We start from the raw sequence: 136,889 nt of genomic DNA on the forward strand, positions 1-136,889 counted from the left end.
ATATTTGGTGGGTCAAACATTTGCAACCTGTAAAGGTAAGGAAGCTATGTAATCCTTTCCTTCTATACATGTGAATACATGAGCTTTGTAAAATGCATTTGCATTTTTCTACTTCATTGCTACTGTAGGCCTTTTCAGACTTATCCTGTGACATAATGAAGTCACACCACAATGCCAGTTGAACAGGATTGTCAACCGTACATGCCTTATAAACTGCCAATGCCAGGCTTTTACTCCAGATCACCATATTTCTAGCCACACAGAGTTCCCTGAACAGAGTCCACTTCTCGAATTTCACTTACACCTTTCCTTAGTTTCCAATTTCCCTTCTGTTTCTCGTGAATTGTAACCTCCTGAAGGGTTCCCACCCAGCCAGCAGCACCATTAGAACACCACAACGCAAAGGCTGGCTGCAGCTGGCTGCAGCTGAAGGTTCAATGCTTTAAGTGCTTGCAGTGGTCTCGACCAAGGAGGAAATTCCTGCAAATCCCTAGCTACAATCATCGTTGCCCTTTCTTGAGAGAAGTTCCACATGGGTTCCAAATACCAACATTATTTCTGCGTGACTCGGCACGCGTCAGGCGCAGCGGGCGCGGGCTGCTCCCCGTAGGCGCAAGGCCCCCGGCGGCGGGGTCTGTCACGGTGATTCTTCCGTGGCCACAGTTTCTCATCCCCTCTCCGGAGGAAAAAGGACCAGCAGCGGTGGGCACGAGTGCAAACAGCCAGCAGGCAAGTGAATGCACAGCTCAGACCACAGGCTCAGGTGGGTGCGACCATTTTGGCTTTCCCGTCCTGCCTCGCGTTGGCGCGGGGCATGGTGGGAGGCGCGCGGAGGGGCGTGGTTTCTGTTGAATGAGTAAGTGGAATTAGAAGAGGCAATTTAGGACAATTGAATGTTTGAGTGGTTAGTTTTATGTCTTATCTGGGCTACAGCGTCCAGTTGTTTGGTCAAACGCTGGCTACATCTTGCTGTGGAGGTATTTTGTAGAAAGGATAAGCATCTACAGTCAGCTCGACAAGATGGGTGGGCCCCATCCCAAAAGTGAAAGGCCTTTCAGGTGAGAACCGAGGTGTCCAGAAGAAAAAGAAACCCTGTCTCAGGATTACACCATCTTCTCTGAGTTTTCAGCCTGCTGGTGTCCCCATTGACTTCGGATTCAGGATTGCAACTTCACTGTGACTGGACATTTCAGCCTGCCAGCCTGTCCTGTGGATATTTTGTTTGCCAGTTCCTGCAGTCTCGTGAGCCGGTTCCTTGATAATCTCTTCATGTGTGGGTGGGTGTCCGCTGCTGGTTCTGCTTCTCCGGGGATTCCCGACTGAGAGACGGAGGTAGTGAAGCCTCCGCCCCAGGGCAGGGCAGATGTTCCTACAACACTGCGAGTCTGGGAAGCTGGTAGCCGAGCGAACCGCTCAGTGGGCAAATGTGTAGATGGGTCTTGGCCGGTGTTTTCAACCATGACGGCCTAATTCCCCATCTGAATGACTAATGCTAATAGATGGGACCAGGTCTGAGGCCAGACCTGCTCACGGCAGAGCCATTTTGTCTTCTTTCGGAGACTTTGCCCTGATGCCAGAGGAGGGGCAGACCAGTACGAGCAGATGGACCGAACTCTGACAGAAAATCAGAGCTCTTCTGGGAGGGCCTGAAAGTTCTCCAGAGCAGCGCTTCCCAAACTGCGTGTTAGTTACCCGTCTGCTAACCAAATACCGCACAATAGGCTGGCTTAACAACAGCGTTTTATTGGCTCACAGTTTTGAGACTTGGAGAAGTCCAGAATTGCAGCATCAGTCTCTCCCCGAAGACTGGTCTTCCGGAGCTGGCTGCCTGGGATCCTTGGGCCTTGACTTTCCCATCACGTGATGAGGTCCTCTCCTTCCTGTTCCAGATTTTGTTGACTTCCAGCTTCTCCTCCTCCCTGGTGGCTTTCTCCTTGAGGTATTCTCTTTATAACTTCTAGTAATAGGATTAAGACCTGTCCTGATTCAGTGGGGCTGCACCTTAATCAAAAATAGTATCTTCAAAAGGTGTTATTTAAAATGGGTTTATACCCACAGCAAAGGATTAAGAACATGTTTTTCTGGGGTACATAATTCCACCTACCACAGCTAGTGTTCCACAGATGTCAATATATGTTTGGAAAATGTACTAAGCACTGTCAATGCCTTGAGCGCATCTGCTTGCCTCTGAGTTCATGCCAGTCTTATGCCAGCTGCCAGCACCTGCATCTCATTCTCAGAGGACAGCCCCTGTCTGGAACCCACTTTACTAGTTGTGTCTCAGGTCAGAAGTACAGGAAATGTATACCCCTGGGATTAACCCTCCAGCAAGGACTGATGGGAATTCATGTACACATGTCCCAGCTCTACCTTTCCTCTCTGGGTCTCAGTCAACTAGACTAAAAAAATAGCCACTTTTCAGCTTGAAGAAGCAACCATAGCCTGGATGTCATGTAAATTGCTATGGTTGTATTGTGAATGTATCTAACACCACTGAATTAAATGATTAATTTTAGGTTGTGTTTTGGGGTGCTAGGTCCGTGGTGTGTGTTTTGCCCTGACTCTTGCCTACTTAAGCTCTAGGAAACCACAACGGAAGCTAACTTTAGGTGGAAGCTGACTTTAGAACAATTTTGTTGAAGCAGGGGGTGGCTTTTTCTTTCGTGTCTTATTTCTGCCCCTCCTACCAATGTTTCCTGGGATCACCTCTAAAATAAATTACTTACATCAACTCTTTGTCTTAGGGTCTGCTTCTGGGGGAACCCAAACTGAGACCAAAAAAATAGAATACTGTGTGTTGTTCTGGGAAAATTATAGCACATATTAGTATATTGAAGGCTCCAAGAAGTCCTCAGTAAGAAAGCATGCCACAGAGTTTAGCCCAAAGGTTCACAAACTTCCTCAGCTAGGGAACCCTTTCTTCTCCCTTGGAATGTTCTTTAATATCTCCCAGAATTCATATTCCTTAGAATGCAGTTTGGAAATGCTGCTACAAGGGTTGTGGAAGCCAGCACAACCCTAGGTGAGTTCCCTTGATTGCTGGGTGAGTAGGGTGATGTCCAGATGAGCCTGGCAGCTGCTCCGTTCTCAAGGTGGAGGGCGGTGTGACAGCAGAGGTTCCTGCAAGAGGCAGGGTCTGCACGTCACAACACTGGGCATCAGCATTTTTTTTTTTTTTTTTATGGCCAACTGATTTTTTTTTCTTTTTTTTTTTTAATTTTTTTTATTAATCAAAAAAAGAAATTAACACAACATTTAGAAATCATTCCATTCTACAAATGCACTCAGTAATTCTTAGTATCATCACATAGATGTATGATCATCATTTCTTAGTACATTTGCATCGATTTAGGAAAAGAACTAGCAAAACAGCAGAAAAAGATATAGAATGTTAATATAGAGAAGAGAATTAAAATAATAATAATAATATATATATATATAAAGGAAAAAGAAAAAAAACAAAAACAAAAGATACAAACACACAAACAAACAAACAAAAAACCATATTTCAGGTGCAGCTTCGTTCAGTGTTCCAACCTAGTTACATTACACTTAGGTATTATTGTGCTGTCCATTTTTGAGTTTTTGTATCTAGTCCTGTTGCACAGTCTGTATCCCTTCAGCTCCAATTACCCATTATCTTACCCTGTTTCTAACTCCTGCTGTTCTCTGTTACCAATGATATATTCCAAGCTGATTGTCGAATGTCGGTTCACATCAGTGGGACCTTACAGTATTTGTCCTTTAGTTTTGGGCTAGACTCACTCAGCATAATGTTCTCTAGGTCCATCCATGTTATTACATGCTTCATAAGTTTAGTCTGTCTTAAAGCTGCATAATATTCCATCGTAGGTATACGCCACAGTTTGTTTAGCCACTCGTCTGTTGATGAACATTTTGGCTGTTTCCATCTCTTTGCAATTGTAGATAATGCTGCTATAAACACTGGTGTGCAAATGTCCGTCTGTGTCTTTGCCCTTAAGTCCTTTGAGTAGATACCTAGCAGTGGTATTGCTGGGTCGTAATCCATTCTGCCATTCTATGTCTTTTGATTGGGAAATTCAGCCCATTAACTTTTAGTATTATTACTGTTTGGATAATATTTTCCTCTACCATTTTGGCTTTTGTATTATATATATCATATCTGATTTTCCTTCTTTCTACACTTTACTCCATACCTCTCTCTTCTGTCTTTTCGTATCTGACTCTAGTGCTCCCTTTAGTATTTCTTGCAGAGCTGGTCTCTTGGTCAAAAATTCTCTCAGTGACTTTTTGTCTATAAATGTTTTAATTTCTCCTTCATTTTTGAAGGACAATTTTGCTGGATATAGGAGTCTTGGTTGGCAGTTTTTCTCTTTTAGTAATTTAAATATATCATCCCACTGTCTTCTAGCTTCCATGGTTTCTGCTGAGAAATCTACATAGTCTTATTGGGTTTCCCTTGTATGTGACAGATTGTTTTTCTCTTGCTGCTTTCAAGATCCTCTCTTTCTCTTTGACCTCTGACATTCTAACTAGTAAGTGTCTTGGAGAACGCCTATTTGGGTCTATTCTCTTTGGGGTGCGCTGCACTTCTTGGATCTGTAAATTTAGGTCTTTCATAAGAGTTGGGAAATTTTCAGTGATAATTTCTTCCATTAGTTTTTCTCCTCCTTTTCCCTTCTCTTCTCCTTCTGGGACACCCACAACACGTATATTTGTGCGCTTCATATTGTCATTCAGTTCCCTGATCCCCTGCTCAAGTTTTTCCATTCTTTTCCCTATAGTTTCTGTTTCTTTTTGGAATTCAGATGTTCCATCCTCCAGTTCACTAATTGTAGCTTCTGTCTCTTTAGATCTACCATTGTAGGTATCCATTGTTTTTTCCATTTTTTCTTCTTTGTCCTTCACTCCCATAAGTTCTGTGATTTGTTTTTTCAGATTTTCTATTTCTTCTTTTTGTTCAGCCCATGTCTTCTTCATGTCCTCCCTCAATTTATTGATTTGGTTTTTGAAGAGTTTTTCCATTTCTGTTCGTATATTCAGCATTAGTTGTCTCAGCTCCTCTATCTCATTTGAACTATTGGTTTGTTCCTTTGACTGGGCCATATCTTCAATTTTCCGAGCGTCATCCATTATTTTCTGCTGGTGTCTGGGCATTTGATCAGATTTCCCTGGGTGTGGGACCCAGCTGGTTGAAAGCTTTTTCTGTGAAATCTCTGGGCTCTGTTTTTCTTTTCCTGCCCAGTAGGTGGCGCTCGTGGCGCTCGTCTGTCTGCACGGCAGTCGGCCCTGGAAACCGCGCGTGGAGGCGGGGGTCGCTGGCCGCCGCGGCTTGGGAGAGTGCCGGTCCTAATTGCCCAGCTGGCCCGAAACGCCAAGCGTGACGGGAGGGCCCCGCTATCCAACGTTCCCAGTCAGACCGGGGAGCCACGTGCGTGGAGGGGACCCCAGTCGCCAGCCGCCCCGGCCAGGAAAACGCGCGCCCCTCGGGTATCTCACCGCAGCAGATTCTCCCTGCCTGTTCAGCTGTTCCAGAATGGGGTACGCTGTCTTTTTGGTCTCTGTCGTGACTCCGGGAGCTGTTTCGTATTGTTTCTGTTTCTTTAGTTGCTTTTCTGGAGGAGGAACTAAGACCCGCGCGTCTTACTAAGCCGCCATCTTCTCCGGAAGTTCGAGCTGTGTTTCGGCATCAGCATTTTTATACGTGCATCCAAAAGCATTGGGATAGATGTTACTGTTACAAAGCCCCAAAGGACATGATTCCTGCTCCTCCGGAGCTCACGGTGTCAGGGCTCGCAGTGCAGTGAGGGGTGGACAAGTAGCAGAAATTACAGTCCAGAGTGACCGTGCCAGGATCAATATCAGGGATGCTGCTTCTGGCTCCTGGGGATAGTAAAGATGGAAAGCAAGGGCGTACATGATGTGTAATAAGCCTTCTGATGCTTCAGAGATCCCTAAGCCATTAGAATGCCATTCAACTTTCTCTATGACCACTAAAAATGCCCCTTTCCTGTGAAAGTCTCCCTGGCGGCGTGGGAGATGACTCCCAGGGATGAGTCTGGCCCTGGTACCCTGGGATCAACAGTGCCACCCTCATCAAAAGGGGGAAGAGAATGTAACAAATAAGATATCTGTGGCTGAGCTAGTTCAGATAGAGTCAAGAGGCTACTCTGGAGGTCACTCATGCAAGCTTTAGTTAAACATTGCTGCCTACAATAACTTGCCAAACCCCAACCAAAAACATTTTAGCCAATCCTTAAGGACATCTAGGACACTATATAAGATTCTACAAAGGTTCCATGCACTAGAGTAACTTTCCAGAAACCTACAATATGCAGATGGGTCCCTGGACCAGATGAGCCCTGAAATGCAGAGGGGCCAGCCTCCCCAAAACATCAACTAGTTCTATCCCGCATCCCATATTATCATCAGCCCCTTCCAACATGGAAAAGTTAGAAAGGCCATAGCCCAAATACCCTCAAACAGTGGGGGAAAGATCAAAGGTGATGGTGGAGGTACATAGAGAAGATCGGGTTTAACAAATGAGTATGATTGCTGAGTCATTATTTTTGATATTTCTTTTAACCTCCAGTACCTTTAGAGCAGCTTGAACTAAAAACCTAAAATTTTGGAATTGTGACCTATACCAAACTCTGAAATCTGTTCTACAACTGATTGCTGTGATGTACTTTGGAATTTATTGCTTTTTTTTGTATATATGATATTTATCACAAAAAAGAAAAAAGAGGAGGAGTATAACAAAGAAGATAGTATTTAGCAAATGAATATGACTGCTGAACCATTGTATTGATATTTATTTGTTTTGGTCTCCAGTATCTTGGAGCAGGTAGAAGAAAAAGTGAAAAATTGTGGAACTGTAACCCATATCAAACTTTAAAATCTTTTCTAAAACACTTGTTAAAATGTGCTTGGAAATTTATTGCTTTTTTGTATATATATTACTTCGTAATAGGGACAAAACATTTTTTTAAATGCCCCTTTCTTTCCCTCAAGATGAAACAGATTAAATAATGCTGAAATAATATCTTCAGTTCAGCGTCAAATTGCATGTATTCACGCCCCAACTATTTAAAAGTGTTATTTATGGGCCAATCTTCTTCCTATTAAAATTAAATGGCATGAAATTCGAATTACCCTAGTTGAATTCATATCTTTCTCTAATGCATTTATCCATTTTTAGAGGAGTCTGTGAAAGGCTGCCCTGGTTTTGGTCAGGAAGGCACAGTCCCCATGCTCCCTGCTCCCTTTAAAGGCCCTTGGGCTGGCGGAAGGGGCAGCACCCTGGCCTCCACCCCATCTCCTCAACCAGGAAACAGGGATGAACACAGTCCAGCTTCATAGAGCTTGCTTCCTGAGAATACATAGATTAGTGCATGTGAAACACCTAGAGCGGGGCTGGAGACATCCCAGGCACCCGGGAAGTGCTCCATAGTGAGATGTTATGATGAGCATCCCCAGGGAGTCTCCTTCTGCTCAGGCTCAGGAATAAACCCCAGAGGATGGAGCTGGAGCCACGAGACCCAGATCCACGTCCCAGCTTTGCCCCTACCTACAGGGTGCCCTAGGCCCTCTCTGGCTCTCCATTTTCTAGTCTAAAAAGGGTACGATAATCTTTCCAAGCCTGGAAGACCCCCCACGGCACAGCTTCCGGGTGTATAGCTTCGGGAGTGTGGCCTACTTTGGTGGGAACCTGGCTAGCTCCCTGGAGTTCACAACCCCAGCATATTCAAGCTTATTCAAGGACAGTTTAGGGCCCCAAGATATAAGGAAAATGAGTAGCAGATTTTTGCATCATGTAATTGCTTGGAGACTCTCAAAGGAAAGGTCTCCGCATTGTCTACCTATGGTTCCGCCAAGCCCTGAGTCCCACAGAGTTCACCATCACCTTAAAGGAGGTGGGTGTCCTTCTGGACAGACAGAACATTTTCACCTGTCCACAGGCCCCCACTGCTCGAGGCCAAAGCTAGGTTCCTCACCCTTTAAAAAATCTGGGTCTGAGGGATTTGCAAACCTAAGCTTCTTCACCATCAGGAATTTACTCACAGAAATGTACAACTGAAAGGAACTTTGGAGGCCAGCATGTCAACCCCTCGATCACCAATGACAAATCCCCCATCCAGGTTCTCTTCACTGCCCACTCTTTTGGCCTTGATCTATGCCGCTGGGCACTGATCTCTCATTTACCTTGATGCAAATCCTAGGGTACCTCAGGGGTAGGGGGAGTTTTATATTAACCTTAACTAACAGGAATTACCACCATATCAGAATTCTCATTTAATCAGGATATGGTAGGGTGTTTTCCACTGAACTTCTATGAGAATGAGACAAATGACAAGATAATGTGACACTTAATTTTAAAAACTACAAATAAATCACTTATAAAAGTTTGTCTTTTTTTTTTTCCAGCTAGTTCTGTATTGAGAATCATAAATCTGGGGTGGGGTTGCTGCTAAGAATTTACTGAGTGAGCATTTCTCCAACTGCAGTTGGGACCCAGTAGTGGCTCGTGAAGCCAGTGAACACCATGTTTGAGAAAACAAAATAGAATAGAAAGGGAAAGAATGCATCACAAAGTATTTTTCCTAAAATGTTTGCTTCAATTCTATATAAACATAGATATATGGATGAACTCTTTGAGTGGCAGTCAAGTCAACTGTGGGTACAGTCAAAAAATTTGAAATTTCTGAGGTGGTCCCACCCCATCACCTTTCAAATGCAGCCACACAGGTACTTGCTCTCGCTCACCTGTTAGAAAGAGGCCCCCTGACCCGTGGTTTCCTGTTCTTTGTGCCAAGCTGTCTCCACCTCCCCTTTCTAGTCCTGGATATTCAGAGTTGTCACCCTGTCCATGAAAGGTCCTTCCCTTTAGATGGCCTCTAGAATATGGCATTTATTTATTGCAGGGAAGCAGACCAATCCATGTTGGGAAGATTTACTGTGAGAACTAAGGACTAAAAGGGGTTCTAGTGAATATTGTGTCGATTAGAAAAATTTACTGAGCAAGCCCACCTCAGTTTCTAAGGATTCTAGCTGACTATACACTTTTATATCCTCCTGTCTCCCAACCCAGCCCTATTCGCTTGCATCATATTGGGCACATGTCAGCTTGAAGCTATTGGAATTGCCTGGCTGGAGGCAGAATGATTTCCTGCTGTTCTGGATGGGTCCCCATTAGCAGCTGGGTAATACAGGACCCTTGGACTTTCTTTTTTTTTTTTTTTTTAATAATTTTTTATTAATTAAAAAGAAATTACAAGAAAGAAACACAAACATCCGTAATATATGCTCATTCCATTCTACATATATAATCAGTAATTCACAATATCATCACATAGTTGCATATTCATCATCATGATAATTTCTGAGAACATTTGCATCAATTCAGAAAAAGAAATAAAAAGGCAACAGAAAAATAAAACAAAAACAGAAAAAGAAAAAGAATTTTTACATACCATATTCCTTATCCCTCCCTTTCATTGATCGCTAGTATTTCAAACTGAATTTATTTTAACATTTTTTCCTCTATTATTTATTTATTTATTTTCCTGAATCTACTATGTGCTTTTATTTTTTTATCCAATTTTTAAAATTTTTTTTAATTAATCAAAAAAAAAGAAAAGAAATTAACACAACATTTAGAAATCATTCCATTCTACACATGCACTCAGTAATTCTTAGTATCATCACATAGATGCATGATCATCATTTCTCAGCACATTTGCATCGATTTAGGAAAAGAACTAGCAAAACAGCAGAAAAAGATATAGAATGTTAATATAGAGAAGAGAATTAAAATAATAATACTAATAAAATATATATATATATAAAAAGGAAAAAGAAAAAAACAAAAACAGAAGATACAAACAAACAAACAAACAAACAAAAAACCATATTTCAGGTGCAGCTTCATTCAGTGTTCCAACATAGTTACATTACACTTAGGTATTATTGTGCTGTCCATTTTTGAGTTTTTGTATCTAGTCCTGTTGCACAGTCTGTATCCCTTCAGCTCCAATTACCCGTTATCTTACCCTGTTTCTAATTCCTGCTGGTCTCTGTTACCAATGATATATTCCAAGCTGATTCTCGAATGTCGGTCCACATCAGTGGGACCATACAGTATTTGTCCTTTAGTTTTTGGCTAGACTCACTCAACATAATGTTCTCTAGGTCCATCCATGTTATTACATGCTTCATAAGTTTAGTCTGTCTTAAAGCTGCATAATACTCCATCGTAGGTATACGCCACAGTTTGTTTAGCCACTCGTCTGTTGATGGACACTTTGGCTGTTTCCATCTCTTTGCAATTGTAGATAATGCTGCTATAAACACTGGTGTGCAAATGTCCGTTTGTGTCTTTGCCCTTAAGTCCTTTGAGTAGATACCTAGTAGTGGTATTGCTGGGTCGTAATCCATTCTGCCATTCTATGTCTTTTGATTGGGAAATTCAGTCCATTACCTTTTAGTGTTATTACTGTTTGGATAATATTTTCCTCTACCATTTTGGCTTCTGTATTATATATATCATATCTGATTTTCCTTCTTTCTACACTTTACTCCATACCTCTCTCTTCTGTCTTTTCGTATCTGACTCTAGTGCTCCCTTTAGTATTTCTTGCAGAGCTGGTCTCTTGGTCACAAATTCTCTCAGTGACTTTTTGTCTATAAATGTTTTAATTTCTCCTTCATTTTTGAAGGACAATTTTGCTGGATATAGAAGCCTTGGTTGGAAGTTTTTCTCTTTTAGTAATTTAAATATATCATCCCACTGTCTTCTAGCTTCCATGGTTTCTGCTGAGAAATCTACACATAGTCTTATTGGGTTTCCCTTGTATGTGATGGATTGTTTTTCTCTTGCTGCTTTCAAGATCCTCTCTTTCTCTTTGACCTCTGACATTCTAACTAGTAAGTGTCTTGGAGAACGCCTATTTGGGTCTATTCTCTTTGGGGTGCGCTGCACTTCTTGGATCTGTAAATTTAGGTCTTTCATAAGAGTTGGGAAATTTTCAGTGATAATTTCTTCCATTAGTTTTTCTCCTCCTTTTCCCTTCTCTTCTCCTTCTGGGACACCCACAACACGTATATTTGTGCGCTTCATATTGTCATTCAGTTCCCTGATCCCCTGCTCAAGTTTTTCCATTCTTTTCCCTATAGTTTCTGTTTCTTTTTGGAATTCAGATGTTCCATCCTCCAGTTCACTAATTGTAGCTTCTGTCTCTTTAGATCTACCATTGTAGGTATCCACTGTTTTTTCCATTTTTTCTTCTTTGTCCTTCACTCCCATAAGTTCTGTGATTTGTTTTTTCAGATTTTCTATTTCTTCTTTTTGTTCAGCCCATGTCTTCTTCATGTCCTCCCTCAATTTATTGATTTGGTTTTTGAAGAAGTTTTCCATTTCTGTTCGTATATTCAGCATTAGTTGTCTCAGCTCCTGTATCTCATTTGAACTATTGGTTTGTTCCTTTGACTGGGCCATATCTTTAATTTTCCGAGCATCATCCATTATTTTCTGCTGGTGTCTGGGCATTTGATCAGATTTCCCTGGGTGTGGGACCCGGCTGGTTGAAAGGTTTTTCTGTGAAATCTCTGGGCTGTTTTTCTTTTACTGCCCGGTAGGTGGCACTCGTGGCGCTCGTCTGTCTGCGGGGCCCACCAGTAAAAGATGCCGTGGCTCCTTTAACTGGCCAGTCCGAATCTTGCAGTCAGCCCGGGAAACTGCGCGTGGAGGGGGTGGATCGCCGGCCGCCGTGGCTTGGGGGACTCCGGTCCAAATTGCCCAGCTGGCCCGAGACGCCAAGCGTGGCGGGAGGGCCCCACTATCCAACGTTCCCACTCAGACCGGGGAGCCACGTGCGTGGAGGGGACCCCAGTCGCCAGCCGCCCCGGCCGGGAAAACGCGCGCCCCTTGGATATCTCACCGCAGCGGATTCTCCCTGCCCCTTCAGCCGTTCCAGAATGGGGTACGCTGTCTTTTTGGTCTCTGTTGTGGCTCCGGGAGCTGTTTCGTATTGTTTCTGTTTCTTTAGTTGCTTTTCTGGAGGAGGAGCTAAGACCCGCGCGTCTTACTAAGCCGCCATCTTCTCCGGAACTTTCTTCAGCTTATTAGTAACCAACAGAGGTATGACCACCGTCTCCGTCTTCAGTCCATCGCGGTTGCCTTGTGAACTGCCCGACTCTCCTCTTTCTGCATTCTCAAATCGACCCTTGGACTTTCAATCTCGTTTTGAGCTCTGGTGGGTCTTGGCTTAGTCCAGAGATTGTAGATCACCTGGCAGGGTAGATGGGCATGGAGGGGGTGGTCAGCAAATTATAGGGTTTATTTTGACTTTTGGGGCAACAGATCTGAGTTCACATCCTAGCTCTACAACAAAACAGATTTTTAATCTTGAAAAAGTCCCATCATTTCATTAAGCCCTAAGATTTCACTCATTCATTCAACAATATCAGGCCAATATTTCTTGAGAGCCTACCACATGCCAGGTACTATGCTAGGGGCTAAAGCAAAGCTCCCATGGAGCTTAAAATATACCAGGAAAGAGATTCATCAAACAAATAATCATTTAGTTATAATTGTAGTGAATCAATGAAAGCATATTATAGGGTTCATCAATAAAGAAATATATATTAAATACTATAGGGTTATTCAGTAAAGGACTAAAGAAGTCCCTCTGAGGAGGTGATTTTTGAGGTGACAGTCAGAAGAGTGGAGGTGGGGGGGTAGAAAGCCCACAAGAAGAGGACAGCATGTGCAAAGGGCCTGGAGTCACCAGGTGTTTGCTGTATATGAAGACGGGAAAGGCCAGTGCAGCCTGTTGGCCAGGGCCAAAGAAAGAAAATGGGGTTGGAGGAGAAGTTCAAGGGCTCTGAGGAATGAGAAACTAATAATTACCCCCTGTGGCTTTTGAAAATGTTAAAGGATTTAAGATACTTAATGTACCTAAAATGCTTAGAACACACAAGTGTGGAAGGAAGTGTGATGGCTAATTTTATGTGTCAACTTGGCTGGGCTATGGTGTTCAGTTGTTTGGTTGGACATTAGTCTAGATGTTGTGAAGGTGTTTTGTAGAGGTGATTAATGTCTACAACCAGTTGACCTTAAGTAAATGAAATGACCCTCAAAAATGTGGGTGGATCTCATCCAGTCAGTTGAAAGCCACAAGAACAAACATTGAGGTTTCCCAGAGAGGGCGGAATTCTGCCTCCATGCGGTAACAGAAATCCTGCCTGAATTTCCAGCCTGTTGGATTGCCCTATTGGTTTCCGATTTACTAACCCCTACAATCGCATGAACCATTTCTTTAAATAAATCTATTAACAAATACATACATATATACTTATAGTTCTACACTTATATTCTATTGATTCTGTTTCTTTGGAGAACTCTGACTAACATAAGATGTAAATTAATAGTTTATAAACTCTGGTTGCAACAGACCAAAATTTCTGTAGCTGTGCTTCTCCTCACAGAATTCCAAATACAGTGCAAACATCATCCTTCTAGTTTCTGAGGCCTGAACTTTGAGACATCCTCTCTTCCCTTTTACTCACAGCTCATATTTAATCTAGAAATGCTCTCCACCTCCAATGCATCCCTTGACCTCCACGTCTTCGCACCCACACCCCCCATCCCCATGGCTGTCCTACCTCCTGTAAACCACCGTCTTGACACGGTTTTCCCGGGACACTATCTAAGATGGAACTGTGCATGTAGGAAGTTATTGGGGTCCATGCCTGTGGGGGAGAAAGGGGGAGCAGGACTGGGCAGGGGAGAAGGTGAACTGCTATAACAGAAGTCTCTGTCAGTTCCATGGGGAGCCCTGGAGCTAGGATGGCACCAGATTGCCCAGCATTGAGGTAGCCAGGCCATGCCTTTGTCTCCCCATTGTCCACTGAGCAGTCAGTGGTTGTGGACTGTCCCTGGATGAGGCAGCTCCCTGAAAGTGACCTAAGCCAGAATCATGAGCACCAACCTTCCTGGCACAGGTAGATTGAGTCCTTGGCTCCCAAAGAGCATCTGAAAACCTCCCCTACAAGGTAAGTGCCTGGGAAGCTGGCACTTTGTCTCGTTCACCAAAACATCCCCAGTGACCAAAATAGTAGGTACTTTGTGAACATTTGTTCACTGGAAGCCAATTAGAGATTATAATTCGGCAATCATTTTGAGAATTGCGTTGGAATGGGTGTGGGAGATGAAATCTTTACAGGGTTATTGGTGGGATTTTTAAAGGATGGAGCACAAGCAAATAGAGGCCATATTTTTAAAGAAAAGATTAGTATCATTTTTATGTCTTCTGCAGATTTTATTCAAAGGATTATAGACTCACCTTATGAACAGTCATACTCAACTATGGGTCCCAGCTCAGAGATCCTAGTTTAGTTGGATTGGGGATTTTTAAGAGCTCATCAGGTGATTCCATGTAGCCAAACTTGAGAACTACTGTAAAAGGCGAGATGGGCCTGGCCATCAAATCTGACTTGCTGGAGATCCATTTGGAAAATAATTTTGTGCATGATGAAGTGTCTCCTTTGGTCAGACCACCTTGTGGATATAGATGTTAGTAGCTGGAGGACCAAGAAGTGAGAATGTACATACATTTGAGGTTAATTTGATCTAGAATTTAGCTGTTTTGCCAACAGCCGTGAGCCAAGTTCCCTTCTTCACTTGATATGGTGTCTGCTTTTATTTGTCAACAAGATAGTTGAGAAAAAATTTTCAAATAAAACCAGTTGCACCTGTTTCTATAAATGACACTGTGTCCTAGTTTTCTCCAGGCTGAGATTCACTTAGTTTCCCTTTTTCAAAGCCGTTGCAGCTGAAAATTAAAACTTTCACAACTAAACAAATTGTATGCAGCCATATTGATTTTCTTAGCTGAGCTAATGCGAATCTGGTTTTGTCTCTTGCTTTTTAGTCTTAGGTATATGTTAATGCCTTCTTCCATCATTTTTTGGCTTGTTGTAGTAGTTAACACAGAAAACACTCCTGCAAGACAAGAGTTATCCTTGCTAGCATTAGCAATTCTTGAGTGAACTGTAGTAGGCATGGAGACTTGGCCAAGAACAACCGAAACTGCTGGAGAGTCAAGAAATCAGGAAATAATCCACATCACTGCGGGTGAAGGGTCTGCATACTGCTCTTTGAAACGTGATTACCTTCTGCCAAACTGTGTTTTAAGATTTTATTTCCTGGCTAAAACGGTTGCCGTATAACTCTGGGCTATTTCAGAAAGTGTATCTGTAACCAGAAAGCAGTTCGTGTTAGGACTTGTGAGATGGGATGCTTAGCACCCATTTGAAGATCTTGATGCAATTAACCTACAAATGAGGGGTAAGGGAGTGTGGTAGTTAGATTCAGTTGTCAACTTGGCCAGGTGAGGGCACCTATTTCTGTTGCTGTGGACATGAGCCAATGGTACGTGAACCTCCTCTGTTGCTGATTACATCTGCAGTTGGCTAGGAGGTGGGCCTGCTGCAGTGAAAGGTATTTGACTTAATTGGCTGGTGCTTAAATGAGAAAGCGCAATGTAGCACAGCCCAAGCAGCTCAGCATTCCTCATCTCAGCACTTGCAGCTCAGCCCAGGCCTTTGGAGATGCAGAAAGGACTCACCCCGGGGAAAGTTGCTGGAACTCAGAGGCCTGGAGAGAAGGCCAGCAGAGACCGTCCTGTGCCTTCCCACGTAAGAAAGAACCTCAGGTGAAAGTTAGCTGCCTTTCCTCTGAAGAACTAACAAAACAAATCCCCTTTTATTAAAAGCCAATCCATCTCTGGTGTGTTGCATTCTGGCAGCTAGCAAACTAGAATAGGGAGTAACGCCCAAGGCCACACCACTGCTGGTCACTGCCCTTGGCCACCCTGCTGGCTCCCTGACCTGCCCCGATAGTCAACCCTGCCCCGATAGTCAACCCTGCCCCTCTGACACTGTGCAAAGGCTCATGCTTGGAAAAAGTCTCATTTGGCCTTCACAGAGAAGGGAGTCCATGTCAGTGTCGAAGTGTTTTACTCTGAGCTTGAGCCATGTCATCTTCCCTTGAGGGCAAGGCTTATGGGAGCTGTGGCTCAAATGAGAGAACCTGGGGTGGGGGGGCACATCAAATCCCGCGGTGGCCTCTGCAGCCTTGAGGCCACAGCTGGGGCTGTCGAGCTGGGATGGACTTTGAGTCTCTGTGAGCCAATCCCGCTGTTGAATTTCCATTTTCCTAGAAGTGGAGCAAAGGTCATTGTAAAAGTGGTCCTCCCAAGGCGTGGGTGGAGGGGACTCAGGGGCTGGAGGGATCTCTTGCCTCACCGAGTAAGGGGAACCTGCCAACAGTGTTAAGATCCAAATACTGATGACCAAAGGGAAAATAAAATCATAACATGGATTTTAACTCTTGCTATTGCTAGAGAAAAAAAAAATTAATCTGAAAGAAAATGTGTGAGCCTCTGTGGAGGCAGAGCTGTCAGAGGCGACAGATGGACGAGGACCTCTGAGGGGCTGTCCAACCTTGGGCTGTTGCGTCAGGGGATCAGATCTCTGGCATAACCCAGATCAGGTGTGCAGATGCCCGAAGACAAGAACCTGGGTAATTAATTTCATTTACTATCAGTGGCACCAAGCATTGTCTTCTTTTTCTTGAGTCTTGTAAACTAATTTTCTGAAGATAATTTTAAAAGCCTTGTTCCAAAATGTTCAGAGAAAAGTGCCTACCAAGGTGATTATTTTGTAGAGAACAATGTTCCATTCAATATGTATGTGTGGCATGTTTAATTCTACTGATGATATATGCCGTGTGCCCTAGACACAGGCGATACAATAGTGAACAAAATGGAAAGGACCCCTTAAAGGACCTGCTTAAAGGTCTTCACCTTGTAAGGAGATGGGCCCAAAGCAAATAAACAAACACAATAATCACACTTGTGATAAGTATAGGAAGGAAAATGTTGGCCCAGAGGGAAATTCTGTTAAAACAGGAGCTTGATCGTTTCATCATAGCTTATCCATAAGTTAGAGAGTCACATATTCACTCACAGCCTGAGTAATGAGAGATCCAGTGACGGGATATGGGGCATGTGACCGGAGTAGAGGTCGATGACAGTAGCTGGTGGGGACACAAGTAGTTGGAATTCAGGACACAAGGCAGTGAACGCAGCCAGCAGGGTCTCCAGCTCCATCCCAGGCTGAGAGCCATGTGGGATGCATGAGTCGGTGGGACTTAGCTGTGTGTCCCTAGGTTCTGGCTCCCTCATGGGCCCTCGCACTTCATATTGGCTACTCTACTGTTTTAGGCTTCTAGGAACAAGAACAAAAAAAAATCTCTTAGAAATTCTACAAAGGCTCCATAGACTATGATTCCTTTCCAGAAACCTACAAACTCCAGATGGACTCCTAGGCCAGATAAATCCTGAAATGCAGAGGGGCCAGCCTCTCCAGAACATCAACTAGTTCCATCCCCCTATTCTATATTATCAATACTCCTTTCTAACATGAAAAAGTTAGAATGGCCATAGCCCAAATACCCCAAAGATTGGGAGAAAAATCAAAGGAGAAGGAGGAGTAATAATAGAGAAGGTAGGATTTAACAAATGAGTATGACTGCTGAATAATTACACTGATATTCCTTTTCATCTTCAGTGTCTTGGAGGAGCTAGAAGTAAAAACCTAAAATTGTGGAATTGTAACCCACACCAAACTCTGAATTCTTCTCTACAACTAATTGTTGTAGTATGCTTTGAAATTTATCACTTTTCTGAGTATATGTTTGTTCCAGTTTGCTAGCTGCCGGAATGCAATATAACAGAAACAGATTGGCTTTTAAAATGGGGAATTTGATAAGTTTCTAGTTTACAGTTCTAAGGCCAATAAAATGTTCTAATTAAAACAAGTTATAGAAATGTCCAAGCTAAGGCATCCAGGGAAAGATACCTTGATTGAAGAAGGCTGATGAAGTTCACGTTTCTCTCTCAAGTGGAAGGGCACATGGCGAACACAGCATAATCTGCTAGCTTTCTCTCCTGGCTTCCTGTTTCATGAAGTTCCCCAAGAGGCGTTTTCCTTCTTCATTTCCAAAGGTCGCTGGCTGGTGGACTCTCTGCTTCTCATGGCTATGTCATTCTCTACTCTCTCAGAATCTCTTACTTTCTCCAAAAATTCCCTCTTTTATAGGATTCCAGTAAAGTTATCATGACCCACCTAGAAGGGTGGAGTCACATTTCCACCTAATTCTGTTTAATAACCACTCTTGATAGAGTCACATCTCCAGGGAGATAATCTAATTAAAGTTTTAAATATACAATACTGAATAGGGATTAGAAGAAATGGTTGCCTATACAAAATGGGATTAAGATTAAAATATGGCTTTTCTAGGGTACATACATCCTTTCAAACTGGCACAATGTTATTTTTCAGAATAAAAACAATCAAAAAATTGATAAAAAAAGTCTCTTGGCACTCTTAGGTCACCTCAAATGATGTATTTGATTATTAAGATACAAGAGAGACTGCAGTACCAAAATGTGCCTAGGATATTAAAAGAAGGCAGTTACCTATTAAACTCATATATAGATCTGAAACTCCTTAAAATATACAGAAATATATATGAAGGACAATCCATTAAATCTAAATGAGGTTTGTTCCAAGGGCTCTGTAACATTCGAAAATAAATTAATGTAATTCACAATTTTATTAGAATAAAAGAGAAGAATTCAATAATCATCTCTAAAAGTTTAAAAAAGAAAGTGATAAAATTCAATACCTATTCAAGAATTAAAAATAATAAACTGAGTAATATTCTAACACAAAAGACTATATACCTAATTAGCTAAATGTTGTTTATGAAAAATCTCAAGCAAAATCCATTTTAATGGTAAACTATTGAAAGACCTTTCAAAGCACCTATTCACATCAAGCACTCAAGAGGGCCTGCAATAACACTTTCACTCATCTAGGCCATAAAAGATACACAAGAGGACAAAGGAATGGAGCCATGCAGGAGCCTCCAGTTGGTGGGTGCTGTCCTGCAGCGGGGCTTCCTCAGTGCAGACATGGAGGCGGGTGCAAGGGGTACAAACATGCCCTCTGGGTATGGAACCATCTGGAAGGGAGCTGTGGGTGGGTCGGACACATGAGCCTCCCAGCCAGGGCTCTGGTCACCTTAGCAACTGGAGGATATAACCTCCTCCCAAGGGGAGGGAGACAGACAATGCGTGGAGCAAGCAGCCCTGGGCATCAGAGGGAGCCAAGGGTAAATTAATTAGTGCCTTGTCTTTTGGGGGGGCTGTGGGCACATCAGCAATGGGAAAAGATATTTTTTCCTCTCCCCATGATGGGGTAGACAGGTAAACCTTTGGGTTCTAGAATTCCAGGCTCCCTTGCCCTGGGGGAAGTTGACAGTCAGTTTCTGTTTTAGGCAAGGTGGAGGTTTTGGCCATCCTAAAGATCACTCCCACCCCTCAAACCCCAAATACACAGCCCTTTATTTGAAAGATCTAGGCCAATTAAGATGAAGGACCCAAGAGGGAGAGGAGGAGGAATTCGCAAGAGGAAAGGGAAGAAGGGTGTTTAAGAAAGGGTTGGTAAGGCCAGGGGACATGGAAACCTGTCCAGGGGGCGGGGGGTGTTTCACCATGGTGGTGAGGGGAGGGAGGTTGTCAAGATCAGAGAGGGATGGGGGCTGCAGAGACACCTTAGTTTGCTGTGCTGCTATGGCGAGTACCACACAGTGGGTTAGCTTAAACAATAGCAATGCAGTGTCTCATGGTTTAGGAGGCCAGAAGTCCAAATCAAGGCATCTCAAGGCTGTGCTTTCTCTCAGAATCCTGTAGCGTTCTGCTGCTGGTCCGCTGCAACCCTCAGGGCTCCCATCATATGCCACCTCTCTCTCTTCCTGTCTGCTCCTCTGTTTCCTCTCACTGTAGCTCTGGCTTCTCTTTGTGGCCCTCTCTGAATCTTGGCCTGCAGGACCATGAATTAAGGTCCACCTGATTCATCTGGGTCACACCTTAACTAAAAATAGTATCTGCTAAAGTTGCTCTTTATAACGGGTCTGCCCTGGAGGAATGCTGGTGAGGATTAGGAGTATGCCCTTCATTGGGGCCCGTCATTCAATCTGCCACATCTGGGGACTCAGTTGTATCACCTGGTGCAGGTGCCTATGTGTGACCAGCTTCGGGGGTGGGGGGTGGGGAGTTGATCCCGCCAGTAGAGCTTCTGGCTTTCAAAAAGCACAGACTCCTGACCCAACAACCTTTGCTGCAGGAAAGATTCACACTCAGGTTTACAGATGGGTTTTGGGATTTCTTTTAAACAGAAAGAGAATGCCCTCCTTTGGTGGCAACTGTAAAATTTCATAGTGATTGAAAAGCTAAAATCTTTCTAAAAGTGCCATGATCTACAAGCAATCTACTTTTTTTGTGGCCAAAAATTTCAGATAAACATTTGCACATGCCAATGTTATGGTTTTTGACTTGTAGACAAACTGGTGCTTTAGATCATGTGTCTACAAATTCATTTTAGAATGAATTTTAATACAGTTCATACAAAGTCATCTCTATATGTAAGTAGATGACAAGCAGGAGGAAAATTCTTTGACACCGCTCCCCAATTTTTACTGGCTTTTGTAAGCATAGGAGTCACCCAAAGGATGGGGGAGGGATGAGAAGCCTTGCAATCAAATAAAATCTGGCTCTAAGTTTATCACTAGCTCTCAATGGTAAGTGGCAACTTAGAGTCAGCTCTGATTGATTTGGAGGGATGAGGGGTCTCCTGCCTCTTGTGAGTCATGGAGCAATTCCTAACTATTACACCTGCGTTCCCAACACCACATCTTGCCCAAACCTCTACCAGTAGTCCCTTAGCAGCCCCCTTGCTCACGCCTACGCTCTAGGCAGCAACCAGAATGGGCTTTTTTCAAGGCGAATTGCATCATCGCCCCACGCCTGTGCTCCGCCCACCCCCAAAGTCCTCTCCAAGGCTTCCCATCGCTGGGAGTAGAAAGACCCAGAGTCTTCTCGTGGTTTAAGGGCCCCCAATACCCTGCTTCATTGTGCTCCGTACTTGCCCTCATTCTCTCAGCTCCACCCCTCTGACTTTCGTTCTTCCTCTCCAAGATCCCCAAATCCCTCCCACCTGCAGCCTTCAGTGCGCCCTGGTCCCTGCCCTGGAGCGCCGGCCCCTCCCATCTCAGGCTCCTGCATCCTCCAGGCCCCTCGTCAACCTCGCTTCCCCAGGGCAGCCTCTCCCAACCCTCCGACCTGGGCTGGGTCCCTGTATTTATTCCACACTCTCAAATAAGATTGTACCTCCTCATGCATGTGTCACCATTACACTCCTGTGTCACCATTACATTCGGGGCAGGATTTTATTGATGCTGTTCCCCATAGACTCTCAGCACCTCAGGGGCAGGCAGGGGTCTCCATGGGAGGTCGGGGCCTCCGTTGTTTGCTCACTGCCTTCTCTCCTATGCCTGGTTCTGTGGCAAGAATAAGTAGACCCTCTTTTCAAATGAATGAAAAATGAGCACAGAGCCCTCGGGCATTAATCAAGAGATGGGGCCATGGAATGGTCTGCAAACAGCAAGGCTATGTGATCTCTCAGGACCTGTAAAATACTAAAACTCTATGTTAATCAAGGGAGAGACAAGGTAAATGGTTGGTGGAAGGGAATACATGGGAAATAAGCCACCCGCTGAAAGAAAATGTGACTAAAAGACATTCCTTTTCTTCCCAGGCCATGTGCAGTGATTTCTGCCTTACCTCCTGAGGGCTGGGATTGGGTCTTATCTTCATATCTCCAATGCCCAGCATTGTGTGCCGCAACCAGTAGGCACTCAATAAATGTTTGTTGAATGGAAAAAGCAATACGTCACTTAGAAAGATATGAATGTAATGACATTATTCTCCATTACTAAATCAAATCTTGCATTAATAATTGATTTGGTCATTGAATTCTTTTATGTGTGATTTCATTATCTCTTCAGCAATCTGTGCATTTGTGTTAACCTCCCAGCCTCTTTCCCATAATTGAATGTAATGGCTTGAAAGGGTCTGTAATCACAAGGTTAGTTAGGAAGATTCCATGCCCTCCATTCGATCACCCCCTGTTTGGGGCAGGTAGTGTGGCTTGGCAGGGTCGCGGAAAGCTGGTGTTTCTTCGCTGACTCCTAGTTCTCCAGCCTGGTCTGCAGGGTCTGCTCCTTCCCAGCCTGCTGTCTGCAGCCCACCCCCTCATCTCCGCTCCAGTTCTACTTTAAGTCGTGGACCCAGGAACCACTTCAGGAAATACACACATAGAAGCTGTGGGAGCCACCAGCTCTGTTTCTATAAAAATATGTATTTATTTAACCCAGGGTTTCCCCAAACTGAGAGTTTGCTCCATTTTGTCCAGAAATATGTTACCTCTGTCTGTCACCCCCTTCTGAGCAGTCCTTTAAATGAACTTTAATAAAATGTATTTAACTGACTTGTTACCCAGATACCCCAAAGGTCTTATCCTCAGATATGCAGAGTGAATATTCATTTAGGCAGAAACAAATACCAGGGCTCCTTTCTAACTTTCTGTTCTCACAATGAACCATCTCTGCAGACCCTTGTTTACGTTCTTGTTTCTGCCAAGGATATGCCCTCTCTTGTTCTTTTTGCCTAGCGGAGGATCTGCTCATCCGTGAGTTTTTAGCTTAGGCTATACTTCCTCCTGGGAGCCTTTTGGGGCCCTCTAAGACTGGCACCTGTGAGTTCCTGCAGAACAGTTTTCAGTACACTGTATTCACTTATTCCTATCCTCATTGGACCTAAAGCTGAGCGAGGACAGGATATGTCTTAGCTACCACCTGGTTAGCCATAGTCAGGAGCTAAAATAATGCCTGACACATAGTAAGGACTTAATAAATATTTGTTGACTATCAAATGAACAGGTCCAGGGTCCCTCCATTTCACTGTTTCTTGGAATAAGACTTTCTGAAACTCAGGGAAATAGAACTGGGCTTTCCCCTTATGGCCAGAGGTTTGGGATTAACCTGGGTTGAAAATGGGCTAGCCTGTAACTCTCCTTACTTGTGTATATAAAAGTTAGGTGAAAAGTAGCTCTGGTGGTTTGGAGCTCTAGGAACCCCAGAAAAACATGTTCCTAAGCTCTATCCATCCCTATGGGTATGAGCCCATTGTAAGTAGGTCCTTTTGATGAGGTTACTTCAGTTAAGGTGTGGCCCAACCCAATCAGGATGGGACTTAAACCTATTTTGGGGTTTTTTATAAGTAGAAAGAAATTCAGACACACAGAGAGAAGGACACAGGAACCAAGAAGCTGACATTCTCTGGAACTAGGGAGAGAATGGAGAGGCCAGGCCAGGCCACCAGGTGCATTGTCACATGACAGAGGAGCCAAGGGCCAAGGATCACCATCAGCCAGCCACAGGATGCCATGATCTTTAAAGAGAAAGTATTGCCTTGGCTCTGCCTTGATTTGTACTTTTTCCTGGCCTCAGAACTGTGAGCCATTAAATTTCCATTGTTTAAGGCAGCCCATTGCATGGTATGCTTGAGCAGCCAAGAAAACTAACACGGTAACCTTTTTGTTTATCTTATTAAAACCCTTTATAATACGTATTTTTCTTATTTTACCATATGACTTCATGATGATCTGAATGCTCTAAAAGTTTATCTATTAATCACAATAAAAATAACAAACACAGTGAATGATGAAAAGACCAAAACTACTGAACTATAAAAATGTCATCAATTTGAGTAATGTAACCATATATTGAGGCAACATTTCTTATTAATTGTCAGTAGATTTTTTTTTTTTGAGGGGAGTAAATCTCACAGTTATTGCTTAATCGGAATATATTTCTGGAGGTAATTTATGTAAAAGTACATGGTTTTTTGTTTTTGTTTTTAATATACTGTATTTCCATTTAACATTTGAGCAAAACTTAGTAGCAGCGGATTACATCATTTTTTGGCTCTTCACAGTTTGCTAATACTTTAGGACTCAAATGAATTGCCTGGAGACTAAAAGACCCCTTTTGCAATTTTAAAGGTGAGGAAATTTTTGTTCTTCTTTGCATCTTCTAATTGAGTACTTACCTTTTGAGTAGATACCACTTCTCAGATTTTTGGAAAAAAGGCACCCCCATGTGGAACGGGCAGGACTGTGCCAGCCAACAAAGCCTTCTCAGGCCACTGGTTGATGCCAGGCATTCTTCTGGTTTTCAGGACACGTGGTATACCATGTTTATAGCAACATCATAATCCTTTAAATAGCAATGAATAATGACAGGATTCACCCAATATTTTTCTCATAGGCCCCATATTATACATCAGTCATAAAAACGTTGAGTAACCGTAGCTTTTGAAAGGCTGAGGGTGCATCGCTCATAGGCGTGCAAACAAGGGAAGGCGTTACCCGATGAGCAAACACCGCTGTGGTCTGGGGTCCATCTTATTCCTAAGATTTCTCCCAGCCCAGAAAGGCTGGACAGAACTGGGATGGCTCTCAGTTTCACAGGGACAGCTTCTAGGGGGAACAGATTCAAAACTTCCTCTTCCCGCCTATGAAACACTATTAGGAAGGGCTGACCCGTGAAAATATAAAGGAATGACCAGAATAGAGTCTCTGTTTCTTGGGAAGTTTCATTTAAATTTCAGGTGTGCTGGTGGGTTTAGACGGCAGATAATTAACATCTCTGCCCTGGAGAAGAAGGTGTGGCACGAGAGCCTCAGGGGCAGGCACTGGGCAAAGGAGCCCAGTTACAAGAGCTGAAACTCCACCTCTGCTCTCAGGGGAATTGCATGTGCAGGAATGAAGGAGGGGGAGAAAGAAGAGATTGAAAATGTAAAGCCAAGACACAAGAAACTCAGGCAGGATTTCTGTGCTGCAATCTTGAGTCCTTTTCTTGGGGAAACCTCAGGGTTTTTTGCTCTTAAGGCCTTCAACCAATTGGATGAGGCCTACTCACATTTTTAAGGGTCATCTCCTTTACTAAAAGTCAGCTGATGGGAGATGTTCATCGCAGCTACAGAATACCTTCACAGCAACTTCCAGACTAGTGTTTGACCAAACAATTGGGCACCATAGCCAGCTAAGTTGACACATACAATTTGCCATCACAGCTCCCTTTACTCTCCACGCAGACATGGCAGCTGCCTCTCAGTTCCTCGGACACCCGTGGCCCTTCCCTTTTTCTGGCCTTCCCAAAACGCACTATCTCTACAGCTAGAATCCTCTTCCTCTCATTCTCTGCTGGTAACTCCTACAGACATCACCGCAGAAAGTCATTTCCTGAGGACTGCTACCCCGGCCCCCCAAGCTCCATTGGACATATAATTAGTCTCTCACAGAGTCCGCCTACTTAGTAGAGTTGTTGAATTGTGAACATAGGTGTAGAGTGCTGAAGGAATGTGATTATTGTCATTCTTTCTGGAATACCCCTTTTGTCTTTTAATTCCATCCTACCATTGCTTACAGTGATGTCTCCAATCTTGTGTGCGTCCCTCCTCCCTCCTGCTCCTGGTGAACTCCAGGATGGCTCATCTTTGTAAGCCCAGACCAAGCACATAGTAAGTATTCATAATCATTTTTGAAGAAATGACATCTTCAAGTCTACTCCCTTTTTAAACCAAATGAGAAAATGAAGTACAAAGATGGGTCTTCCTGGCCCCAGTTGCACAGCTGGAGTAGCAAAGTTGAGACAGAAGATGAGACAGGGGTCATTCCCATGCCATTTCACTATGTCTAATGGGAGTTATTATCATTAGTGAATTAATATTTGAAGAAAGATTGAATATAAAGCACTATCAGCTGTCTCCAATGATGGTCCAAATAAGGACTCATAAATTTGGGTCTTTTGGAAATGTAAGGCTAGCCCTACAGATTTGCAAACAAAATATCATTCAAGATCACTAACTTGGGTATGTGTAAAAGAATGCAGTATATCCTCTGGGCCGAATCATAAATTCGGATTGAATCACTGAACCCCAACAATAGACACATTTTTCATCTTAATCCAGGTTCCTGTGGTGTGAACCCATTTGTAACTAGCCACGTGGAAAGTCAACCACCTCTGGCTGCACTTCCTTCACTAGCCAACATCTGTCGTGTCTGCATGTAATTCACAGGGACAGAGTCAGGCCTTTCAAGACAATCAGGCATAATTTTCATACTTTTAAAACATTTTCCTTTGCTTTGGATAACTTTTTTTCTTTAATAATATGTACATGTTCAGTAATGTCTAGAGCCTCAGCCATCTCACAGCGTCCTTTGCCTGGGCTGTGGTGGGCTGAATCGTGTACCCCAGTGATCACATGCTCTTAATCTTATCCAAGTCCCTGTGGGTAGGAACCATTGTAAAGAGGACCTTCTGAGGACATTGCTTTTAAAGTGGGACCCAACTGAATGAGGGTGGGTCTTGATCGAGATTGTTGGAAGATTTATGCAGAGCAGTAAATCAGTGAGAACCTGAAAAGAGAAAAGAGAGGACTCTGCCATGTGACCAGAAAGCTCAGAAACCCCAAGCACTGCCAGCAGCCAGCACTGGCATGCCTGCACTCCGAGAGGTAGCACAGCCTCGCTGAAGCTTTGATTCTGGAGTTCTAGCTTTTGACACTATGAGCCAATAAATTCCTGTTGTTCAGCCAAAATCCATTGTGTTGTATTTGTGAAAGCAGCTCAGGCAAACTAAGACAGGTGCCAATGTTTCAAATAGTCTTGTTGAAAACCACACACACACGGAGCCAGGGAACATCCAAGCTAGACAGCACACAACTGGTGGTCTTCTCTAGCCCCCCAGGGAATGTCTCTTGTTGCCTTTGATTATTAATAGAGAGGAGGAGCAGGGAGAAGAGAAGATGGGATGCTGATATCATTTAAATGTTTGATTGTGAGTATTTGCCATCCTGCTTCCCTGGAGGCTTCTCTGCCTCGTCTCCATCACTCAGGGGCCAGAACAGCTTCTGCTGGAGCCAGTCTTTAGACACTTGGATCCATTCTTGATATAAGAAAGACAGGCAGGTATTGAAAGAGACATGAAAGGGCCATGGCTTTGGTTTCTGAGCTGTGAAAAGCGGGATTGTGTGGGCTTACCATGTAGAAGGCCAACAGGCTCGTTCCCCCGGGGGTGGTGTCTTCTGGCTGGCTGGCAGTCTTTGAGGTTTCTTGGCTTTTCCATAACATGGCAAAGCACATGATGGCATCTTCTTTCTCATTCTGTGCCCCTCCAGCTTCTGGCTGTTCCCTGTGGCTTCTCTTCTGTGTCCAATTTCCTTTGCCTATAAAGACTTTAGTCACAGTGGATGAAGGCCACCTCACTCAGCTAGGTCCACATCTCAGCTGATAGCACCTTCCAAGGTCCTGTTTACAAATGGGGTGACACCTGCAGGACCAGGGGTTGGGACCTGAACGTGCCTTTTGTCAGGGGCACGATTCAATCCCTGAAGTCTGTGCTCTAGACCCCAAAAAGATATGTTCTTCCCACAAGCAAAATATACTCATTCCATCACAACAAAAAGCTTTAAGAGGTCTCAATGGCAGTGCTGTACACAGTCTCATCAAGTCGGTTATGGGGTGGTCTGTGCAGGGAAAAAAATCCCATCCAGGGGCCCTATGAATCCTTGAAAACAAATTATGTGCTTCCAGTATACAATGGTGGGGGCATAGGATAAGCCTTCCCATTCCAGGAGGGAGAAACTGGAAGGAAAACAGGGGCCACAGGTCACTACCAAGTCCACCATCCGGCCAGAAAACCCGCTAGCTAGGGACATCTGGGAGTCCCCAGAGAACAACGCCTGGTCCCGGGGGCCGAGGGAGTGGCAGCCGCCCTTCCCAGGTGCTCGCACAGGGGCCCCGCTCTCCTCAGCACTGGGTGAAGGCTGCCCCTGCCAGCACCAGGGTGGCGCTCAGGCCCTCCGCGAACCCCAGGCTCGGCTGACTTTGGTTCTGGACCTCCTACCCCCAGCAGAAGAGCTGAAATAAGGTCACAAGGGAAACAGTTGCGAAAGGAGGCCACTGCCTACAGCGCTGGGGTTTTTAATTTTATTTTAATTTTTGATCAGGAATGAGCACCAGCTGATGCGTCTCGTCTAATGATTTTGTAGGGCCAGCGGAGATGCTGGGGCTGTTGGCAGCTCTGGTAACAGGGCAGTCTGCAGGTTTTCAAATCCCGTCATTCGATTCCTGTGAAGAAAAATGGTTCAGGTCAATTGTTTAAGATGAGTTAGAAAAAAACAGCATTCTTGCCAGAGCGGTGGATAATGCATGAAAACGGCTGTCGTAACAGAAGGGTTTCTCTTCTCTTTCCCCTCTCTCAGCAACAGTTGGGCCAAGGCGGTGGGAGAAGGGGGAGGGTTGGAGGTGGGGTCGCGGCTGGGAGAGGAGGGGCTGGAGAAGGCAGTCCCTAGGGCGGGCTGAGGGCAGGACAGGACCCAAGCTGCTCCGCTGCCCTCTCCCCTTTTTACTGGAGGGGGCTTAAAGGTGTGTGTTGGGGGAGGAAGAATATTTCTCAGTGAAGCCACGGTTGCCACTGAGAATGAGGAACCCCAGGACCAGTGAGTCCCCCAGCATAGAAGCCAGTGTGGGGGGCTGCTCACCCCGACTTCACGGGGGTGCCTGGTCCCCTAGCCCCCGGGCCACGGCCAGTGCTGCAGGTTCCTCGCCTTGTTGTATCACAGCGGAGCTCTGGAAGACGTTGTCAGCAGATCTGACCTCTGCAGCCTTGGCGCTCGCAGTGCAAGATAGAAGATGATGTCAAAAAAAAGAGCAGTGAGGCCACTGACTCTAACTGCCTCTCCCCGCCCCCCCCCCCCCCCCGAGTTAAAGCCTGATTTGCCCCACTGGGGCACTGAGACCTGACCTGAGACACTCCCTAAAAGGCGCAAGGTCCCACATGGGTGTGCTGAGGGCTTCATCCGGATTTATCTGGCAGCCGGCCTTGCTGCTCCTTTTAGGAGTGTCTGCTTGTCCTGGGGCAGCGTCAGCAACTGGCCCGGTGTACTGGATTGGGAGGAAACCTGCCTCAACCTTCAGGCCTCTTATTAGTAGGTATTCAGTAAGTGCTCTGCTAGTTTACTGCTTTGCATACAAAAGGCACTCGGTAATCATTGAATCACTAAATCATGAATCCAGCCATGAGCTCAGAATTCGGTATAAGGTAATAAGAAGGAAGCAGAGTGGGAGATTTTTGAGAATGACTGCAGAAGCAGCAGAAGGCAGAGAGAAGGACATGTTACCAGGGGCAGGCCATTCACTGTCCATCTCCACCCACCACGACCCACAGGTTCCCCTAGGGCAATCTCTCCACTCAGTGCTGGGCCTTCAAGATGGCCATGCTGCCCCCCTCTGCTGCGTCCCTCTCTAGGCCTGGCTCTCAGACAAAGGGTTCTGCCTCCCCCCAAGCCATGTACTTCCCTGGCAGCCCACATCAAAACTGCCTTATGTGGGGCAGTTCAGTGGTAGAATTCTCTTCCGGCCCATGTACTTCCCAAACAAACAAGCAAGCAAACAAACAAAATTTAACAAAATGATGCTGCAATGAGGGAATACTCACATGGAAAAAGAATGAAACATGACCTGCCCACCCCCAATTCAGCATACACAAAAAAAGAAAAAGCTGGCCTATGGGGCGGGGGGGGGGGGGGGGGGTGAGAGGGTACACATTCCCGGCCCCCTCAGCCTCAGTTTGTGGCAACTCCAAAGGACTATCCCAGCTGGGGAGCTCCTGTGGGACTGACTGAGCTCCTGTTACCACCTGTACCCAGCCCCGCAGCTCCTCCTGCCCTGAGCTGCTCTCCTCACCCCTTACAGGCAGTGAGCCTCAGAACACGTCCTGCAAAATCTCTATACCCAGATCTCATTTTAGGGTGTTTCTAGGGAACCAGCCTAAGACACATTTAGACTCTGGAATCAAATCCTGGGTCTACCATTTTTTAGCCATGTAAGCTCAGGCTCTTTATTCTCTTTGTTCCCTCGTCTCGGTTCCCTCATCTCTAAATGGGGTAATTTTGAGGTTTAGATGAGTTAATATATGTAAAGCACTTAGTGTTGTCACTAAGTCAGAACAGGTGGGCTACTTAACACTTAAACTTAACCCAGAAACATGTATTTCTCACCCACACAGAGCCTTTAGGGGTCCAGTGACTCTCTCCAAGGCAGCTCCCTTCCATGTGGTGGCTCAGGGGTCCCGGCAGGTTTCTCTAGTGGCTCTCCCAGATCATGATAGAGAAAGATGAGTGCATGTCCTCAGAGAAGCATGGTGTCCTAGAGCCCATCCTTCCCAGGGCTCCCCCACTCTGGTAAGCTTGGCTTTCTTGGTAGGCGTTCATGCTTCTACACAGAAAGAGGCATTGGGTGTGGCTTCTGGACAGTGGAACCTTGTCACTTCCAGCTCCAGCTCCAAGCAGGACGAGAATGGGTTTCAATCAACCCACCGCCAGCCCTTCTGTTACCAGAATGAACCCAGAAGGCACACGGCAGCCTGTCAGAGCAGAAACCACTGATCGTGGCAGAAAGGTCATTGGCAGGTACCTGGGGCCCTCAGCTGGGAGAGCGAGTCAGGAGAGGGGGAGGGGATGTGACCTGCCTTTTAGAGGCTCACATTGAGGCAAAGCAAAGCATACCTTAGAAATCAGGAAAGACTTGACACTTCCAAATTTGATCTGAACAATTACAGTAGTTTATTAAGTAGGGCCCAGAAGTCAGAAGCAGATGCCCTACGGAGCACAGTTCAGGAAGAGAGTACCCAGAGACATGAGGTAGGGTCCAGACTGTAGCACAGCTCCCTTAGGCTCAGAGATGATGGAGGGCCAGAGAGAAGGAACTGGAAATCCAGTGAGAGTTTCCCCCACACTCTGTGGCCTAAGTGCTTTTCAGGTACAACTATTGACACTGAGGTAGGTATTGTTTTTTTCTTAACTGAGGCAGAAGGAGGTTCCACAGCCTTCTCCAAGTCTGGAGCGGACGTGGAGGAGACATCAACCTTGTAGAGTGGTGGCTCAGCCAGGCCCAGCAAAGCCTTCCCCTCTGTCTCTGTGAGCCACGGCCCTTCCAGCCTGGCTGTGGGAGGAGATGCCCCACGGGGAGGGTTGAGTCAAATAGTTGATGCACCAAATAAAGGTAGAAATAACTGACATTATTATGTAGTGCAAAATTTAGGACAAATTAATAGTACCCCTGAAGAGAAACTTAAGACTTTAGTAACTACAAGCAAATTCCATTCAACTGGACTTGAAGTTTCTTGGTCACTTTCGTGCATGTCACTTTCCCACTGGCTCTTAAAAGCTGGGGGAAGCAGAACAGCTCCTGGGGCCACGGCAGGGATCAGACACACAGTGTACCCCAGTCTGGACCGGCTGCGAGACTCCGCTGCAGTGAGCTCCACGAGTGGCGCGCGCTTCCCCGGGCCGCGGCTGCTGGTGGCCGGCGCCCCTCCCTCCCTCCTTTCCGGACCGGCTAAGAGTCTCGGAGAGGCAAGTTCCCCAAGCCGCGGCGGCCGGTGACTGGCGCCCCTCCCCCACAGGCGGCTTCCCAGTCCGGCGGCAAGTCTCGGATCAGCAAGCTCCCCAAGCCGCAGCGGCCGGCGGCCGGTGCCCCTCCCCCACAGGCGGCTTCCCAGTCCGGCGGCGAATCTCGGATCAGTGAGCTCCCCAAGCTGCGGCGGCCGGTGGCTGGTGCCCCTCCCTGACAGGCGGCTGCCGGGAGGGAGAGGAGGGAGTCTCCGACAGTGGCAGGGACTGGGTCCAACCAAACACCAATAGTGGCATTAATAAAGGAGCCACAACATCTTTTGCTGGGGGGACCCGCAGACAGACAAGCGCCACATACTGGGCAGGATTAAAAAAACAGAGCCCAGAGACTTCACAGGAAAGTCTTTCAACCTGCTGGGTCTCACACTCAGGGAAATCTGATTAAATGTCCAGACGCCACCAAAAAATAAAAATCACTCCAGGAAAATTGAAGATATGGCCCAGTCAAAGGAACAAACCAATAGTTCAAATGAGATACAGGAGCTGAAACAACTAATTCAGAATATACGAACAGAAATGGAAAACCCTCAAAAACCAAATCAATAAATTGAGGGAGGACATGAAGAAGGCAAGGGATGAACAAAAAGAAGAAATGGAAAGTCTGAAAAAACAAATCACAGAACTTATGGGAATGAAAGATACAGTAGAAGAGATGAAAAAAACAATGGAAATCTACAATGGATGATTTCAAGAGACAGAGGTTAGGATTAGTGAACTGGAGGATGGAACATCTGAAATCCAAAAAGAAACAGAAACTATAGGGAAAAGAATGGAAAAATTTGAACAGGGGATCACGGAACTGAATGATAATATGAAGCGCACAAATATACGTGTTGTGGGTATCTCAGAAGGAGAAGAGAAGGGAAAAGGAGGAGAAAAACTAATGGAAGAAATTATCACTGAAAATTTCCCAAATCTTATGAAAGACCTAAAATTACAGATCCAAGAAGTGCAGCGCACCCCAAAGAGAATAGATCCAAATAGGCGTTCTCCAAGACACTTACTAGTTAGAATGTCAGAGGTCAAAGAGAAAGAGAGGATCTTGAAAGCAGCAAGAGAAAAACAATCCATCACATACAAGGGAAACCCAATAAGACTATGTGTAGATTTCTCAGCAGAAACCATGGAGGCAAGAAGACAGTGGGATGATATATTTAAATTACTAAAAGAGAAAAAACGCCAACCAAGACTCCTATATCCAGCAAAATTGTCCTTCAAAAATGAGGGAGAAATTAAAACATTTTAAGACAAAAAGTCACTGAGAGAATTTGTGACCAAGAGACCAGCTCTGCAAGAAATACTAAAGGGAGCACTAGAGTCAGATACGAAAAGACAGAAGAGAGAGGTGTGGAGAAGAGTGTAGAAAGAAGGAAAATTAGATATGATATATATAATACAAAAGGCAAAATGCTAGAGGAAAGGATTACCCAAACAGTAATAACACTAAATGTTAATGGACTGAATTCCCCAATCAAAAGACATAGACTGGCAGAATGGATTAAAAAACAGGATCCTTCTATATGCTGTCTACAGGAAACTCATCTTAGACCCAAAGATAAACATAGGTTGAAAGTGAAAGATTGGGAAAAGATATTTCATGCAAATAACAACCAGAAAAGAGCAGGAGTGGCTATACTAATATCCAACAAATTAGACTTCAAATGTAAAACAGTTAAAAGAGACAAAGAAGGATACTATCTACTAATAAAAGGAACAATTAAACAAGAAGACATAACAATCATAAATATTTATGCACCGAATCAAAATGCCCCAAAATACGTGAGGAATACACTACAAATACTGAAAAGGGAAATAGACACATCTACCATAATAGTTGGAGACTTCAATTCCCCACTCTCATCAATGGACAGAACATCTAGACAGAGGATTAATAAAGAAACAGAGAATTTGAATATTACTATAAATGAGCTAGACTTAACAGACATTTATAGGACATTGCACCCCACAACAGCAGGATACACCTTTTTCTCAAGTGCTCATGGATCGTTCTCAAAGATAGACCATATGCTGGGTCACAAAGCAAGTCTTAACAAATTTAAAAAGATTGAAATCATACACAACACTTTCTCAGATCATAAAGGAATGAAGTTGGAAATCAATAATAGGCAGAGTGCCAGAAAATTCACAAATACGTGGAATCTCAACAACACACTCTTAAACAACCAGTGGGTCAAGGAAGAAATTGCAAGAGAAATTAGTTAATATTTTGAGGCAAATGAAAATGAAAACACAACATATCAAAACCTATGGGACACAGCAAAGGCAGTGCTAAGAGGGAAATTTATTGCCCTAAATGCCTATATCAAAAAAGAAGAAAGGGCAAAAATTCGGGAATTAACTGTCCACTTGGAAGAACTGGAGAAAGATCAGCAAACTAACCCCAAAGCAAGCAAAAGGAAAGAAATAACAAAGATTAGAGCAGAAATAAATGAAATTGAGAACATGAAAACAATAGAGAAAATCAATAAGATCAGAAGTTGGTTCTATGAGAAAATCAATAAGATTGATGGGCCCTTAGCAAGATTGACAAAAAGAAGAAGAGAGAGGATGCAAATAAATAAGATCAGAAATGGAAGAGGAGACATAACCACTGACCTCACAGAAATAAAGGAGGTAATAACAGGATACTATGAACAACTTTATGCTAATAAATACAACAATGTAGATGAAATGGACAAGTTCCTGGAAAGGCATGAACAACCAACTTTGACTCAAGAAGAAATAGATGACCTCAACAAACCAATCACAAGTAAAGAAATTGAATCAGTCATTCAAAAGTTTCCCAAAAAGAAAAGTCCAGGACCAGACGGCTTCACATGTGAATTCTACCAAACATTCCAGAAAGAACTAGTACCAACCCTGCTCAATCTTCAAAAAAATTGAAGTGGAGGGAAAGCTACCTAATTCATTCTATGAAGCCAACATCACCCTCATACCAAAACCAGGCAAAGATACTACAAAAAAAGAAAACTACAGACCAATCTCTCTAATGAATATAGATGCAAAAATCCTCAACAAAATTCTAGCAAATCGAATCCAGCAACACATTAAAAGAATTATACATCATGACCAAGTAGGATTCCTCCCAGGTATGCAAGGATGGTTCAACATAAGAAAATCAATCAATGTAATACACCATATCAACAAATCAAAGCAGAAAAATCACATGATCATCTCAATGGATGCAGAGAAGGCATTTGACAAGATTCAACATTCTTTCCTGTTGAAAACACTTCAAAGGATAGGAATACAAGGGAACTTCCTTAAAATGCTAAAGGGAATATATGAAACACCCACAGCGAATATCATCCTCAATGGGGAAAAATTGAAAACTTTCCCCCTAGGATCAGGAACAAGACAAGGATGTCCATTATCATCACTGTTATTCAATATCATGTTGGAGGTTCTAGCCAGAGCAATTAGACAAGAAAAAGAAATACAAGGCATCAAAATTGGAAAGGAAGAAGTAAAACTATCACTGTTTGCAGATGATATGATACTATACGTTGAAAACTCCGAAAAATCCTCAGCAAAACTACTAGAGCTAATAAATGAGTACAGCAAAGTAGCAGGTTACAAGATCAACATTCAAAAATTGGTAGTGTTTCTATACACTAGCAACAAACAAGCTGAGGGGGAAATCAAGAAACGAATTCCATTTACAATTGCAACTAAAAGAATAAAATACTTAGGAATAAATTTAACTAAAGAGACAAAAGACCTATACAAAGAAAACTACAAAAAACTGTTAAAAGAAATCACAGAAGACCTAAATAGATGGAAGGGCATACCGTGTTCATGGATTGGAAGACTAAATATAGTTAAGATGTCAATTCTACCTAAATTGATTTACAGATTCAATGCAATATCAATCAAAATCCCAACAACTTATTTTTCAGAAATAGAAAAACCATAAGCAAATTTATCTGGAAGGGCAGGGTGCCCCAAATTGCTAAAAGTATCTTGAGAAAAAAAAAAGAAGCTGGAGGTCTCACGCTGCCTGACTTTAAGGCATATTATGAGGCCACAGTGGTCAAAACAGCATGGTACTGGCATAAAGATAGCTATATCGACCAATGGAATCGAATAGAGTGCTCAGATATAGACCCTCTCATCTATGGACATTTGATCTTTGATAAGGCAGTCAAGCCAACTCACCTGGGACAGAACAGTCTCTTCAATAAATGGTGCCTAGAGAACTGGATATCCATATGCAAAAGAATGAAGGAGGACCCGTATCTCACACCCTATACAAAAGTTAACTCAAAATGGATCAAAGATCTAAACATTAGGTCTAAGACCATAGAACAGTTAGAGGAAAATGTAGGGAGATATCTTATGAATCTTACAATTGGAGGCGGTTTTATGGACCTTAAACCTAAAGCAAGAGCACTGAAGAAAGAAAGAAAGAAATGGGAGCTCCTCAAAATTAAACACTTTTGTGCATCAAAGAACTTCATCAAGAAAGTAGAAAGACAGCCTACACAATGGGAGACAATACTTGGAAATGACATATCAGATAAAGGTCTAGTATCCAGAATTTATAAAGAGATTGTTCAACTCAACAACAAAAAGACAGCCAATCCAATTACAAAATGGGAAGAAGACTTGAACAGACACCTATCAGAAGAGGAAATACAAATGGCCAAAAGGCACATGAAGAGATGCTCAATGTCCCTGGCCATTAGAGAAATGCAAATCAAAACCACAATGAGATATCATCTCACACCCACCAGAATGGCCATTATCAACAAAACAGAAAATGGCAAGTGCTGGAGAGGATGTGGAGAAAGAGGCACACTTATCCACTGTTGGTGGGAATGTCAAATGGTGCAACCACTGTGGAAGGCAGTTTGGCGGTTCCTCAAAAAGCTGAATATAGAATTGCCATACGACCCAGCAATACCATTGCTAGGTATCTACTCAGAGGACTTAAGGGCAAAGACACAAACGGACATTTGCACACCAATGTTTATAGCAGCATTATTTACAATTGCAAAGAGATGGAAACAGCCAAAATGTCCATCAACAGACAAGTGGCTAAACAAACTGTGGTATATACATACGATGGAATATTATACAGCTTGAAGACAGGATAAACTTATGAAGCATGTAATAACATGGATGGACCTAGAGAACATTATGCTGAGTGAGACTAGCCAAAAACTAAAGGACAAATACTGTATGGTCCCACTGATGTGAACCGACATTAGAGAATAAACTTGGAATATGTCATTGGTAACAGAGACCATCAGGAGATAGAAATAGGGTAAGATAATGGGTAATTGGAGCTGAAGGGATACAGACTGTGCAACAAGACTGGATACAAAAACTCAGAAATGAACAGCACCATACTACCTAACTGTAATGTAATTATGTTAAAATACTGAATGAAGCTGCATCTGAGGTATAGTTTGGTTTTTTTTAATTTTTTTTTAATTTTTATTTCTTTCTCTCTATTATCGTTTTATTTCTTTTTCTGTTGTCTTTTTATTTCTTTTTCTAAATCGATGCAAATGTACTAAGAAATGATGAATATGCATCTATGTGATGATATTGTGAATTACTGATTGTATATGTAGAATGGAATGATTTCTAAATGTTATTATGTTAGTTAATTTTTTAATTAATTAAAAAAAAAAAGCTGGGGGAAGCAGAGTAGTTTGGGCAGTGAATGAAGAAGTTTTTGCAAAGCCCTCTTAGGGACTGGGGAGAAAGGAGGAGATATTCAATTTCCCCTTAGGAGAATTTCTGATATTCTCACAAGCAGCAGAGAAAACCAAACCAATAACCAAACCCTTGATCTTGGGGTTCATCCCTATGAAATGTACCCCAGCCAAGGGTAGGCTAAACCTACTTATAATTATGCCTAAGAGTCACTCCCAGAGAATCTCTTTTGTTGCTCAAATGTGGCCTCTCTCTGTAAGCAAAGTGGGCAGGTGAACTCACTGCCTTCCCCACTATGTGGGACATGACTCCTGGGGGTGTAAATCTCCCTGGCAACGTGGGACAGGACTCCCAGGATTCAGCAGGACCCAGCATCAAGGGATTGAGAAGCCTTCTTGACAAAAAGGAGAAAGAGAGAAATGAGACAAAATAAAGTCTCAGCAGTTGAGAGATTACCAACAGGTTGAGAGGTTATCCTGGAGGTTATTCTTATGCATTATATATGTAACCCTTTTTAGTTTATGGTGCATTGGAGTGACTGGAGGGAAGTCACTGTTGAACTGTATTCATCAGTAGCCTTGATGCTTAAAGATGAATGTATAATGATATAACTTTTACAATGTGACTGTGTGATTGTGAAAACCTTGTGTCTGATACTCCTTTTATCCATACTATGGACAGATGAGTAAAAAAATATATGGATAAATAAATAAATAAATAATAGGGGGGACAAGAGGTAAAATAATTTGGGTAGGTTTAAATACTAGTGGTCAATGAGAGGGAGGGGTAAGGGATATGGGATGTTTGAGTGATGTAAATATTCTAAAAAATAATCATGGTGATGAATACGCAACTATGTAATGACGTTATGAGCCATTGATTGTACATCATGTGTGGACTGTATGTGTGTCAATAAAAAAGATTTGTCAAAAAAAAAAAAAAGCCGGGGAAGGGTGGGTGGTAACAAGAAAGACTCCTTCGGGGCAGGTGTAAAGGTCTATATCCTCAGTATAGTCCCCAGGGAAAGGTCTTCTGGGTCCTGGAAGGTAGCTCTGCTTCGTATTAGTTTTCTTGGGCTGCCATAAGGAAGTGCCACCAGCTAAAAAGCACAGAAATTTATTCTTTCACAATTCTGAAGGCTAAAAGTCCAAAGTGAAGGTATTGTCAGGGTCGAGCCCCTCTGAAGGCTCTCAGGGAGGACACTTCCTTTCCTCTTCCAGCTTCTGGTGGTCACCAGCCATCCTTGGGATTTTTTGGCTTGTAGGTGCAACACTCCAGTTTCTGCCTTGGTCATTACCTGGCCTTCTCCTGGTGTCACTGTGTCCAAATCTCCCTCTTTTCAGGACACCAATCATTGGATTAGGGCCCACCCTAAATCAGTATGAACTCAACTTAATTTGATGACTGTCTGCAAAACCCTATTTCCAAATAAGGTCTCATTTAAGGTGCTTGGGATTGGAGAGTCAATATTTCTTTTTGATGGATATGCCTCATATCCACCAAACCCACAACATCTCCTTAAAATTTCATTTTTCATCTAAGAACAATTCACAGAAAAACCTCTGTTCAGGAAGAGAGTTAACTGCAGTCTAATTCACCCCGTGGAGGGGTCTGGCTTTACAGCAGCCTGTGTTTACCAGGAGTTTGGGGGCAAGTCTGGACTTGTGTATCCATTTATAGAGCAGGCTGCCAGGTGCCTATTTATGTGACAGAACCGGAAGCCTCCTGAGACAAAGACGAATCCAAGGGAAGGCGTTCCTGGGCCCAAGGGCAGGGAGAGCTGGAGGCCACTGGGGCACAATAGGGCACCTGAGCTCACCTTGGCCTCCTGCCTGGCCCCCGTGAACTCATTTTGCTCTGACTCTTGAAAGGAGGATGGGTAAAACGAGTAAGACCAGTCTTCACCAAATTATGGTGAGTTGGGGGTGTTGATGTAGGGAGGAGGCGTCTCCCTGCACTGGCAAATACCCCAGGCTGATGTGGTGCATGGAGGACTCTAGAATGCTCCACCCTGGGCAGCAGCAAAACCGGAGGGTTTGGGACCCAGCACAAGGCTTGCAGGCAGCCAAGCACTGACCCGTGGATCTGGGTCCCAGCAGGAGCAGTTCCCAGTAGCTTTGGCAGTGATGTGAGGGGGTCTCTCTGTGATTTGTGGGGGCTCTCTTTGGCTTTTTGGAGCATGTGTAGGCACAGTGGCCTCCGTGGCACAAACTAAAGGGACCTCCCCATGAGAGAAGGAAAATGGCTAGTGGTGGAGGAAGAAGCCAGGACATCCTTTTATACTACTATTGTGATCCTGATTTTTACCCCAGACTCGGGGAAACTTAGATGATAGTCTATATACATAGGCTGAGGGAGAATTCTTTTTCCTTCTGGCTCCAAGCAAGAGTAGAAACCTCCACGACACCTAGCTTCACAGGGCCTACTAACTCTTCCTTGGAAACCCTTCTGGGATCATTAGGGTAAGACTAAGACCATCTCTCCCTAGAAAGAAACCTCTCAAATATCTGAGCATGTCAGAGTACACTTTTGGGGGGTATCAACCCCTCAAAGTAACTCCTTTCAACCCCACTTAGTACATGCTTAACTTTGAAGAGGTTCTGGTAAATAACATTTTCTCCACCTGCCTGCCATGGATTGAATTATGTCTCCTCAAAAAACAAGAAAAACTCAGTTCTATGAATATGACCCCATTGGAAATAGGATCTTTAAAGATGTTATTAATAAAAACAAAGCCAAACTGGGTTAGGGTGGATCCTAATCCAACAGGACTGCTGCCCTTTTAAGGAGAAGAAATTTGGACACAGGCAGTAGGAGAAAGAGAGAGATGACACAAGAGAGAGGGGCGGCCACGTGATGGAGGCACAGAAGGAATTATGCCACAAGGCAAGGTTCATCAAGGACTGTCAGCCATTAACCACTGCCAGAGCCCTACAGACTTCCAAGGAAGCACAGCTCTGACTGACACCTTGGTTTTGGACTTCTGGTCTCTAGAACTATGGAACAATAAATTCCTGTTATTAACCATCCAGTTTGTGGTGCCTGTCTTTCCTCTGCCCACATTACCCTTTCCCAACTCATCTCCCTACTTGCCAAACATCCTGTAATGTTTAGTTAATACATCACCTCCTCTGTGACGTTACCTACCAGCCCACCCCAGGTGATTTCCCCTGATTCCCACAATACCTTAGCTCTAACTAAGCACTTACCATGCTAAGTTGTGTTTGCCTATCTTCCCCCAGACAAGTAGCTCTAAAATCTTAGAGTGCGTTGGAATCACCTGGAGGTCTTGTTAAAACACAGATCACTGCTCTCCTTCCCTCCCATCCCTGGAGTTTCTGGTTCAGTAGGTCTGGAGTGGGGCCTGAGAATGTGCATTTCTAACAAGAGTCCCAGTGATGTTGATGCTGGTCAGGGGACCACACTTTCAGAAAGATTGATGGGGACAGAAGGGAACAGCATTGGATTCATCTTTGCATCCCTTGCCCTGAGTGTGCTGCTAGCAAAGAATTGCCTAATTTACAGGATTTTAGAATAAATGCATACATGTGTGAATTAATTAGAATATGGTCTCCTAGAACCCCCAGTAGAAACCACTGTAGCTTCTTTACTGAACACCATACTGCAGCACAGAGTAACCACGTAAAAAGATAGCAAAGAAGGATTTATTGATGTATTATTTATACTTTGTTGCCTGACTCCCTCCCAAGATAACAATATGCAGGACACTTGAAACAGGACACTTACATACAAAAATGGAATAATGACAGTAGAAAGAGTTTCATGAGGTAGATAGGTAGATTATTGGGTGAATTTCTAAAATGAAGACGAAATTAGCTCTGTGTTTCAGAACCTAAACCAAAATATGGACACCTTGGGTAGCAAAGAGTTGAATAAAGGAGGGAAGCAAAGAGACAGATCAGCCATCAGTGAAGAGGAAAACCAAATGTGGCTTTAAATACCACGTTTTAAAGATCTACTCTTGGTTGAAACACCTGTCCTGTGTCAATGCAAACTTTTGTTACCCACCTCAGCATCCAGAACAGAGGTGCCGCGGCCCCTTCCTCTCCCTCATCCAGTCTCACGTGTTCTTGTGCTTGGTCTGGTAAGACAGCATTCCTTCTTCCTCCCCTTCCTTTCCCTGCTCCCCATGTTTTGTTTTGTTTTTTACCTTTCCCTAAAAGGACAGACTCAGAATGCCTGTCAAGTAGTATGTAGTTTCCTTCTGGGAGCAAAATTAGGGAGAGCAAAAATATAACGGATGGGACAAAATTTTGATAGCAATGTCGCATCCTTAGGAACGGGTTGGGAGGGTGTGTTCTGGGAAGGAAGGATTCATCTCAGGTTTATCTAAGAGGGTGGATGAGCCGACCAATTTACTTGACTGCGTTGAGCAGAGGGAAGCTGGTCAGTTGGGACCATGAATGGAGGAGTCAGAAAGCAAGAGTGTGGCCATGTGTCCCCAGTACTGTCCAATGGAAAGGAGACTTACCCCCACCCTCTAGCCTGAGTACCGTAGTCCATATTTCTCTTGTGACATGTCTAATTTGTCATTTTGGTCCACTGTTTAGGGGCGGCTGCCTCCCTTCTCAAAAGCAGACTTTTATTCTCACTGATTGAGAGTAAATAAACTTCGCAGAACATCAATAGACAAAATTAAGTTGTAGGAAGGGTTTCACTCTGCCTTACTATGACCAAACACAGAGGCATGTCATGGACAGACGTGGCCTTCACCGCTCCTGCTTGATGCCCAAACCGTGGCTGCTCTGCCTCCCTGAATAGTCCTGGGTGCCCAAGCAAGCATTGCTCATGCAGGGGTGGTGGGCAGAGAAGGGAGCCCAGGACTTACAGCCAGGCCTCAGCAATCACAGGAAGGGACCCAATACGGTTTTTCTGAGCTCTTTTTATTGATCTTCTAAACACTGAAACTGTGATCCCATGAGATTATAGCATCATGATTCTGACCTAATGAAGATTTCGTAACATAAATCCTTGTATTAAATCTTTTATGCTGAAAATAGCTAAAGCAGTTTCTATTTCCAGCAACTGAATCCTAATCAACACCCCACGAGAAGTAAAATACATTGCATGGACCTGTCAGGGTTTCCCCAAGGATGTCCTTGGATTGTCTCTTCTGGGCTTGCCTGGTAGGAGTTAGCCCTATGAGGCTGAACAAAATCCAGTTTCTGAATGTGAAACTGAAACCAAATCCTGTTCTATAGTGGCTTTTGTAGCCACAAATGGTATGGGGTTTATAATATATTTGAGATTATACGTTATAATAGGCAAGTTGTATTATTTTTTATGTTTCATCTCATTTACAGATGAGAAAACTGAGGGTCAGAGTGGCTAGTGATTTATGTGTAATCTCAAAGTTGGTAAGCAACAGGGCCAAACTGACCCATTACAGAGACCTACTAAGGGTTTATGTGTTTGTTGTCTGCAGCAATTTCTTTGTCAGCTCAGATTATCTATCTAACAGCATTATATTTCTTGATCTATATTTGTGTTTGCAAGTTTGACAAATGTCAAAAAAAAAAAACCACCAAGAGAAGTATAGTTTTGACAGGAATAAACTAATAATGGGAGAGACAAAATTGACTTATTAAATTTTCAATATTGGCTTTAAATGCAGTATTAAACTCCACAATTCCTTCCATAACAATCATGTGTTGGAACAGAAAGGAAACCTGTTTACCATCTGTTACACTTTCACACTCAGCGTCTTATCAAATGTCACTTTTCAGAAAAAGGGCTGCCACCAATTTCAGACCTGGGGAAGTAAGGTGTAATTACATTTTTTTTTTCCTGAATAGACTAGAATTTTTGCTCATTGTACTATATTCATAAATGAAAGGATATGTTTTTAAGTAGAATTAAGAAGATGCTTAAAGTTGTGGGGCTTTCCATATCTTATAAAATGTTTGCAATATTTTGGCATTACTGTTGAGGTTCCAGTAAGGAAAAGAAATACATCCTGCAACTTCTCCAGTAAGAGCTGGTCTGTTTCCGCCCAGGAGCCAGCTCAGTCGCCTGGTTGGGCAAATCCAGGTGGGCGGGGCCCTGGCTCAGCTGGAGACCTCTCCAGCCATTTATGAAGCCCCCAGGGAACCAGCTTCAGGTGGGCTGGATTAAACATCGCATGGCATCATCAATTTGCTTTGTCAGTTTCTCAGCTTTATCTGATTACAAACTCTTTCTCTCTAAATTTCACTTTACATGATTATCAACCAGGAGATATCAGCATTCATCACTCCCTCCATCTGGAATAACTTTTATTCTGCAGTGTGTGCTGCAAGCATTTGTGAGCAGGTCCCAGGAATCCCCTCTCCAGGGTCCTGTGGTCTAGTAATGGCTGGGGGCTTTGGCCTCAGCAGCTGGGCAAAACCAGACTTCCAGAAGGCACAGGAGGGGGGCGGGGCACGTTTATACATGGACCTCCCTCCTGGGTTGTTTTTGTTTTGCATATATGAAATCTAAGTTACTCTTATTAATAGCTGTTCCTGATTGAGCGCCTGTTATACTCTAAGTCCTTTGCATAGACAATTTTGTTTCAATTATTAAAGCAACACTCCAAGGTAGATAGATCCTTATTTCTACAGCTTAGACAGTGGAAGCTTCGGGAGCTTAAGTATCTCCCCCAGAGTCATCCAAGCCTATTTGATTCCCTGGTGTGAGCTCTCCCCACCTCTGTATTCAGATCCCCTCTTGGCTATTCACCTCTGCGCCCGGGGGGTCTTTGGTCTAAGGGCGGGACTCCTGCTGGGCAGCCCCTGCGGTCTGGCCATTTGCCCCTTCTCCTGCTAACCCAAGTTAGTCCGGAGCCCGTTCTCTATCAGTGTCACACCGAATGGCCCTTGCCTTCCCTCGGTCTTTTGTAGCCTTCTAGCTTTTCTGTGGCCATGCCCTAGCCCCATTAGAAGCTTCCTCAGGGTGGAGACCCCTGTGTCCCCGAGAGCCCCGGGAGCACGCCCATGCACAGTCTTCAGTTCATGGTAATTTAGCCTTCCCTGAGCACCCACTATGTGCTAGGAGCTGGCTACCCAGTAGCGAAAAAGAGACGTCACCTGCCGTCCCTCAAGAGCTTGCAATTTTATGATTAAAGGCAAATTTTAGAGAGTGGAGAAACAGTTGCATGGTTTTTTTTTTAACCACACTTTTTTTCGTGAGCTAGACAGAAAGTTCAAAAGCAGCGAAACAATCAGCTGAGTGCTAAAATTGCAGAACAAAATGTGTGAGGTGTCGGCTTTCTGTGGGTTTCAAAGCAAACAGAAATGGGCTGGTGGGGAAAAAATAGTTGGGGGGCGGGGGACACACATGGAGATGGGCTATGAATCGTGGCTTCCCTCTCAGCATATTGTTTGACATTTAAAGAAATGTCGTGGTTTTAGGCTCGGCTGATGCCAGGTGGGAATGAAGTTTATGTCTGCCTTGAGATGCAGGAGACTGCTTCCCACCTCAATGCTGTCCAGATTCACAGTCATTAATCCTCAGACATTTGTATAATACCGTCTCTTACTGATATAGTTAAATTTAATGCAGTGCAGTGTCCTGGTAAAAGCCTGGATTTTGGAACCAGACAGCTGTGTCTCCTGTCTGCCACTTACTTGCTCTGTAACTGTGGGACCTCTCTCAGTCTCCTGTTTCTGGGTAGCAAGATGGGAATAATACTACATTTTTCTAGAATGTTCGTCAGCATTAAACAAGATAACACATTAAAGAACCCAGCACAGTCCAGGCACACAGCAGGCACTTAACAAAATATTTCTTAGGCTTACCCAGACAAGTGCATCGCTCCCAGTTGTGGTTTTAGATCCTTTTTGAGAATCTGGTACTGGGAAATAGTGACCCTGTGAAATGAAGAAGCAGGAGTGGGGGCCAAGGGCAAGAGATTAGCCAAAGAGGGTGCCAGAGGTACAGGGACCTTCAGATGAACCCCTCAGCCTTGGGAGACATCAGAGACCATAGGCTGAGTGAGGCTTTCCAGAAGACCGTGGCAGGCAGGTGACTCTATTTCCCAAACATCTTGTGAATTCATGCATTCTCTCCACCCCACTGCCCTTTCTGAGCACTGGACACCTGGGCTCCTTCAAGAACCTCCTAGCTCATCTTCCTGCATCCCCTCTCCTCCATCCATTGGTCCTTCCACAGTGCAGTGAGAAAGCTCCTCATTAAAGCAGATCCAACCGTCCACTGCACTGAAGGCCCTCCGAGGCCGAGAGCTACCTTTAGAATAAAGGTCACATGTCTTCTCTTGGTTTACAATACACCCTTGATCTTGTTCCCCTATGTCTATCCAGCTAGCCACCTTGCTTCAACTAAGCTAAATAATCTCAGTTCCTCCAGAGTACTGTGTTCCCTGTGTCTTCTGGGCCTTTGCTCATTCTTAGAATACTCCATACTTAGAATCCCCCATACTTAGAACATTCTTACCACTCCCCCTCTTTTCCAGGTGTTTCCTATTCATCTTTTAGTTTTCGGATTATATATGTCACTTCCTCCGGGAAGCGTTCCTTGGCTACCTGCCTGGCCCAAGACTGAGTTGTTATCCACTTTTAATCTTGAAGTGCCTTGAAGGCACCCCAGACCATAGATGGCACACTGTAGATGGACTTCAATAAATGTTGAATAAATGATCTACCTGGCAGGGGATCTGCAATCTCTGTTGGCAAGTAAAGTTGAGATAATTTCCCTGACAGTTCACACTTAGGTTTTTTCCATTCGTATCAATCAGGGTTCATCAGGAAACAGATGGCTCCATAAAACAGGATAATCTAGGAGAGGCAGAGGAAGGGATATTTTTTATGATCGTGTAGATAGTCAAGTGAACCCAACAAGACATGGTGGAAGCCCCACCCTCCCAGCTCCTGCCTGATCCTCCATTGCCCAAATCCAACCAGAAGCCAGAGAATAAGGAGCCCCTTTGGGGACAGAGCAGAGTGGCGTCGGATGGAGTGTACTCAGGGACAAACAGAGTGATAGCTCCCACGCTGTCCTAAACCACCGCGGGGAAGGATTCCACCTGCTGGTTCAAACACTTGTCTCCCTTGGAGCTGAACATGTTGACCTGCCAAGTGAATCAAGATTAGACAGAAGCTATTTTTAAAATATTTTCACTGAGTCAAAAAGATCAAGACTTTTATTAACTGAGTTTTTGGTGTATGTATGTGTTTTGTTTGTAATTTAATGAAAATAGCTCTTATATTTCAATTTAAATTTTTAAAAAGTTCAACTTGGAGATTTGTCCTGAACTTGGGCATAGCTCAACCTCACATCTGCAGATGAGCCTGGCTGCCCTTGACCAGGCAGGGGTCCAAGCAAGGACCTTTCATCTGGACCAGAGGCATCGCCCAGAGGCTCAGAGCATCTCAACAGGGACAAGTGATGATCTTCCACCATCTGTCAGTCCATCGTGGAAATGAGATGTTGGAGCCAGAGTTCCCCTGTGACCTGAAGATAAACATGTTATTCAGAAGATGCCAAAGGGAGTCAGGAAGCTTGAGATTGAACATCGAGTCTTTTTTATTAATGAAAGTCCTTCCTTTATATAGATTTTTTTCTGTTTGAGGATCTAATCCAGGACACCCATTTACATTTAGTCGTCATGTTTCCATCAGCTCTTAGTTGGGGTTCTGTGCATTTTTAAATTCTCCCTTTTGTTTCATTAACTTTGATTTTTTCATTTAACAGATATTTAATTGCCTGTTGGGTTTCAGGGTCCTGTTCTAGGCTCTTGGGATCTATCAGTGAGCACAAATAAATGAACAAAGGTCTCTCCTCTTGGGGAGCTTAGCTATAGTGGGGAGAAACAGAGATAAAAACAATAACATGAAATTTACATAGTATTTGAGGAAGTTACCAAGACTTAAGGAGATGAGAGAGTTAGCCAAATGAATATCTGGAGAAAGAATCTTCTAAGCCAAAGGTCCTAGGGTGGAAATATGTCTGGGGTATTTGAGAAACAAATTTAGATCGTTGTGCGTGGAGTGGGTTAGTCGGGGGAGAATGGTGGGAGAGGAATTTGGAGACATGCTGGGGCCAGGTCATGCTGAGGTGCTCACCTCTTCACTCGTGGATCAGGAAAAAGCCTTGTTTCCTAAACCCCAGTTCACTACGATAATCCCTACGACAAAAGTCATGTGGGGTGCAAAGGCTCCCGCTGTACTGTACGCTTGCAACTCCATCTGCTTTTGCCTGTATCGAGTTTGTTGGAGGGTGCTGACAAGTGAAGGGTGCCACAAGTGACAAGTGCAGGGATTTAATCCACACAGGCCTCACTTCATCATCAGGAATCAGAAGAAACACAACGGAAGACGTTTGCATCTGCCACCTCCTTCATCCTGCACCCAAGTCCTCTCCTTCAGGGAGCCGGTTGAATGCCAGGCATTTGCAGAACGGCTCTCCCCTTTCTCCCTAGCACACGCATCTGCAGGCATTTTGCTTAGGGCCTGATAGAGTCCCCTTAGCAGAGGTGTAGCTGTGGCCTGTGTGGGCATATGTGTTTATGGAGGGCACTCAATCAACAAAGACTTTTAAGATTCCTCGAGCCAAACAGGTTCTTGCTCTGATTTGTTACCCGAAGACACTAAGGAGTTCTTGTCCCCTTTTTTTCACTTTCCATTCAGAATGTGGCTTATGGAAGAACAATTTAGCAGAAGATATTTGGGGAGGAAAGGTGGGCAAGAGAGAGGGAAGAAAAGCAAGAGTGCCTTATCCCAGGCGCTCTCACAGGAGCAGCAGGAAAGGACCCCTTCGAGAGAGAGGGTGGAGACGACGCCTCGCAGGGTGGAGAGGACACATCCCAGGGTGGAGAAGGCGCGTCGCAGGGCAGCTCACGTACAAACACCACTGCGTCTGGAGCAAGTCGGGATGTCACAGCCTCAGAGCAAAGTCAGGACGTGGCACCTCCCACCTACACGGCAGGGGAAGGGCTGATGTGAGCAGAGGGGTGAAGGGCCAAGGAGGGCGCGTTTGTGCCAGGACCCACCGCTGGCTCGGGGAAGAGGGGGCCTGGCAGGGTCTGGCGGACTTGCACCTGCTGTTGGGGGCTCCTTTGAAAGCCCGGGGCCTTGGGGGCAGCGCGTTAAGTGGCACGGACGAAACAGGCGAAGGAGGGGAAGACACGGTGGCTTTGGAGCCGTGTGGGTCAGGTGGGTTGCTTGTCTTCCCTGATCCTCCATCCCTTCCCTGGCAGGGTGAGGGTAAATTGGCACCTTTTGCAGGGTGGGGTGAGGATTAACGATAATCCACGCCAGGTCCCAGCCCTGGGTGAGCCCTCGCTCGGTGGCAGACGTTGTCATTGGCAGTTTGAGGAGTCAGGGGTCTGGACTGGGGAGATTGGCCGAACCCACCAGTGCTTTCTACATAAAGGGGAAGCCAGCGGTGCTGCCAGCCACGTGCTCTACAGGCCCTTTTAAGCATCACTGGGTCCCACGGGGCTGAGAATACCACACAGCTAAGCTCAAGGCCCTTCTCTGGAGAGTTGTATACTTTGGGGGTGGGGGCCCTGGGGTCAACAGATGATACCCTCCCACCTCGCCCCGGACTGAGCAGTGCCTGGAGAGCAGTATCTTCCCTTCCTTCTCCGGTGACAGCCAAGGTGGGCCCGTGTGCTTGGGACTGGGGCCAATCACAGGGAAGAAGGATGCATCCTCAGCTCTCTCCACCCGCGCCCCTCCTCCTTCTCCGCAGCCCTAGTGGATGTTTCCTTAGCTTCTGCCCTGAAAGTTTCCTGCAGCCAAGCAGGCTCTGCCTAGCTAAGCCCCAGAGCGGATTGAGGATGGTTGCGATGTGTTCAGACCTTCAGGTCTAACAGAACGGCTGTCATTTCCTTTCCCCACCTCCTTCCCTGAAGGCGTCGGATTCACCCACAACTGCTGTGTCCCCCAAGAAACAGGACTCTGATCGCACAGGACGGTGACTTCCAACCCAGCAGGCCCTTGGCAGCCTTCCCCAGGGCCTGGCTCGCAGGGGCCTCCTGCAGCCTGGGGCCCTGGGCCCACCTGGGACAGCCGTCTATGTAGGGGGACGGCTATGCCTCAGCCTCCGCCTTGTGGCTCTGGAAGGGAGGCTGCGGAGCTTTTGTATGGGTGCAAGGACAAACTGATTGACTTGTCAAATCCTTCCTCTTGGCATAAAAGTAGTCCTTAGGCTTGCAAAGCAAAGGGCCACCCCCAGGGCCTGAGGTTCCATCCTCCTTGCTTCTCCCCCCAGGACCTGAGGTTCCGTCCTCACTTGCTTCTCCACCCAGGGCTGGAGACATTCACAAGAGCAAACTCTCCCTTTCCACTTGTATTTCTATATGAGCATAACACATAGGGGCCGGTGACAGCGGTTCTCAGCCCTGGCATGTAGATGAACAGTAAATGCTAGCATTATAAGTGGTTTTATTGTATAAAAAGAAATATTTTCTTATTAATATTTTATTTTTATTTTGGTTATTTGATGTTTTAATAAATCTATTTATTCTATATTAAATATAAATATTTTTCCATTTTATTTCGTATTTGTTTTATTTTTTAAATATTTGTCTTTCTAGTAAATAGGATTTAATTACTTTTTCAAACATAATAATATTACAGCTTTACTGAAATAATTCAGATTTATAATATTGATATTTATGGGCTATAAACTCTGTATTAGGGGAAAGACAGATGTTTTGAAAACACAAAACTTTTAATTTACATTTTTAATTAAAATACATTTGCATACTGGACTCTTTGAATACAATGCCATTTTATTTTTTCAGTCCTTTGAATCACTAAGCATGAGACAGGTGACATTGGGATAGGTATAGAAAATACAAAAAAAAACACAGTGTTTGCAAAAAAAACACTGAAAACAGACAACAGAAAATCTTCAAAGGGAAGGTCTGCTTAGACTTTTGAGAACCAGAAACAATGCCAGGGAGCAGGTCTCTGGCATGCACAGACAGAATGCAGCAGCCTCTTTATTCACACAAAAATGGAATTACCAATTGAAAAGATGGAAAAAAGCAAGAAAATCATTCTTATCAAACCAACACCTTGAGCAGGTCAGATGAGACCCCCAGATGGCGTGGTGAGAAAGTGAGGGGTGCCGTCTCCCCTGGGGCTGGTACCTCGGAGCCTGACCAGCCCGCCCCCCTCCAGGGAAATTCCAGTTCCAGGCACAGCGGATGCATCAGCCAATTTAATCGCATCAGGTGAGAGGGATGCTTCAGATTCTCCACATCCCTAGCACCGTGTCTCGCACAAAACAGACTTCAAAAATGCTTTTCAAATCCCATTCCCAACCGCCAGCAAGTTTGTGCTCTCATGGCGTGGAGCGATCACCTAGTCTTTAAATAAAGTTTTTTGGGGGGCTGTCAGCGCCATGGCAGGCACTGAGGGGGGCCGGCTGGGGAAACAACGGGCTCTGGGCTTTGGGGCGCGTGGGAGAGGCACGTGGTCCCCCAGCCCCACACCTGGCGGCCGATGGGGGCCGTCTATGCAGCCACAGAAAGATCCAGTTTAGGATGCAAGGGCCTGGCCAGCTGATGCCTTCTTCACAGGTGCCCTCCTTTCTTTGGCTCACCACCAGCTCCTGTGCCTTTCCTCTCCTCCTTCCTTCCCTAAGTAACCCCTGTGGATTTCCCCAGATGAAATGTGAAGTTCTTATCAGGAAGTAGCAGTATTCAAATGAATGGAAATTCTGAGAAGGGAGCCGGTTTCACTGAGGCTTATATTTAAAAAAATAATAAAACCATGATGAATATCCTCGTGCTGGGAGAAAGAACCTGTGCTGGAGTTTATGACAAATGGCTGCCTGAGGCCTCTGGCTGTAAATGTGGTTTCCTGAGATTTTCGTTTGTGTTCTTAAAAAAATCAGGCTGTGAGAAGCCCGAGAGTCAGAAAAAAATAACAAGCTGCAGCCGCAGATGGTGAAGTCTCACTGATTCCTATAGAAAGAGAGCATTTAAAATTAGCTCAGTATAAAAATAATCAGGGGCATGGGGCTGATTTACTATGTATATTCCCCGCTGCTTGATTCAATTTCCGTTTTGAGAAATCTGTCATGCACACAGGTTTCTCCAAAGACTCTCAACGACAGCGCTGCGCCTCGGTCGCTATGGTGACTGCAGTTTCTTTGGAGTTTACACAGCTGCAGGCCCCGTCTCTGCATAAGGCCCACTGGCTGTGACCCCCAAGTCTTCACATTCTCGGCCTCCATTCAGGCAGAATCCTTAGTTTCCTCCTGGAGGACATCTGAGCGCACTCCTATAGAAGCCTGGAAACCCTTGGGCATTTTTATTTTACTTTCCTTTTCGTTTTTCCCTCTAGACCAGTCGTTACAACCACACAAGAGCACCCAGACCCAGGGCTTAATATTTAAGAAATGAGGAAGTAAATGTTTAAATAAACTTGAGGTACAACCCCAAACACAGTCTAAATCAAGAAGGCAGGTGACTCTGTGGTCACCACAAGCCTCTGTGTTTATAAAGTAAAACCGTGGGTGTGGTGTGCATTTGTTCCTTCCTACACATAAGATGTAAGAAAAGTAGCATCCCTGTATTCTTCTCAGCCTTTTCTCGCCTGTTCCAGCCCCACCACCCTGGGGGCGGGGGAGGGGGGTCAAAACTCCCTCTCTTGGAAGGTGCCTTAGTTTCCCAGAAATGCCAAAACAAAGGGCCGCACGCTAGACGGCTTACATGACAAGAATTTATTGGCTCAAGGTTCTGGTTGACTTCCTCTAAAAGGGGAGAACCCATTCCATACCTCTCCCTGGGCTCCTGGGGGTGACGGGCAATCCACGGTGCCCCTTGGCTTGCAGCAGCCTGGCTCTGAGTCCCTCCCGTGGCCGCCTCTCCTCTCTCCACCTTGCTCTCACTACGTCCACACGTGGTTGTAGAGAAGGTGCTGATGGCGCTCACACACTCAACCCTGTCTGAAGATGCTCAGATCTGGAGCAGAGAAGGTGCTGATAGGCGCTCATTGGCAGGTCAGGGCTCCTATGTCTTCCAGTGTGTGGAGGGTGCTCCAGGCCTGCGCCTCCTGCAGGCGCCTCCGCCAGGCATCCTGCTCTCTTACAAATGTGAAAGGAGTGAAAGGACAAAGTCCGGGGGCCTGGCGCCAGGTTGGGGGAAACTGACTCAAAACGACTCCCAAGGGAAGGTCAGAGTTTACTTTTCTTCCACCTTTCATTTTATATTATTTCTTCCCCCGTTTATGATAGTGCTAGAGATAGTGTAAAAAGTCTTGAGGATAGAAAAAAAAAAGAGCTATAATTCTAGAGCCACAAAACCCCCCAAGCCAAGGGCAGGGTAAAGGGGGTGCGCTCGGCCAGGAGCACATATGGGGGCGAGGCTGCAGCCCCTCCCAGCCGGAACGGTGGTCAAGGGGGTTGCAATAGTGTCATTACGGCTGAGAATCTGAAGGTTCTAGCAAAGGAGACACTGGGACCCCTTGTTTGGGGTCTGGGCACATTCTAGGTACATTACCAGGACAGAAATGCGAACTCCAGCATTCTGCAGAGAACCCCACCCCATCCCCCCGTGAGGGTACAGAGCCCACAAGTGAGGCCCTGACGAGCCCAGGAGGAAAGAAGAGGGAATGAAGAAAACAGGAAGCACAGGCCCTGCACCGTTCCCCCATGACAGTTTCTGACCTGGGCCTTTCATTTTCTAAGCAGTGTCACAGCTCGGGTCCAAGGGCAGAAGCTTTCCAGGTCCCTGCTTTGTTAGAAATGCCTTTTAATGCCTGGAAGACCTTGGGATGGCCAAGCACAGCAGCAGAAGACTATGGGCAGAGGGACGGCGCTCCAGCCGGTCTCCGTGCTGTAAACTCATGGCCACCAATGCGTGCCCAGACCAGCAAACTCACGGCCACCAGTGCGTACCCAGACCAGCAAACTCACGGCCACCAATGCGTACCCAGACCAGCAAACTCACGGCCACCAATGCGTGCCCAGACCAGCAAACTCACGGCCACCAATGCGTGCCTAGAACAGCAAATTCACGGCCACCAATGCGTGCCCAGACCAGCAAACTCACGGCCACCAATGCGTGCCCAGACCAGCAAACTCACGGCCACCAATGCGTGCCCAGAACAGCAAACTCACGGCCACCAATGCGTGCCCAGAACAGCAAACTCACGGCCACCAATGCGTGCCCAGACCAGCAAATTCACGGCCATCAATGTGTGCCAGACCAGCAAACTCATGCCCATCATGAGTCTTTGCATGCTTCAATGCATGCCCATCGTGATTCTTTGCCCTGGTGTAGCCCTGAACGACATTTGGAGGGTCTTCTGAGCTCAGTGTGCAAAGTGGAATTCTGAGGAACTGTGGCAAAATATCTGGCTGTGGTCAATAGTTTCTTTTTCTTTTGACAGTGACTTACCCTAGAAACTCTTTAACAGCCTGCAACTTGACTGAGCAGCTTTTGGTGGAAACCACTCTCTGAACAACTTTGGACCTTAGTGACAGGTCACTGCATTTTGAACAATGTTTAAGAATTGAAGATGAAGGTGGTTCAGACATAACATCAGAGAGCCAGCAGCAGAACTGGGGTTGAAAGCTAAAAGCAGGAAGGAAGCACTCAGTTTTATAGCACATCCTGCATGCTGGCCACCCTCAGAGGAGAACTCCCTTTTTAAAGACTCCTACCAAGACACAGGGACACTGGAAAAGACCCCTAAGCCCTGACTTTGCCAAAGCCAGTTGACATGCAGAACATTCCTTCTTCAAGAAATCAAATTTTAAAAAATGACCTTGATGTTGTAAAACAATTACTTTGAAAATAAAATCTTTCTAGCTAGTATTTGATGCCCACCATATCAGATTAGTTCCTGTATTTTAGTTTCTTCCTCTTTTTGGTAAGTAAAATACAGGTTAAACAGATTTAAATTATTATGAAATACAACCCTAGCTGTCACAAAATCCATGTAATATTGTTTTATGCAGTGAAGAGATAGGTCACAAACCCACTGTATGCCTGATCCAATTTGACATGGCTGAGATAATACATTATTTCAATAAGGTCAATGTTAAAGGAAATAAGCCTCGTACAATGTCAGTGGGGTAAGATACACCCCCACTGTGTAAGTAACTGCACCAGTTAGCTTTTGCTGCGTAACAAATCACATTCCTCCCTCCTGCCCCACTGCACTCCCAGAACTCAGTGGATTAAAAACTAAACACTTATTATTGCTCATGAGTCCACAAGTCACCTAGCCAGTTCTACCTCTCTGGGCCAAGCTTCCCTGATCCTGAAGCTTCCGCCTGATCCTTTGCATTGCTGGAAGGCAGGATGGGGCAGGTGATTCGTCTAGATGACCTCAGCCTCATGACAGCCGCATGGCCGGTGGTGGGGCGCAGGTGTGTGTGGGCGTGTGTGTGTTGGGATGGGGTGAGGCACAGCGGTCCCTGCCAGGGGGAAGAGGGAGGTCAGAGCAGGGGGAGGGAGGCTGCTGAGGATGAGTATGAACTGCTATGCCCTTTAGTCCGTAGCCTGGTCCCTGCCCTCAGACGCTCAAGAACAGACTTGCGTCAGCTGGGCCTGCGCTCAGAGCCCTGGTTTAGGACTAGAACCCAAACTTTCTGAAGCTCCCCATACTCATCTCTAGAAGAGAGACAGTAACATCTACCACAAGGGGCAAGATCAAGTGATGCTGTGTACACAGAAGGCTTTACGTGATCCCCAGCGCACAGTAGGTACCCCCTAAAAGCATCTGTGACTCTAAACTAGACTAGACTAGAACTGGGAAACTGTCAAAGACAATAAAGAACCACAAGGGGGGAGCAGGGAAGACAGCTTCCTCCCCTTCCCGCCTCCCATTCCTTCTTCCTTTGCATGCCTGTGGGGGGTGGGGGGTGGGGAGACTGCTCCTCAGTGTCCTAGGCCCCCCACGCTGCTTAGAGTGTAACTGGCAAAGGGCCTGGGGGGTCCTTGTTGACATGCTTGGTTGGAGAGGCACCCAGATTCGGGTCCCATCCTTGCCCCTGGAAGGACCGACCACTTCAAAGGAGGCAGAGAAGAGACTACATGGTCTGTGCACAGCAGGTGAGATTTCAGCCCCCATTTTCTGCTGTCTTTCCAGAAGCTCTCAGGAGATGGACATCTGAGCTATCCCACCTCATTCGCAGGGCTCCGAGTCAGGAAGCAGGGCAGCCAGTACTGCCCAGGCAGGGCTGCACATTTGTCCCCAGGTAAGGTTCCCGGGTGCGGGGCCCGCTCACCCTCCCCATCTGCCCTGGCCTGCTGGCCTACGACAGTCCACAGCGAAGCTCCATCTCAGATGTGACCCTTCAGGCAATGCCAGCTTCCAGGGAGAGGTGCTATTTGGAGCAAGTGACACAATTCCTCAGCATTGATGCACGGCTAAAGGGCTGCCCAGACCCTCTGGGATCTGCTGAGCTCAGCTGGAAAAGGCCTGGAAAAGCTCATCTCCAAGATTCACTTGCAAAGTCCATGGTCAGTGCTGCTGGAGCAGAGCCCAGGGGCAGCGGCCGTGATGCCCGGCTAGCACTCTGTGCAGGACACATGGCCACACTTGGGCCTGTCTTGTCCATGTGCACTTGGCCCCTAGAGGCTTCCTTTCTACAGAAGACTTCCAGGCTGAAACCTAGGGCCCACTGCCCAGAGCCAGAAACTGATAGGAGACCTGGTGGATCAGAGGCTCAACCAGGTGTCCGGGAGCAGATATCAGCAAGTAGACGCTGCAAGCCAGGTGCCAGCATGGCTGCTGAGAACAGCCTGCCTCGTCTTCTTGCACATGCACACACACTCATATTTAGCATGCATGCACAGACGCACATTCATGCACACACATGCTCACACGTACATGCCACACAAGCACACCCACAAGCATGCACATGCACATACAACACATGCACACTTGTGCACAGCTATGCACTCACACACACACACACTGAACACACACTCACTCATGCATACATGCACGCACATGCGTACATGGCCACAACAACCTGGAACTCTGATCACTGCCATCCTGAGGGGCACTGGCCTGCCGTTAAGCTGGCACAGTAGAAGTTGTGAGTGCATGGCAGATTGGGGGCTATTTTTAAACACCCTTGCCTGGAGGCTGCAGTGACCTTAAAGTAGGTTGTCTCTCTTTTTCTGGCATCTCAAATTTATTGGAAAAGCATGTATTTGTTGAAACAGAAAAATTCTAAGCTACAGAGGCGGCACACGCATTATGCAGATGGCAGATGTTGGCTGTAGCTGTGCTGGCCAAGGGAGACAGGGTGTCCAGCTGCCACACAACCCCGGGGCAAAGGGGAGCAACTGTCCACCCCTCTTGAGAAGGACCAGGCTCCTGTCCTCCACAGGCCCAGGGCCCAGGGGCCTCAGAGATTCCTGAAGGCAGAAGTAGGGGGTGATGCTGGGGGTGGGGGGCTGGCTCTTTTCAGAGGGGAAGGCCTGTGGCATTTCTTGCCTTCCCTTAGCTGAGATGAATATGGCTTCTTCTGTCCAGTCAAAAGAGAGAAGAGATAAAAAGGAACCAACTTGGACTTGGCAAGCCAAGAAATAAGAGGGAGTCAGATGTCTGGATATTATTATTATATTGCCATTATAATAATATTATACCAATATATTATTAATGAATTCATTGCATTATGCAACATGTATTAATTATAATATAGCAATATTATATTATAATAATATTCACCTGTTATTGTCATCTCAGTGGGTGGTTCTGCAAACATTTCTTAGCTGCTCCATGCGTGCCAGCCCTGTGCCACACGGCAGGAGTCCAAAGCCCTCACGTGGCTTACACTCAGGGGGAGAGAAAGACACAGAATCAGATGGCTTCACCTAAACCAAAGTACAGAGACAGAGGCGGGTGGGACAGGAGGGGCAGTGAATTCCACGCAGGCCTCCTACCCCTGGCAGTGACCAAGCCTGTCCTTGTCACCTTAGGGCCCCAATTCTCCACAAAGTGCTGGTCACCTAGTTCTAATCAGTACATGTTTCTTGAGCAAATGAGTAAATAACTCAATGAAAAGCATTAGAGGAGGGCAAGGGTAGTTCAGTGGTAGAATTCAACCACAAACAGGTACTTTGAACAAGCACCGGAGAAAGGAAACTCCTCTGTGAATTCCACGCAGGCCTCCTTCCCCTGGCTGGGTCACTGCCACACAGGAGACCCAGGTTCGATTCCCAGCCCATGCACTTCCCCCACCCCCACCCCCACCCCCACCCTCCAAATTTTCTTCCAACAAATGATGCTGCAATAATGGAACAGTCACAGGGAAAAAGAATGAAATGTGACCCCCACCACACAGCATACAAAAAAAAAAAGGCATTGGAGGTTGTTGGACTGCATTTTTGACTCAGTTTACTAAGGAGTCTTGAATTATTTTATAATGACATGAGCAGACATCCAGATCACTTATCCCCTGGGTTTCTGTCCCATTACTAGGCTAGAATGTTATGTTTTTGGGGGCAAAATAAGTGCCCCCGGGGTTTAAGCGACTTACCAAGAGGCCGCTTAGAACTCTCCCCGGAAGAGGCTTCGGTGAGTGAGGTGATGTGTACTTTGAGCACACTTCATTCTCCCATGGCATGCTTCATGAAGCCCGCATTATTTCCCTTGTTAAAATATTCTTCACAATCAAAGCCACATGTCAGAAAAGCTCATCAGTTCATCCTGAGAGTGGGGAAATTCGGCAGAAAGAGCACAGAGTTGACATCCAGGCAACCCTAAGTCCAGAGTTACCCTGAGCGTCTGTCCCTGTGCTTCCTACAAGCCTTTTTTTTTTTTTCTTTTTTTTACATGGGCAGGCACCGGGAATCGAATCTGGGTCCTCTGGCATGGCAGGCGAGCATTCTCTCCTGCTGAGCCACCGTGGCCCGCTCCCCTACAAGCTTTTCAAGCAGCATTTTTCTTTTTCCAGTTTTAACTGAGAAAGCAGTGCTTTTATCAAAATGATGTTTCTGAAGTTTCAAGAAATTAAGGCCCCATTCCAATTCTTCAGAATTTGGGTTGGAATGAGAAAGAACACACGATGACTCAAACGTGGGCAATAGTGCTGGTCAGCCTCGATGATGAAGGCACTAGGAAGCTCACAAATAAAAGAGTTTGCAAGAATGTCTAGCCCTAATTCCCTTTCTCCTCTCAGTAAGCCTCCCACCTGCCTCTTTCCTATCATCAGCCTTTCTCCTGACCCGGACCCCCTGGGTTTGCTTTCAGGAGCCACAAACATAAGGAGGTACAAAAACCAAAATGAAAGCCCAACATTTGCAAATAACAAGCAGCGTCTCCCCTTTATTCTACAGAGATCAAAATGAACCAGGTACCTGCACAAAGACTGTCACTCTCCCAGCCATGAGCCAAAGGATCCTGGAAATGATCTTTTTTTCCCTGAAAGAGATTTGTTCAAATGAAATCTGGATGCTGCAATTTAATTCAAGTCAACTCTTATTATTTCAAGATTTCCTGAGTATTATCCTAGAAACAACAGAGCCAGACCACGGCTATAGATGTCTGAGATGAAATGATGTGCTCTTACTTCTCCATAATGAAAGTGAGTCACTTCTCCATAGTGAAAGTGAGTCAATAAGCCTTTGATTTTGATTATCCATATCTATGACTGCATGCATCTCTTAAAGGAATGGAATGTCAACGATTTTCTGAGGACTAAAGATAAGTTGATGAGAATTCATGATGAGACATGTTTTCACTCCCAGGAGGACCTAACAAATTGAGAAAAGCCTTATAACAGCTATTGCTTCTTGCCATTTTGTCTTCATGATGAAGGGCAAATAAGGAATTAAATGTCAATTCTGACCTTTTTTCATGACATTTTCTTGGGGTTTCCATCATATAAATAAACTGTCCACAAATATTTTTCTTCTGCTTTTCTAATATTTACACCTATTGTTTTTGCTTTACAATATGCTGCTTTGTGCAGAGGAAGTTCAAGGCAGAGATGCCATCAGGGAAACGTGATGCACAGAACCTTAACCTTGGAGTCCTGGGACCTGAGCTGAGGTTGCAGCTTACAGCCTTCCGAGGCAGGTGACCTCAGAGAGCTTCCGCTTCCCCCGTGGAAAGTGAAGATGCTCATGCCTTCTGTGTAGGTTTGTCCTGAGGCATAGATACTATATCTGACATGTTGTAGAAGGTCAGTAAATGTCAACAATCGCTTGTATCTTCATGATTATTGTAGTACTCTGTTCCATCTCCTTCTTAGCCACCTTTAACATCTCACTGCTAAGGCAGATGTTGTTTGCTGGGGTTTCTGTGTGAGCCCCCTTGCTCCTCCTCCTCGCCTCCAAATTTCATGCTAATGAAGAGGACGGCAAAGATCCCAGAGGAAATGCACATCCGCTATGCCCGAGTTGCTCCTGCAGTCACATTGGAGAATGCAGCTTGCGTGCACCTGCTGCTGAAGTGGGGTCTCCGTCCACCTGCCCCAACTCCCTTGCAGTCTAGACCTCAGGACATGCATGTCGAGGGATTGAGGTCTCCATACGCTCGCCCGGCCAGAGAGGACAGCAGCCTGCCCACCTGCCCCATAGGGCCTGAGGGGTCAAGAGTCAGAGAGCCAAGCCAGGGGACTGAACATGAGCTGTCACGGACAAGGCATTACAGCCAGCCCTTGTGGAACAGAGACCAAAGGAGGTCAGCTTCTCAGATGCCACAGACTGCGGGGAAGAGGGAATGGGATTGGGAAGGAAATGAAAAAAAAACTCATTCCTCAATGCTCCCCCACCCAGACAAGGAGTGTTTGGGCATGTTCTTGTTTTATGGATCAGAGCAGGAATACGAAGGGAAAAGAGGATGGTTTTCTCTTTATTGGCTATTTGCTTCTCTGTACTTACTTTAAGATGTGGTAATATATCATTCTGACAGTAAATGCTTTCCAAAGCAATGATTTCACAAAATTCAATTCAACAAACTATATTGAATATTTACTATATGTAAGGCACTGTGGCGAAGTATAGTATATTGAATATTTATTGTATGTAAAACATCACGGCAAAGTTTCATTTAAATTTAGGAAAGATTCTGTTACGCCAAGGTAAGCATCACAAGGCTTCTCAGAAACTTTTATGTTCTTTGGTATCCTGCAGGGCTCCAGTTTCACCAGGATGTGAATGTATGTAAGTTTGCTTCATTCCTTTCTTCCCTCGGATTACAACGAAATTCTCTGGCCAAAACATATAAAGCAAATATCTGAAGTCTCTGATTCTTAAAAGTAAATGTTTTGATTTGTTAAAGCTGCTGGGATGCAACATACCAGAAATAGACTGGCTTTTACAATGGGGATTTATTTACTTACAAATTTACAGTTCTAAGGCCATGAAAAATGTCCAAATTAGGGCATCAACAGGACTATATCTTTTCTGAAGACGGGCTGCTGGTGCCCAGGACAGCTCTGTCACATGGGAAGGCACCTCAGCATCTGCTGGTCCCTTGCTCCTAGGTTTCACTGCTTTATGGCTCCAGGGGTTTCCTCCCTGAGCTTCTGTTTTATCTTTTATCTCCTGGCTTCTCCAGGGCTTTTCTTCTCCAAACTCTCAGCCTTTTCTGTCTCTTATCCTCTCATAAAGAACTACAGTGACGGGACTAGGCCCCAACTTGAATGGGTTGGGTCAAATCTCAGTTGAAACAACCTAACCTAAATGTCCCACCCACAATAAATCTGCACCCACAGGAATGGATTAAAAGAACATGGCCTTTTCTGGGGTACATAACAGCTCCAAACAACCTCAGTAAACACATGCAGGTAGGTTGTGGAGGAAAGCCAAAACTTGGAGAAGTAACCACAGAAGACTTATTCCTTTTGCCCCCTTCTTTTTCCCTCTCTCCCTCTCCCTCCCTCCCCCTTTCCCCCCTACCTCCACTCCCCCAATCTCATAGCTTTGCCATAAGGGCAGTCTCTAGTCACTGAGCAACGTGGCCAAGTGTGGTAGTTTTTGTAGCTAAAACTCCAATAGAAATTATATCTTCTTGCTAGAGGAGTCAGGCAAAAGTACCTCCTGAGGACTGGAGAGTGTGAAGAAAAACCTAGAAGAGAGTGAGCCAGAGAAGGGGATCCCCTAATTCTGTATATAAACCTGAACAAGTCTCAGCCTACTCCCTGCACAATATATATATGTTCACGAAATAGACCCAAGCCAGCCAGCAAAGGCTTTGAAAACAAATCTAGGCTTTGAAGCACCACGCACAGAAGACAAGATAAAACCTAGCTGGGGCGATTACCTGCCAAAACAAAATCATCCACATTCCCCGTATCTTTATAACAGGACCCAGAGTCTGCACAGCATAATACAATTCAAAATCACCCGACACACAAAGAACCGAAAAATTGTGGTCGATTCTCACAGGAAAAGACAACCAACAGAGGCCAACCCCAAGCTGAACCAGGTGTAGACAAAGACCTTTGTCTGATATCTAATCTAACTGTTCTATATGAAGTAAAGAAAAATACACTTGAAATGAATGAAAATATGGTAGTTGTTAGCAAAGAAATAGAAAAAGAACCAAGTGGAAATTTTAGATTGAAAAATAAGTACAACAATTAAAAAACAAGAAACAGCCCCAAAGACAAAGAAATAAAGAAAAATAGAAAACTGAAAAATATTCCAAAGAGCAGGAAAAGAAGAAAAGAGAAACAAAAACAGAGGGGACAAAAGAAAACAAATGATAGAATAATAGTCTTAAATCCAACCATATTAAAATGCATTAAATGTTAATGGTCTAAACACTCTAGTTTAAAAACACAGATTGACAGAGTGGATTAAACAGCAAAGCTACTATATGCTGTCTACAAGAGACATTTAAATATAAAGGCATAAATAGGTTGAAAATAAAGGATATACTATGCAAATAGTAGGTTTAAGAAGATTAGGGTGGCTATTTCAATATCAAATAAAATAGTCTTTGAAACAAAGAGTGTTACCAAAGATAAAGATGGACAGTTTATAACTATAAAAGAGGAAGTTCAATGGGAAGACATATCGGTTGTAAATGTGTGTGTGTACTTAATAACAGAGCCTTAAAATACATGAAGCAAAAATTGACAGAATCAAGGGAAGAAATGGACAATTCCTAAAGTATAGGAAATTTTAACACCCCTCTCTAAACAACTGATTGATCAACTGGTAAAAAAAATCAGCAGAGACACAGAATATCTGTACAAGACTCTTTACCACCTTGATCTATCGACATTTTTAGTGACAGAATGCACATTATTTTATTTTCAAATGCACACGGTATATTCACCATAAAGCAAGTTTCAATAAATGTTAAAGGATTTAAATAATTCAAAACATATCCTTTGGCCACAATGGGATGAGAAATTAGTAACAGCGTGTTAACTGGGGATACTCCTAACATCTGAACATAAAACAACTCACTTCTAAATAACTAATGAGTGCACCATGAGATGCTTAGAAAGGGTATCAAGTATGTGATGTTTGACAATCTTAATTGAACACAAAAGTCCCCCTTTTTTGGAGTTTTTAGTGGAGTTTCTCAGACGACTAGAGAACTCATAGAGCGACTTTGGAAAACTCATCTAAGATATACCCCTGAAACTAAGCTGTCTTGTAAGGAGTAGGTAACATTTTAATTTATGCATAGGGGACATTATACCTAACCTAAATAATTAGTAAATTTCATGTTGATGGAGAGACTTTCCTTAGCATGTGATCCATGCCAATCCAACTCCCTGCGGTTGTTTTTCTGTGGCTTTAACTGGGTTGGGATTCTTCTACAGGGAGACATTTGGCTTATGTCCCAGAAAGAGCTATTTATAAAGTAATTGCCAAGCCAAGAGGCTGTCACTGCAGTGTCCAGCCCCGGAGGGTCCTTTTGTTTCTTATGGCCTGAGACCGACCTAATAACAAAGCAGAGTAGAAACTGTACAGAGCAGGTAGAGTCCTTTCTCTGGACCCTGGTGAAGATGGCTGTGACTCAGAAAGGTGAAAGGAGCTTTACTAGCGCTGTTTTTTCGTTTTGTTTTGTTTGTTTGTAAAAGTTCCTTTGAGCTGCCAACTCTGGAGGGAATGGCTTGTTTCTGGTTAAGAATAACAGTTGCTCATATCCATCAAGGACTTACCAAGAAAACAACCTTGAAATTGGAAAGTGTTGCTGGAGAATGGATGGGGGTGGGGGACCACCCCTAATGCCAAGCTTGGGGTGTCAGGAGGGACCTTGAACTGAGGGTAGAGGCATTGGAAGGTGGGCCCCAAAGTTCCTTGGCTAGGGCTGTAAGCTCTGAAAAGCCGCCCACCATACAGACCCATCCACTCTCGCTAAGTGTCCTCAGATTCTTTCTAAGACAAGCAAGTGGTGGGAATTGTCCCTGAGGAGGGACAGCTTCTGAGGCCAGCGGGTGAGTCGGCTGCTTTGCATCTGCTTATGCAATGTGTTCTGAACTCTGTTTGAACAGACAGCATCTGTTCAGGAGATTTTTCCTTATAAAAAGGTGAGATATTTAGATTCAGAGCCAGAGCACAGGCAGATTATTCAAATTGAATGTTTGTCGATTAGCATCCCTCGATCCAGAAAATAATCTTTAGCACCCCCAGCTCACAGTTGGCTGAAATCTTCAGTATGAAGGATTGCAGCTTAAGGATCACCAGTTCATAAAAAAACAGGAATGTGTTTCTCCTCTCTCTAGGATCTGCTCAATTGCATGTCCAGAGACTGGATTTCTGGGCCCGCTTGTGGAAATTCTGGCTTGGTGCATCTGCAAGGGGCTCGTGAACCTGGCGGCTTAGCAAGCTGTGCAGCTGGCGCCGTCTGCAGCCAAGTTCAGGGAGGCTCTGCTTGCTGGAGGGTCTCATCCCAAAGCCCACTGCTTTCTTTTGACTAAAACAATGGACACATATTTTTTATTGTTTTGTTTCTTTTTTTTTCACCATATAGTTATGTATTCATCACCATGATTATTTTTAGAACATTTGCATCATTCCAGAAAAGGAGATAAAAAGAGAAAAGAAAAAGCTCATACTTAACATACCCCTTACCACTCTCTCTCACTGATCACTAATATTTCAATCTACCCTTTTTTTTAACCCCTTATCCCCTCCCCCCATTCATTGCTCATTTTTGTCTTCGTTGTTTTACTCATCTGTCCATACCCTGGATAAAAAGATTGTCAGACACAAGGTTTTCACAATCACACGGTCACATTGTAAAAGCTGTATATTATACAATTGTCTTCAAGAATCAAGGCTACTGGAACACAGCTCAACAGTTTCAGGTACTTCCCTGTAGCCACTCCAGTACACCATAGACTATAAAGGGATATCTATATAATGCATAAGAATAACCTCCAGGATAACCTCCCAACTCTGTTTGAAGCCTCTCAGCCACTAATTTTATTTTGTCTCATTTCTCTTTTTCCCCTTTTGGTCAAGAAAACTTTCTCAATCCCATATTTCCAGGTCCCAGCTCAACCCCAGGAGTGAGGTCTCACATTGCCAGGGAGATTTCCATCCCTGGGAGTCATGTCTCACATTGTGGGGAGGGCAGTGAGTTCAATTGCCAGGTTGGCTTAGAGAGAGGCCACATCTGAGCCACGAAAGTTCTCTGGGGGTGACTCTTAGAGAAGCCTGTCCTTTGCAGGAATAAGTTTCATAAGGATGAGCCCGGTGATCAAGGGCTCAGCCTATTGATTTACGAGAATATCGGGAATTCCCCAGATGGGGAAGTTGAATATTTCCTCCTTTCTCCCCAGTTCCCCAAGGGGGCTTTGCAAATACTTTTTTTATTCTCTGCCCAAATTATATTGAGGCATCACACTAACCTGTACAAACCAACAAGATCTCACACCCTATTCAAGATTCCATGTCATTATGGTGTTTCAATGAACTGACCATACAAGTTAAATTAATAATGTGCTAACAAAAATTAAATTTTGCACCAAATAAACATCTCTTCCCTTGGCCTCACACGGAAGTTGAAGTTTTAAAATATAGACCATATCATCCTTAACCCTATATTCAGATTTACCTTAGTCCTATCCAGCTCAGCCAAAGCCCACTTCTTAACCTTGACCACTTTCAGCCCATCCACACAGCTCCTACTCAACTTTCCCTGTATTGTAGGTTCTCCCTGCTGCACACCTGGGTGCCACGCGTCTGTCTCCCTGGAGGGCTGTGAGCTAGCCCCTTCACCTGGCCTTAGCTACTGCACACCCATGTGCCATGTATCTGTCTCCCTGGTGGGCTGTGAGGTAGCACCTTCGCCTGGTCCTGGTAGGACGATGCCATCCTCGTCCAGCCACTGGTGAAAACATGTGGACTGAAGGTACCAAACAGGTCCAGGTGCTGCTGTGCCCTGCCCTGCTGTGCCCTGCCCTGCCCTGCCCTGCCCAAGCCCCCTTCCGAGGAGGGCTCTTCTTATAAGCCCGTGTGCCCTCTTCTGTATGTACCTGCCACCCTGGTATCATCTGGTTTGAACACCCCTCCCAGGAGACTGGGGTAAAGACTATAGCATATCCTTTGTCTTCTCTAGGTTAATCTTAGACACGTACACTGATTTTGCATTCGACAATATCATAAACCTCTGATTATCATACCAAACATACATGCCACCCTGCTTGCCACCAGTCTCCAAGCATATGACACTGATGTGTGAGGTTTACCCTGTGATTCTGTTTTGTCCAGGTGTGGCACATCATGCTCCCGGGTTTGCAGACCCAGTGTGAGATGCGCAAAACCTAAGTAAAAGTTCACTTGTTGAGATGTTCTATGATGAAGGATCTGGAAGGGCTGAGCGTAATCTTACCAGATCTGGTGAGACCCACTTCAGCCCCCCAGGCTGGTCCCAGGACCTTGGGAGAGGGTCAAACAATAGGCTATGAAGCCTAAGGGGGCAAGTGTAGGAGAGGGTAGGAGGGAGGTCAGAGGCTCCCAGAAGCCCTCCAAAACCTGCTCTGAAGGGTTCAACAGGCAATTTGAGGGTCAAAGGAGAGACAGTGTTTTGCATGATCCTCTGGGCATTTTGGTGTGGCTGGAAGCATGACCAGTGTTCCTGCTGGGAATCCATAATACAAGCACATGCGTGGCAGAGCAAACCTCAGGCGCTGCCAAGAAGCTTCAGGTTAAAACACTTTTTTCCCTCTGCCTGTTTTGAAATTTTCTGTGCTTTTTCAGCAAAAGGATGTCATCTGACTTTGGACTAAATCCAATCTCCAGCCAGTCTGCTTTCCCCTTTAAGCACGTTGCTCTCAATTCCCTTCAGATGGATAATTTATTACAGTGTCTTGGACTGCCCTGCTTTTAACTGCCAGCTTATTCATCCTTAGACATCTCGTGCTTTATGATCCAGTTACCTATCTCAGCTGGGTTATGGGTTTCAGAGAAAGCCCAAGTAGAGAGAGGTCCTTCTCTGATTATTACATCGCTACCCATAAAGTAGTGAAAAACTGTTAAATAAACCCATCCCTATTGCCCTTTGGTCATTTATCTTTATTGCTCAAAGTAATTCGTGAGGAAGCGCTCCTTTGCTCAATGGTCACTAGGCTTGTGCAGCTGGGTCTGCGTCCATCTGCCACTTATGCACAGAGACGAGCTCATTTACGTTCACCTTTTTAGACAGAGGGGTGAAGTGAGCTGTCAAGGAATTATACCCAAGTGATATAAGCTAATAAAGATGCATTTTATGTCTTCTCTTTCAGGCAGACTGCCCTCGACTCTGTGGACAGCTCTGTAATTCATTCACCCATTCAAGCCCTCCTATTACACGGTCCCCAAACAGATGGAACGTTTTTGCCTTTTCAGTGGCATGTGCTCACCAAGAGGGGACCAGGGAAGCTTCTTTGTGCACTGGAGAATTTGCAATGGGAAGAAAGGACTGTTGACAAACCCTGACTGGGAAGAAGCAGAAAGGGTTTACTGGAGTCTGTTAGAAGGGACTAAAACCCTATTTCAGTCAACGGGCCCAGACAGCCTACTAGCCAGGCTCATAGCTCAGGGAAGAGTGTATAAAATTATGGTAAAGACACTGAGAGATTTAGTGTAGTTACAAAATGATGAAATCATTTATTAGTTCATGAATATTTTAGTTTATAAGAAAATTTACATACCTCACCACTTCTCAGCCAGAAATCCAGAGGGAGAAATGGAAGATCGCCGTTGTCCTTAAAGGATTAAGTTGAAAAGCAGCCTGTTGGGGCAGTCAATAGCAAGCCTCCAAGTAGCATGAACTTGACAAAGCGAGTCTCTCCAGGCGGCTGCGATCCCCCAGCTGCTCGGGCAGGATCATCCCTCAGGGAGGGGGGACAGGATTAGAGGAGATGATGCATGACAAAAACAGCAGGAAGCTTTTAGAACTACACTATGCTTGGACTTTTCATTCCGTTCTTACTCCTTCCGTTTTGTGGCATTCTTCTCTGAGAAATTTTCTTGGGCTTTTCTTCAGGATGCTTTAGCTCTTGTCTCTTTTGATAAGTGGCGCTTTCATGTGATGATTCTAAGGGATCATGTTTGATGGTATATTTTTAAATTTCCTAAAATTAAAGGTGGGGGAGGGGGAAAGGAGTTGGAAATAATGAGGAAGACTTCTGGGCCTTGGGCAACAGAAAGGAGGGGCCAAGAGTTATGTTTTCTGGGTTTGTATACTGGTTCCACCATTCCCTGGCTGTGTGACTTTGGGCAAGTTACCTAACCACTCTGTGCTTAGTTTGCTCATCTGTAAAATGGTGGTTTTAATGGTACCTATTTCATACAGTCACCGTGAGATCAAGACAAAATGAACCCATTGAATCCCTCTGGCCTTAGGAAAGACTTGTTGAATGACTAGATTCATTAGACTAAATAAAAACAAAAACAGAGGAAATCGAAGAATTAGTCCCTTCAAGAAATCTTCTCTGACTTCCAATAATGCAAACACACCAGTCCCCAGGCATTGACTGAGCTGGCCTCGAACCCCCTCTCGGCCCTGGTATTTCCATGGCCCTCCACACCCCTGCCGCAAGCTTCCACACTTGCCAAACGCTCTGTGGAGCAAATTGATGCAATTCCTGCCATTCCAGCTGGAACACTGTCCTTCCTTCATCCACCGACGAGACTTCAGCTCGGCAAGGCTCCAGCCAAAGGCCACCTCATCTGTGGATATTTCCCAATCACGCTGAGTCAAACACAATAGCCTTCGTTTTTTGTTTTTTTTTTAACATGCTAGCAGGCTTCTGCTGCTGTTGTAGGTTGTTTGTTTTACTGGCTTGGACGTCCTCCCCGAGACCCCTGTCTCTCAGCAGTCCTTTGAGGCCCCATCCTGCTGGGCTGGGAGCTCCACCTGAGCTGAAGGCTCTCCTCAACCCGGAGGCAGGCAGCCCCCCCTGCCCCAGCCCAGGGCTTCCTCCCTGGAGCGATGCCAACCATTTGTGGAGCAAACGAGTTTCCAGATTGTAATGGTACACGACCACAGGCAGCGGCTGTGTGCTGAGTGCATCAGACTGTGGGGGTTGTGGGTCTGTCATCCCCAGAAGTTCTCACACAAACATGCTAGGATTTGCACACACAAACCACCAACCGCCTCCTTGTTTGTCCTCTACAGGGTCCAGTTGGATGCCTTTCTGCCATGGAGCCATATCAATCTGCCAATGTAAAATCAGGTCGTAACGTTTAATATGGGGTACAGCTGAGCATCCTGGGATGCTTTGTTTGGGAACTGCACTGTCCTTCCTTGGAGATAATCCTAAGGCTCCATGTTTTCTTTCAACCGAGGGTAATACATAATATGCACTGGTTTCAGTTTGCAAAAGCTGCCAGAAATGGGTTGGCTTTTACAATGGGGATTTATTAACTTATAACTCATAGCTCTTAGGCCATGAAAATAAACACGTAAGCATCAACAGGACGATACCTGGACTCTGAAGAAAGAAAGGCTGCTGGCATCTGGGGCTCCTCTGTCACGTGGGAAGGCACATGGCCGGCATGTGTTGGCCCTTCGCTCTCAGGTTCCATTGCTTTCAGCTTCTGGTTCCAGTGGCCTCCTCTCTGTGTCCTCTCTTAGCTCCTCTGGGGCTTTTCTTTCTAAGTTATCTTGGCTTTTTCTGTCCCTTATCCTCTCATAAAGGACTCCAGTATAAGGATCAAGACCCACTTGGAATGGGATGGGTCACATCTCAATTGAAATAACCTACAACAGGTCTGCACCCACAGGAATGGATTGAAATAACACATGGCCCTTTCTGGGGTACATAACAGCTTCAAACCAGCACAGCATCTAAGCTCAAAATTGTGCAAGGGACCAGGCATTTACTTTCTTCATATCTTGTAGACAGCTGTTGGTGCCTAGCAGACCAACCACCTCATTCTTGAACATATAGTTTTGCTTTCCTTCTTTTCTTTTCTTTCCTTCCTTCCTTTGTTCTTTCCTTCCTTCATTCATTCTCTCCATCCTTTCTCCTTCCCTCCTTCCTCCCCTCTCTTCTTCCTTTCTTTCTCCTTCTCTCCCCTTCTTCGTAACTTCTTTGTAAGTTTATTTCCCCTAATTTTTTAACTCTACTAATTTCCAAAATGCACTTTCAACTTAAACATAATAATATATTTTATTAATGATTTCACTCCATAGAACTTTACTCCACAACAATCTGTACTTTTATTTCTCATCTTTCTTAAGTGGTTGCTTGCGTGTCTGTCCTTCCTACTAGATGGTGAACTCCACAAAGGGAAAGACATTTTTTATTATTTTGCCTGTCTTCTATCTCCTCTGTCCTCATAGCACCTCCTTAAGCTGAAGATGGGAAGTGCTGAAGTGCATGGGGCAGCAATCAGACCCTAATCAGTCCTTCACTGGTCTGGGAGTGTGACAATTATGGCTCTCCCCACTAAGACACCTTGAGAGTTTGGAACTATTTCTGTGGTTGGCCTCCAGATCAACTCCACTTGCTAAGAATCTTTTTGGAATAGAAGGCACCTGGAGGCAGACATAGCATCTTAAAAATAGACTTGAAACACCTAAGCAGAGTCACATGGGGAAGAAGTGACTCTCTCTGTGGTGTAATGTGACACCGTTTTTGTAAGCAACTCTTGTGGTTTCCTCACTGCCACGTGGAACTTGAACAATACCTGAGACCCACACTGATTTTCAAATGGCTCTCTGCATAGACAGCCACATTATTTCCACATATCTTTTTTCTATCAGACTTGTCTCACAAAATTGTAATTGAAGGTGCACCGATGTTTACAGCAGCATATTCACAATTGCCAAAAGGTGGAAACAACCCAAGTGTCCATCAACAGATGAATGGATGAACAAAGTGAGGTTCTACTCACAATGGAATATTATTTGGCCATAAGAAAGAAGGAAGTTATGAGACATGCTGCAGCATGGGAGAACTTTGAAAGTATGTTCAATGAAATAAGGCATAAGGACCGATATTGCATGATATCATTTATGATAGAGAACTAGAAATAGCAAATTCCAAGGGAGGGGAGGGAAGGGGGAAGGGGGAGTGTTTGGAAAAATAAAGTAATAATAATTAATTTTTGTAATTGAAAAAATTGTGATTGATGGCACTTGATATCATTATTTCTAATTTAATAGTGTCAAATAGTATTCTGAATGAGTGAGATATTGAAACCCTAAGTTTGTACCACCTGTTGGTTTGAAATCAGGATACATACTTGGCATATGGTATAGGAATCTACAAACCAAGAAAATGAACATAAAACGGGTCAGGGCCTAATTATACCCACCGGGTGCCTGCCACGCCCAGTGTGAACCCAGTGTGGAGGGATAATTCCATAGGCAACGCTGTAGGGGTTTCTCACAGACAAAAGCAACTCCCATGAAAGAGTTCACATTGAAAATTACAAAGCAGATTAAGAGTCAGAAGACACATAAACACTCTAATACTCAAAAGCTTCACAGAACAAAATAATCTTAAATAGACTATAAAATAAATTACTTTAGACTTGAAAGGAAAAAAAGATTCAGGAAGAAAAAAAAGAAGACAGTTTTGAAAAAAGAGCCAAGTTGAAATAACTATAGGTCACTGATATTAAAATCCCAATGTATAAGTATAACAAGAGGTAATTTAATAAGCTGGAAAGTGTATCTGAGGAAACCATCCAAAATAGGTCAACAAGAGATAGATAGAAAATTTGGATATTAAGAAAAATAGAGCACAGAAAAGGGTCAATCTATGTTTAAAAGTATTACAAGAAGGAGAAAACAAAAATAATGGTAGAGACTTTTTTTAAAAAGAAATAGGGGCTTAAAATTTTCAGGAATTGATAAAAGAGGGATGCCTTCAGATTTGAGAAATACATGTCCAAAGCAGAACAAATAAAAGTAAACCCTCCCTTGTGTACGTAGCAGATGGTATTTCAACAAAAGACATGTTTTTAATCTTAATCTGCTTTCCTGTGGTTATATATACATTTCTAAATAGGGCTTTTTAAAGGACATATTGTTAGTTAAGTTGTGGCCAAATTGAATCTGTCTGGCTATTAATCCATGTTACTGGAGGCTATATAAAGAGAAGACATTCAGAGGCTGCCAGAGAAAGCCACGGGAAGAATCCAGAAGTCAGTGGAAACCAGAAAAGCAAACAGAGAAGGGAAGCAGAGACGCACATCAGTGAACCCTAAGGATGCAGCAAGCAATCACCAGAATGCTCTAGACTCCAGGAGAAAGCGCAGCGTGGCTGACCCCTTGATTTGGGACTTCTGGCCTCTAAAGCCATGAGCCAATGAATACTTGTTGTTTAGGCCAACCCATTGTACGGCGTTTGCCACTGCAGCTCTGCAAACTAAGACAAGGCACATGCAATAAAACTGCAGCATACCAAAGACAAATAAAAAACGTTTAAAACCACCAGAAAGAAAAGACAGACAGAGCAACAATTCGACCAAGAGCAGACTTCTTGCCAGCTACAAGAAAGTCTTCAGCACAATGGAGTTAGTTGAGGGAAATAATTGTTAACTTAGATTGTATACTCAGGTAAACTATAATATTAAAATGTGGGCAAAATAAAGACATTTTCAGACAAAGTCTAAGAGAATTTACCACTCATAGACTGCCTTGAAAGATGGACTAATAGGTAGCTGTCAGGGAAAGGAAAACTGAACCCATAAGAAAGGAGTGGAATGCAGGAAGCAATGAGAAATAGGAGCTGGTAAGTAGGAGGTAAACCTAAACCAGAAAATTGCCTGGGAAAAGGTAACACAACAATCGGCAAATGCCACCTTTAAAGGTAAGCATTGCGCAACATTTCTGGGATGCCCTCCTCCTGCGTTTACATATGCCTAGTTGCCCAAACTTTTCCCTTGCATCCTTCATCTCAAGCATCACCAAGTCACGGTACTTCTATGTCACAGGTTCTGGTAAGCCTATATCAGGCTCTAAAGTGTCACACCTTTTGCCATGCTTATATTTATTGGACCAGGAATACTGGAGAATTATAGAACAGGAGGCATAACCCCCTCTCTTAAAAAAAAAAGAGAGAGAGAGAGAGAATAAACAGAAACCAATAAAACAACTTTGAAAAATCAAGGCACACAGAAAAGTTTTGAATTATGAAATGACACAATGCAAATGGGGAAGGATCAAAGCCATCCAAGAGAACTTTCTGCAGTGATGGAAATTTTCTGTATCTGCACTGCCTGTGTGGTTATTGTACACTTGAGATGTAGTTACTGCAACTGAAGAAATGAACTGTTAATTTTCTATAATGTTGTTTTTCTTATAAGATAGGCATACCAATAGATGCTGTACCTGTTATTCCATTTCATCAAATTTAGGACTGGGATGCAGAAGTTCTTGCACCTGGCTGAACATGAATGCGCTGGGTTCATGGACCAGTCACTCACACTGTCTGGGTCTCTGTTTCCTTTTGCACAAAACAAAAGGACGGCACTAGTGCTTCTGAAGGCTCTTTAAGCACTCCTCATTCCTCAAGTTTGATGACCCTCACAAATTGGTCATGAATATGTCTTGCCATTCCCAGCTATAATCTCCAGCTCTCAAAGATACATCAGGCAACAAAAATTGCTGCCCCCATCTCCAATATACACCAAAAAATGTGCAGTTCATCCCCCAAATAGATTCTTGATTGCTCCCTAGGACTGCCTGGTCTAGGGAACTGGTTTATAAAAATTTTTTGGGACCTCCTGGTAAGGTTCCCCACTCTACAGGATTCAATATGATCATGGGACTGAGACAAAACTACCGACCTCAGAGAGAGACTACTAAGATGACAGACAGGTGAAAGGCACAAGGTCAAATCTGTGCTATTTGTAGGGGCTGCATCTAGAAGGAGGCGGTACAGGAATCACCATTTGTTTAAGAAAATACGTGGTCCATTTTCTGGCAGCATCCCTTACGTTCATGCTCCATAAACAATGTACAGTGCAGTTTTCACTCTTTAAAGTCCTTTTGTAAAGGTAGCACATGTGATTATGGCTAAGTTCTTTTTCATTTTTTTTTTTACCCTGCAATCCCTCATAGGATTAAGTGCCATTTATTACGCTGTGATAGCAGTTTTGATTACACAGGGTGCTGAAAAAGAGAAACGATGACTGAGCTGCAGATTGAAATTCAATCTCACCATTTTTTAGAGGCTCCATTATTCAAGGATCAAGTGCTTTTCTCAAGTTTTCTATTTGACATTCTACATAGCCCTGCCTCAGACTAATTATAATTCATCCAACTATCTAATTCTAATGGTCTAATTTTATCATTCAGTAATTAAGCTTCTTCTGGCAGCATGCTCTTTAGCCATAAAAAGAAAATATTTCCTTTCCCATTTTTAAAATTGGTTTGAACAAGACAATGAAAAATAGACATAGCCACTTAATGCCACATTTCTTTCAATCAATAGTTTTCTTATTGACACCAAGAATTGGCAGGTTAGTCCACATTTTTCAGGTACAAAATGTTCAGAGCTTTTTCTTTTCTAGAAAGACATGGTCAATCAGAAAATATTGATCAAACACTTTAGCCACTTCTTTGCAGTTAAAGACCCAAAAAAAGAGTGAACAAGATTTGTTTAGCAATATGCATTACAACTGATAGTGATATTATATCTCAAAGGCAGAGAATGCTCATTGTTTAGACATAATTCAATCTCATCTTCTTCCTCACCATTAGAAGCCTAATTGGAATGGGCGTGACAGGATACGTAGCTAAAGAACTACATTTCCCAGTTTGCCATGCAGACAAGGAAGATCAAGTGGCATAGATTGGTCAATGAGAGGTAAGTGGAAGTTGCTGGGTGGGGCTTCTGCAAAAACTTCTCATAAGAGAGGTGGACTCAGCTGGAGGTATGTCCTTGGCACTTCCTCCTTCTTTCTTTTTAGAAACAGAACTTGATTGTAGGAGCTGAAGCAGCCATTTTGTGACATGAGGGAAAGAACAAGAAGATTGCAGAGACCTTGGCCCTGTCATTCTTGAACTAGGAAGCCAACACCAGCACCTGCTGACCTCTGGACTTTTCACTATGATTGAAAAACAAATCCCCTTGTGGTTTCAGGCATTCTTATTTGGTCTTTTGGTTCCACGCCTGCGGTTATTTGTTTTACTGTCTCTCCTCACTAGACGATAACTCCACAAGGACACTGGCTTTCTGTTCATTGCTATATGTCATGTCTGGATTGTAACAAGCACTTAATTTGCTGAATATCAAATGAATGCAGCTGAATTCCTTACTGACACAAACTGCTAGCCAGTGAAAGCTAGTACCTGTCTCTGGGTCTTCCCAGGTCACTTTCTACTCTCAGAAGGCACTAAAAAGGCAACTTTCCCAGCCCATTTAAAACTCTTCATTCAAACCATGAAATGCCACCTTCTTCAGGTGGCAGATCGCCTCTCATCAGCACCCTGCAAAATATGTAACAGAGTAGAAGGGGAACTTGAGAGTAAAATATACCTGCCCACGTCTAAGCTAAGAAGTCCAGTCTCAGGCCAGGTCAAGCAACCCCTGTCCTAAGGAGGGCTGACTGCTGCCCTCAGGGGCCTGAAACCCAGGTCATCCCTCTGTGCTGGGCCCTGCAGGGCGGGGGTGGGGGGTGGGGGTTGGGGTGGGCTGGTCTGGCTGTCCCTCAACAGCTGGCCCTTTGCGAGAGAGACCCACCAGGGAATCTTCTCTTGGCTCCTCCTTCAAAATGGAGGTAGGAGGGCAGGGGCTGGGCTCGGTCCATTTGCTCAGCCATTTGCTCGGCTAGCTCCCCAAGTCGCTGCCCCCCTCCTGAGAAGCCAGACTCTGGGTTCAGCCCCTCCATGCCCAGTTCTATTTTTAAAAGTTCCTCAGTAGTATGTATAGTGCTATTTATTTAGTCTTTGCATCCTCCTTGCTTGTTCCCAGCCTTTGAATGGAATTCTAAACTGGAAAGAACGTGCTCACTATCCACCCAAATCCTTCTGTATTTGAAAAAGGATAAGAGATGAGGGGGCTCGGAAAGTGAAGCCAGACCTGGTTCCCTTCAAGAGACCAAATAACGTGCCCCAATCTAGTCCAACTGCCTTTGGGAGACATGTCCCTGCTGTTTGTCACCAGATCTGAGACAGGCTGCAGCTGGCACTGCCCACGCAGGCCTGGCTGGTGGGGGTGGCGAGGACAGGCCCCATGCTGCCGTGACAGCCTCTCCAGAGAGCCCCTGAAAAGTCCCTTAAACAAGTGAGGCAGCCTCTGAAGTGGAAGGCAGAGGAAGCTACAAAAGCATTTATTTAGGTCACATCATTGTATCATCGACTTATCCCCATACACACACAAAAAAAGAACTGGAACAGATTTTAATGGAACAGCTAGGAGCTTTCTATTTTTTCTTCTTACTGGAGGAGAAAACACGGGCAATTGACTCAAACACGTGCATTATTGGGTATTGTGGTGTATTGGAGGTTGTTTTATGGCAGCCTGTTAATATAATAGGAAGAAAGAAGAAGTAACATTTATATGCTGCTTTATGAGTTTGCAAAGTATGGTCATACAGGTTTTCCTGACCTCTTTATTTGACTTCTCTGTATCTCGTTTACTGCTCAGGGAACAGGGGGATAGAAATGCTTTCCCTGCAGAGGTATTCAGACATCACTGTGCATGAAGCTGGTAGCACAGGGCCTGGCGCGCAGTAGGTCCTTTAAAAATGGGGCCTCGTTTATCCACTGGGTCCTCGATTTCCCCCGTGTCCACCCCATTTGCCATACCCTCGCACGGGGCCTGCGGTAAGCCAAATGCCCCTCCTCCTCCCTCTGCTACCAAGGTCCCCCGTGGGGTGGCCCTGCCTGGTTCTCCCTGAGGACGCGGTGTCCCCAGCCACAGGGAGGCGAGTCTCAGGCCGGCACGCTGAACTTGCTCTGCACCTCGGGGGCTGGGCCTCTGGCGACCTGCGCTGACCCACCGCATCATGGCCCTGCCCCACCGCATCATGGCCCTGCCCCGGGGTCCCCGTCACCGCTGCTGCTCCCCTCGTCCTCACCCTGCCGCCAGCTAGGCGTTCCTGGACTCCAAGCCATGTGGAAGCCCCTCGGCCCTTGGCTTCTCACTTCCTTTTCTTTTCTTCGCTACTCCCCCACTTTGGCCACTCTGGTTTTGCCGTTACCTGGAATCAGTCACTTAAGTCCCAACGCATGCCGGTCCCCCTAACCCTAACCTTGACTTCCTCGGCCCCGCTCCCCCAGGAAACCCGACACTGGCTCCTCTGCGCCCTGAGACCCTGACCCCCACCCTCACCCCCACTCAGTAGCCTGGCCCGCGGCTAGTGGCATCAGGGTCCCTTTGCAAATGGCCCCAGGCAGGCCCCGCTCACAAACCACCCAAAGGCAGGCAGGACAACAGCTTGGCTGTTTCCAAATTGGATTTCTCACCTTTCAAACTCAAAAGGGGACGTACTGGAACTTCATTTTCCTGTCCTTTTCCAGGTGATTGAAATGATGTGACCCAAAAGAGAGGCTCTGAGGTAGCCTCAGGGTGTCCCCCCACCCCCTAATATAGGACACGCTCTAGATTGCAATGAGACGGACGGACAGGCCTCTGCTCAGAGGGTGACAGGACCAGGGGGGGCTGCAGGGGGCGAGGTGGGCCCCGGGGACCATGGATTTGTGTTTGCAGCTGCCATGCATGGGGCACTTCCAGGAGCTGCCATGTCCCTGCGATGTGGGCGGCTGCTGCTCAGGCCAGGTCTCCACCAGGGCAAAGCTTAAAATATCACCTGGCATGTCTGCTTAACAATTAGCTAGTTTTGCCCAGAAAAATACTGAACAACCTGTGGTTTAGCTAATGAGACGGACCAGTGGGTCTCTTTGGCTACAGAGATGGCCTTTGCCTTAACCTGTCAGTTTGACAAGGACTTCTTTCTCCTTTATTCCTTGAGGACTGTCCCTGTCCTCATTCCAAGCTTAAATAGCCACCTAGCCTCTGCTCTTGAGAACAGTGGGCGTCCTTCCTGCTCCTAAACCCCTGCCCATATAAGAAAAGTCACCTACTGTCTGCAGGAGTGCTGCAGGGCTGAGGCTGGGGGGCTGGGGAGGGCCGCGGGTCGCAAATGTGAGACAGACATCTCTGGACATAGTCCATCTCTGCACCAGACAATTCCACCATCTCCACTCGGGGTATCTGATGGCCTGTCCCTTTTTGCTTCCTCAAACACACAATCTCCCTTGCTGCTCGGAGTCTGACTGCAGTTGTGGTGCCCCGTTTTGTGCTTGGTTTCTGATCGTAGATGCCCTCACGGAACCCACCTCCCCACCCCTGCCCCCAGCTCAGCCCGGGCGTCTTGCTCCAAGCATGCCGTGTGGCTCGCGGTGGGGAGTGGCTTCCCACGGGACTGTCAGCTCCTGAGCGCCTGTACCGGCACCAAAGTCATGGGGAAGCCCGGCCCCTGTCCAATAGCAGGCACCCCGCACCCTTTTGCTGACTAAATGGATATTATTTGCTCACTGGGAGCCATTCCTGGAAGTCACGAACAGAATACTCAACTGCAAGGCTTTGCTCTGACTCAGAAAATCATGGAAAACCTCAAATAGATCGGCCAGCTCCTTCTCTTCACAGTTAATGCATCCTGCATTTTCCTGCTAGACAGTATTTCCCAAACACTGTTTTTATTATATGGCTCCTCTTTCAATGCCAATCCAAGACCCTCCTCAAACCTGCTCTCTCTTTTTCTTTCTCATTGCTATGCTGCACAGACCTTCATTCCAGCTAGACTGGTGTCCCAACTGCTCCTGAATGTGGGTGCTCATTCCTGCTTGATTCTTCTGCCACTGGGCCTGCCTTCCCCTCCCAAGTCGTTACTTATAAGCCAGCTTCTACTTTGTCTATGGCTTTCTCCCTGAGGACTCCAATGGATAGTAACTCTGTCCACCCATGGTATTGTGGAACTGACTGCCTCTGCTACTCATCGCACACTGAAGCATATGCTGTTTCGTGATGTCGTTTATATTGGTGCCCTAAATTATGTAATCCCATGTGTGCAACTCTTGCCCACCCTAATGAGACTATAAAACTCCCAGTGCTCTACCCTCTGTGCCTCAAGCCCTGGAATACCTAAAGGGCACAGTAATTGCTTTCTGAAAGTTGGTTGAATGGATGATTGAAAGACCAAGTCTAAACCTCTCCTTCTCCTCTGGATGGGTTGAGCAAGCTGACCAAAGCCTGCAGAGACAGCTAGAAAGGAGAGAGGGCAGAGTGGCTTTCTGTCTGTGTTCCCTGGAAGCAGCCCAGGTGATGGGGTGACTGGGTCATATCCTAGGCTGAAGAGGGTGGAGGCAACTGACATGTGAGCTGAGACAGTCCTTGCCATCTCTCCAGGTGGGTGCAGCCTAGAAAGCAGCCTCTTGTGCCTGGCAGAGCAGGACTGCACAGGCTACAGACTTGCCTGGTCACCTGAGAATAGTACCCCCAAGGGAAGACTTGGGAGCTGAGACAGTTGTCATGCAGACTAACTGCCACAGCCACCCAGCTCCTCTCAGGAAACATTAGTACATCACGTTTTAGAGCATCTTGTTAAATGCAGATTTATCTACTACTCAGAAAACATGATCTGTTGCTTCTGTATCAAACCAGCTGGTTCCTTAATATCTATGGACAACATGTTTTCCAGGAACCAATCTTTAAATCTCCCTTTGGCAAATGTCCCTGATTGGCGTTTCTGCATCTAATGTGCATTACCCTTACACAGCAAAATTGATTTCCTCTTAGAGGTTGGTGGGGAAGTAACCGTAATATGGTAAAAGAACATGTGATATGTCATGATACACATTTTCATTATTCTTAATGTGCTCACACTGTTCGCTACTGGAAACTGAGAAGGCTCTGGCTCAGACTTGGAATTTCTCTAGTTTCCTAGCAGATCATGCATTTAGATTTTTTCTCTGAAATTGTAAGAGTAATTGCACGTAACAGTTGTCCTCTAATTTCCACTCTCACCCTTTTACTTGGTAAGAGGACATTTGATTTTTAGCTGAACACACAATTTTGCGGCATTTTTAGCCCCCTTAGGAGCTAGGTATGCTCATGTGATTAAGTTTTAGCCAATGAAATGGAAATGGAGATGTCATATGTGACTTCAAATAATGGTCCTTAAAGTAAGAAAGTGTGTCTTTGCTCTTCTCTTTTCTTTTATCTTCATGCATTTGAGACGGTCAGCCTGATATCTGAAGCTTGAGCAGCCATCTAGGACCATGAGGTAGTATGATGAGGAAGGGGAATAAAGCTACACCCTGGGGATGTAGTCTGGGTTCCCCATTACTGGAAGCTCACATGCAGACCCTGAATTTCATTTACAGGAGATAAATTTCTATATTGCTTAAGTCATTGTTATCTTGGGTTGTCTGTCAGTGCAGCCAATTCTATTCCACATTGTGCTGGCTGTTCTCTGCCTGTTTTTATCCAGATTCTATAGACTGTATCTCTCACTTCCTTGCTTCTGATTGGGTCTAGCCAAAGGGAGCATCGGCTTGAGATTGGAAGGTGGGAAGAGGGAGAGAAGGAGAGAGCAGGTACTTTCCTTCCTAGCTCCCTCCCTACTTCACAGCCATGATGCCAGCTCCATTTTGCTCTCTAGGTCTAGCCAGGAGACCTCTCTTTCTAGGCTCTAGCAACACTATTTTTCCCTTCAGTGATAATGACCCCCCACTATTGTTAATTCCTGGATTTACATGATCTTTCAGCCAAAGCTATTTGATAAAAGCTGATAGCTTATTTTCCCTGCCTTCCTTTTTGTCCACTTTTCCTTTCAGACCTTTTAACACTACTTGAGTTAAATTTATAAATCCAGATTTGTTTCTGTCCCCTACCAGGTCCCCACTGCCAAACTGAGTAAACCACCCTCCTTCAGAATGACCTACAGAGCCTCTCTCCACCCGGCCCCTGCCCATCTCTCTAATGTCATCTCTAGCCATTCCCAGCCATACACCTTTTACTACAGCACCCACAACTGATCATCATTCCCTGAACAAAGCATACATGTGCAAGTTTTCTGTCACCTCATCACCACTCCTATGAAACTTAACTACTCTCTCAGCCACGTTCCCCTAGCATTTGATCCATGCATGTACTTAACACATAGCACAGGGTCTCTCTTCCTTCCTGGCACCTAATTCCTCAGCTCACACTCTGTGTTTTAGCTGCACAGTACTATGTGCAGATCTCTAGATGAGCTGCGTCCTCTTGCCTCCAGGTCTTTGCACATGCCATTGCTTCTGCATGAAATACTCTTCCCTACTCTTCTCTTCCGGCCAACTACTGCCTTAAGATTTCAGCTTAAATGTCACCTGTTCTAGAAAGCTTTCCCTTATACTACCATGATCCAGGAACTGAGTTAGGGCTCTTCCTTCCTAAGGCTTCAATAGTACCTATATTTATGCTCATATATCTCTGTTTCTCTCGAGTTTAGAGCTTATATCCCCCTCTGTATTGTAAATCTCTTTGAAGATCAGGGCTGAGTCTTGTTCTAATTTCTATGACAGTGCCCGACACGTAGAAACATGGACTGAAGATGACCAAAATGTTCCCGTTGGGATGACTTGAAGAGAAAAAAAAAAAAAAAAGGCAGAGCACTGTCCATGGTCCTGAATAAGCTCAGCTGTTAGGATGCAGACCACTCTTAAAATTCTCTGGCAAAGCAGAAATGAAGTTATGCAACAGGTTATGGGAGAAATAGATGAGAGAGAGAGAGAGAGAGAGAGAGAGAGAGAGAGAGAGAGAAGTGGGTGCTATACACAGGAGAATAAATAGTTTTAATAACATATTCAAAGTATTAGGGCTAATGAGAAAGAAGCCACAACAGGGAATTGATGAAATAGTGAGCACCAGACCAGAAGGAGAGTGTTGTGTGCACAAGTGTTGAGCAAATGCCAGCTTGAACAAAACATTCACACAATGCCAGCTAGGCAGAAGTGGTGTGACTGATGTGATGTTGTCAGCTAATCCTAAGTAATAATAGTTTTCTTTCGTTTTTATTTTCTCCTTTTTAAAATATTGATTCTTTACACTGACTATAACAAATTAGTTTCATAATTTTTGTAGCTTATTTGTGCATGTTTGCCACCTTATCATGTCACTAATCGATAACTCAATGAGAGCCAAGTCACTCTCATTCTCTGGAAGTCTTTTCTTCCATTTTCTCAAATTTTCAATACCTCCTTTTCATTACTCACTCTCTCAGCTGATGATCTTATTCCACTGAATTTTTCCACTGAAAAATTAGAAACAATTCAAAAAGAACTTTTTCATCCTTCCACTATAAAATCTGCCAACATAAATACCTTTGCACTTTCACTCCTCCTTGGCGGAGGATTTGTCCACCTGCCTACTTAAGACCAAATCCTTCATCCTGGATCCCATCTCCTCTAATCTATCTGAGGGCTTTGCTCCAGAAATTTTATACCCTTTCCTTCTATTGGACTGTTTCCTGTGCACACAAATGTGGTCTAATATTTCCTATCATTAAGAAACCCTCCCTAAATGCTAATCCATCTTTAGTTACTATCCTATTTGTTTGCTCTTCTTATAGAAAAAATTAAAGTAGATGACTAGGTTTTCTGTCTCCATTTTTCCTTTAACCCATTCATATCAAGCTTTTGCCCCACCCTTCACTCTTCTACTATCACTCTTTAGTAGGAGTCGCTGACAATCTCCACACTGCAAATCCAATGACCAGTTCTTTCTTGAACTCTCTCCAGCATTTGATGCAATTAATCTCTCTATACATCCTTCTTGAAACACTTTCTTCAACTTAGGCACATTTAGTCTTTTTCCTCATTTTCCTTCTCCATCACTGAGTATGCTTTCTTGGTCTCTCTATTGGGTCCTCTTTAAAGACCTCTAAAAGTATGTTTATCTTTGGGTATTTTCTCTATTCTGTCCAAGCTCATTCCCTCGAGACTTCATGCACTTCCATAGCCTTAACTGTAATCTTCCTGGGGTACTTCTTAAACGTCATTCTCCAACCCCAGCTTCTCTCCTGAAAAAAAAAAGGCACATACATATCCAATTGCTGACTTGACCTCTGCACTCATATGATTGATAGGCATGATGATGACCCCCACCCCAGAATTCACACAACAGTTCTGATTTATGACTGTTGTCTCTGTTTAAGTATTAATAGCATTTCTATCACTCTCAAAACATTTCTAGTTTGGACAATATATTATATAGCTACTCGTATTACATAGAAAACTAATTACCATGAATGCAGTGGCTTAAAACAAACACAAATTTATTATCTTAAAATTCTGGGGTCTCACTGGTGTCAGAAGGGATGCATTCTTTTCTGGAGGCTCTGGGGAGAATTGCTTTCTTGTCTTTTCCAGCTTCCAGGGGCTGCTCATATTCCTTGGCTCATGGCCCCTTCCTCTGTCTTCAGAGCTAGCAGTGGCCAGTTGGTCATTGGTCCTTCTCACATCACATTACTCTGACACTGACTCTTCTTCCTTCCACTTCTACATTTAAAGGACCCTTGTGATTACATTGGGACCACCTGGATAATCCAGGAAAATCTCCTCATTTTAAGATCAGCTGATCAGCAACCTTAATTCCTTAATTCAGAAGTTCTTGAGATTAGGACATGGACAGTTTTGGGGGAGCTATTATCACTCTGGCTACCATACCAGCCAATGAGCTCTCCAATCTTACCATGGCCCATATTGGCTCTTGATTTTCCCCAAGCCTTCTCCTCCGCGGCCTTTCCCATCTCAGCAGATGGTAAGCATTTCTCCCAGTTGCTCTGGCAGTCATTCTTGAATCTCTTTCTCTTAAACTCTAGTCAGCAAATCCTGTAAGCTCTAAGTTTACCTTTAAAATATATACCAAATTCAACTACATCTTATTCCCCCTTCCAAGCCATTGGAATCTTACTCCCAAAACATGATCATCATTCAGTTGGACTATAGCAACAGCCTCTTATCTCTCTCCTACTTCTATCCTGCCTGAGCCCTTCCTGCCCCTCCTTATTCTTGACAGGCAGTCAGAGGAACCTCTTAAGACATAGACCATATCCTGGTCACTCCTCTACTCAAAACCCTCCAATGGCTTCCCATCACTTGGGATGAAAGTCCAAATCCCTTAACCAGGAGGCATTCAACAATGACCTCTGGAGTCCTTCCCAGCCTCATCTTCTCCCCCTCTCTCCCTCTGCTCCCCACTCTCCTTACTGCAGCCCCTCTCATATCCTCCTCAAGGACATCCCATCTCAGATCCACCACCTATATGCTTCCCTTGACCTGAAACGCTCCACCCCATGAATTTGCATTGCTCTCTCTTTTGTGGCATTTGGGACTCTGATCAGATAGCATCTCCACAGAGAGGACTGGTTTCCTTGGCTGTGTGTCTAAAATATTACTGCCACCGTGAGCAGCATTTTATATTCACTTTGTCCGTTCATTCATTGTCTTTCTCTTACACTGAAGGTTTGTTTATCACCATGTCCTCAATGCCCAGAACAGTGCCTGTCTCAGGACAGCCACTCAACAATACGTATTGAATAAATCAAATCCATGTTGCTTGTAGTTACACACATACTTATTCCCCCCCCCCCCCGGGAACTTTGGGGTGGGGGCAGGGGCACATGCCTGTCCATGCACATCTTATTTGAGCTTCCTGCTCAGTAAACATTTGTTATATGGATGAAGACCTCCCCTCCCTAGAGTGCCTTTCTTTCAGCCAGCTGAAAACAAAGATAAAAGTCCTTGGTGGCCCTTGTAAGTCCTCCCTAACTCAAAGCTAGCTCAAGTCTCTCTGAAATTAAAACTGTCCATCCCATCCCACATCCACACTCACACAAGAACTAACCCTTCTATGTGCCAAGAATACTTCTACATTCTTTCCATGAATTTAACTCCTTACTCCTCAAGACAACCCTAAGAGGGAATGACTATTGTTCCCAATATGTAGATGAAGGCACTGGGACACAGCAAAGTTAGATCTGGGACACAGAGAAGTTAGAAAAAGGTCTCACATCTAGGAAGTGGTGGGGCCAGGGTTGAAACCTAGGCCACCTGAGTATACCCTAGCTGTACCAGTAAGCTGTGCTCTAGCTGAAGCCAGGGTTCCCGGGGTCTGCTCACGGTCAGCGTGAGGCTCTACCTTTGTGGAGGCTAATTAGATGACGTGGTCATCAGATCTAAGGAAGAGGTTTAACTTGTAACTCACACAGGTATGCTACACCTTTCCTTATTTCCTTTTAGGATATAATATTGCAAATCTACATGTCCCCAAGTTCCTAGCCCTTGCTTATGATTGTACTCTTAAGTAAATTAGGAGACCGGTATAGCCTTCTTGGACTCCAGGGATAATCGGGAAGGTAGGAGTCTTCGGGGGAAGGTAGGAGTCTTCGGTGAACTGTTGCCTGCTAATTTTGGCACAGGAGTGTTTACCTGGGGAACAATTCTAGTTCTTAAGTGAAATTGCTTAATAACAAGGCTGGGCTCCCCCAAGGTCCTTAGCTGTTTGGCAAACACCTTTCTTCTTTTCCGATGTTAATTTGTTATTTTATGTTAATTTGGATCAGTGTGGTTTATTATTTGTAAAATTATGGCTAGTTTTAACTATCTGGATAATCACTATTTTAACACACAGTGATTAATAGTTGGGGTACAGCACCTGAATTGGCAAGCACCTGCAGATCAGGAATTAAATTTTGTCTCTGCCACTTACTCTGGTGTATTCTCGGGAGAGGCCATCTGCCGCTAGAACCGCAGGGCCTTCGTTCCTGTTGTTGGGCTGTCGTGGATGGCAGGGATAATGGAGGTGATACGCGGTGCCCAGCACAAAGCAGAGTCTTGCTGACCATGGACGTTGTTACGGCTGTAACAATGGGGTCTATAAATGTCCTCCTACCTGCTCCCCATCTTCCATCTTCCCCCTTCCTGCCTCTGCTCATTCTTCTTGATGGACAGCCTGAGGGATCCTCTTAAGACATCAACCATATCCTGGTCACCCACTGATCAAAACCCTCCAATGGTTTCTCATCACTTGGGATAAAAATCCAAAGCCCTGAAGCCTGAGGCGTTCAGCAGAGTGGCCCCTGAAGCCCTTCCAGCGTCCTCACTGTCACTCAGGCCAGGAGCCTTTCCCAGGAGACCCGAGAGATGCTGATCCCGGCCCCCTCTCTGCACACGGGACCCTTCTCAGGCTGACGGCGGCCTTGGCAGGCGAAGGGAAAAGAGCGGAGCAGCCTGGCCCCATCAGTGACAAACTCCCCCTGAGGTTTCCCACGCCTGCATCTGCACGTTTTGTTCCGGGATTACAACATCCATCAGCTTTCCGTCTGGCCAAGGCGCGCTACGCCTGGCGCCCCCTTTAATTCCGGCGCCTGAGTTCGCCTGGCCTGAGGGACCCCGGCGGGGTTCCCTCCTCTTCGCCCTGAGTGTTCGTGGCGTGCAGAGGAAAACACCAACGGTTCTGCTCTTTTCCTTCCTTCTTCACGAGATGCTGCCTCCCTGCCAGGCTGAGCTGGAAAGCGTTTTCCCAGGAAGCCAGGTCCTCTGCGAGGTGCGCGGTGGAGAGAAGCAGACATCTGCCGGCAGGCCGGGCTGGCTGTCGCTGGGACATGGGGGGAAATGGCGCCCCCTGGCGCTGGGTCGAGGCGCGCGGGTGAGCCGGAGGGACTCCCAGGTCACCCAAGGCCAAGTCTCTGCAACGCACCCTGACCATGGAAGCATTGCCCGCAGAGTCTGGTTTTGCAGAAATCCTAAATCCCTAGATGAAGTGAACTGGGCGTTTAAAGAGATGGGATCAAATTGTTTAGAGCTGCACTTTCACCAGGGGGCGGTGAACAGTTTCATAGACCTAAGCATTTAGCTCCTGGACAGGATGGCTCCGTGTAGAAAAGAAAAGCCTCCTCGGGACACCAGCCCCCCACTCCACCAAACTAACTCTCTCTTCCCCCCTCCCCCCCACCCCGTCTCACTCACGCTCTCTCTGTCTTAAACCATTTACTCTGCCATCCTGAAAACTGTTTTGGAATAGCAGAAGTGACCCCTTTTACCAAAAGGGACAAAAGTGGCGACCATCCACCTTCTCTGGCGCCTGTTCTCACAAGCTCCAGCCAGCCAAGGCAGACAGCAACTCCTGGCCGGCTTTTTCTACTCCATGTGTGGTGCATTGAATTACAAATCCCAACACACGTGTGTTCTTCATCTTAAATATGTTTTCTGGGTGAAAAAAATGACCTAATGAAAAAAATGCTGTTTTTAGTTCAGGCATGACCCAACCAAATCAGGGAGCGCCTTAGACCAGATCAGGGGGGCCTTATAAAGAGAAGCAGGAAATCATGAAAGTGAGAAAGGAGAGGACATCACCTTGTGACTGGAGTCATGGAACCCAAGGATTGTCAGCAGCCAGCAGCCAGTGTCAAGCAAAAGCAAGCTTTGCCGATACCCTGCTTTTGGACTTCTTCCAGCCTCAACGCCGGGAGACAATAAACTCCCCCTGTGTGGCATTTGCCCTAGCAGCTCAGGTAAACTGAGGCACTGTGCTTTGAATTGCACCATTTGTAGGAACTTCCCGGGTGTGGGGTGGCCAGTCCTCTCCCTTGGATGGCTTGTCCCTTAGATTAGGTGGGAAAGGGCCTGGGTGCAGCATCCTTGACTTTGGAAGACACTAACACTAAATCTTCTGCCCCCTTGGCATCCCAGAACTCAGGGAAAACTTCAAGGTGATCATCAGACAAAGGGCTAGCAAAAAGTAAAATCAGTACCCTCATCCCATGTGGGACATGACATCCAGGGGTGAAAATCTCCCTGGCAACACAGGCTATGACTCCCAGGGATGAGCCTGGCCCTGTCACTGTGAAATCAACAATGCCTTCCTGACCAAAAGGGGGAAAGGAATTGTAACAAATAAGGCATCAGTGGCTAAGAGAGTTCAAATAGAGTCGAGAGGCTGCTCTGGAGGTCACTCTTATGCAAGCTTCAGCTAGATACTGCTATTTAACATGGTTTGCCAACCCCCAACCAAAACCATTCCTGCCAACACTAAAGAACACCTGGGGCTCTATCTGAGATTCTACAAGGGTTCCATGCACTAGCATTACTTTCCAGCACCCCACAACCTCCAGATGGGTCCCTGGACAGGATAACTCCTGAAATGCAGAGGGCCCAGCCTCTCCAGAACATCAGTTAGTTCCAGCCCTCTCTCCCATATTATCAACAGCCCTTTCCAACATGAAAAAGTTAGAATGAGCATAGTCCAAATACCCCTAAAGATTGGGAGAAAGATGAAAGGAGAAAGTGAAGTCATAGCAGAGAAGATAAGATTTAACCAATGAATGTGAATACGAGTGCTGAATCATATATTGATACTTCTTTTCATCTCCAGTGTCTCAGAGCAGCTAGAAGTAAAAACTTGGAATTGTGGGATTGTAACATATACCAAACTCTGAAATCTGTTCTACAACTGATTGTTGCTGTGTGCTTTGAAGTCTATTGTTTTTTTTTAACATATGCTATTTTTCAAAAAAAAAAAGGCTAGGAAAGCCAGAGGAAGAGGAGGTGGTGATGGGAACACGTGGGTCTGTTCTCATTCTTTGCTTATATTGAAATCTCTCGATAACCAAGAAGAAAATATTTTTGAGACATAACTGCTTCCTCTGGTCTTCGTGGAATAAACCACCAGTTACCCGAAGACGGGCAGGTCTGTGTCAGAGTTTGGGAGCGTGTTAAAGCATGCCAGTAAGTAGGTCTAACAATAGCCTTTGCACAGGTCTCAGGAGATCACGCAAACCTCAATTCCTCTCGTTCTGACTTTACTTTGCCCTGTGGTGTCCGCAGTCACCCTTGAATGCTGAGAGGCTTTTAACAAGAGAATTTGGATTTCTTTTTCCAACTTGCCATAACACAGTGTCCCCCTCTCGCCCACCACAGATTAGACTGCTCGTCTCAGATCGTTCTGCTGGCTTAATTATTGTTTTCTCATCTTAATTGCTAGAGTAATCTAACTCTAATGCGCTCACTAATGAGCACAGCTTAGAAAGTTCCCCATGTAAAGATGTGTAAGAATAGTTCTTACATTATCGTCGCTAAATGCCCCCATCTATATTCTCATTTGACGTGTGGAGGCAAAAGTGATAAAAACTATAAAATGCTATGGAGCGAGGAGAATTATAATGTTCATAAAGAAAAAGTCATCTCTTCAGCTTAGACATATAAAACACCCGTGTTTGGGGGGCCCAAGATTATCTGTTCGGGGTCCTTGTTTCACACGTGAGGAACTGAGACTCGGGGACATGCAGCTCTGCCTTGCTGAACTGGGGTCACCCCATCGCCCAGTGGCCCAGGCCCAGCACAGTCTCCCCTGGGCAGCAACGCGTGTGCACACCCCGATTCCTTCTCTAGCTGTCTCAGGGATGGAGCAGGATGCTCACCGCAGCTCTGCATCTAGCAGTGAAAATGTGGAGACAGTCAGGATGGCTGTCTTAGTTTGCCCAGCTGCTGTGACAAATACCCCCCAGTGGAGTGACTTAAACCATCTCGTGGTCTTGAAGACCCAAAGCCCAACATCAAGGCATTGGCCGGGCTGGCTTTCTCCCGGACTCTGGCGTGCTCAGCAGCCCTCGGCCGCGAGGCAGTCTCTCTCTCCATGTGTCTTCCCCTGACTTCCAGCTTCTACTTGTGTGCCCATTTTCCTCTGCTTGTAAGGACTTCCACCCAACTGGGTTAGGACCCTCCCTTGTCCAGTTTGGCCACAGCCCAGCTGATACAGCATCGCTAAGCACTGCAAGCGTCCATTAACAACTGGTTTACACTGGCAGGATGGAGGGCTTGGGCTTGAACTTGTCTCTTGTGGGGGGCATGCTTCAAACCCCAACAGTGGGCAGCATTCAGAAAACGGTGAAATAAAGAGCATTGGATTTATATGAGGTGGTAAATGTTACATAATTACATGTTGTATATTATAATTATCTATAAATCTTAAAATCGCTTTAAAGAATATCTAATGACATGGTAGAATAGCCACAATATGATGTTGAATGAAAAATATCAGGCTGTAAAACTGAAAACATATAGTGTGACGCCAGTTTTGTTTCACATATCTAGAAAACGAAGAAAAGGAATACATCGAATATTTATACTGATTCTTTTTAGGTGCTAGGCTGATGGGTGGTATTTTGTTCTCCTTTAAAAAGTTTTCTAAATGTTTGTTTCCTGTGTTGATTCAATCCCTAGTTAGAACAAAATTGTGTTTTTTGAGAGAAAAATATAAAATCAAGCCTTAATAACTTGAGAGGAATTTTTCTCTGACTGAGAGAGGGTGTCCACTGAGGATGTGAAGAAACTCAGCTATTTGCCCAATTGCTATTGAATTATTAAATGGCAAAACTAAAGCCTAAGTAAAGAAGTCACATTTGCATCTTTTGCCTCTTACATTTCCTCCCATTATTTCTTTTTCCCAGCGCTATCTGCCAAGTGCTCAGAGGCTGCTGCTAAGAATCTGAGCTATTTGTTGTAGCAGTGCTAACCAGGTCAAGTTTGATCGTTTGGTTCTGTGTGCACGTATGTGTGTGCAAGTGTGTGTGCATGCCTGTGCACAGCCATGTGTGTGTGTGTGTGTGTAAGCCATGTGCAATGCTGGGCCACACTGGAGCTGCAAAAGAATCACCCCATTCCAAGCAGACCCCTCCCCCAAATAGTGCAGTTTAATAAAAATGAAATAAAGTTAAATTAAAACAACCTCACATTTTATGTGTATGAAACAGATAGAAAAGAAAATCTTTGTTGATGTTACTATGGTGGCTAGGAGTTATGTACTCCAGAAATTTTAATCCATCCCTGTGGGTGTGACTCCATAGAAAAGAGCACCTCTGGATGAGGCTTCTTCAGTTATGGTGGGGCTGGCTGAACCAGGATGGGTTTAATCCTATATCTGGAGATGCCCACAGAGAAGGCCACAGAGAGGGAAGCCCCGGGGAGCAGTCAGAGGCTGAAAGTCAAGGACACCTGCAAGAGCCATGTGCATTGCTGTGGGACAGAAAAGCCAAGGAATCCTCTAGAAACCCTGAGCCAATGAATCACTGTCATTAAGCCAACCCATTGTGTGGTATTTGTTTTAGCAGCCAGTAAACAAAAACAATACCCAGTGCTCGAGATAATATGGCAAAAGCACCATATTGTATAAAATTGTACCATCGATTTGCAATTTAGTTGGCAATAAGTTTCAAGTCCCATAAGTTTATTTAGGCTTTCATCCAATAATTGTCTCTCTGTGAATTTATACCAAAGAAAAAATTTAAAAGGAAAAAATAGTAGATACCTCATGATGTTCATTCCCAGATTATTTCAAACAGTGCAAAACTGGGAGTAAGAAAAGTTCCTATGAGACAGATTTATAATAAAACTATAACTCATTTGAAATGACAATTATAAAGAATATCAATGTAAAGACATGCTTGTGATATAACATTTTAAAAAGGAGAACATAAAAAATGTAATCATATAAAATATATGCAGGGAAAAACCCTGCTATTTAGTTTATGGAAATGGTACATTTGTGAATTACTTTCCCTATTTTCCAAATTATTTTAATACTAAAAACAAAATGATGAAAATCACTGCTTCCAGTCTATGGGTCCCTCTTTGCTATAACATGCGGTGCAGTGGTGGAAAGGCAGCCCCTGGAGTCAGATGCTAGATTTCGCTGGCCTGTTTCTTTCCTTCCTAGCTGTTTGACTTCGGACAGTTTGCATAATGTCTCCAGACCTCTGTTTTCTCATCCGTGAAATGGGGCCTCATAAATTGGCTGGGCTTTGCAAAGAAGTTGTACGTGTTTAGAACTCTCACAGTGAGCTGAATGGGGAAAACTCCACTGCCAACATTTGTGGACACATACGTTGGAAGCAAAACTGGAGACCCAAACCAAAGGCACAAGCAAATCTCAGGGCAGAAGGCAGAGCTCAAGTTGAAAAGCCAGTGAAGGTTGTCTAAAGGCTAATCCCTTCCTCAGGAAATGGTCTAAACCCTTCCTGAGAGCAACAGAATGGGCTTTTGAGGGCAGGGACAAATTAATTGAGAGAGAGAAACAGAAAGAGAGACAAAGAAAGAGATGGAAAGAGAGAGAAAGTATTGAAGTAAGAGCCCAAAGCTAACTGTTGTTTTTTGTTTTGCCTGTACTCTATCTATTTATCTGTTTGCATTTTTTTTTACCTTTTGAAAGATTTTAAGCCATCCTAAAGTAGAAATAGTCATCTAACAATCCCTTATGAACCCAATGACCAGCCTCAATGGAATATATGCTTCACCTATTACCCCCCCCCCATACTCTACACTCAGGATAATTTTGAAATAATTTTATCATTACATCAGTAAGTACTTTAGAATAGGTCTCTGGAAGGCACAAGCTCTTTCATTTAATATAACCACAGCACAATTATCACACCTGAGCTGTTGGCCTTCAGTCCCAATGATGCCACTTAAGCACCTCTCAGCAAGGATTGGTGCGGAAGGGGGAGAAAATGAAATGGGAAGCCTGAGACCTGGGCTCAGCTCTTTCAAGAAGGAGATTGCATAACCTCTTATTACATAACCTTGGATTAACTACTTAATCTGAGCTTCATCATCTGCAAAATGAACATCCTACAGGCCTTTTGCCTCGATTAAATAAAATTAAGTATGTGATGACACCTAGCACATATTAGGTATTTAACGCATTCCAGTAGAATGGAATGAGCTACGATCATGTGCCAAACTTATGAACTGTCATATACAGAAGTTTACAAGATACTATTTTTCAGGAAATCTGGAAACATGTATGGTCACAGTTTTGTATGAATGTGCATAAATGACTTTGCTGTATCTCCTGATGACTCGATTCTAAGTCTGTGAAATAAACAAATCTATGGCAAGCAAATTCCAGGGGAGGGTTCATTGTCTGGGCCTAGGCAGCATAGTCTGGGTCAGTGGCATTCTTTAGCAAAGGGAAGACTTCTAAAGAAGTGTTCGTGAAGCATGGTGCAGCCAGAAGTGAGGGGACCAAGTGACAAGTGTCCCAGTGGAAACATTTGATGGCCCTAAGAATGGAATTCTTCCCAAATAAGGATTTTTCTTTTATTGGTGTAAGCCATGGAAATTAGACTTACTCAGAGACCTTTAGAAGTATGAGTCACGGTGCCTTCCTCAACCCAAGGCCTGCGGTGCTTGTCTCCCAGGGGAGCGTTGTGACATTATTGGCTGTGATTCACCGCTGCATTGCACATATCAAAGAGACAGGATGGTGGCAAGGGACCCTTCCGTGTTGGGGGTGAGCAGAGAGGGAGTGCACAAGGATGCCATGGGATGACAGCCTCAGAGCCAGCAGGCAGACGCAGCACTGAGGTTCTGGAAAGGGGGTGGGGTTTGCCTTTTGCTGAAACACAGCTGAGCTCAGCTGGGACAAGCAGTGGCCTCTAATGAATCCAAATTTCTTTGCCCTTTCAAGCTCCCTCCAGCAGAGGCAGTCGCTGGGGAACACAATGGTGCTTTCATGATCTTCAGCCTGCCTCTCTGCTCCCTGGAGGGGCAGTCCTGCTCCCCCGGGGTAATGGGCTGTACCTCTTACTCTAGGAAATTGCCATTGTTCTAGGGCTCTTGGCTCTCTCTGTAACCAAATCCAGCTCTTGGCCCAAATAAATTAACACTCCCTTATCACCCACCAGGAAAATGCGAATGACATGTTTGGCTGGCAGTTGTCAGCACAGAATTTTGACTGAGTGAATGTCTTTAATCCTCAGTTGCCATGGAGATGTGGAACTAGAAACCTCCAAATCAAGTAGGCACAGGTGAAATCACAAAGATAGGGCAGCTGGGTTGAACGGATGGTTGCCTCTGGCTCCTCTGAGGTTCAGTTCAGACTTAGGGGGCAGTCCTGCGCCCATCTGTCTCCACGTAAATCACGCGTGTAGATGGCTCCCTGTGCTCACCAACGCAGACCAGGCGCCTCTCCAACCCATCATCAATCCTTCTTTCTCCCTTTCGCAGTCCTCACCTTCATTTCCTTCGGACACACACTGTTGCATTTGGCTGATTTTAATAAAGGTCATTTTTAGGGGTCCCAGATCTCTGAAGGACTGTGGGTCTGATGTTAAAGAAGCCCCTGGTTCTCCCTAATCTTTTCTCCAATAAAGGATGAAATGAGAATTCCAAGCTCCTCTGCAAAACTGTCCTCCGTGGACAACTGAAATAGTTAAGAAGTTTATTTCTAGGAGTAGCTAGTGCTAGGAGAACCCTGTCTTGGGGGAAAAGGGTACGATTTATCGCCCCCTTTTTATCTCAAAGGGCAATAAGTAATATGATTATCCAAGGTAAGAAAAGTGGGCTTCAACTTTCTGATGCTCAGGTTGTAATCAGGAATCAGGGAACTTGAGAACAGAGAAAAGGCAAGTTCTGGAGACTAAATGAAGGTGGACACAGCCACAGATTAGAACCCAGGCAATCTGATCCACATCTGTATTCCTAATCATTATACTATTGCAGTTACTAAACTGTATTTTAATCATTGGTAGACTTACTGAGATCCCTCTTCAGACTGAACACCTACGAATGGCAAAGCCAAATCTAAATCATCTTTGTGTCCCCAACATCAAGAAAAGTATCTAACACACAACAGACATTCCATAGGTGTTTTCGAATGCATGAATGTATGAATGAGAGAATACTGGAACTATAAGTCTCATGTTCCCCAAATGGCTTATATGGGAGGCCTCTTTTAAAGGCTGTCTCTAGACCATAATTATTGTTTATAATAGTCATGATGGTAGGAAACAAGTTTGAACAGAGATGTTTTTCTTCGATTTTATCCCAAGCCTCTATCCCATTAGTTGAATTACTGGTACCTGGTATTGCCAAATAGGGTTGTAGATGAGTACTGCTTGTCTTTTTTGGACAAAGTGTTTACTTACTCCATATATGAAGCATCTCACAACACCAGTCCCACAACCCCCACCATCCACTCAATTCAGAAAATAAAACACACATGTACAATCTGAAGGAAAATTTAAGAAGAGCAGTACATGTGAAATCATATAGACCCAAATATGTAAGTACTTAAGGAAGACGGAATAGAGGCCTCTCGATGGTGACATAGGACTGACAGGAGAACTTCCTAAGTTGAGTTTGGGCCCAGGTCTTAGAGGAGGAAGTGGTGAACACTGAGCCATGCGGGCCTTGGTGGTCGAAGAGGGAGAAATGGTGGGAAAGAGGAAAATGGAGGCACAGCACGCAGGGCAGTGAGTAGATGGACTTGACAAGAGCTGACAGGCCAGGTGGGGAGGGAAAGAGCGCAGGGGAAACAGCGCAGCCATAGCTGAGGAGATCAACTCCCGGGAGCCCAGGGCACAGCCCACAGCTCTCTTTGGGTGAGGTTCATTCTTCACTGCGCAACTGGCAATTTTGGCATCCATTTGTACATCGGTTGTTTTTTAAAACAAATGCTTATTGAGTACCTGCAGGTGCCAGACCAAAATCTCTACCCGTGTGAAGCTTACCTTGATGCACAAGACAGAAAAGAAAAAAGGTAAACAAATAAATTCAGTAGAAATGGAATGTAATTGGAGGTACTAAAAGGACTGATCTGATTTCGTTTTAAGTGCCCGTGAGCCAATACACCAGCCAAGCGATGAGATGTGATCCCGTGACTGGAGCCCTTTGTGGCTTTGGAATCTGAGATGGCTGCTGGGAAGCACCTTGGAAAGTCCATTCCCAGCAGTGCCGGGCTCCTGACAGCGCAGCCTGGTGCTGCCCTTGGGTAGCAAACGCGGGGGCTGCAGAGCCGAGGGGGATGAAAAACGGCCGTGCGCAGCCCCCGGGCACCCCTCCCTAGAGAAGCTTTCCTGAGAAGGGCAAGAGGCTGTCCTGGCAGTCAGGGGGCACGTGAGGGCTTCGGGATCCTGTCTCCATGGGCCAGGCAGCCACAGCAGAGAAGGTGATGGCAGGGGGCGGGGGGTGCAACCAACAGCCCGAGATGCCCGGGGAAGGGGAAGGGCCGGCCGCCAGGACGGGAAATCAGCCTTAGTAGGAGAAAACCCACATTCCGCGTCAAAGAGGGGGACGTAGGAAGGGCTGGAGGGAGGCAGCAGCCTCCCGATGGTTTGGGGAGGAATTCCAGCTGTTTTCTCCGTGAACCACGAGGTGAGGCAAGGCAGGAGGAAGGGGTGCAGCAGAGAAAAGCTGGCAACGTTCACGGTGGAGAGTTTGAGACTGAGGTGGCAGGGACTGCACGGATAAGCGTTTCTCAATCTCGTCTGCATGCGTCACTTTTTTTTTTTTTTTTTTTTTTTTTTTTTTTTAAGGAAAGACAGAGAGAAGGAAGGAAGGATAGAAGGAAGGAAGGAAGGAAGAAAGGGAAACATTTTTAAACATTTTCTTGTTTTATTGTATTCTGTTTCTCCGTTTTTGTTACATGGGCTGGGGCCGGGAATCGAACCGAGGTCCTCCGGCATAGCAGGCAAGCACTTTGCCCGCTGAGCCACCGCGGCCCACCCTGCATGCGTCACTTTGAACTCTCCACTTGCATTTTCACTGAAGGGAACAAAAAGAATTTAAAGCCCTGCCCTGCTGTCTCCTTCCCTGCCTTCAGAAGTTCCTGCTCTTGGGCGGGCCCCAGCTGGTGGCCCCTGGCAGGGGCCCAGGTGTGGGTGGCTGGGCGAGCCGGGTGACAAGCCAGGGCCGCTGCCCTCACGAAGAGCGGAGAGTGAAGAGGGAGCTGCCAGCGGGGCACAGGCGGCTTCAGTTTTCAAACAGAAATCCGCGTCCCTGGGGCCTTTGGCCCTGAAGGAATGGAAGTGGATTTGTTAGAGAGGGAAAGGCTTGAATGAAGATTGAGTACAGGCTGTGTAAGTGCTTAATTAGGTGAGTTTTTAAAATTCTTATTGTAGTGCCTAGACTCAAAGGTAGGAGAAAGCTATATTTATCATCCCCTCCAGTTCCCAGGTAGCTCATTAAGAAGAAATTGAAAGGTTCTAAATTTCAATGACCTTTCCTTCTGCAAAAGCTGTGCAGATTGATTTACATTTAATTTATAGCCGGTGCTTCCTTCTAACACATGTGTGGGGAGAAGAGTAAGGGAGAGACTCGCTGAGCTTCTAGCTAATGACTTTTGTGGATGAGGAAGGGGAAGGGCTTTTTTTTTTAATGTCCTACACTGGAGGGAAGTTGTATTCCTCTGTCTCATTTTATCCTCCCAGCGAGCGCATGCAGTAAGAATCCCTCTGCTTACTACTCTCCTCCCCCCCCCCCCCCCCCCCCGGGAAATCATTTATTTCCTAGGAGGGCCAGAAAAGTTACATCATTTGCTTGAAGATCCAGAGATAGCAAAAGAAGGTTTTGCCTGTCCCCGAAGCCAGTTCGCTTTCCACCATACCATAAGGATTCCCCGGGGCCTGGGCGGGAGGTGCCTGAGCTCTCCGTGCAGAACCTGGGGTCTCTGCAGTGGAGGACAGAGGGGCTCTGACCCAGGAGAGCTGATTCCTGGGGTCAGGGCTGGGAGAAGGGAGGACTCAACTCCCCTTGAATGCAAACTAAGTCTCTTCAGGTTGAAAACCACCCCTCTCATCTAAATATCTCCCCTCTGGTGTGGACCTTCCTGGCAATGTGGGACAGAAATCCTAGAATGAGCTGAGACTCAGCATCAAGGGATTGAGAAAACCTTCTTGACCAAAAGGGGGAAGAGTGAAATGAGACAAAGTGTCAATGGCTGAGAGATTCCAAACAGAGTCGAGAGGTTATCCTGGAGGTTATTCTTACGCATTAAGTAGATATCACCTTGTTGTTCAAGATGTAGTGGAGAGGCTGGAGGGAACTGCCTGAAAATGTAGTGCTGTGTTCCAGTAACCATGTTTCTTGATGATGACTGAACAATGATATAGCTTTCACAATGTGACTCTGTGAATGTGAAAACCTTGTGTCTCATGCTCCTTTTATCTACCATATCAACAGATGAGTAGAACATATGGAATAAAAATAAATAATAGGGGGAACAAATGTTAAAATAAACTTAGATTGAAATGCTAGTGATCAGTGAAAGGGAGGGGTAAGGGGTATGGTATGTATGAATTTTTTTCTGTTGTCTTTTTCTTTCTTTTTCTGAATTGATGCAAATGTTCTAAGAAATTATCTTGATGATGAATATGCAACTATGTGATGATACTGTGAATTACTGATTATATATGTAGAACAGAATGATCATATGTTAAGAATGTTTGTGTTTCTTCGTTGTCATATTTTTTAAAAAAAATTTAATTAATAAAAATATTTAAAAAAATAAAAAACAAATATCTGTCTCCCCTCTGGCCCCTGCATCCCTGCGGGCTGGTCCTTCCAGCCTGATGACCTTGCCAGGTCTGCAGAGTTGCAGCTTGCCCCCCCTTGTCGGTGTGGTGGGGGAGCTGGCATGCCCCACTGCAGCCCGTGGCTGGTGTCTTGGCTCCCAGGGTTTACCCCTACCCCCAGCCAGGCCTCCCTGACCCCCTAAGTCTGTCCGTTTCCCGGGGACCAGGAGCTGGTGGATTCTGACCCGCCACCCCCACCCGTGGGCTGTGTGGGGCTTACCTCAAGCTCCTTCAACTAACGCCACCCCCTGCCCACCTCTGCTGCTCCTGGGGCATCAGTCTGGGGTTGCTGGGTCACAATCTATCTGGGGTGGCCAAGGAAGAGTTTTCTTCCTTCCACCCAGTCCTTCTCAGAGACCCCAGTGACAGCTTCAAACTTTTTATCTTGAAATAACTTCAAACATACTGGACTGTTGCAAAAACAATACAAATCCACACAGAGGGCTCAACGTACCTACCCCTCCCATACCCAGGTCCACCAGTTTTAACATTTTGCTACATTTGCCACATCTATCTGTCCATCTGTCAGTCCGTCTCTCTGTCTGTCTATTTATCAACCTGTCAGCCAACATCTTAATGCAAAACTCATCTCTCCCAAATTTCTCTAAGCACCTTCCGGTACCAGGAAGGACTTTGCTCTTTCTGGGCAGTGGGATCTCTTCTGATGCCACACTCTCCTTCCCTCCCACTGCGTGCATGCCCGTAAGACTTCCTGTTGACCTGCCAAGGTTGGTTCTTCTAGAGAAAGGGAAGCTTTTGAATTTAGGAGTTTTCAGTGAAGTCTGGCTTTCAGGACCACTGTTCATCCATGGACTGAAGAATCTCCAGCTGGAGACTCCAAATGTGCACAGATTTCTTCTCCAAGGGGGTTCCCAGCTCCCCCCACCCACCCCTGCACCAAAAAGTCCCGTCGAGTCAGTAGGTGAGGGACCACTGGGAAGCACCGTCCAGCCATGTGGCACAGAAGACACATCAGCTTAATATGGCAAAAACACACACGCAGAATTGCCATCACATACAGACAACTTAGAGGCAAATTAGTAAGCGGTTGAAGTGACAGTCCCCCATGTTTCCAGGTCTCTTGGCCCTGGTGGCTGGCAAAGACAGCTGGGCCGTAGCTTGTGGAAACCCTTCAGAGTCCTTTGTGTGGGATTTAGGTGCACCTGCCCCTCTGGCCAGCGGTGTCCTGGGCCTCTCCTGAGGCCTGGGGACAGTGAACCTGGGGCAAGAAGAAGGACGGAGCACAAAGTGACTGCCCCGGAAGGAGGTGGCTCACGCAGAGTGTTGCTTTATGCGCAGGAAAGATGCAGGGAGGTTACCAAAGCCTGTAGTTCTAGAGGGAGGGCTGGGGATGGAGGACAGGTTAGCAGTGTAAATGGAGGCCACACTTGCTCTGCTTTGCTTTCAAAGCTCTGCTTCCAGTTGGGGGCAGAGCTGCCCTAAAATGGACGGAGACCCAGAGGAAGATGCCCATCAGATTTCACGGACAGCCAGATGGACACACCAGTCAGGGTGAGGACCTGCAAGGAACTTCTTTCCCAGCCCGGCTCCACCCCACCTCCTGGGGGGCCTTTTCATCGCAATCTTAGCCCTTTCAAAGTTGGGCCAAAAGGGCTGCAGTTTCTTATTTGGGGGGTGTGCTTCCCATCCTCCAAAATGCTTTCCTTGCAGTTCAGAGGGGTTGTGGGGTCCGTACATCCTGTGAGTGGGAGACTCAGGACCTACACCTGGGAGGGTGCTGATGGCACACTGGCAGGACCAGGCCCCGGGTGGGCGTTCGAATCAAAGATCTCAAGCTCAGGCTAGAGTAGACCCCTGGGTGCGCTCTCTCTGCACTGCTGCTCGCTGCTAGGACCACCTGCCCAGGTCCACGCCTTCTCCCCTTGCTCACCACATGGTCAGCTGAGGCATGAGGGGCAGAGACCAGGAGAGCTTGCCGCCAAAGCCCATGAACCTGAGTAGCTGCACACTTCACTTGGTGGCTCTTGCCTGTGATTTTCCTTGTCCTAAACGCATTCTTACTTTTCTCAAATACTATGATTCAGCCACTGGGGCAGGGGAGCTGATCAAATCTGCAATCTGCTGAAGGCAAGGATCACATCTTATTTACCTGGATGCCCAGTTCCTATCATGAGGTGTGCACTCCATAAATGCATGAGTCGTACCGAGGGGAGCTTGCCCAGGGAGTGGGGGGGGGGCGGATAATACGGGTGGAGTGGGTTGAATGGCAGCCTCTGAAAATGTCCCATTCCTGTAAATGAGACCTTAGTTGGAAAAAGGTTTTTTTCTGATGTTAGTGTTAGGGATCTCGAGATGAGATTGTCCTGAATTAACAATATAGACTCTAAATTCAAAGATGAGTGTCCTGATAAAAAGAAGAGGCCCAGAGAAGGGCTGAAGGTCACGAGAAGCCAGAGGCAGAGTTTGGAGGGAGGTTGTCACAAGCTGAAGAACACTGGGGCCTTCAGAACTCGAATGGGCAAGAAATGGAGTCTCCCCCTGGAGGGCACATGCTCCTGCCGACACCCTGATTTGTACGTCTGTCCACCAGAACTGCGAGAGAATAAATTTCTGATGTTTTAAGGCGCCCAGTTTACGGTCATTTGTTACAACAGCCCTGGGAAACTAGTACAGCAGGTAGCTCCCCAGAGAAATTCGTTTTTTTAACTGGCAGCAATACATGAACTAAGCCATTAAAAGCACATGGAAACAGATTTGTTAATTAGGAAACTAAAGTCAAGATTACATTGTTTTTGAAATAATGTAAGCATTATAATTACTAAGGAATGTGAGAAATGAAGATAAACCCTTGGGTGCTTTGGCTGACTCAGCAGACCAGGCCTTTTGGCAGGCATCCCCAGTTCAGCATTATGGGGACACTATGCCTATGAATGGCCATCTGGAAAAGGGGACCTAATCCCAAAGAAACTTTCCACCCAAATACGGGAGGTTTCTAGGGTGCCAAAAAGAAAATGAAGGAAACAAAGGACATGAAATCCTTGGCCTCTAGGGAACTCCAGAGCTTGGAGTATTATTGGCTGCCTACTGGAAGCTGCCCATTTCTCTGGCTGTCAAGTGTCCTTAAACAAATGACACACTGACCTTGTAGACGATGTCATGGTCAGGTTCATGTGTCAACTTGGTCAGGAAATGGTGTCCTATTGTCTGGTCAAGCAAGCACTGGTCTCTCTGTTGCTGTGAGGACATTTCATGGACTTAAATCGTGAGTACGTTGGTTGCATCCACGGTTGATTACATCTGCAGTCAGCAAAGGGGAGAATCTTCTGCAATGAGTGATGCTTTTTCTAATCACCCAAAGGCTTTTAAGAAGACATCAGAAGAGGGAATCTCTCTCTGCTTCAGCCAGCCAGACTCTCCTGGGAAGTTCACTGGGGACCTTCATTGGAGCTGCCAGCTTGGGCCTGCCCTACAGATTTACCCATGGTTTGCATAAGACACTTTTATAAATCTCATATTTACAGATATCTCTTATTGGTTCTGTTTCTCTAGAGAACCTTAACTAATACAGAAGGGGACAGGAATTTTAAGTAATTGAATTATGTCACTGCCCAAGCTTCCTTTATCACTTTGTCTGTATATCCCCTGATGGTCCTGGGTTTCCCTTAACACTTCTGAATTTAATTCCATTCTACTCCACTCTTCTCTCTCAGTTAAAAAAAAAAAAAAAAAAGAAGAGCAATCTAGTACAGATGTAATTTAAAATAAATTGTGCAACTCAGCTATTCTTGTCTTTCTGTAGCATCTGCCTGGACCAGCTGATTAACTGTCTGATTGAAGCGACCCAGATGTTTTTCTGCCATTCCTGCTGTTCCCATCAACTAAAACTCAGCATCTGTGTCCACTGCTATACAGCAAGTAGTGGGAGTGATCAGGAAACCCCAGTGAACCTGGGTCTCTCCCCCTCATCCCGCTCCATCTTTCCTGGCCCTGCTCACCTGCAGACACTGAGGGTTTGGACCTCCAGGCTCAGGATCATGCATCCCCTGGGCTCACTGTTTTCATTTGCAAATTGACATGTTTAATAGGTAACCTACACAAAATGCACCCCCCGCCCTCCACCACATGCTTCTAACTGGGGCCTCACCCTACCATGTGTCTTTATATTTAAAATGTTTCTCCGGCTTTTTGCCTCTTGAGTTACATTACAAAGGTCTCCCCATTTGTGCGGTCCAAACTCAGTAAGCATCTGCTTCCAGAAGGGATTAGTCAGCTGGGACCCAGGAAGTAGGTAAGAGGGAGGGGAGAGCCAAACCTGACTGCTGCACTTACCTAATCCGCTGCCGGACACACCGGTTTATCTCCTAAAACTTTCTGGAATCTTCCCTCTCCTGCCTGTCTCCACTGCCCCTTCTGGTCCAGGCTTCCCACATATTGAGCAGCCAAAGCTGTACCTGCCGTTAACTACCACTCCCGGGAGAATGATTAGGCGGCCCGCTGTGGCCCCGGCAGTGGGTTCTCAGCAGGCATCTGGCCAGTACATCCAAGCGCAGATCTGCGAGAGCTTGTAGGGGCTGCCCGTGGCTCTGGAAATGCGACCTGGTCTGACACTGGTTGCCTTTCAGTCTCTAGACATCAACATCGCAACCCTGGCCCCTAGTCTCTGCAGTAGACTTACTTACCTCTGCCTGGATGCTCCCGTCCCACCTGCTGCTCCAGCCCCCTCGCCTTGCTAACTCTCTTTCAACCTGCCCGACATCACTAGCAGATCCTTTATTCTTTATTATCAGCGCTCCCACCGCCAGGGGCTGTTGGTATTTTACATGCATTAGCTTTAACTGTTCATTCCTGCTTGATTGAGCACCTCCTTACCTGAAGGTAGGCTCTAGGAAGACTAGAAGACTTAATTTGTTTCTCCTCACCTTTGTATCCCCAGCACTTAGCACTGTGCTTCGCATATAGTAGGTGCTCAATAAATATTTGCTGAACGAGTGGATTTGTTTGGCACTGTTCCTCTGCCAGAGGGAGAGCTCCGCCCTACGGACTTGGTGGAGACCCTGATTCTTAGCAAGCTCTTCCTTGCCAAGCCCCCTTCCCGGGGAGCTAAGACCTGTGCCTTGTTTCTCTGGACTCTTGGGGATCACCATGTTTTAACGGATCTGAGTGGAATGGATAGAGGCATCTTTATTTTTAGTATGGAATGTCAGTTTAGTCCCCGGTTCATCTAAAGCTTTTTCTTCTGTACTGCAGGGTGAGCTGACTTCATCGTTAAATGGACATTTTCCTGGTTGGACATTATTGGACTTTCAAATTGGGCCTTTTTGGAGGGAGCAGCTTGGTGTGGTAGTGGCAGGCGGACAGCAAGGCTGAGGTGAGAAGGGAAGGTGGGAAGGGAAGGTGGGCAGCTACACAGCACACTGGTCCGCTAAGTTTAGCTGAGCAGGGAGCAGAACAGGCTCAGCCCAGCAAAGGACCACCCGGTGCAATTTTCTGGGGGGAAGGGCATCTGCACAGCTGCCGCTGTCCAGTGTCAGTTCCTTGGGTGATGGGGTACTGTGGTTGGATGGAGTGTGGATGCAGTGCATCCAGCAGAAGGATGGGCTGGGCCTCCCAGAATGTGACAGACAATCAGCAACAGGTCCGTGCCCGCTCAGGGCGGTCGTCTGCAGCTTTGGCAGGACATTGGAATCATCTGAGGTGCTTTAAGATCACTGATACTCAGAAATCCTGGTGTCATTCAGCTGGGGTATGAGCCGGGCCTCAGTGTCTGTAAAAGCTCCCCTAGTGATTCTGAAGTGCAGCCTGGGTTGAGAACCGCAGGACTAGAGAAGAAAAGAAACTAAGCTGGTTACAGACTATGCCCAGGGGTGGGAGAAGAAAGTCAATGCTGGGGGTGGGGGTGGGGGAAAGGAAACTGCATCTTAAATGGTGCAATCGGTGAGTTCTTAAAACACGAATGGGATTTTGTAAAAATCTGATTAAAATGTCTCACAGATATCCAAAAGCAATCCTATGGTGAAAAATACTGAACAATTACCTAAATTTACTTTTTCGGCATGATGATAGGATTTGCATTAATCAGTCATTCTCACAAAGTGACAAACCCTTGGAGACTGGACCATGAATGGATGGCTGAATTCTCCAGGGTTTAGAATTGTGGGGTCAGGCTTCAACAGATCATTACAGTTCTTAAATTTACTTGCAAAATAAGTCTGTTTGAAATGCAAATCCCCTATGGACTGGAAGGCAGTAACCTGAGTTGGAGCCTGGAAAAGGTGTGACTGGCAAATTCCCTGATTGTGTGACAAAGGTAATCTTTGGTCCCATGTTGCAAAAGGGCCCATTTAAGGGATGCAGTGAAGACTTCGTGCATTTGTTTCTCTTAAGAGAAACTTCTGACCCACCCGCTCTGCTTCCGGTGTAAGGAATATTTACCATTTTAATGGAAGCAAGGGTGAGGAAAATCAATTCCTGGTGCCTCCGATCTAAGTGTGTTTAGAGCAGTGTGGAAGATACTCCATTAGATGTGCCCTAACTCATTACAAGGCTGCCTTGGCGCCTGCATGTAGAGCTTAGGCCCGTCAGGACGCATTTTACACTCCAGAGCTCAAGGCAGCCTGATAGCTGAAGTGCTGTCAGAGACGCAGGAAGACTTCTAGGGCCTTCCGCCTGAGGTCAGGGATTATAGGGCAGCTGGCATCGGGCTCTCTCCACCTGGGCCCTCGGTCTGGGAGATGAAGGGCGGCCCAGAGGATGTGGCATCTTTGGGGTGCTCCATGGACACTCCCTGATCATGACGAAGGTTACCTGCCAGACCGGAGCGGCGGGAAGGGCTCCTGGTCCACCCTGCGTGGTAGGAAAGCAGATCTAGATTAAAGAGAAAGCAGTAACAGATCTACTTTAGCGAAGCATCCCATTCTTGGCGGGGTGCTGTCTACATTTGAGGATTCATTTCCCATAAAGACAGTTTTATAGGGAATCATTTAGCTCCAAGTGTTGGGAGAGAGCCTATATTATTGAGAGACTGGATACTCCAAAGGACAGTGACCAGCAAACTCAGACTCACTGTTGGCACTAACCAGACCAGAGAACTCTGGCTCACTCAGTCCAGGAAGCTGGTCACTCTCTACAGCGAACATCCCAGGAAGTCAAACCACAATTCCTGTTACAGTTGACCCCAAATTACCAGGATTTGATCAATAGCTGCTCGCTTCTGTAATTTTTACCCAGGCTTCCAACAGAGGGCAAGATGGAGAAAGCCAAATGTACCCTGCTCCCGGTTAGCTTGCCTTCAGCTTCCCTACCCCAACAGCCTCCCGAGGGTACACATGCAGGCTTCCCTTTTCTCCACTATAAAGTTGCCCAGTCTGCCCACCTTTGTGTCTTCCCAAATGCTAATGATGGTGGCTGACTCTCTTGCAAGAGCAAGCTCTGAAAAACTAGGCTTTGCTAGTTTTGGGGCATTCCTCCTTTATTAACACACTATGCATGGATTTGGGCATAAAGAGTGCTCAAGGGAAGGGAAAGAGAACCAGAATGGGATTTGCAGCCATATTTGTGAGAGCCTGGGAAGTGGTTCCTCCTGGCACCTTGATATTCCCTCATTGAGGGAAAGCTGCTGCTGCGGAGGGTGTGGGACTAAGTAGATGTTGCAGACCAGGTGCCCAGGTCCTCCAGACAACCATTTCACAAGGGATTGTGGCTGCCGTCTGCCAGAAACAGGGTCCAGAAAATGAAACATGGAGAAGACTCTTTGATGTGAAAACTCATGGAAAGACTGAGAGTTCCCTAGGCTGCTCAAGCAAATGCCCTGAAATGAGTTGGCTTTAACAATAAGAACGTATAAACTTACGGTTTGAGGCTAAAAGAACATCCAAACCAAGGTTTCATCAAGGCGGTGCTCTCTCCTTGAAGACTGAGGCGCTCTGGGGCTGGCTGTGAGCCATCCTTGGCTCCTCTGCCACATGACAAAGCACATAGCAGTGTTTCCTGGTCTCTCCCTTCTCCTCTGAGTTTCTATCATTTCAGCTTCTTACTTCCCCTCTCTGGCTTTTTCTCTCTCATGTCTGTATTTGTTCTGCTTATAAAGGACTCTAGTAATAGGATTAAGTTGTATCCTAATTGGGGTGGGCCACGTATATCTTAACTGAAGAACCTTGTCAAAAGGTTCTACTTACCATGCCTTCACTGCCACAGGGATGGATTAACTTTAAGAACATGTTTTTCTGGGGTACATACACCTTCAAACCACCACATATGGCAATGCAGCAAAATCTCTTCAAGCAATCCACAGCTCTCAAAAGTAGTGGAAGTGTCAAAGCAGCATTAGAAAGAAATTCAAGAACTGAATGAAAGCTCAAGACATTGGCCAAAATCTCACAAGAGATCAGATGGAAAATTGCAGTGCGGAGTGAAGATCTTCCTACCTCCTTGGAGAACATCAGTTGTCCTTGGATCTCATAATGAGCAAGTATAAATGTTTAGATTGCTAACAGCTAACAAAAGGGATGACCCTGGTATAAGAATGAAGTTTAACGAGCTGCATTTCAAGGTATTACAAGGCCGTGTAGAACAGATGACCGAAATGGCAATAGCGATGGGAGAGACCTAGAAATTGATGAGCATCAGTCTTGTATGAAATACGAAAACACTTGCTAACTTAAACAGGAAATGAGAGTGTGCAGGAGATCCTGCAATAACTCAACATTCATGTTTGAGCCACACAAATGATGCGAATCTTTGTCAAGTATCAGGAACCAACATTGATCTGAGCCTAGGAGAGCTGGAAACTTCTGTGACATGATTCCCAATGGCCACCCAGCCTGGTCTACTAAATTAATTAATGAATGGAGAACCAGAAAATTGTTTTTCCAATCAACCCACCTGTGTACAATAAAGTAGCACATGGCATTTTTTAAAAGATGGTTTCTGAAAATGCATGACAAATGGACATAGCTTTATTCTTATTAAAATATAACTTTACAAATAATTCATAGGTGGATAGATGAGAAGTACTCATGGGAATGACTGACCATTACAGAGCTTTGTAGCCAAATTATTGACTTCCTAGCTATGTTGGCTAGGGTTCTTTAGTGAAACAGAATCAGCAGGAGATATCCATAGATACAAAATTTATAAAAATGTCTTGCATAACCATGGGAATGCAGAGTCCAAGGTCTGTAGGGCAGGCTGCAAGCTGGTAACTCTGATGAAGGTTCTCACCGAACTCTCAGGAGAGGCTGGTTGGACAACTGTAGGAATGGGAAAGTTCAAAATCCATAGGGCAGGTTGTGAAGCTAACGACTCCAGTGAATGCTCTGGATGAACTCCACAGGAGAGGCTTGCCAGCTAACGCAGGAAGGAAGACTGCCTGTTCTGAATCCTCCTTAAAGGCCTTAATCTAAGTGATTAGATTAAGCATCACTCATTGCAGAAGACACTCCCCTTGGCTGATTACAAATGCAATCAGCTGTGGATGCAGCCGATGTGATCACGATTTAAGTCCATGAAATGTCCTCATAGCAACAGACAGGCCAGCACTTGCCCAAACAAACAAATGGGCACCACCACCTGGCCAAGCTGACACATGAACCTGACCATGACACTGGCAATTTGTTTAAACTTGATACTTTCAATAAGTGTTCACACACACTTAATAGAATTATCCCATTTTAAAAATACACCCATCAGTTTTGGGGTAGAAGACCCAGCAAATGAGCAGTGTACATAAAACTTCAGAAATATCTGCTATAGAAAAGTCAGCTTTAAAGGTTGTTTGGATGCTTTAAATGAGCTAAAATTTTAAAGGGGCCTTTAATTTTAACTTAAGTCATGTTACAACTGCTACTGGATAACTTGCTTAAACCTTTTATTTCAAGAACAACAAAAAAAGTGATACTAATTTATGAAAGAACACCAGGCAGGAAACAAGTTATTCTTAAACTACTTCCCTGAAATAGTAGGCTTAAGTTCTGAGTCAAATTTGAAGATGAGGTCTATCCATTCAATGGAATATTATTCAGCCATAAAAAGGAATGAAGTTCTGATGCATGATACCACACGGATGAAACTTGAAGTTTCATGTTGAGTGAAATAAGCCAGACACAAAGGGATAGCTATTGGATGATTCCAGTTATAAGAAATGTCTAAAATAAGCAAGAGAGACAGAAAGTAGATTAAGAGTTATCAGGAACTGGAGGAAAGCGGGATGGGGAGTTATTAATTAATAGGTGCAGAGTTTCTGTTTGGATAAAAAGTCTTGGGATTGCTGGGTCATATATAGTAAGTGTACATTTATCTTTTTAAGGAACCACCAAATTGCTTTCTGAAATGCCTATCTCATTTTGCATTCCCACTAGCATTGTATGAGAATTTCAGTTGTCCTAGATCCTCACCAACTCTTTGTATTTTCAGGCATTTGGAAGACTTTACTCTTTATGAAGTAGTTTATTATTCTTGGCTGACAACTTCAGTAACAAATAAATTATAATTTTAATTATTCTATTTATCTTCTCATAGATTCACTCTGTATTGTATAGCCTTTCAACAAAGGGAAAATAAATCTGTAGATTTGGATGTATTTCTTTAGATTTTCATAAGATACCAAAATTTACATTATAAAAGGTTACTAATCACAGGGTGAGTTTTTATATAACACAACTTAGAAACTTGATATTCTTTGTTTGGGGCTGATTATGGAATAAAGAGATAAATCTGTAGGGAAAATGTTCAATAAGTTAAAATGTATTCTACTTATTTATATAAAAATAAACTAAATTAGCATACATAGAAAGTTCTACTTTTGAATGTCATTTGATAAAGAAATATTATTGAAATGGCAATAAATTTTGTGCATAATTTCATATAATGCTAAAAATTTTAAACCGCTTTTCACTTAGTAACTTTTCTATCTTAAAATATTTTCTATCTTAAATTTGGGATGGTTAGTACAAGCAGGGCAGGGAGAATAGAAACAGATAACTAACCCAAATGCTGAAGTTTATTTTCCCAAAGAGAGGCCTTCTGGAATATTTTCCTAATACATGGCAGAATTTTTAAATGAAACTTTTCTGTTGATTTTTGGGAATGGATAATTTGACATCAGATACCTCCAATTAGTTTTTATCCCAAGTAAATGTTCAAAAAGGAATTAAGACTTAACCTGTGGCGATTTATCGAGGCAGTTTATTATTAAACATTGCTTGGTAGATAATTATTTTCACCGAAAAAAAAGTGTTAATTCTGAATCTTGCTGCTCAGATGTGATTTTTAAATTTTAAGCATCTTTTATCTTGTCACAAAGTGACAATTGTCCATTCCGTCCTCATTTCTTTTTCAAATGCAGAAGATTTAATTTCATATCTGGGAATTGGAAGCCTATTTTCTCAATAAAGATGATTTTAAAAATACAAAAGATGTATAATAAAAAAAAAGTTCTGTCTCACCAGTAATCAAAGAGATGCAAATGAAAACAATAAAATGTCACCTTTTTGCCCTTTTACCATGGGAGAAATTAAATTGACACAACTCTCCGGAGAGCAGTTCAGCCACATGGAAGACTCCATCACGTGCATCCAGAACCATTCACCTCATGGCACTTACTGGAATTTAGCCTAAGGGAATGATTGGAGATGGAAGCAAAGATTGTCATGCAAGAGGTATATCATCACTTATAAAACCGAACATAAATTTCTATGGAGAATTGTCGAGTTCATGTTTCCCAAACCGTGTTCTTCAACGTTTGAAATGTCAGTAAATGTTGTTCAAAATAAAGACTGTGCAAGCAGGTATTTGGAAATGCTGCACAACTTACTGTCTTGGAGCACACTCATGCTCCAGCTCCTTGCCCTTCTTTTAGACATGCAGAAACTTCGGCTTCACCCCAGACCTGCTGACTCAGATCTGCATTTTAATAAGATCCTCAAGTGATTACTACACCTACCTGGCTGGAGAGGCATGCTCTAAGACACTGCTTCAACTTCACCGCAAGCTGGAATCACCTTGAGATTTAAAAAAAAAACAAAACAAAAAACGGATGCCCGATACCTACTCTCTGATTGGTTCGATTGAGCTGGGGAGTGAGTTGTTTCAAGCTCCCCCAGGTGATTCTAATGTGCAGCCAAGATTGTGGGCCATTGCACTGACACTGCCAAGAAGAACCTCATAACCTTGGTTAACCTATTGCTTCCTACATGTGATGCTTCCCAAATTTGGTTAAACTCTTAACTATTTTGTGTATGTATGTGTGTACAGGACAGGGGAGGTTGAGGATTGACTCATGTGTCCCACAAAATTCACCTTCAAGTCCTAACCCCCAGTCCTTTGGATGTGAAACCCTTTTGTAACCAGGATCTTTGAAGATGCTTTTAGTGAGGGTGTGACCAAACTAGATGAGGGCAGGTCTTAATTCAATTTGGCTGAGGGCCTTATAATCAAAGGAAATTGGACATGGAAGTAGAAGCCAGAAGTCCATGGAAACCAGAGGCACAGACCCAAGAGAAAGGTATTCCTCTTGATTTCCCTGCCAATAACTTTGCTTTTGGAATTCTAGTTTCCAAACCTAGGAGACAATAAATTCCTATCTATTTAAGCCAACTTGTTTGTGATGTTTGTCATAGCAACCCTGGCAAACTAAGACAGTGGGTATGAAACACTGTTGCCCTCCTCTCAGAATATAGGTGTTCTAGGGAGCTAGGTTTAGGAGATGCTGAATGTAACCATGGGTTTCTACCCAAGAGCTTTTTGCTCCTTCTCCCAAGCTCCAATTTTGTTCTGGTGCCCCTCCCTCTCTTGCCTGGGTGTTCTAATCAAATTGGGATCGGCTAAGCTTTACTAAGGACTTGTTGAGGGATGGACACAAGCAGTTGAGATGGGAGGGGAGTCTTCTGGGGGCCTTCTGGGAAAGTTTTTTCCATCTAATACAGAGAGTATTTAGTAAGCAATTACTATGAGCCAGGCTGTTAGTGTTACTAATTCAATCCTTATTACTATCCTATGAAGTAGGGACTATTATCATCTACCTTTTAAAGTTGAATAAATTGGAGTCAGAGAGGTGTCATTGCAGGTTGGAGGCAGAGTGGGGTCTTGACACAGGCAGTCCGAGTCTCAGTCTTCCCCTTCTGCTCTGCCTTCTGGGAAGGCTGTTGCCTGAATCAGCGATTCTCAGACTCAAACAGGCATGAAATTAGAATTGCGTGGAGAGCTTTTTAAAACATCACTTCCTGGTCCCCTCCCTGGAGATTCCACTTCAGGAGGTTGGGATCAGATTGTGAATTTTCCTAACACCAGTGAGGCTGATGGTTGGTTGGTTTGTTTTTTAATAAAAGGGGAGACAGTTAAGAAAAGTGAAGACTAAAATCTTAAGCCAATAGAAAGAAAAACATAAAAACTACAAGAGTGAGACCCTCACTGAAAACACCATTAAAGGATACACTTCAATGATCAGAAAATTATTTGAGAGGGATGGGATGTAGGAATCACTGATGAGTACAGAAGTTGAGGAACATGTCAGAAAACCTAAATACTGACTGTTAAAAATAAAACTAACCTCCACAGTATAATAAGGAGAGTGGAGAATGATTCATAAGGTATTAAAATATGCAAATAGCTTTGTCTTGCTCTGGAGAAGAGAAATAGCAAATAATTGGAACTTTGTTAACTTTAAAAGAATAGTTAAGTTTCTATGTTAGCACTCTGAGTGAGCTTTAAAAATAATAGAAATATATAGTTTTCAAACCTTCAGACTTTAGAGAAAGGGAGGAGCAAACAAAAAATCCTGTCAATGCAACAGAGAATAAGAAAAAAAAGTAAAGATATAGGAGAGTATAACACAGACAGGAGAATTATGTGATGGAAACAATTTAAAATATTTTGTAATTATAATAAATGTAAATACATTAAAATAATTTATTAAAAGATTTGGACTATCATAGTGGATAAAATAGTAAAACCTGGTCAAATACGCCTTCAAAATAGCACATTTTCAACAATGCCACAAAGTTGGTAAAGAAAGGAATGATAAAAGATGTGCCACACAAATCTAATAAGAACAATTAGTGAGAATGTGGTTATACGGAACACATACTGCTAGTGGGACCATGAGCTGGTATCACCAGTTTGAAGAGCAATTTGGTAACATAGAAAAGGTGCTCCATGAGCTGCAATTCCTCTTGTAGATAAAATTCTAGAGAAACTCTTACCAGAGAAAAACAGGAAACAACTTAAATTGTCTATTTGCAGAGTGGAGATATCAATTATGGAGTGGTCATATTGTGGAATGTGGTATAGTAGTTAAAATGAAAATAAAAACTAGATCTGTGGGTAGAGATAGACAATGTTCTAGTTTGCTAGCTGCTGGAATGCAATATACCAGAAATGGAATGGCTTTTAAAAGGGGGAATTTAATGAGTTGGTAGTTTACAGTTCTAAGGCCGAGAAAATGTTCCAATTAAAACAAGCCTATAGAAATGTCCAATCAAAGGCATCCAGGGAAAGATACCTTGGCTCAAGAAGGCCAACGACGTTCAACGTTTCTCTCTCAAGTGAGAAGGCACATGACAAACACAGTCAGGGCTTCTCTCTCATCTGGAAGTGCACATGGCGAACACGGAGTCATCTGCTCGTTTCTTCTCCTGGCTTCCTGTTTCATGAAGCTCCCCAGGAGGCATTTTCCTTCTTCATCTCCTGAGGTCACTGGCTGGTGAACTCTGCTTCTCGTGGCTATGTCGTTCTCCTCTGCCCTCTCTGAATCTCTCATTCTCCAAAATGTTTCCTCTTTTACAGGACTCCAATAAACCAATCAAGACCCACCTAAATGGGTGGAGACATGTCGTCCCTTAATCCAGTTTAACAACCACTCTTGACTAAATCACATCATCCAGGGAGATGATCTGATTACAGTTGCAAACATACGTATTGAATAGAGATTATTCTACCTTTATAAAATGGGATTTATATTAAAACATGGCTTTTCTTAGGGGGCATACTTCCTTTCAAACCAGCACAGATAGGTTGCGAACTGTTGCAGTGGTATTATACTCTCATTCACGTTGTAAAAACACATAAAACAATAATACACAGTTCTATGGATTCATATATAATAGTAAGCTCTATAAGGATGGTATATATTCACACATCTTATATTTTCAGACACATTATGTAGCATACGTTATATCACATGTACAGATATATATATATATATACACACAGTAAGTTCACAAAAACATGGGCTGGACAAATATTAAATTCATGGTTGTTTCTGGGAAGGAAGAGGGGATGAAAATATGGAAGGGAACAAAAGGATTTTGAGCTTGATCTACAGCACTTTAAAACAAAATCTGACAGAAGTGTGACAAATGTAATAATATTTGTTCATTTTGGATGGTGGCTACATTGGTGTTTGTTTTATTATCCTTTTGAACTTCTGATTTTTCAAAATGAATCTTTCTTATTACATATTAACTTGCTGCATTTTTATAGTCAATAATGGTACCATATAGAGATTGTGTTATAAAAGTTTGCATGGCGACCAACATATAATAGGCAATATATGTCTATATTGATTATATTCATCAGCACCACAACGTGCGCAAAGGGCCACCACAAACATTCTCTCACTTTAAATCATTTTGCAAATTTCAAATGTACTCATTAATACTTTTAGGCTTTGAGTCCAGTCATTCTTCTACTTTCTAGTTGTCCATTTTGCATTTATTCCTGTCGCCTTAAACTTTCAACACTTTCTCCCCTTACTTTCATTTAATGACTTTACTTCTTTTTCACTGAGAAAATAAAAGCAATTAAAAAAAAAGAAAAAATCCCACTCTCCCAAGACTGCAAGTCCGTATTGGAGCATTTTCTGATTTCACTCCATGACAGCCATTCTCCCCTCTGGCTGTGTCTTGGAATCATCTGAATGCCTTAATTTTGTTTTGTTCTCTTGTTCTGGTCTCAAGGTTTTATTACCTTCGTTATTTAGCAACATTCATTATAAAATTTCTGAGCGGAAATAAAGACCTTGGAGCATTGTTCACGCCTTCACTATCTCAAGGTAAAACTTTAGTCATCCTTATAACTTGATCATAAATTATATCTCCAGAGAGAATTCCATTCTCCTCCACACCCATGTCCATGTACCAAATCCTCTAACTGAATGTACTTTTGAGCCACGATATCATGTGGCTGTATTTTTTATAACCATTAAACGGACTTTCTATATTGAACGATAGCTTTGTTTACATCTATCTAAATAAACAGTCAAATAACACAAAATAACCAATTAATAATAACTGCAACCTACACCAAAAATAAAACAGCCAGCTCTGCAGGCAAGTCCACACCTTAGGGTCAGGTAGTTAACCACAAGGAGGGAACCAGGAAGCCAACCCGAGTCACCTTATTTACAATACGACCAAGCACGTCACACACAACAATCAGGAAAATAATAAAGCACTCTGAGAGAAACCAAAAATAACAGTGTCACTCTGGCTGGTTTGGGTGTCCAAATTTTTAAAAGATTGAATATCTCCTATAAACCTGGACTTCCACACAAAAGCAATTATATGCCTGGGATTTTTTTTTTTTTTTTTTTTTTTTTTTGCCTCATTGATATCCAAGAATATGTCTTGGCCTTTATGTCTATAATCACGTGAGGAATTGTCTACTGCTGCCATTAATCCACTAACGTAAACTTGGGAACCTTGCTAATTTTGCTGTCTACTCGATTAAATACTTGTTAGGTTCTCTATTTGAGGAGTGATCTTTCAAAGAGCTGTCTCCCTAGTACTCTTTGCAAGTAAACTTTCCCTTTCAAGGTCTTCTGTCTCTGAGTCTCCCTTCATCTGTACAATTGGATGCTTTGTTGGTTATTGGCCATCCTTCTTAACTGCTCAGGCTTTGGACTTGATGATGCTTTCTTTGTTTGCAGCTCACCCACACCTCCCACCTTTTGACATTTTCTATAGATCCAGCCCAGATGCTCTCCTGAAAACGGCTCTTGGAGGAGCAATTCTTGGATATGGCCTCTGGGAACATGGAGGAAGAGGAAGCAAAATCCATGCCTGTAAAGGGTCTGTGCCATCTCTGTCGCTACCAAGGCCTAGTAGTTAGAATGTGGAAGTCTTCTTGCTGGTCCACATACATTCCTTCAGGCCATCACTCCTGGTAAAACGATGGCTTCTCCAGAGCAGGGGCATGATCACGTGTACCAGGTGAGAATTCATGTGTGGCATGCATGCACTCTCTGCTGCTCTCCCACTCCCTCCTTGAGAAGCCTTTCCTGATACCCCAGACCAAGGACCTGTAGCCTCATCTGATCCTTCATGGCCCGTGTGACAACTACAGTTAATTAACCCTCTGGTGCCCTGTGCAGTGTCTGGAGGACGGGTAACGTCCCTGGAGGCATGCACTGTGTTCCCTTCCCAGGGACAGGTCCCAGAACTGAGGAGCTACAGCATGCACTGATTAATAAAAGGTTAGTGAGCAAGCATGTCACACCCAGGGGCTTTTACAAAGAAAGGACTCTATGTACATATTTTTTTAATTAAGTAATTTATTTTTTATTCAATATAACAATATACAAACACAAACATTCTTACCATATGATCATTCCATTCTTGTCATATAATCAATAACTCACAGTATCATCACATAGTTGTATATTCATCACCATGATCATTTCTTAAAACATTTGCATCAATTCAGAAAAAGAAAACAGAAAAAAATTCATACATACCATACCCCTTACCCCTTCCTTTCACTGATCACTGGCATTTCAATCTACTAAATTTATTTTAACATTTTTCCCCCTATTATTTATTTATTTTTAATCCATATGCTTTACTCCTCTGTTGATAAGGTAGATAAAAGGCACATCAGACACAAGTTTTCACAATCACACAGTCTCTATGTACTTATTTTATTTTATTTTATTTTTGCATCGGCAGGCACCGGGAATCAAACCTGGGTCTCCGGCATGGCCGGTGAGAACTCTGTCTGCTGAGCCACCGTGGCCCACCCTCTATGTACCTATTTTTAATGTTCCTGTTTCTGGTCTGTATGGAAAGCGAAGGTGTAGAGGGGTGAGCTCTACTGAGGGGGACATGGGGGAGGGGAGGGGACGGGAGGAGAGGGGAGGGCACCCGAGGGCTTGGTCTCCTCTCTGCTTCTTGTTCATGGAACGGCCTCTCCTCGTGACAGCGGGTCCAGCTTTCCTTCCACACAGCCATGGTAGTGTCTCCTGCTGGAGCCGTGGGTTTCAAAAACATTACTTTTTAGTAATTAAAAGTCTGTGCCGGAGTCCACCACTCTACTGGCTGAAGAGCCGCGCGGCCTCCGTGACCCCAGTAGGCCTGTGCAGCCTCAGTGCGTGTCCCACAGTCACGCAGCGCGGGGCAGGTGCCCAGGTTTGTTTTAAAAGGATGGATTGAGATCGTTTATCTATCAGGAAATTCACCCATTTCAACAGCACAATTCAGTGGTTTTTAGTTTATTTACAGCAGCTGTCACCACAATTTAATTTTAGAACATTTCCATCACCTGAAAAAGAAACCCTGCACCCATGAACAGCCACCCCCACTTCGCCCCAAATCCCCCAGGTCTAAGCAATGACTAATCTGCTCTCCGTCACTATAGGTTTGCTTATTCTGGACATTTCACCTATATAGGATCATATCACATGTGGTCTTCTGTGCCTGCCCTATCAGCACCATGTTTTTATGATCTAAACACATTGTAGCACGTATCAATACCTCATGTCATTTATTCCTGCCTAATGGCATCCCATTGTATGGCTGGACAACGTCTTGTTTATCCATTCATCAGTTGATGGACATTTGGTTGTCTCCACTTTTTTTGGTTGTTATATAACACTGTTATGAACATTCATGAGCAAGTTTTTAGGAGGACGTATATATATATCATTTCTCTCCATAGACACCTAGAGTGGAATTGCTGGGTCATCTGGTAACTCCGGTTTAACATTGTGATGCATTGCCAACTGTTTTGCAAAGTAGCTGCACTATTTTACATTCCCACCAGTGATACATGAGGGTTCTAATTTATCCACATCTGCCCCAACATTTGTTATTGTCTGTCTTTCTGAGTATAGACATTCCTGTGGTTGTGAAGTGGTATCTCACTGTGGTTTTTCATTGTGTTTCCCCAGTGACTAATTGGGCCTTTAGTTACCTTCTTTTTAGAAAATGGTTGCTCAGAATCCTTGCCCATTTTTAAGTGGATTATTTGTCTTCTTGTCATTGAGGTATAAGAGTTCTTTATTCATTCCAGAGAAAAATACCTTATCTAATAAATAATTGCAAATATTTTCTCCCATTCTATAGATTTTCACTTTCTTGATGGTATAATTTGAAATGCAAAAGTTTCAAGGAGGTTCCATTTATCTATCTTTTCTTTTGTCACCAGGGTTTCTGGAGTCCTATCTCACCAAACTCAAGGTCATGAAGATTTACGCTTGTGTGTTCTCTCCTAAGAGTTTTACTGTTTTAGCTCTTACATTTAGTTCTGTGATCACTGTGAGTTCACTTTTGTGGATGGTGTGAGGAAGGGGGCACCTGTGCTCTCCTGCACATGGATATACAATTGTCCTGGCACCATTTGTTGAGGAGACAATTCTTTCCCCCACTGAACAGCATCTTTTTCAAAAATCAATTGACAATAAATCTAAGGATTTACCTCTGGACTCCCAAGATCAGTCCATAAATAGGTCTGTCCTTATGCCAGCGGCATTTTTGATTGCTATAGCTTTGGAGTAAGTTTTCAAATCAGGAAGTGTGAGTCTGCCAACTTTGGTCTTCCTTTCTAGATTTTTTGGCTGTTCAGGGCCCCCTGCATTTGTTCATAAATTTTAAGACCAGCTCATCAATTTCTTAAAAAAAGGGGGGGGGGGGGCTGGGATTTTGAATCTGTGGATGAATTTGGGGAAGTATTGCCATTTTAACAATGTTAATATCAGCATCCCAGCCCCAAGAGATGCATTTAATGCACCTATTTATTATCTGTCACCAATTACATAAAGGGAGGGGACACAGGGCTCAAATCTATAACTTTCTTTTATTTAAATTCAGGTTGCAGCACTGAGAAAACATAAAGGTGTCACTGGATAAAATAAGCAGATTCTGTGTCTTTGATTTTCTTCAAAAACTTAGAAAGATGTTTTGAACATCTCCAACTTTTTAATCATCTTTAACAGGTTTTGTTTTTGCGTTTTGGTTTCCATCTGTGCCTGGTTCTGTGCGAATTGCTACAGACATCCAATTGACCCTGGACAGGCCTGACCATCTAAACACACCCTGGCTGTCCGCTGTGGTTGTGAATCTGTTACAGGTCAATGTTTGGGGCTCCAGGGAGAAAATTGCTTTCTCTGGAAAGCCATCGGCCCTGGACATAAATGAGAAGCCTGCTGGGGTGAGGCTGAGAATCCAATTGGGGTCATAAGCACAAGGACTCTGAGTCCTGAGTTTGGGGGAGCACAGGTGTGGGGGTGGGGTGGGGGAGCGTGGCTGGTACATAGCAGAGGCAGAGATCATCTGCTCTTCCCTGCACCTTGATGAAACAAGCCTCGGATCTATGAAAGGTGCAAATTTGGTTTAATTTGCAGAAGCCACCATGGCTAACCCCATCAGGAGGTGTTGATTTGTGCCACGGACATGCCATATGGGCTCCCACAATCACAGATGTCTCCCTTCCTCGCACTCTTCCCTCGCACAAGCAAACATGTTGGAATTCTTGTAAAGGGAACATCTCACCCAGGCTTGGCCATCGAGGGGCACAGGAGACTTTGGTCCTTCTGCCCTTAACCATGTGGTCCTACCAGCTCTTCCCCCAACACCTACCAGGACCCCAGTGGGAGAGTTTAGCAGAGAGGTTCCAGGTGGAGAATTAGTGAAGTGCTGGAGTCCATGTTCTTTGACTCTTAGGAAGAAGACAGCAAGGCTTCTCAGGCTTTCCAGGCAGGGGAGGTGGGTGAGGATGGAAAGGATCACAGCACGTCAGTTCCGACAGAGGTGGGGGCTATGGGGACACAGGCAGAGAAAAGGGTGGCACGGGCTGCAGCCGGAGCGGTCAAGGGAGAAGGGGAAGGGCTTGTATTTATTGTGATCCTCAAGTAGGTGATTTTCCTAGACTATTCCATTAAACCCCTATGGGGGAAGCATTCCTGCCCTCAAAATACATAAAAGGGAAGAGAGGCTTGGAGAGGCTACTTACCTGCCCCCTCGAGGGAGTAATTGGTGCCATCTAGACTCAATTCCAGCTTATCTGACTCCACAGTCTGCACTCCTTATGTTGTCAAATTAAAAACAAATCCCCACCTGGTAAGGAGAGACTCTATTCCGAAGGAGGATTTTAAAGGGGGATTGCAATGGGGAGAGCACTCCGACCCTAAAGTTCACAAGTGTCTCAAGAGTTAGGCACAAAGGGATTTTCCTTGATAGAGAGGAAAGAACCTGGTGTAGGGAGGTGAGCTGAAAGGTGACGTGATCAGGCAGCGGATCTGAGAATATTTCACACCAAAGCAGCCTTTTTTCTGGGAGGAGCCCTGAAAAGCTCAAGGGTCTGGAGGAAGCAGAGAAGTTTCAGCACAGTTTGGGCATCAGGTATTTTGCTTCAATTGATCAGTGGGGACCAGCAGTTCAGCTAATGATACACGAAGCAAAGAACGGGAGTTTGGAAGGTTTGCAACTGGCCTTGTCGTAGGTAAGCCAGGGGACACCCCTGAGTCTTATCTATGTCTCACGGGGAAGGGGGCTTCTTTGCACTAAGCCATTTTCCAGAACACAAAGGGTGGGGGGTTTCTTAACTTTTGCTCTTTTCCAGATCACTAAACTGGGCTCAAACACAGTTTAGCAGTGTCGGTTTTATGCTGCCTTCCGACATCCCCGTGCAGCCCCTGCAGGTGATAGATGGAGTCTGCGTGAGCTCACAGAGATGCCCCAGTGCTGTGCAGGGGACAAAGCCCCTCTGTGTTCCTTCAACTGGGGGGGACTTGAGCTCCTCTGTAAACTGAGATTCCAAAGACAAGGCAGCTGACCTTGTCCCAAGGTCATCGTCTCTGAGGAGATACCCCCCTGGCACTTCAATTCTGACTCCCAGACAAGGAGCTGGGGGTTTCCTCGGGAGGGAGCCCCAGGCTGTCCCCTCATTGCTGGAAACTCCCAGCCAGCTAAGGGCACTTGGGCTCCCAGCTGCCACCAACACACACTGCAAGCTGTAGCTATTTTTAAACCCCTCTTTTCTCTGCCTGTTTAATCTGACAGGTGACAAATTGCCATCATTTAGCACTGAATAGCATTCATTATTCATTATCTTTGATGAAAGACTTTATTTACTACCTGGGGGCTGCCTTCTCCTAAACCAGCCCAAGGCGACCTTCAGAATACCAAAAGGGAATGGGTCCTGTTTCATTACTGGAGATGCATGAAAATACACAGACGAAGCTCCCCAGTTAGGTGGGAGAGTGGGTAAGGCGGGGAAGCGCTCAGCTGAAGACATGCTCAAAGCTGCTCTCCAGTTCTGGGTCCTGATTCAGTGCATCAGAAAGAAACCGTGTCATGTCAGTGGCCTGGGGTTGTCCTCAGAGTCCTGGACGTGGGGTCTAAGCAAGTTCACTAAACATGGGGAGGACATCAAAGGACAATAAAGGCTTTTTCATTTACTGGGCCAAGTTCCCTTCCTGGCACTGTGCAGAAGAAAACTGTAAGGGGCCTCCCAGCAAATGCGTATGGAATGTCATGTACTTGGGTGGCTTCCTTTCAACCAGCCCCGAAGTGACCCAAACCCAGCTGTGGCTCGGTCAGGCCTGTGTGACAGCATCCAGAGCCTGCTTGGCCCGGTAAGAAGGGGAGAAGCTCACGAGGACTGCGGCGCTCCTTGGGGGACAGGGCAGGGTCCCCGGGAGGAGGCCTTCACTGCAGCCCCCTGGGGGTGGCGACGTTGGCGCTCCTGAAGTCAGGTCCGTGGCCAGGTCTCCTTCCCGCCTGGCAATCTGTGTAGTACGGAATGTGGCCTCCTAAAGAGGTCTGGCATCTATTTGGCTCTTGGGGATAACCTCTATGATTCCCTGCAGTAAGAGTGTCTCGGTTTTGCCAGACTGCAGTGGCTAATACCAGGCCACGGGCTGGCATGAACAGCGGGAAGTATTGGGTCTCAGTTTCGGGGGCTGGAAGGCTGCCTTCCTTCGGGGTCAGTTCCTGCTGGCCGGCAGGCCTTGGTGTGCCCCCATCACACGATGATGTCTTCTCCTTCTCTTTGGTTCCCACGGACCTCCAGCTCCTGTCCCTCCCCATAGCTTTCTTGGACCATATCTGAGTTTCTCCTGCTTACAAACGGCTCCACAGACAGCTTCCTAGGCCCAGCCTCCCTCACGTGGGCCAGACTCTAAAATGACATTTTTAAGAGGCCTGTGTTACTTAGGGCTCTTTAGAGAAACAGCACTAACAGGAGATCTGTAAATATGAGGTTTATAAAGGTATCTCACGCAACCAAGGGGATGCAAGAGTTCAAAGTCTGTAGGGCAGGCTGTGAGCTGGCAGCTCTGATCAAAGTCCTAAATGAATTCCCCAGGATAGGCTGACTTCTCCTTACAAGCCTTCTGGTGGGGTGGGCCACAGTGGAATTGGACAGGTCTTGGTGGCTCAGCAGGCAGAGTTCTCGCCTGCCATGCTGAAGACCCAGGTTTGATTCCCGGTGCCTGCCCATGTAAAAAAATAAAAAGCCTTCAGGTGATTAGATTAAGCATCACTCACTGCAGAAGACACTCCCATTAGCCGCTGCAGATGTAACCAGTTGTGGACGCAACCAATGTGCTCATGATTTAAGTCCATGAAATGTCCTCACAGCATCTGAGAAGCCAGTGCTTGCTTGACCAGCCCATGGGGTACCACCACCTGGCCAAGTTGACACGTGAACCTGACCATCATAAAGTCCCACTTACAGTGGCCTCAGCCCCATGGGAATGCAGACCAAGGCCAAAACCACATGCTGCAGGGTGGGGGGTGGCACATAATTTAGCCTACCACAAGGAGTGTCTTTGTTATTTGTAGTGACAATTGAACCCGGCACTGGCTGAGCCGCCCTGATGGATAATCACATCTGTGGGATGGGCAGGTGACACGTCATGGAGAGGATCTGGAGGCTCAGGTATGAGGCCCTTCCAGATGCATCTCTCCCCATGCCTCTCTTCTTTCAGCTCCTTCTTATTCCTGTCCTTGTACTGTAAGAAAATATAATAATAAGAATAGTCTTGTCCTGAGTTCTGCGAGTTGTTCTAATGAATTACCAAACTGAGAAGGTGGTGGGAACCCCCAAATTTGTACCCCGTTGGTCAGAAGTGACGTTAGCCCTGGGGACCCCCTCGCTTGGGACTGGTGTCTGAAGTGAGGGCAATCTGTGGGAACAGTGCCCTTAACCCGTGATCTTGGCCTGACTCCAGGCAGTGTCAGAATTGCATTGCAGAATTTTTCCCTTACAAAGGCATGGCTGAAATCAGCTCTAATTCATCCCAGAGGCCAAGGGATCTGTGCCTGGCACTTTGTGGAGCAGCCTGCAGTGCCCATGTGCTCCCTGGGAAAGGCCGGGCAGGCCCCCAGGCCCCCACCTCACCCCACCCTCATGGAGTTGCCTCGGGTCCCAGCAGGGCGCAAGCCTGACAGTGGAGGTTCCCTGGAACCGAACCTGGGGGCGATGCTTTACCTGCTTCTTCAGCCCAATCTCGGATCTCAAAATCACACCATCATCTGCCAGCTTCCAAGACTTGATCTGACGGTGCAGGAACCGGACACACGCGGTGCCCTAGTTATCTCTAGTTCTGGAAACAGCACGGCGGGGGAGCTCCCCAGGGACACAGCCCTTCTTCTGTGCCCCGGCTTTGCCGTGGTGCTCGCCCCCCATGGCAGTTTCCTTCTGCAGAGGAGCCCGCCGGTGGGGTGGGCCTGGCACCAAGGTTGCGAGGACCACAGGGGGCCCTGGGCACAGAGAAGCCCGGGTAGGGAATGTGAGGGGCCCACTGGGCATGGAAGCCCTGGAAAGTTCAAGATCGAGACCAAAGGACACTGGCAGAGCTGCCACGTGGAGGATGACAAAATCGCAGACAAAAGGCAGGACTGCACACACCACAGCTCAGCCAGCGAGGCAGACGAGCTGCCACCCATCTCGGCCTTGCCCGGAGCCCGCATGCTCCCCATAATCTTGCAAAGAAACAGCTCTTCTGGGATATAAACATCTGCGCCCTGGCTCAGTGCTTCCTCCTGCTGTCTGAACGTCCTGCTTTCTCAATGCATTCCCTATTGCAGTATAAGGACCTTGGGGTCACACGGTGACATCACGTAGCCTGTAAGAAACGACAGAAGGACCTGCCGAGCCCTGTGTCACTTTACAGAAGAATGCCCCAGCACAGGCACAACAGTTAGTGTCCATAGGATGCTGGCTACCAGGTATGCTGTTATTAATTCACTAGCCCTCAACACTGAGCAGGTGTCATTTTCACCCCCGTTTTCAGACAGGGAAATTGAAGCTTAGAGAGCTCAAGGGACACATTCATGACAATGCTGACAGAAAGGGTTGGAGCTGGCCTCTGAATCAGGGCTTCCAATCCTGAAGCCCACCTGCTTCATCTCTACACACGGGGTTCCTGGAGTGGACGGCGGGAAGAACAGGGACCCTCCTGCCCGGCGTGAAGCCCAGATGCTCAGAAGCCTAAACCCGCCGGGTCCATAGCCTTCTTTTGAGGAAAGCAGCCCCAGGTGGCTTTTTCTACATCAAGTACATTTTTATGACATGTGTCAACCAAAACCAGTTCTGCCACCCTGACTGCAACCGAGCAGACCCCTGAGCTCTGTGAGGGTGGCACTGTGTCTTTCTTACTTGTTGGGGAAGCTCTAGTACCTAGCATGTGGTAGATGTTCAATAAATATTTGTTGAATGAATGGATAAACAAATGAGTCCATCAAAAATTGGTGCCTGAGCTTAAGACAGCCATGCGTGGGTTAGAAAACATGAGGCCAACAGTCTCAGAGGTCACCATGGATTAAATCATTCCCCAACTAAAGACCTGCCCTTAATCTTAATCCATGTGCCTCGTTTGTAAATAGGGCCCTTTGAAGATGTATTATCAATTAAGGTGTGGACTCATTTGCGAACAGGATCTTCTAAGATCCTATGTAGTTTGGCCAATCTGAGTCAGGCTGGGCATTAATCCATATAACCAGAGGCCATATAAAAAGCCAGAAGTCAGAGAAACACAGGAGGAAACCAAGGGCATCATCATGTGACAGAGGCCAAGAGGGGAGCCAAGGAGCCCCAAGGACCGTGGCAAGCCAGCACCAGAATACCAAATACTTTGGGGAAAAGGACAGCTTGCCAACAGCTTGATTTTTGGACTTCTCCAAAACCATCAGCCGATAAGTTGCTGTTGGTAAGCCATCCACTGCGTGGTACCTGTCATAGCAGCTCGGACAAACCAAGACAGTGCCCAGCACACACTTCCCCTAGCAGATGTCCCACGTTGCATGGTGGCCCACCTGGATGGTGGCCAGCTGACCTCATCTGCTCTTTGGGAAGTGTGGGGGGCCCAGCTGCTGCCAGGGAGGGGGTGAGTGTGGTCTGTGGCTTCTCCATGAGGCCTGTTTCCTTCCAGTCTGGGCAGTGCCAGAGGGGTGTCCTTGTCCCTCAGGTTCCTGGTGTGTTCACGAAACCCCCAGCCTTTCCCCAGCGGATTGGGCCTTTCACTTCCATACCACATCCTCAAGCTTAGCTCCGTCTCCTGGGAACTTGTCCAGGCTGTGAGTGAAACTCATCCGTTCCGGGTGGGTCACATTTTCCCAGAGAAGAGAACCGGATGGAGGCAGGGCTGATGCTCCTCCACCTGCTTCCTCCCTCTGGGTGTCCAGAGAAGACAGCCGTGAGGATGCTTCTTTCCCGAAGCCTTGTGTGCGCGGTGGGGGAGGGGAAGGAGGGCTCCTTCTTTCCTTCACTGGGAAACGGGACTATGTTGGGAGAGCAGTGATGTCTTCAGGAGCTATGAACGGAAGGAGGTTAGATTCCAGACACCACCCAGCCCCTTCTGGGTGGGAGACACTCTTACACACACATAGAGCAATGGGGGTTTCTCTGCCTTCATGCTTATGTAAGGCCACGCGGTCCCTTCATCTTGAGATGAAGGAGGAAACATAGCTAAGAGGGAAAACAGAAATGTTAGGGAATGCAAGTTAAGCTAATGCACAGTTTGTGAGCTATTAGAAATTTTCTGACCTTATGATTATCTTTTAAAAACTTTTAGCAGGGTTGGCAACTTTCCGTAAATACTAGTCTGGGGTAATTTGGCTTCTTTTTCCAGAATTGTGTGCAATATCTGTGATTAATACTTTGAGCTTTTTGATGTTATTGATCCCCCAAGCCTGATATGGTCAGAAAGTGTACCAGGGACCACAAGATAAATAACTTCCCCATTTATTCATCGGCCCGTAAGTTACTGCCATTTTGCTGTGGCTGTTGTTGTTGTTACAAGTACTGGATCACAATCTGGAACAAAAGGTGTTCCAGAGAGCCTCATCTTGTACCACTTCTTACAATTGCCCCCACACTCTACCAAGGATAAACTTAATGTCACTTGCCATGGGTGGTATTTGGCCCAGCGGTGCCCAGCGGTGGTCTGGGGACAATGATGACACATCAACAGTGTGATCATGAAGAGGCATTCTACTTAAAAGGCTGGAGAGAGAAGTGCGTGTTTTGTCTTGTGATTGTGGCATTAACTGCCCACACAACAGCCAGCCCATGCACGCTCTCACACCTATTTTTCGAAGTATTAAAGTGTGGCACACCATCAGCTGGGGAGGTGGGTGACTTCCCTCTCGAGGGGCTGCTCTGGTGGTAGTGGTGGCCACTTGGGGCTCTGTTGAGGGGGGTCTCAAGGCCGAACCCGGGCTCGGCAAGTAGAGCCCAGGATTGATTGGTCATGTCTGCCCTGGGAGCAGGGGTGGGAATGGCAGGTAGGTACGTGACTTATTTTCAGCTTTATTTAGAGTGTGGATTCCACCATGTACCCATGATGGCAGTCACCCTCCCTCATCCCCTTATGAAAATGCCTCAAGACTCTCCTCGCTAGATCAAACCAAATCATCCTTCACCAATCATCCCGCAGAGCAAGGAGAGAGCAGAGCAAAGACCAGAGAATCACGGCTAGATCTGGGAATTGCATGGCAGCCCTCGATGGGGGCCAGTTATGTGTGCACTCGTGTGTGTGTGCATTGTGTGTGCTTGTGTGTATGTGTGTATGCATGTGTGGTTCTATGCAATTTAGCCACATATACAGCTCATGTCTCACCACTGCAATCAAGATACAGGATCATGCCACCACCCCAGGTTCCCCGTGGAACCCCTTTATAGCCACCCTCACCCCCACCCCACCATCCCTTACCCCTGGCAGCCACAGTCTGTTCTCCTCTATAATTCTGTCATTTCAGGAATGCTCTATAAATGGAACCATATAGTATATGTAACCTTTTGGGACTGGCCCTTTCCCTCTGCATAATTCCCTGCTGCTCCATCCAGCCTGGTGCACATATCAGCAGCTCGTTCCTTTTCGTTGCTGTGCCATATTCCCTGGTGTGGGTGCACCAGGGTTGCCAACCTGGAAGGACAGCTGGGTTGCTTCCAGATTGGGCCTATTACAAATAAAGCAGCTGTGAACAGCCAACTGCAGGGTTTTATTCCTTAAATTTCCAGTTCTCTGGAATAAAGGCCCAAGAATGCAATTTCTGGGTCAAGTGGTAAGTCCATTTTTCATTTTCAAATGAACCGCCAAGCTGTTGTCCAGCATGGCAGTGCATTTCCTGTTCCTGTCGGCAGTGCAGGAGTGAGCCACTTCTCCACAACCTTGCAGCGTTTGGTGTCACTATTTTTATTTTAACCACTCTGATAAAGGTGTACTGATACCTCACTATGGTTTTAATCTGCATTTCCCTAACGGCTATGCTGCTGGGTATCTTAATATACATACAACAAGTATATATATTACCAACTTACACAACGTGAGCAAATCTTTCTTCGAGGCAGAAAGTATTTCCCAGGGGCTCTCAGGACCCCCTATCAGGAGTTCAGAACCCTCCTGTAGGTGCTGACATTTACGAGGCTAGGAAACTGCAGGAATTTCCTCTGTTTAAATACAGTGGCCATTGGTCTATACCAAGTGAGACCAGGCGTTTACATTTCATTTAATCCTCCCACGACCCTGTGGGGAATGGGAAATAAAAGCAGTACTTTTCCACTGGCACAGACAGCAATTTGCACAACCGGGATTTAAAACTAAATCCAAAGCACATGTGCTCTCACTGCAGCATTTTCTGATAAAAGTTGGGAGCAGAATACAGGCTGAGCTTGCCAGGTGGGTGGACTTCGGAGTTATAAATTCGGATCCTTCATATGGGACAGGTTCTTCTCCGTTCAGCCTCTGGCCCCTTTTAGGGTGACTATAAAGTGAATTAAAAATGAAATTTAGCGGCAGCTGCAATTCGGCCTTGCACCACTGGGCCAGCCTGAGGTGCCCACGAGGACTCTGAGTCCTGCTGCTAACCGTCTGCCCGTTGGGGCCTCTGACCCCAGCCCTTCCGGGACCACCCGCGTGGGCTTATCGGCGTCCTCAGCCTCTGACCTCGGAGCCGCGCTGGCCTTGCGAGGCCGGGGTCCCTTCCGAGGCGAGGGCGGCGCCCCCGGGCGTGTGACCCCCGCCGAGGGGACGCGGCGTCTCCGGGCGTCTGCACGCCCGCCCGGCCTTGACGGGAGAGAACCCGGTCCTCGCCTGTCCGTGCCGTCGTCACCCACGGCCCACGCTGCCGCTCCTTCCGGCCGCCTCCCTGCCCGCCCCGGGGGATGAGCCAGCGGCCCTGAAGGCGCCCTGCTCCGGCCGCCAAGGGCGCGTCCCGGGCCTCTGCCTGCGGGGGAGGGCGGGCCGGCGCCGCCCCACCCCCACCCCACCCCACCCCACCCCCACCCCGGCCGGCGCCACCCCACCCCCACCCGCACCCCCACCCCACCCCCACCCCGGCCGGCGTGGGGAAGGGCGCCCCGCCGGGCCCCTGGGAAGGAGGCCACGCGCGGGTGTGCGCGCCCTCTCGGGGTCTGCGTCCCCACGCTGGGGAGCTTCCCGGGGCGGAGCTGCTGCGTCGCTGGCCTGGCCTGGCTGGCGCGCGGCAGAGGCGCCGCTTGAGGCAGGCACCCGGCAGAGGTGGCCACGTGCGCCCACAGGCCCCAGGCAGCTCCCGCGGGGTCATCTCCGGCAGGCTGGTGGCTTCCCCTGCTCCGGGCTCCTCTAGGGTGATGAGGGGGAAGGAGAGGGAGGGGAGAGAGGGGGAGGGACGGACGGACGGACGTGCCCCAGGACCCGCTGGTGTCAAACCAGGGCGGTAAAGTGGACAAGAGCACAGGCTCCCGGGCGGGGATGTGAGCGGATCCCAGCCTCCCGGCTCCCCAGCTGGGGCTGGGGGCAAGTTACCTTCTCCAAACCTTGCGCCCCTCGTCTGTAAAACGAGGATAGGATCACGTGCCTCCTGGAGTCGTTGCCTCTATGATACAGCACACCGCAGAGTCAGGGTTCTCCAGGGAAACGGAACCAGTAGGTTATATATATGTGTATTTATAGTTTTAGTTATCTATATATTTGTTATATGTTGTGCTCTCTGATATATATCAGTATATATTACATTATATGCTGTATTTCATATGTTATGGTGTACATCATGTTATGTATAATACACATATTAAGATATTTATTTGAGGAATTGGCTCGTATGATTAAGGGGCTGGCAAGTCTGAAATCCATAGTCATCATCATAGGTTTGGCTCTTATAATACCATGGTTCGGAGAAAACGGCCCTAAAGATTCCCCTTTGAGGGCTGGATTTTCAGGAATGGGGCCACATCCACTGAGGGGTAATTTCCCCCTGCCTGGGAAGCCGCCCCCTCCACCTTCCACGCAGCCTTGGCCCCCAACCCTCCCCACTGCTCTCCACTGCTCTCCAGCCCCTGCTTCTCTTATCCTGCGAGTGGTCCATGAACCCAGTATTGTGGTTAGGAACCACCTGGGGACACAGGGCCTGTGGAATAGCTAAGCCAGCCCCCCCCCCCCCCATTCACAGCTGGCAGAGCTACGACCCCACCAAGAACTGCTGGCCCCAGACTCAAGGCCCAGTTCTTCCCCAGCCTGGCTCTCCCTTTGGGCTGGGCTGTGTTCTGTTCGGCAGCAGTTCTGTTTCTACAAAAGCAGATTGCTGCCGCTTCTATCTTTAGTATCCCAGAGTATAAATACAATGAAAAGGAGAACCAAAAGCTGCCGGATCCTGATTCAGAGATGAGCTTGGTGATTTCTTTGTTTTTGCTCATTTCTGTTTCATTGCAGCCCTGGATTTCCTTGCCAAGGGATAAGCCTGGAATTTATCCAGACTTGGCCTAGATTCCAGGTCTCCATTCCTGATACACAGGGCAACGGGCTTTTGTTTCCCAAGCAGAGTGGCCTTCCAGGGCTCTGGATGTTTGGCCCTGTGTTTGAAGTACAGCTTTGAGGTTTGCACTCCAGTACTTCGTCTTTGAGAACTAGTCTCATTGACTCATGCCCCGGGGCTCCCAGTTGGTTCATTTGGGCCTGCTCTTATTAACAGGCCCCTCTTGCTGTCCTGCCTGGCACTTTCTGACTCACTGAGTGAGGGGGTGTTCTAGTTTGCTAGCTGCCAGAATGTAATATACCAGAAACAGAACAATTTTTTAAAAGGGGAATTTAATGAGTTGCAAGTTTACAGTTCTAAGGTCGAGAAAATGTCCCAATTAAAGCAAGTCTATAGAAATGTCCAGTGTAAGGCATCCAGGGAAAGACACCTTGATTCAAGAAGGCCAATGAAGTTCAGGGTTTCTCTCTCAAGTTAGAAGGCACATGGTGAACACAGCATCATCTGCTAGCTTTCTCTCCTGGCTTCCTGTTTCTTGAAGCTCCCTGGGAGGCGTCTTCCTTCTTCTTCTCCAAAAGTCGCTGGCTGGTGGACTCTCTGCTTCTCATGGCTATGTCATTCTTCTCTGCTCTCTCTGAATCTCCAGCTTTCTCCAAAATGTTTCCCCTTTTATAGGATTCCAGTAAACTAATCCAGACCCACCCGAATGGGTGGAGACACGTATCCATCTAATCCAGTTTAACAACCACTCTTAACTGAGTCACATCTCCAGGGAGATGATCTAATTATAGTCTTAAACATGCATTACTGAATAGGGATTAGAAGAAATGTCTGCCTTTACAAAATGGGATTAGGATTGAAACATGGCTTTTCTAGTGTACATACATCCTTTCCAACCAGCACAGGGGTCATGGAGAAAATGGTCTAAGGTGAGATGTGGAGGACCCCATGAGCTGGAAGAACCACTGCCAGCCCATGGAGTCAGCACTCAGCGGTGGGCGTGATAGAGGTGGGAGAAGCACATCCCAAACTGCAGACCGTCAGAGGGCGACTTGTCAGCAAGAATTTGCATGGCACTTGCCATGGGCCCTGTATGCTACAAGATTTTTGGAGAATGAAAACCCACCTGCCCTTGAGGAGACAAGACACATTTACTTGAAATTCAGTACAGTATAATGTATACTGTCTAAAATGAATATATATTTAAAGTAAAATTAGAGGCTAGAGAAGTATCAAGAACTGTAAAGAGTCTGAGATTTTTTCACTCTGCGGCCAGCTAACAGATTAGTCTGCCACAGTGTCATGGGTGCTGGCAGAAGACAGGAGACTCTTGGACCAGAGACAATGGACTCTTTGATGTTGACACTGCAAGAAGCATGAACTTCCAAGCGCTCATCATTCTCCTTGCCACCCAAGTTCATGGGGTGAAATAGAGCAGCCCAAGTGGGTGGTTGGCACATAGGGGTCTTTGCCACAGCTAAGGAGCCCTGTGGCTCAGAAAACCCTAGTCTTATAAGGGGCTGCTGGCAAGCCTGCCCAACCTTAATGCCAGGAGATGATATTAATTGTATTTCACTCGTCAGGAACACATCTGCCTTGTGTCACAGGAAGACACTGTCTTGCAAGACCCTTTCAAGGATGCACACATGCTTGAAAACACATCCAGAACAAAGGTCATCAGCACCTCTGCTCACAGATGTGTGGAAACATGAGAGAGCCATGGAGAACTGTCTGCCAAGAAGCCACACACATCTACAAGAGAGGTGATCAATTCAGAGGACTTCACCTAACTAAAAGGAGAGGGTCCATTTCCAGCTGATTGAGGACACAAGCTGTGATTTTTTTCCCCAGCATTTCCCCCCACCCTCTTTAAACACCATGTCAGAAAATGTGTGCAGAGATTTCCTGAGCCCAGTGGAGGGAGGAGGCGCTGCCCAAAGGATGGGTGGGCGGCAGCAGGGAAGGATGACTCTCTTGAAAGTCACCTGGAGGGTGGATGAATCGGGGCAGGGGTGGAAGAGCTGCGGGAAATGCCCATTGGGGCAGAGGCTATCAAGGGTCCTCCTTCAGACTTGTTTGCCTAGGAAGGGAGGGAGAGATGGGGCCATGGATTGAGCTTGCAGAGATGGAAGCTCCTTCCCCTCTGTCCTGTGGGATGTCAGGACTGGTGATGATGATGATGACAACAGTAATAGAAATAGCTACAGCTTAGCAGCTGATACCAGTTTAATGTATACTGCACACATAGCATCCCTGCTTCTCAGCACATCCTGGACTACCTCTGAGGAAGGACTTATTAGACCTTGTTATGACCCCAAAAAGACTGGATTAGGTGCACCCTCACCCAACACTACTAGAGTTCTTAAAAGGAGAGGAAATTTGGGCAGAGAGACAGTCAGGGACATGGGGTGACAGGGGAGAGGCCAACATGAGATGGGGGAGGCAGAGATGGAATTGATGCTTCCACAAACCAAGGGACACAGAAACAAGAAGAGCCAGGAGGATTCTCCTTGGAGGAGAGAGCCATGGAGAACTGTCTGCCAAGAAGCCACATACATCTAAAAGAGAGGTGATCAATTCAGAGAACTTCACCTAACTAAAAGGAGAGGGTCCATTTCCAGCTGATTGAGGACACAAGCTGTGATTTTGTTTCCCTGCATTTCCCCCCACCCACTTTAAACACCATGTCAGAAAATGCATGCAGAAGTTTCTTGAACATACATAGAGAGAGGAGGCGCTGCCCAAAGGATGGGTGGGTGGCAGCAGGGAAAGATGACTCTCTTGAAAGTCACCTAGAGGGTGACTCTCTTGAAAGTCACCATGGTTTCGGACTCGTGGGCTCCAGGTCACCGAGAACGCACTTGAGCCATTTTGAGCCACCTGTTTGTGCTCCTCTGTGACGGCAGGCCTGGGAACCAAGGAGGGCCTGGTGCAAAATTGGTGAGAATTGGGTCCTGAAGCTCTGGTCAGGAGCCCATGTCCTGGAGGGTCCCCCTGTGCTCTTGATATGGGATGGCGAAGCTCTGTGGGCATCGTCCCCTTCCCTGGCTGGAGGCTAGTGCAGATGTCATGCCTCTAGGCTGCACTCTAGGAAGTTCTGAACCTGTTGGATAAAATGAAAGAGAAGAAGAGGGACTATCGCAACGTCCCCCCTCCCCGGACCCCAGTACCAGGCACCCTGGACCAGCCTCAGCTCCCCTGGGTTTAAGCCCCAGAAGCAGAAGCCCCTAGAGGGTCTGGAAGGGAGCAGCGTGGTCAGGCGGCGGGAAGCCAGACCCGCACGTCATGGCGCGCTGTCCCATGGGCTCACGTCCCCCGGGGCTGTGCCAAGCAGTGGGTGAGGTCACGCAGAAAAGGCCCTAGGACAGCTTCCGGGGTGCACGAGGCCCTCCACGGGCGGCAGCTGTCATCATGGCAGAAGTGGGGGTTAAAAGTGACGCCAGGCCCTCTCCGGCTTCTGAACAAGCGGGGGTGTGAAATCCCAGGGAGAAGGAAGCTGGGCGTCCTGCTTCTTGTGGCTCTGACGTGCTCCCTGTGCCTCTGCCTTCTCCAGAAGGAGGAAAGAACACGGCAGAACGGCATGTTCCCTCCGAGACCTAGGCACCGGGTTTCCCTGGCGCTGCACGGCCTGCACCATGCAGGGGAACAGGACGCCACCGGGTAAAAGCGGTGCATTTCGCTGGACCGGCAACTCGTCATTCCATCATTTGTTCCTTCACTGACAGAGTTTCTCATTTACTTACTAATGAATAATCTCAACCTACTGTGTGCTAAGCAGTTTCACTCCATAGGTAGTTTAAATCAGAGTCTCATAGTAAGCCAACATACAGATTTTAGGGCAGAATGTACAATTCATATTAATTTTTAAAAATATAACTGTCAGCCTTTATAAGATTTCTCACTGGTGTGCCTCTCCATTCATTTATTCAACATGACCTTATCAAGCAACTGCTTTGCAGCAGGCACGTTTCTAGGTCTGCAGATAAATGAGATGATTTCAGGAAGGGGCCAATGTTGTAAAGAATACAACACTGAGTGAAGGGATAGACAGGAGGGGGTGGCCAGGGTTGGGGGCAGGGGGGGATTTGAGCTGAGGCCAAAGGATGAGAAGGAAGCGCCTGTGAGATGCCAGGGGGTGGGGGTTCTAGGCTCGTGCAAAGGCTCTGGAGTTTGCAGAGTTCTCAGACAGAAAGGAGGCCGGTGAGGCTGGAGTGCGTGCGCCCGTGAAGTGCGGACACCGTGGGAGCAGAGTGGTGGAGACGCCAGGCTGGGCCAGCTGCCATGGGCCACGGGAAAGAGCCCTCCGGTGCTGGGAAGCCTCTGGAAGGTTTTCAGCAGCAAGGTTGTATGATCCGATGTATGCTTTCAGTAGCAGAGCAGAGGCAGGGAGACAGGGCAGGAGGCCAAGGCTGGCTTACGGGTGTGGTCCTCTGGCCGGAGGGATACGTGGATGGAAGAACTGAACGAGAAGCCAGGCTTATGGCAGCTTACCCCTGCTGCGTCTGGAGTAACGGGACAGAGCCCCTGGGCACAGGTGAAAACATCAGCCTGAGTCCTGGAGAGCACTGTGAAGTGGCTGCAACTGAGGAGTGTGGGGGGACCTCCAGCCTGGAACTAGCCTTCTACAAACATAAAAGGCAAAACTGCTCCATCCACTTGTGAAGTCCTCCCCTCCCTCTCAACCCCAAACCCAGAGCTTCAGCTCAGAGCCAACACTCACCCCACAAGTCCATTTTCACTTGAATCCACCCACCAGCTCCATGGCAATTTGGGGGTTAAAGTTTGTTAGCCAAGAGCAGGAGAAGCCAGCCACGTGCATAACCAATGAGGGACATTTATCCAAACCTTCTGGGTGCTTGGCAGAGGCTCAGAGGCCATCACAGGGTCTCTCTCCAGGCAATGGGGGCTGAGCACAGGGCTCTCTGTGGGGTAGCAGGACAAGGCAGTGGAGGGCCAGGGGCAGGGCCAGGGGCAAGGGCAGAGCCAGGGTTAGGGCCAAGGTCAGAGCTAGGGGCAGGGGCAGGGCCAGGGTTAGGCCAGGGCCAGGACCAGGTTCAGAGCTGGGGTCATAGTACAGGTCAGGATCAGGGTCATGGTCAGGGTTAGGGCCAGAGTCAGGGTCAGTGCCAAGGTCAGAAGCAAGGTCAAGACCAAGGTCAGGGCCAGGGTCAAGGTCAGCGTCGGGGTCAGAGTCAGGATCAAGGTTGGGATCAGGGTCATGGCCAGGGTCAGGGTTGGGGTTGAGGACAGGGTCAGGGTCAGGGTCAAGGTCAGGAGCAGAGCCCCAGCCCAGTTGGAGAAGCTGCCACAGCCTGACAGCCCCACTCTTCTGGATCCTCACAGCTGTGTGGAGAAGGTCCTGAAGAAACTCCCTGGGTGAGGGGTGGTCACCCCGGCTCCCCAGGCCTCTGCAGACCCCCAGCTCACACCCCACCCGCCACCCACCACCCAAACCAGGTCGGGCCTCTACCTGTCAGCAACATCTGCTCTTTGTTCTTTCCCTAATCCATGTCTCATTGTTCTCTCCCTACTGACTCTTCCAAGCCAGTTAAAGGACTAGATTATTTTATTTAAAACCGCCTGCAGTGTGGTGAGGACACCGAGCCTGGTAGGGCCCCCACAGGAGGCATCTGACCCATTCCGGGATTCAGGTGGGAGCCGCAGGCATCGCTCAGCCAGTTTCCAGCAGAGCCCAGGCCCCTCAGCAGGGTCCCAGGCTACCTGGTCCTGCATCCCACATGAGTTGTGGTTATAAACAACAAGGCCACCTCGGGTTGTCTTATGCAGAAAGGGAGTTGATTGGAAGGTGCCAGAAACTCACAGAACCACAGGGAAGGCGCTGAGCCAGGCCAGAGCCAAGGGGAGCCAGGTGGCTGCAGCTGCAGCCAAATTCACACCAGGGGGGACAAGCTGGCCTGGACCCATGCCCGCTGGATGAGGTACTGTCACCACCATGTCACTGCCAGATTCCACACCACTGCTGGGATGGATTTTAGGGGGTTCCTCCCTCTCTGCCCCACCTACACCTTATCCACAGCACCTGGTGGAGCAGCTGATTGGCACCCAGAGGGTTACATGTTCGTGCTGAGAGGGTGCCCAGGCCCGGTTCCTGTTCCCCAAACCTAGTAAGGACTTTGAGATGAAGGGCTGCAGCACATGTGACGGATGTCCGTTATAATCACTGCTTGCTGTGCAACTGGCCAAACCTCTTTACTGCTCTGTGCTCAGAAAAGATTCTTTAAATTGAAATGGCAGTAAGAAGCTTTGAAAATGTAAATGTCAGGGAAGAGACACCAGTTACTACGTCCAGGGGAAGAATCCCAAGATGGCAACTGACTCCACGGCTTGCAGGGGTGGGGGCTGCCAACAGGGCCCCTGGATAGAACAGGGCTCCTCACAGAGAGAAGAGATGGAGCATTTTGGTTGTAATGCTGCTGAAATATGTATACCAGAAATGGAACAGCTTTTAAAAAGGGAGTTGATTACGAGTTTACAGTTCTAAGACTATAAAAATGTCCAAACTAAGGCATCCAGGAAAAGATACCTTGACTCAAGAAAGGCCTGTATCTGTCACATGGGAAGGCATGTGGATGACATCTGCTGGTCTCTGTACCTGGTTCCATTGCTTCCAGCTTCTGATGCCAGTGGCTTCCTCTCTAAGCATCTGTGGGCATCTATGGGCCTTTACATGGCTGTGTCTGTTGGGCCCTGCATCTCCAAACATCTGTGTCTAGGCATCTCTGTCAGTTCTAAAGCCACTGTTCATCAAGCATCTGCATCTGAGCTTTCTCCAAAGTGGTTCCCCTTTTAAAGGACTCTAGTAAACTAATTAAGACCCACCTTGAATGGGCAGAGTCACATCTCCATCTAATCAAAACGTCACACCCACAACTTTGTGTGTCACCTCTCCGTGGAAACAATCCAATCAAAGTTTCCACCCCACAAGACTGAATCAGGATTAAGAGAAACATGGCCACTCCACAAGGAAAAAGGGCATGGCTTTTCTGGGGTACATAATAGCTTCAAACCAGCACACAGAGCAAGGTCAGCTTCAAAGTGGGTGCCCTATGGCCAGCAGCTTCCATCCACAGAGAGCAGTGAGATGGATCAGGCAGCACTCTTGTGCCCTAAAGGGCCCTGCACCTCCCCTCTGGGCACAGCCGTTGCAGTGGGACTGGTGATAGAAGCCCCCCTTCGCCACCCCTCCTGGGCACCAGGTCTTCCCATCTGGACCCGAGCACAGGGTTCACTGGTGGCCCAGGGAGAGGTGGCATTGAATTGTCTTTTTCCACCAGCAACCCCCAGGAAACAACCTGATGATGACAGCAGAAGAAAGTCACTTGAAAAAGCACAAGCAGGAAAGCCTGTTAGTACAATTGCCCCAAGAAGGAAAAAGCACAAGCAGGAAAGCCTGTTAGCACAATTGTCCCAAGTAGGGATGCACTGAAGTAGCTGGGGCTGAATGCCGACCATAATTGCATTTTGAATACTTCAGTCCAAAACAAGTAGATAAAGCAAATACGGCAAAATGTCGACCATTGTTGGATACAGTTGATGGCTGTACGTATTCAATATACTCTGTTCTCTCCACTTCTCTGTATGTTTACAATTTTTTCATTATATGTA

The 136,889-nt window shown here is 45.7% G+C and overlaps 2 long non-coding RNA genes across 3 annotated transcripts; one reads left to right on the forward strand and one right to left on the reverse strand.

The window, feature by feature from the left end:
• Window positions 1-825: 825 nt before the first annotated feature.
• LOC143681668 (uncharacterized) lies at window positions 826-74,585 on the forward strand. The gene is made up of 5 exons (XR_013174770.1): window positions 826-1,939; window positions 25,444-25,535; window positions 55,235-55,343; window positions 74,222-74,327; window positions 74,431-74,585. It is a non-coding gene; the product is annotated as an uncharacterized LOC143681668 (long non-coding RNA).
• Window positions 74,586-119,838: 45,253 nt separating this feature from the next.
• On the reverse strand, window positions 119,839-127,471 carry LOC143681669 (uncharacterized). Of its 2 annotated transcripts, XR_013174772.1 has the most exons (4): window positions 126,853-127,471; window positions 124,563-124,843; window positions 122,521-123,157; window positions 119,839-122,041 (listed from the first exon to the last, which is right to left on the reverse strand). It is a non-coding gene; the product is annotated as an uncharacterized LOC143681669 (long non-coding RNA). The 2 variants fall into 2 exon arrangements; XR_013174771.1 differs by having other exon boundaries at window positions 122,521-124,843.
• Between the last annotated feature and the right edge of the window lie 9,418 nt (window positions 127,472-136,889).

This window comes from Tamandua tetradactyla, chromosome 4, assembly GCF_023851605.1.
Source record: "Tamandua tetradactyla isolate mTamTet1 chromosome 4, mTamTet1.pri, whole genome shotgun sequence".
In the NCBI taxonomy this organism is placed as follows: Eukaryota; Metazoa; Chordata; class Mammalia; order Pilosa; family Myrmecophagidae; genus Tamandua; species Tamandua tetradactyla.